The sequence below is a fragment of the Rhopalosiphum maidis genome, chromosome 1, assembly GCF_003676215.2.
Source record: "Rhopalosiphum maidis isolate BTI-1 chromosome 1, ASM367621v3, whole genome shotgun sequence".
Classification (NCBI taxonomy): Eukaryota; Metazoa; Arthropoda; class Insecta; order Hemiptera; family Aphididae; genus Rhopalosiphum; species Rhopalosiphum maidis.
This window is the reverse complement of record NC_040877.1, coordinates 44,690,942-44,812,837: the sequence shown is the minus strand read 5'-3', so window position 1 is coordinate 44,812,837 and position 121,896 is coordinate 44,690,942. Positions and strand designations below refer to the sequence as shown.

Below are 121,896 nucleotides of genomic sequence, written 5' to 3'. Positions count from 1 at the left end.
AAGGTTTTACTGTATTTATGTATAAACCTAACCTATATTTGGAGGCACAAAAAGGGTGTAGCATCCGTCTTTTTTTTACATAAATACAACATTTTATAAATTATATTTAATTTTGTAAACATAGGTCTATACCAGGTGTAGCTCATATAGAAAGTCCCAACTGTTAATACTTACAGTTTATTTTAAACTTTAACTGTACGAGATATTAATTTTTGGAGTCCCTCCAAAAAAAAAAAACACTTGATTGCAAAATGATAAGTGACTAATCTTTAAAATTTGAATCTCACAGAACTGTGGTTTCAGCCGGTGCCACGCTACAAGCAGGGCCATTAAACTGCTGCATGAGAAGTTCCTGAATCGTCTCATTGTAGGGTTATGTGAACTGGCCAGGAAGGCCATATGAATTTTTTTCCTTTAAGGATTTGTCAAATCTCCGGGTTAAGCAACAAAACCAAGAACTATAAACGATTTTAAAGAAACAATTAGACTTGCAAAATTTGCCATAGAACTGTGAGGTGGTTGTCACTTATATCATCTACCACATTATAGCCTGTCATCAATCCAGAGGAGGTAATTTGGATGATATTTTTCATAGATAAGCCGGAGGTTATACTGAAATTTGTCATTTTTTTTTGTTTGATAAATAAAGTGTTTATCCTATTTAAAAAAAGCGATCTTTTTGGGACACTCTTTACACACTCATACATTATATGTATAATAATGTATATGTTTATAAAAATGTATTAATACAACACAAACAAGAACAACAAGAACAAATTTTAATTTTTTTTATTATTAACATTAATCTATACACAAAAACAGTTAGCTATATAATATACGTACAGTAGAATCAACAAAAAGTAATGGTATTAAAAAAAAAAAAAACTTAAAATTTCATACCTTAAAATAACCTAATATATATAATATGGCATCATTTTTATTTTACAATTATTATTTTAAAAAAAAGTGTAATATAAATATCATGAATATGGCAAATTCATCATTTTTATTTCTTCGTGGTAGAATATACACCAGCTAACAATCGCTGGTATTTCTTTTTTCTACCACCTGTGAACAAAAAAAATATTAACATGTGTTAGTTATTAAGTATTATAATAATAGCAGAATAAAAATTAAGTATGAAGCCAATTACATTTTTTTCGTAGGAGAAAGACACTTAAATCGAATTTGTCTGCAGTTTTCCAATAGATTATTATAACTGATAAATTGCAGGAAATTATATAAAATTAACACCTAAGTCAACAACAATTTGATTGAAATATTTTTTTTATTTTTTGACCGAAAAAATTTGATATAATTTCCTGCAATGTATCACTTATAATAATCCATTGGAAAACTTAATTTAAGTGTCTTTTTTCCACCCCAAGTCGCACATTAGTACTCCCTGGTATTATTTTAACTAAAATAGATAAATATGGACACTGGACAATATATCTTATAAATTATAATAATTGGTTGATGAGGCTTTTCTGACATCTATGTTTATATTTTTGTATATTATTATGATATAATTAATAGAATATTATATAATAACTAGTATTGGACGAAATAATATTACACAAACACGTCGGATATCAATGATTATATAATATGAAATAGCGACTCGTATCACACGCCTAAACTACGGAAAACCGATTTAAGTTTGTTAATTTTTTATCAATTTTATAATAGTAATTGCCTTGTTTACTTTTTAGTAGTATTTTTTTTTTTTTTTATTTTAAATTAAATTGATGACTGGGCCTCACTGAGAATACTTGTATGATAGTTTATCGATATAAATTATGCTTGTTTAATATCAAATCGGTTAAAATGGCTCATGACTTTACTAGTTTAGTTATTAGTAGACAAGATAACATTATTTTTATTATTTATTAATTGTTTAATTATTTTCAACATGTTTGGATTCTGTAGTATGGTTGTGAATTTGTGATGCACTTTATATTTATTAGATATATTATACATAGTGAAAATTATAAAATAAAAATGAAGTATTGAAGATATTGACAATCTAAACGCAGCGAATGAGACGAAAAAAAATCAGCTCCTCTTAGATACTAAATTTTATGGAAGAATATATTTTTTTGAAGAAAGATTTAGATTTAGTGTATTTTATAATATATACATCTATAAGAGTTAAAACATATTCTCTATGTTTTTACACCCTTAAATTTAAAGTCGATTTTAAATTAGTTGAGAAATTTTAATTCAGCGACTTCTATGATAGCAATTTAATTTGATCTATTTCATTTAAATATAGATTTAAATTAGTTATTATATAGTCCAGGACCTAAAATATCATAAATACCAAAATACGTACGAAGCAAATGTCAGGTGGATGAATAGCTCAGGTCGTCTTTGAGCCACTGTGGAATGGTGGTGTGTTCTAACTTGCGTAACAGTTTTACCAACGCTGTATTGTATGGCATATAATATTCTCGAAGGTACTTGTATGACTCCGCGTCCATGGTAGCATACTGCCGGCCTTTACCCTTGCCCAAGCACTTATTACCACCCCCTTCCAAAACCTTACAGAAGAATCCTTTTTTGGCATCATACCTATAACAACATGCAAGGAAACCGTTAGATTTAATTTGGAAAAGGTATGTTCAAAGAGCCATCCTAAGCCATATTTTATAGATGTATCATGTATCATATAAAATTATATAAGTAAATTATATTATATTTATCGGCACCTGATGTGAGAAGAATAATCGAACGGTGGCGTGATTTTCAAGAACTTCTGAAACTGGTCCAACACGTCTACGGGATTGGACTTGAGCTGATCTCCGTCAATTATGTGCAAATTATTGTGATGGAAATAGTCCAGCCACCGTTCGATGTGCAACGCATATTTTCCAGGGTTCAAGCATCTAAAATCGGTATAAAAAATTTAATATTAAATTAAGGACTATAAAACCAAAAATAATTTTCCTTATAAATATTTTATACTTATTTATATATATTTGTATGAAACATAATAAAATGATAACAAACTATTGGTATCACTAAAAACGTTTAGTTATGCCCAGTTATGGGCATTTGAAAAATAAGCGTAACGTCATAATTTTGCTACTGTTAACTACTATGTACACGCTTTTACGTGAATATTACGACTCTCGGTATTTAAACGCTTATAACTCAGCTAATACTTAATTTATTATAGACCTTTATAATAATTTAAGGTAGAACTAAATTTTTTAATTCAATATTATTAAATTTTACAATAGAATCGTTAAATAGTTCATTTATAAACAATACAGTTGTAAACATGAAATTGTTACAAAGGTCTTTTATTAGCGATTTCCAACCTTTTTAGTTGTGCTCACTACCGATTATGTAAAACAATCTTTGAAACCCATTAATAGCGTACCTATATAGTATATAAGACAATTGTTTATTAAGAAGGCAATTTATTGAGCTAAATTATGGGTTCCTTGTATACTGGTGTGAGCCTATGGCCTTTTACCCATAGTGTCACCCTATTGTTAAGCCACTATTATAGAAGGGGTACAAAATAATATGAGAATAAGAAAAGATATGGCTATTTTGTCAGGAAATAAAGCAAAAACTAATGGTATATAATTTTGGTCTTAAAACTATGAATAGTACCTAAATAATTTCAGAAAATATTTTAGTTTTTTAAGAATACTGTCTAATAATATTTTTTTGTTAGAACAGAGAAATTTAAAAATTTTTTTACAAGTAAATATTATTATATGGGTGTCTTGATCATTTTATAAAACAAATTGTTCAAAGTGGTTGTTTTAATATTCATTACATTTATAGTATCATGAACTTCGTCAATACTTTTAAATAGAGACAGCAACATATGTACGCATATCATAAACATTCTGTCTAAAATAATTAAGATCAGTTGTATTTAATTATGATCATTTTTAGCTTTTTGAGTTTTTCAGTTCCAAAATCGTGTACTCAAGTAGAAGTTTTGTAGTGTAGAATATTACCTGAATTTTTTGTACGAGTTTACATTTGACCCTTTAGAGGACATAATACTCGCATGTGTTATATCTGTCTAATTGCATAAATATACTTTAAGTTTTAACATACTAAATTCAGGAGTTCCAGTTTTGTTTTGTTAGACCTAACCTATTATCAAACTTTTAAGTTATTATTAATTTAAGAAATTTTAAACAAATTATAAACATTTTAATATTTTACATAATCACAACTTACTAAAAAATTAATATATTGAAAAAGCCACTGAAAGAACACAGATAATGTTCTTATCTTTAAGTTTGATAATAGGTTAATCAACTTTAAGTAAACAACACAAAAATAGAACTACTGAACCTTAAAATTGACATTTTATATTATTTTAGTAAGAGACAACACATAGATGTATGATTTACTTTTAACAGTTATTATTTATCAAGTATAATATATTATGTAAAGATGGATAGAAAAGTTTAAATTTTATATGCAGTTATTTAGTTATATAAAACTAAACTTATTAGGGACTCTAATTTATTTAAAGTTCATAAAATGGCTTTCCTTTGCAAGAACCTATAGAATTTATTTAGTTTCATAAAGTTCATAAAGATATATTTTTCTCTATGAAATGGATTTCAAACTATTAAAAACTTTTAAAAATAAGTAAAATTATTAATTGCAATACCTATTACGAAAGTCCCTCAATGTTTTGGGTACAACAGATTCGTTGGCTGTTATGACTTGGTGAAATGAATACTTGAGCGTGTTTGGATCACCGTGGGCTTTGGCATGTTGGTACCAGCTGTATGCTCTTTTGGCTGGAGAGATTAATATGGTTACCTATATACACAGAAATTTGAAGTTCATATCAAAGTTCATACAACAAATGCACAATACAAATAGGACTGGATCAAATCATTTGTAAGCTGTAACCACTTGAATAACTAATATCCCAAATTTGGTTCAAAGGTGGTTTTTGTAGGAAAAATATTGACATTTAAACATTAAAATGTATTGAACATAATATAACAAATATAATCCATGTTGTCAATTTTTTTTTACAGTATTATAATTTATTTGCAGTTGAACAGCTATGTACCTATATTTAACATTAGTAGGACCTGAGCACTGCTTTTAGTACCTAATGATTAATCCAGCCCTGAATACAAAACTATACGTACAAGTTTAACATTGGGCAATAGTGCTTGTACACGTTTAGGCACAATATCTGAATCAAAATAGGTGGCGGATTTTTCAAATACAATCTTGTTATCCACAGAGTCATTTGAAGGGAAAAATTGCATGTACCTATAAAAAAATAAATGTATTAAATACAATACAGTGGTTATTAGTTGTCATATAAGATGTCACTAACCAATCCAATCCCTTATAATAGTTGCGACCGTTGAAGAATTGGATTTCTTCGAATGTTTCTTTGCTGGGAATGTTTGCTGATATGTTTGGGTGCATTGACAAAAATGTGTACAATGCTGTGGTGCCAGTCTTCTGAGGTCCAATTACTAGAAACTTGGGAAGATGCTGGCAAGATTTTTTGTAAGACCAGATCTTAAGATGACGTTGGTCCAAGCAAGGATTCTAAATAAGCATTAAAGTATGTATAATAACCATTAATATTAATTACTATTTGAATACACTATTGTATAATTGTACATATAACTAATTAAACATTAGATAGGTATTCCAATACGCAATAATACATTCTATCGGCAGACATTCTTTCATAACCTGTATTCAGTTTTGAAAAATTCAAAATTTGGATAAGCATATAATTTTCAATTCCATGCATTAAAAATAAAAAATCATTAATCAATTTTTTGTGATGTCTAATAGAAAATAAAAGATAAAAATGTATTTTACTTGATAATCATTGATTGTAAAAGTGACAAATTAAATGTATTATTATTATAATTTTTTTTTTACTAATTTGTAATTAGTATAATATACCCATCTAATATTTTTACTATTTATTTTGAGTTATAAATAATATTATAATATGGGAGAACTGAACAATCTGATAACATTTTAAATTGTAATGATGAAAATGTACACAGTAACATAATAACACAAGGTTAGTGGTTTAATATCACACATATATCCCGGCAGTCAGAAAATAGTATTTTTTTTTTTATTATTCGTATTTAAGGTATTTTATTTAAATAACATACAAGTTAAGAATATAAATATATTTTTATACCTAGTAAATTCATAGTTCTAGAACTGTTTATTTTGCTAATATTATACTAATTTTGAATAATTTTTTTATCACTAAATTAACAAAAAAAAAAAAAATTATTTTATATCAGAAAAAATACCCAGTGAAAAGTAAAATTGATAATTAAATATATTTATATAAATTTAAATATCTTATTATTATCAAGGCTTCAATGGCAAATATTTAAGTCTAAAGAAAAAATGATTTATTTATTAATTTATTTGCATAAACGCCTATGTGGGCTCAAGTACAGTAAGTAATATCTCTTACCATAACATTAATAGAATATAAAATCATTAACACATGATGCAATATCTGAATTACAGAATAAATAGAAAGTTAAGTTTAATTAGGATAAATGAAATATAAATATATGAAAAGGACCTAGATACTTGAGAACAGTAGTATGATACTTTATGAGTTACATTAAATATGTGAATTATATATGATGATTACAAATTTATTTACAGTTTTTTTTTTTATCTAAGTCTTTTATTTGTGATAAATTTAAAAATATTAATATTATTGTTTTAATTGAGAGCTTTTTTTAGTGTAGATAATTTGTCGAGAAGATGACGTAAAAATTTAATATTTCAAACAGCGATTATGATGATTATGAGTAATTACATGATTATGTGTTTGTCTGTAAGAGAAGTTGTGCAATGTCATACAAATAAAGGATTTATTTTGCCAAATAAAAATAAATTAGAAGATTTTATATTTATAGATTCCGATAAAAAAAAATATACCATCAATATACAATAATACAGATTCGGATGAAGTTATTGAATAATTAAAAATAAATTCTTTAATTAATTTAAATAATCCTTTTAAATTGTTAGAATTAATGGATTGTATTTAAATATGAAATTATAATAATGCATTTGTTATTTTATGATTTAAGCCCAAATGTATAAACAATTATTGTTGATACAGAAGTACTTTTAATTACTTTAAAATGAAAAGAAGATAAAGTTATTATAGGCTGTTCAGATATAAATTTTCTCAGGCTGAAAAGTATCATTAATCAGTCTCTTAACATACACAAATAGCAAAACGTAGTGCAAAAATTAAAAATTGACAATAAAAAAATATTTGTTTTCTTATTGATAATAACGTATTTTAGCATGTAATAAAAATAAATTACACATCATTATTGTTATCAAAATATCATACTTTTAAAAGATAATTGAATTGAGAGTACGTTAACAGAACAAATATATGAAATAATAATCAGTCTTATATATTATGTCTATCAAATGGACAACATGCACATACATTTGAATACATAATAAACATGTCAATATATGGATATAAATAATTATATGGTAATAAACTTACACCCCACACTGGATCAATTTCTTCTGGATACATCTTAAAATATTTGTCTGCTAGTTCCAGAGGTCCAGATGACACCAATTTCAAATTTGTCCAGCATCTGATGAACTGAAATACTGACTCGAAGGTGTATAATGCTAATCGGTCACTGCCATAATTGGACATGTGGCTCATGAATACATTGATCTAGAAATCAAGATTGTTGACATTACACTATTATTGTTATTATAATTTTCTGCATCGTATGTAAATTAGGTTTAACAAAATTCACAAGTTAATAGGTATTTTGATGAAATAAAAGTTGGTTAACATTTTGATAATATCAAATTATTTATTTATTTATATTAGAAACCTATTATGTTGAATTCGAATATTTAATAATAAGTAAACCATATAAAGCAATATAATTACATACATTAAAATCAAATCATTTTAAATTTCATCCTCACATGAACCTCACTAGTGCTGTTTATTTTAACTTCAAAAATCTAAAATTTTGAAAAAAAAAGAATTAAATTCAGCATAAAAATGTCTAAAGATCATACTATGAAGAAATGTAATCTTATTTTATTTTAAATTAATGAACTGTAATTGAAAACTTTTTCCAGAATTTGAATTAAATAACATTAAATTTATTTAAATTTGTTAAAACAATTCTCTATAAAATTTATAAAGTGAATTTTATTTTGTAATTTAGTTATTGTTATAGTCAACAAACTTAACAAATTTTATACTAATTACTAATACATTTCTTGCTAAACCATAAGATTTAAATTTAATAATTTATGAAATTTCGCTAATAATAATAATAATAATAATAATTAGAAAAAAGTGTAACAATAGTTGATAATCTTATTATGTCGGCGTTTACATTGAAATAAAGATGGGCTTAGTTATAAATTTGAAATAAATTGGACCTTCTTGCAGAAATAACCATTTTAAGGGATGATGCTTGTATAAAATATATGTAATACAGTATATTATTTTACACAAATGTCAATAATTATCATAAATTATGATAACAAGTTCGTTTATCTCGCTCTAAATTTAAAGTGAAATATATTTTTTTTTACTCGTATGTTAGTGCACGCAGTACCTAATTATAACATACTAACTTCACTGTTGCACTGTGAGTCATTGTAGCCTATTTCAAGTTGTTTCATCAGCCCCATGTAGCATTTAATCTCTACTTTAAGTAAGCTGTTAAGCTCGTACTATAATATTATAAATTACAAAGTCATTAATACTGATCGAAACTATATTATTATAAATTATTTTCGCCAATCAACTCATCCATTCTCTTTTTTTCCATTAAATTCTCAAACATCAACAAGTTTGGTTGCATTTCTTACTTTCAAGGAATAATATTAACAAATATTTTTGTTTTGCCACTAATTCAATATGGATTTGAGCTCTTCTAAAGCTACTGCTTTTCAACCTGTTACCCACTCTCATTCTACGGCGTAAACTAAAATAAATCAAACACTTACCTCTTCTCCTACTCTTCTTTCAGTTGTCGACTTCTATAACACAATAGCTGTATTTGAAAAATTTAAAAAAAGACACTCGAGCAATGCAAATTACTATATCAAACCCAAAATGTCAAATTTGTTGAACTTAAAGATAGTATGAGGAGTAAATTTAAAAATAAAAAAGAAGTTCTTCGCAATAATATCGCTGACCTCAATAAGCGTATCCAAACCCTGGAATCTATTAGCAGCTAGTTCTTACCTTATGTTTACAACCGACATTGTTCCATATCTTCTAAGAGATATCTGAAGAGGAAAAATCATCCCGTAACGTAATTATTCGTGGTATCCTAGAATCATCTTTTACTGTTTTAGCTGATAGAATTATTAATAATAAATTGAAAATATCTGAAGCCATCCAACCTTATTTTCCTACTCTCCTCATAAGCATTAAAGCTACTAGGCTAGGAAAACGCAGCGAAAGAGGTCTTTGGCTTTTTAAAGATTTTCTCACTTCCAAAGAGAAAGCTCTCAACTTATTACGGAAAATAATAAATGATCTTCCGAAAACCAATGCAGTACGCTCCATCTCTGTCACCCGCGACATAAACACAAAATACTTTTAATTCTAAATCAAATATTTTTTACCAGAATGTACGTGAGCTTTAAAACTTGGTTAATGCTAGATGTTCTCTTCCCATTTTCTATATCTATAATATTATAATTCTTACTAAAGCTCTGCTATCGCCTGATGTAGAGAACGGTAAACTTAGTCTCTTTGGTTTCCGAGTTAATAGACTTGACAGAAATCCTAACAACAGTTTCTTTTTCCATGGAGGAAGTAAGTTCTTATTACTATCAAATCTTCGCTAAAATCACATAATCTTGAACGTAGAGAAAGTTATTGTTTTATTACCCCTTTTCTATCCCCTTTACTTTTAATATTTTCAACTTAGCAGCTTTAGGAAGCAATTTTTCAAAGTTCGTGGCGCCTCCCCTGACCAGCAATTATATTTTCAGGAGTACCTCAAGAGGAATATATTAGTTCACTTCTATTTATTCTCTTTAAAAACAAGTATTCTTGTTTTTTGATGATATCAAAATGTATTTTAAAATAACTTTTCACTTGGACTGCCCTTAATTACAATCTGATCTCAAATCTTTCTGTGTGTGTGTGTGTGCGTGGACCCAATGAGTAGGTCTAAACCTTAACCTATACTCTGTCCAGCGAGAAAACGCACCGAAGACCGACCAAAATTAATTACGGTTAGACAGTTATTAGTTAGACAAAGTATATGTAATAAGTGCCATGTTATGACTTTTAGCAGGAAGTTTTTTCTTCTAATTTTTCCATACTTTTTTAATAGCTTTCTACTTATATGCGTATTTGGTGTCGAAGATCTAGGGTTCTACTTAATCCTCACTATTTTTTTTATCACCATTAATAACAGTTGGTAGAGTCTTAAAGGTACTGGGCTTTATAAAGCGAAACACTAGATATTGTACATCCATTCCTTGACTTCATTTCCTTTACTTTTCTTTGGTCCACTCTATCTTCTATTTTAGAAAACGATATAGTTGTATGGTATTCATATTTAGCAAGGAGCCAGCTTTGTATTGAAGGAATTAAAAAAGTACTTGGTTAGATTTTAGTGACGTTATAAAAAAAGTTCTTACTAATTTAAAAAATTGTATGTAATAAATTATTAAAAAAAAATTATTAAGTGATAATATAAACACTTTAATTTGTTATAAACATATTGTGAAGGGGGAGGAAGATATTTAATTAGTTTTAGAGTCTTACCTCTAGCTTCCTTCTACAATTTCACTTATGATTTATACAATTATAAAATTGTAATGCCGATAATAAGGATACCAGGGATTTTTTCAAACCTTGAAATCTAAGAAATCCTAAGTCCAATGGAATCTGTTATAACAGCTACCTACATGAAAATGTCATCGTTGTGCTGTTGTTTTAATATTTTTATTACACTTACGGGGTTGTATACGATGGTTTGAAATAGTTCTCCGCCCATTATGGATTCGTCCAATTTTTTACGTCCTCCTGGGTATCGGTCCACATAGATAGTGTGCGTGAATAAGCCACAAGTCTGTCTAGGCAATACCTGAACACAAAATGGGAGCCATTAGTATTATTTATTTTATCTATATACGACAGAAAAATGTCTGTATACTATAATATTATACACGGGCTCAGAAGTCGAGTAAGCGTTTACGACGTCAAGTTAATATACAAACAAAATGTCAATGGGATATAAGGAAATATAATTATGATTTGTTCGTTATCAAAAAAAGTTTTAAAACACTAGAGCCGGGCCTATCTATAATAATAAAAATAAACTGCGCGTTAGATCTATTTGGCATTCACCTTGATGCCTCGATGAACAAATCCTCTCCTCAGCCTGGCAGGCCTTAGGTGCGGATATTCTTCGGTCGAAGTCACTCGAATTTTCCAAACCTTTTTCCAAACAGTATATAGCAGTTCATGTACCGGATAAACACCTGAATGGTGGGGCGCTACTGAGTAGCTGGAGTTAGTAGGTATTCCATGCGCCTGCAACACGATAATTATTTAATTAATTTATTTTACTTTGTTAGCTATAGTAAATAATAATTATACAATCAAATATAATAGTTGCTAATGCTAATAGCTATAATAATATTTTAGCTCAAGTTATTTCTTAGTTGAAGAATTCATTACAACGCGCAAAACTCACATCCACATAAATACGCCGATCTGACTCAAGAAGTTAACAGGGAAAGGTATTGTGAATAAATAAAATGAACACTTTTTTCGGTTCGAGACACAATTAATTATATAATATATGTCCTGGCACTATAAATATGGATAATCGGTACGATCGACGTCATAAGGGGCGACGGGATCGGGTATAAGCTCGATATAAACATGACTAAGACGTAAAAGTCATGTTACGGAGAAACACGAGATTGTTGACGAGCCGTGTTATTCTAGAACTGGGCTGCAATTTTATCGGTAAAAATTAAGTATTTCCTCACGAGGGGTCGAGAATCATGCAGATACAGCATATTCGTGTGAACGCGGAGAGCAAAGAGAACAAAAATTGAGTGTGACGACGGCGTCAAGTGTAAGGGGGAGGGGTAAGGGGTGGCGGCATATATCAAGGAACATAAATACATAATTCTCAGAAGTCATGTACATGGCAATAATATAGAAGAATACAACACAAATAATTAATCTAAAACAATTTAAAATAAATGGTTTAATCTGTGTTGAAAAATGGTAATTTTTAGTATGAAACACAGTGGTGATAAACTAATAAGTCTCCGTATCATCACAATATTTTCAAGAATATACATTCTTTTAAGAATTTAATAGTTTATTCAAATAATTAAATTTATAAATCATAAAAAAAATCACACACAACAATATTGTATGACAATAATATAGTCATTAACCACTCACCTCGGCAAACGCCTTGTTCAGCGACATCTCGTACTCCAGATGCGTTTCATTGTTGTACAGATGCGGTTGCATATGATTCCACATGTGGCAAAACCAGTTAAACTTATCTACATTCTCTATAAATGATAATTATTTTTATATATTACAGCAACATCTTAGAAAATGTATGGTATACATAAACAGGAGTGAAGCTCACCTAATATCGTATCATCTCCTTCGTTTTCCTCCCACGTGCCTCGATGAAAGTATTTTCCTGAGAAGCCCAAGTTGAATTTAAATCCAGGCACTAACTGGCGTATCCGATCCTGAGTATCGATCAAATCCTATTAAGAGAAAAATGAGCGAATTACAAAAACAGTATAAATAGGACAAATGTAAAATTTAAAAAAAAAATACTCCTAATTGTATAATGCACATTATCGTCGATCTCCTTATCAATAAATTCATATCCCATTTATTCTAAGAGTAAAATGATAAAATTTGTTCATAACAACAAGTGAAAAATAACACAAATTTTCTTTATGTCATTCAAAATAAATTTTTATTATTTATTCTATATAAAAATATAGACTTATGAAAATAAATTAGTGTCGTTTAAATTGATGTTGCTGAGAGAGCTCTCTCTAGTGAGTATTATTTTATATTATATTGTTTATATTTAAACAAATGTGATTTGGATAAATATAACAGTTAATCAATGGACAATGATTATTTTAAGTTGTAACTAATAATTCTTATTAAAATTTCATTAATTAATTTTTTTATCATTTATATTATTTATTATATAGCATATATAGTCTGTTCAAAATGAGATCGGTACAGGCTGTCAAATACTGCGCATGGGCGTGTTTTGTTTCAAGAGCGTCACATTATTTCAGTAACGACTGCCGATAAGTTCAAATAATTTAAAGTGTACAGTGAGTACGACGCACGCACACACATCTATTTAGTAGACCGAAAGCACGGGCGGCCGAAGCGTCCCGAGAGAACAAGACAAATAACAAAGAACAGCCAACACTTTTACTTCTTTTTCGCTTATCGTTTTTCTGACTTATTTTATTTTTACTGGGCTCCTAAAAGCATAATGTTGAGTATCCTATAATTTTCCCTGAGAATTAGGCTATCAAATACAAAAATAATTTTTCAAATCCAACTGTTAGTTCCAGAGATTAGCGAGTTTAAGCAGAAAATAAACTTCAGCTTTATTATATTATATAGTATAAATTTGAAAGTATACCTACTGTTTATAATTTTTTCAGTTATGTTTATTTATATCATATTATTGTTAAAAAGGTTTAAATAACGGAATAATATTAATAAAAAAAAATGTTACATTTGTCCCTGTATTGGGTACAGTATTTTTAATAACACTTTAAATTTATATCGAGTCAACAATAACTTTTAAATGTTGATGTTCAAACTCAATACTCATATATGTATATATAAATTAAATAAGTTAATTTATTGATTATAATTTTAATGAAACAAGAAAAGTTTGAATGTTTTTTTGTAATAAATAATTTCTTATAAATGTTCGTAATAATTAAGCTTTTACGGTATAATAATATTATATTTTTTAAACTATACGACGCTGTGATGCTACAACATAGGAATTTTGAAATTGAATTGCGTTAAAAAAGTATTATATTGTGCGACTTATGGAATAATGAAAAATGGTTTCATAGGCACAACGAAATTCACGCGTTTGGTGGTAGAGTGGTGGCAAGGAGAAGTGATAGTGCATTATACTACGTGAGGTAAAAAAAAATCTTACATGCACGTCTTCCTTCCACATCCGGATTCCGCTCTCGCCGACGAATATGTCATCGATATCCACGAGCACCTGACGCTCCAGCGATATGCTTAGTAGCCCTTTGCTAAGGTATGACAGCGAGTCGAGAAACAACAGTCGGTGCAGCCAGAAGTTGAGCCCGTTGCCGAACAATACCCTCGATATCCCATCGTACATTCCGTGGTCCTGCATAACCGTGGCCAACGGGACGTACTCGCCTTGTTCACCGCCGCTGCTGTTACTGCCCCAGGCCACCGGTTCATATGTCGTATGATTGGCAGTGAACACGGACCAATCGTCACCTGGCAATGGCCCTTGGTATACGCCACCAGCCCGAGCAACTCTCAATACTGGCGACGCTGAGTTCAGCATTGCGTCCTATATATACATTCGATATACAAATTATTTAGATGCTATCTTATGATAAGTAAAAAATATATTATAAAATAATCTATTCTATAAATCTATAGTAATTTTTAAACCGAATGTCCACTATCAGAAAATTCTGAATATCGTAATCGACGCTTACATACTTGCTTTATAAGGGAGGTTGATAAAAGAAAATCAAAAATTCAAAAAAGCTTTAAGATGTAATAATTCTACATAAGTACCATTAATGGTTGTAACATAATTATTAAGAAATTTCAGAGAACCTGGGAAAAGCTATTTATAATAGTTATAAGAAACCAAATGTTTACCAAATAAAAAGTTGAGAACTTGATAGGGCATTATTTTATTTTTTTTTTACAAAAATGGTACTAATGGTTATTTGGAAGATATAGCGTATTATAATATTATTAAATATTATAATACTACAACTAAATAGTAGTATTTTTATTGTTATTGTATTTTAAAATTGTATTTCTAATAGTGTTAAATTTTGCTAATAGGTAGATATACTCACAATTTTTATTACATAGCAGTATATTTTTCAAAATCAAATTTTGAACAAGTAGAATAGATAATTACAATGATTAGTTACAATTATTTAATATTTATATAAGCGGAGTTGAAATTCAGCATTTGGTTGGATGTCGTTAATCTCACTTTGCTCATCTAACTTATTACTTAAAATACTTAAGTTATAAGTTACAATTACAACTATTATAAACTGTAATGTATTATATCAAATTTGATTTATATATAAATATATATATTGATACTTTAAATACTCCTAAAAATGTTCTGCTTCTGAGTATAAAATAAAACATGTATGTTGTCATTCAAAAGTTAAGACTTTTAAAAAGTAATAGTAAGAAGTCACAAAGTATGTTTTCTTGTAATGTTATCAAATAATGAACATTTTGAAAAAGTTTAAATTATTAGCTATATTTATAATAAATAAATTAAGTCGATAACTTAAAATATTTACAATAGTACGATAGTACCTAGTATTTTGGCATATTACCACAATCAAGGTTAAATACGCATCGAGCCGTTATCGTCAAATCAATATTCGTCAGTGACAATGAAAATAAATACCTAAGTAAAATAATATTGAGTTTTATATTTAATATTATTTAATATATATGTATATGGGTTGAGATTAATATTTCTTAGAAAATATGCTTAATATGCGTATGAAAATTAATGAAATATGCACTTTTTCTCTAAAATTAAAGAAATGTGCAAAATATGCATTTTAAATTCACTATCGTATGGTCTGCTATAAATCAAGAGCATATAGAACCATTTGCAACTCTTAAAACTTCCGAATTCCACTTATTACTATTTACCAGTTATATACCTCATAAATCATAATATATTGCTATATTAATATATAATATATATTTAATACTAGCAATAATTACATAACAATATATAAGATTTGTACGTTTCAAGTTTTCAATGCTGAATAATCTGTATCTTTTTTATATTTTAACTGAGTCAATAGTGAGGTGTGCCGAAGCACTCTTGGTCACTTTCTCTGGGTACGCTAATGTTTTGTATAACCAGAGACCAGAGTAATTTTTATCGGCGCAAAATTAATATTTAACAAACAATTTATAGAAGAGTATTCTTTTGAAAAAATAAAATGTATAGAAAAATTAAACTATTGTAATTTGATTATGTATATTATTTTTGTTCATAAATACAAACCCTGAGAGATAGTTTCGTGTGCATGTGCAACGGGAATCCTTTGACCTTAACGCCGGTCATATGGCGATTAGCTGGTGGGAAAAATCCCAATATGCCGACCCCGTATTCCCTACAGTACTTGTCCAACAGCTCTCTGTTCCATTTGTCCATGTTGAGATACCGATGGTAATTCTCAAACACGATGACGGAATATCGGCCTTTGTCCAAATTCGTCAGCGCCGGTAAAGATTTGCCGGCCACTTCCATTTTATATCTGCAACAGAGATACATAGCATACAAGTGTGAACGTAATACGATTTAGGTAGGTACATTACAATATTATTATTATTATATGATATGCCTACTAAAATTAAAAATCTCGTAAAAGGGCCGCCGCCGTATTATACACCTGCACTTTGTCGGCGCGATACCGACCGGCCATTCTCGCAACCATTATATATTTATTATATTGTACCTACACGGTCCATTATGTCGTACATAATGTGTCTATGTATGATATATTATTATATATATATACGGTCGATGGTATAAAATTAACGAGTGTGTAATGTGTACAATAATAATGGATAATATATATCGAAGAAGAAGAATGTGCACTATTATACATGAATAGTAGGTACATTATTATTATGTTTATAAGCGAGTCAAGTTTCACCGCCCGCGCGTATGAGCGAGAGAAAAAACTGTACAGGCAATCACGGGCAGATGAAAGGTGTGTGCACGTAAGAGAGACATGCGCTGTAGGGACGACTCATTTACCCGTGTGCAAAATGTATTAAATATTATATTATTGCACTATATCTTGCATAGCTCTCATCGATAGAAATTGTTATTATTATTTTGTTGTTGCCTACATTGCTATATGCCTCAAAATAAATTTCCAATTCATTATAGTACGATAATTTTGGAATACATGTTCGACAAAACGCCGACCGAGAAAGGACCACAAATTAAACAAAGGGTCTTACATTTCACGCAAGCCGTCACGTTTTTTTAAATAAATTAATGGATGATTGTAATTTCACTGATATGTGCCAAAACACCAACAGTAATATGCAATTCGAAAAAAAAAAACAATCACATGAACTCTATACCGGTCTTTGTTGTTAGATTTTGTACATAATTTTTATTAGTTTTCATTTAAAGATTTTAAATTATACCTATCTTTTAGAGAATTTAAATACGATATAAAACTATGATTAAATAATTATATCGGTTCGAATCATGATTTATTGATAAGCAAAATTGCATAATTGTATAAAAATAAAAATAATGAAATATAAGACATAAGAAATCAAATTGAAATTACCATATATTTAATATTTTTGTTACATATAAAGAGTCAACCTCTATCACCTAATAACTGACATGAGTACTAACGCTTATCATAATTGCCGCTATTGTATAAAAACTTAACCACAAGACAGCGGTTTTTATGACACTGGAAAACTGCACGCAAATCGTTAATATCGAATGAAGACAGTGATAGAGACAAATTTTTTTTTTATTTAAGTGGCCGTACAGCACACGCTTGATGTGTGCATTTGGCGACTGCGGCTAAGAATACAGTTTTTAGATATAGTTTCGTCTCCGATTATATAACATAAACATCTGACGGAAATCTAATACGATATGACGTGATACGATATCCCGCTCGTTACTTGCCACGGACTAAATTTAATGAAATAAGTTTTCGTAACACCGTATATACGACATTATTGCATGTATATACAATATGTGTAGTTGACGATAGTCGTAAGTGGCGAGATTAAGTCTCAGCGCTGTGTGTTCGAGCGAAAAGAAAAACGTCAATATAATATTATACATGCGTCATATTAATAAAATACAAGCGTATATAATATACCTATATACAGAGTGATTCACAACCATTATTTTCTTCAAGAATGAACTTATCCAAATTCCGAATAGAATTTTTAAATATACTTAAAATTCCATAGATTTTTTGTACTACTTAAGGAGTGTTGTATAGTGATATTAACTTCTGTTTTTTAAATGAGCACCACCTTTTTTACTGTGAATTATTTAGCGAATAATTTTACTAAACATTTTAACATATTAAAATCAAAATTTAAACGAATAGTCATTTGTTAAATAGTTTATAGTAAAAGGAGAGTGATAATTATTGCGGTCATATACACATAAAATATGACGGGATGACATGAAAATGCTATACTTAGGCTATACTTATAGGTATAAAATTAAAATTCGAATAAGTAGGTGTAGGTATATACTATATATAAACTTTACTTAATACAAATAATTTTTAGTCGAGAATATAGGAAATATACGGTTAAAAAATACTGAAACCGTCATTAAAAATTTACAATATACCAATAAAAACCGAGTATAATATTATGATTTTTTAATATTATTGTTAATCATATATATTATAATAATAATCGAAACCTAACTTATATGGTTAGTAATAGTTGATAAATTATTATTACAGAAAAAAAAGTTGCACGCGAGTATAATAATCATGTATGTAGTTTTATTTCACTTAATGCATGGCCTAATCCATTGTGTCTACATGTGAATATAGTATAATACGTGCAGGTATATAATATTATCTTTTTCATTGTTTGATTCCAAAATTGTTCCAGTTGCTGTCATTTCATAGCGTTTTAAACATTGACTTTAAACCATTTTCCCGGGAAATATAAGTAATATATATATTTTAACTATTATCATTTACATTATTGAAGCATAAACTACAAAAATACAAGCATATAATTCCGGAGAGGATGGAAGCAGTGTCCGCGATTTCAATTGATCAAAAATAAATGACAATCGTATAATATAGGCATATAGCTGAAAGATGGGTATAATAATTATATTCATTCAAAAAAGTATTATATTCAGACACGAAAAATTTGTTTTCCGAACAATAGAATCATGTTACTAATAATGGATTTATCTTTTTTACGGCTATAGGCACCAACAATTTGCCACCCCTATAATAGATGAACCAGTTACAAATGTTACAATACCCCCTCTAAAATACCTAATCTAAATATTAAATATATAAACAATAGTAGTGGACATCTATTTGAATTTTTAGGTTATTTTTTCGCCTTTTATTTAGCCTACTTTGAAAAAATGTTAATCAATGTTCACTGAATTTTAATAAAAACCTACAATGATAATTTTTATTAATTATAAACTATCAATAATAAAACAAAACTATAACTATTGTTAGAAACATTAAGTAAAACACTAGCTGTAATTTAGGGTATTTAATATAATAAAAAATTTATTTTTATAATACAAATTAAAAGGCATACAAAACAGGTGTTTAACTTTAACATCTCAACTAATTTATACTACATCTGAACTTAACTTAACTATTTTAACTGTAAAAGTTGAAGTCTTGCTTTTTGATTTGCAAATGATTGCACGATGTTTCAAACACAGATAGTGAAATAATATAATAATATTAATAATCAAGTTTTTGATTATTATTATTGTTACAGTCCCGAGTTCATAATAACAACATAGGATTGCCGAATTAGTAATATAGTGTGGCAGCGTGAGCGGTATTTATACAAAAATATAAAAATTACGCACATTATTAATTATTTACTATTTATTTTAGGATGTTATACCTATGTAAAATATTACAACTTTAAAGTATTAATATTCTAATATTAATCCTAACATCACAAAATGTGTTCTGTTGAACACAAATTAGTTATGATCCACATTAGTAAGACAGAGACAACACATGCGACTAGAATGTCCTCTTAAATATAAAGTAATTAATATTCCAATTCTTTTTATACGTTTGATGTTGTTTTTTAATGAAACTACAAAAATTGCCACCACCCCCCTCCAAATTTTGCTGCCCTAGGCAGCTGGCTACAGTGCCTAATGGGAAATTCACTTCAGTTAATATAGCTAGTAAATACAACAATATTGAAGGTAAAGTAAGTCTTACGCCTTTATACAGTACATCTAAAAGATTTGGCAGAACAATCTGACCTAACTATTGGGACATTGTGACACATATCATTTTTACATAGAAATGCATTTATACAATCATTCAATAATATTTTTAAGTTGGATAGTAAATATTAAAAATAAAAATATAAAATATTGATGGCATGGTCAGCTATTGTTGATTCACCATACAAAATAATAGACGTTATTAAAAACTATTGATAAATTAAGATATGCATTTATATTTTTGAAATGAACAAGTTTTCATAAAAAAAAAATGTATGTTTATAAACATAAAAAAAAATATACAAATGAAATTTTGTTAAGCATAGGTACAACACATATTAATTCCATGTACTTAGAGTATGCATATTTTCATTGGTACAAAGATATTTACTTGTATACTAATAAATAATAAACAATGATTTGACGTTATTTTGTAGAATATTTTGTTAGTCAAATGATATTGATAAATATAAATACTTTTACAAAATGCAATTTTTAGATCACCACAAATAGTAGTAAATATGTATACTAATAATTGTCTTGGTACAGAAGAATTTTCAAATAACGATAGAATTGCAACAGCGCAATAAGATACAATAACGATTTTGGAGCCGATGTCCGTTGTCGATAACATAACTGGAAAACAAAAATAAAACTTCAAACTATTAAAATTTAAGATTAAGAACTTAGATTACAGATATTGTATTAAAGAAAAACAAAATTTACAAAGCATGAGATGAAATTAAAATAACTAGTGGAAATTAAAAAAAAATTTTGAACATGGTTGAAGCTACAAAGTTTCAAATGAGTATGGCTGAATATACTGATATTATATAGGTTATATATCTGCTATTCAGTGGTTTAACATATAACCGAAAAAATTGCTTAAAAACATATAAAACACATTTTTTCATCCTAATAAGAAATCTAAGAACAAAACTCATCGCTAACATAAAAGTTAAAACCATTACGTGTACCAACTGGAAAAAGAAAAAACTTAGGATAGATTGCATCTTATTGGTCTATACGCAATCACTACCAAACCACCGTCATAATGGACAAAACACACACAGCAAAACTTTCGACAGTTTGATATAACAAAAGTTCAACGCCGGACCTAAAGTTAAAACGGTATTTAGCCACACATGATCCTGCCTTTTACCTATGGCTTTTGCTTTGATCTTTTCGCGAGGGTAGAATGTGCGCGAAACGTTAGAGATTTGGTCGGTGTTTCGATTGATGTACCAAAAATAATTAGCAATAACTATATGACTATATAGTTGTATATATACTGCACAGCTGCTAAGAACGTGTTTTATCGATTTGGAGGCTTTCGACGGTTTATTATACTTCGATCTAATTATTATTATATTTACGACACACGTAAGTCATAATACTTGAAAAACTCGACTTAGTCCATCATTCATTATTATCCTGTAAGGAATTAATCCAACGCCACATCAGGATAATAACATAATATCATACACAGACATACGACTATATTATCAGTATACACGTCTGATTTCACCATCGTTGTTTGAATAGCAGATTGATTTATAATTATTGTATTTAGTTGTTCACTAATATACACAACTTATACCTAACGGAGTTACTATAAATTATTTCATTTTAAGATGGCTATATAGTATTAATTTCAAAATACTTCAGTGAATATATTACTGTTTCACAATGAAAACATTAAAATCCCCCTAACTGTAAATATTTAAAATCTAATTAATTTTCCAAAAATATAACAAAGTATTTAAAAATATTAAAGCCAAAACAAAATTTATTGCAAAATGATTTTCAGATGATATATTTAATTTCTTACTTAAACATTACTATAAATTTATGATTAGATTATGCATTTTTGGTTGTTTTGTACAATTTATAGGATTAAAAAATTATAACAGTAGCCTTTTATGCAAACTTGTAGTAACTTGTTAAAAGCCATAGAATATAATTTACAATAAGAACAAGCTTAGTTTAAGAAAACTCTAATTATGAGTTATGACTAACACTCAGTTAGAGGGTCTAAATAATTAAAATTACAATGTCATTAAGTTAACATAAATAGCACTTTCGATTATATGAGGCGTTTCCTTTGCTATAATTATGGCTAAAAAAGTAGTCAGTTAAAATACGCGTTGGTTAGATGCTGGATTTATATATAGTTAATAATTTTATTTCAGAAGTACTTAAATGACATCGAAAATATATTTATATTCTGTATATTTAAATAATAAAAAAAAGCCGAATATTAAAAGAAAAATAAGGATCACAATATGAAAAGAACATTCGTATAAATTTTATAAGTTTGTTAAGTAAATAAATTGTGTATTCCACGTTAAAAGCAAAATAAGGATTTTCCAAATATGCAATTATAACAAAATATATGTTCCAGATTTTCCGGAAATTAACGACTAAATTAAACAAATATAATGAATTTATAGACACTAGAAACAATTCAAACAAAACTATATCCAATACGCAGTAAATTGTAAAGTAACAATTTAGATGTAGTTATGACAAAACGTTTAAGAAAATATTTTTTCTGCAGATATTTTATAAGAACGAAAATAAAATTGAATGTTTTTTTAATATAATTTAAATTAAATTAAATTGAATATATCTGTGTTTGAGTTATTCTATATTATTGATATAATATTATACTCATAAATATAAAATTCTAAACAAGCTAAAAAAAGTTAATTTAAATTTTTTTGCATATGTTTAAAAATAGTTTTTGTATAAATTTGTAGGACGTCAAAATGTTCATATATTTACTAGTTGCGATTTATACATGGATTTAAAATTAACTATATACTTGCAAACTCATGACGTACTTCGCATTAATGTATTAGGTATTATTACTGATAATAGTAATATCAGGTTGTAGTAGAAACGTTTTCCTATTCGGGAGTTTTTAAAACATATAATAGGATAATTTTTTTTATGAGGGAGTTATAATCTTCTTAATAAAAGTAATCTGCAAAAGGGCTACAAGTTTCAGAAAAAACATCATTATTTAATACTTAGGAGTCTTAACAATTAAATTAAAAATTATACCTGCTCGTCTATATAAAATTATATTTAGATTTTATTATTAACATAGGACTGCATGTCTGCATAGAAGTTTGTCAGATAAATATATTTTAAGGGGCTAAAAATACTTAAGAGGTATATTATCTTTGGAGACGATATAATTTATCTATTATATAAACCTATTACGAAAAAAGATATCAATTATAAGCATAATTTTTGCTTGTATAGTACACGCAATTGGAAAGTTCTGTTTTCTTACCTCAGTCTATTATGGACGAGTGTCTCGGCTAGTTCTCTGCCGAGCCTCGGATATGCAGTCTCAACAAGTAATAATAACTTAGGGTCGGTCCTAGAACGACCATCGCCTGATCCTTGGTGCGGTGGTCTGTGATCCGTTGGCGGTGTGGATTGAAAATGTGGGCACATGCCGTACGGTCGCATCCGAACCATTTTATGTTCCCGTCGCATCAGCAAACTTAAAAATAAAATATAAATGTGAATGAGCATAAAAAAATATTGATTATGAAAATAATTATACTATTTATGTGAAATACTTTTAAAATTTTAGTGAATTTATTTGAGCTTTTTAATTATTTTTATCAAAAATAAAACACTGTTCAATTATAAATCACTACTAATAATCTCTTTTTTGTTATTATAGTAAGATCAGATAAAATAAAAATAACTCTTAAATTAGAATATTATTATGATCAATTATTTTATTTTTCATAATGACTGAATCATTGCATTGAAATAAGGAAAATACGTATTTCTTTAAACTTTAAATGGTGAAATCATTGTAACAAAATAGGTAGGGAACAACAATAAGAAGAAGATCCCTTTATTCAATTTTATTATTCTATACTTCATATTTATCTTATATATAAACGATTTTCTGAAAAACTTAACTCATAATTAGTTATTAAGAGGCGGTCAGAAAAATAAAAATAAAAATAAATATTAAGTACTAAATGATATTATATAGTAAACAAAAAGTAATAACCGAATGATATTTCATAATTGTTCAATAAAAATATTATGAATTACAAACAATTTAAAGTATTTCTTCAGTCATAACAAATTTCTTAATGCGTACACTCATTTTTTTTTGTTATTAAAAAAGCATAATAACAATCAGTAATACATTTGTTTATACAATAAGTAATTTTTATATTAGATTAAATAGCGGGATATTACAGGGTAGGAATGTATTCTACAACATTTCTAAAAAATTAATACCAATTGCAAGCAACTACTAACATAATAAAATATAGTTTGTTAATTTGAAGTTCTCGTTGAAATGAATTATGTTAGTTTTAATTTACCTTGTTACACATCATTATTTTATTTATATATACAAGCATCTATTATCAAGACAAAATATTAATTAGAGTAATAATTACAAAATTAAAACAATACTAATTAATAAAGTCTTGAGCTTTCCACTCTTATTGTCAATATTTTTGGAAAATACTTAAAACAAATATTTTTTTAACATTAACATTTTATAGGTTCTTATAATATAGTAACAACATTATTTTATTTTATTTTGAGAAAAAAATAAAACCATACATAATAATTTTAAATTATTATTTATATCTAAAAATTTAATAATTTAAAAACAAAGTATTATTTTTTATGATAGTTGAAAATTCCAAATTATGTTGTGTATGAAGTATAAAGTATAAAGTAAATATGTTTATTATAAAATCAAGTTGCCTTTTTTATGTTGGTTTTATTAGCCAATCTAAGTATAAAGTTTTCCAAGTAGTATTTAAATTTAATAATATTTCTTGCTCCAAGGTTTATAAAATTAATCGACGAAGATACATGATGAGAATAATAAGTTAATTTAGCGAATAAAAAGATTTATTTTACTAAAATATCAATTTAAAAATGACCAAAATATAGTTTATTTAAGGAAATAATTTATTTGATTTAATTTAATTAATATTCAGTTAAAAGAATCTAACTATTATTACGATATACATATTTGTCATATTTATATAATTTTCAATCAACCTTACACATTTACCATGTCCATACCGAATTGAGTTACGACTGTTACAGTGATAGGAGTCTTTAAAAATATACAGTACTACACCCCTAATATTAATACAAATGTAAATACCTATCTATACTCAACAGAATACAGGTACACTGATGTTATTAAACAATGGGCATACAGATATTTTGGGAATAGAAGTTTTGATATGTAATGAAGTAAAATATACTTACTAGAGATATGTACCTACAACTAAAATAATAATAATTATTTATATTTACAAAGAAAATTGTCATCAGTCTTCAATTTAAAACAATATAGTAATATGCATTATCATAGAACGACAATAGCTATACATACAGCTAGACATATGTATAATAAATTCTCATCAATATAGCTCAATAATATGCAAGTATATATACTGAGATTATATTATGGATAAATAAGAACGCAAAGTATAACGTTCTCAATAGGATACAATTTATTTATTGTGTTTCTTGAATAATTTATGTTAAATAAAGTTCCATATCATCAATCGAATTAGTCGGTAATAAAAAAACTATTTTTTTTTTTAATTCATATAAATTGATAAAAATGGGGTTCTGAGAATATATAAGCTCAATAATAATGGGTTGATTGGATACTAATAATATAATATTATAGCACAGTGGTCGGTAACCTTTTTGGACTCTCGAGCCATATTCATGAATTAAAAAAAAGTTCGCGGGCCGGATAAAAAAAAAATTTATATTCTTAAATTATTAACTATGAAAAAAAATACTGTTTAGAACTTTAAAATAATTAAATGAACAAAAAAAATTTCGTCGTTCTAAAATTTAAAGCGGACGCAGGCCAGATATAGGACCCGCAGATTGCCAACCACTTGAATATAGCATATAATTTTAAGATTTTGTGGACAAAACTACGTTATTATTATATTGCTTAGAATTTTAGGAATGATATGACAATTAAATATTATCAGCGTATATAGATACACTACATATAATAATGCATACTATTATAAGTATTAATAGTATAATGTAATATTGAAATTATCTGTAAGTCTCAACTGATGTTTGTTAAATATAATATTGAGATATAATCATGATTAACAATTATTATTAATTATATTATAATATATTATCACGTAGTTGCTGCATATAGAAAGTATAGTAAGGAAGTTTTGAACATATTCAAAATCTTATTTTTTTTAAAAATGCTGACATTAGATAGGACTACATAATTAATGTGCAAGATTGATTTTAATTTTGAACAAATAAATGCAAATGCCTAAAATACATACAGTGTATATCAGCATATCATTGCTACGCAAAGTTTAAACAACAGCTTGTTGGAAAATACGATGGGTTCCGAAAAAAGGATCAATTTCATAGTTCAATAAACTGTATATTATTACTAACTAAGACAATAATCATAAATGTCGTTATTTTGATAACATCTCTTTATTTAAACTTAACGTAATTGTTGTGTATAGAATTCTGTACACTAATGCTGCTGCTACAATATTATAATACATTTTAAATAATATTTATATTAAAATCAGACGTTGTAGTGAAAATTTGAATTGATAAAATATTTTTAGGAGATATAAAATATGCCTTTTATTTTTCAGTCAATGTAAATTAAACATAATATTGAGTTTAACAGTAAAATGTATTATATTTATTTACATGAAAACCTTTCTCCAAAATACATTACATAAACCAAATCTGTTTGTATAGTATATAAACAGAAATTTTTCTAAATCTCATAACGTTATCCCGTTTAGGTCCTTGCGACTACTTTTTTTCAACACTCTTTGGTTTTGATTTATGAAAGGTATTGCAAATGACGTCAAAAACCTTATGCAAAGCTTTGGGTTCACATAATAACACAACGACGCCACCGCAAAATATTAACTTTACCGATTGGTGGTACATAAAAAAAATTCGGTCCTTTGAAAATGTGGAGGACCTTTATGATTTTAATGGGTCCCACAGACATCCAGAAAAAATACAAAATAACTAGTGAACGAATGACCATCGTTGTAAAAAGAGAGGAATCTGTAGTTTATTTTTTTTAAATATGTTTTCATTGTTGAATACTAACTAAATAGGACAATGGTTATATAACGTAAGTTTTAAACTTGATATATACCTAGTACTAACATGACACGTTTCAATAAAATGTCTGGATTAATTATATATGTGAACGCTCATTAAGAGGGGGACATGGCAGAGCACTTACCCCTCCCCCTAAATAATTAAGTGAACTTATAATTTAATAAATATTACCATGATATTACCTAATAATAAAATAGCATAAGATCAATTGTTTCTCTTAATCACCTAAACTTCAACAAAGATATAGATTCATTCAGATGTAATTTTAATATGTTTGAAATAAAACGAAGAAATTTGCAATTTTTATTTAACGAAACTGAATAATAAATTTATTTAGGTACATTTGATTGTTTTTAAGGTATTTATAAATTTATTTGTTGATATAATATTAAATCTTTATTTGACTAAAATTTTACTTATTAGAGCTCATGATTATATATTTATTATTTAACTTCCTAAGTACTAGTATAAAAAATTTAAATATAAGTGAATATACATTTTAAAGTTAAAATAGTGTACCAAATGTGATATTACATTTATGTATTAATATTGAACAGTAGTATATATATTTATTCACTAATTATAGTCAGATAATATTGTACGATTTTCTACAATAATACAAAATTATACACAATTAATCTTTACATTTTAACATAATATATAAAATAAAATAATAATTTGATATAATAAAATAAACTTTTAAGCTGAAAAAAGACTAAACTAAATATACTATATTATATATTATACAATATACATTATAAACATATATAGAGTAATTCGTCAAGGACAATAACCTCTTTTTTCTTTAATAATGGAGTAATTAAAAATATGATTTTTAGAATTTTTAAGTACGTTTGAAGCATATTTAATACAATTTTTTGTATCATTAAATTGGTCTTATGGCGATACATATTTTTGTTTTTCAAATGAAGACCCCTTTATTTTACCCATTATTAAAAAAAAAAGGGTATTATGTGTCCTCGGTCCATCATCCTGTATAATATACAATGTACCTATATATATTAAATCATAGTTTAATAGGTACTCAATTAACTACCTGCATAAGTCATTAGCATAATTATTTTGCTAATAAAAAAGGTTATATATATATATATATATATAAGTATAATTAATTATTTTATCACCTATTAAAATTATTTATTTTTTAATAAAATCCAGAATATTAAAAATTGACTTTAAATTTTATTTAAAACAAATACTATCTATGTATGTTTTATTATTTCCAATAAGACCATCAATCATTCTAAAATGTTAATAGTTAATATTAAATCAATTCATATAAAATCTAAAATACTTAAATGAAAAATATCAACAGTCCACTTTCCGATTTAACTTGTTTTAAAAAATTTAATATAATATATATCATCCTATAAAAAAAACGAATTCTTCTTTTTCTTCTTCTTGAATATAGTTATTATATATATAAGTACTACATATTAAACATTACGACTAAATAAAAACAATGTGTCAAAAAAATATTAATAACACTATTCAATATTATTGCCATTATATTATTGTTGTTAAACAGAAAAATAATGAAAAAATGGGATAAGTTAATTTGGAGGAGAGTTGTCGAAATTTAACTTGGGCGGATCGTGAAAATAATTTATTATATAGAAATAATCCTTTGCCTAAGTTTTAGTCGTTGTACGTAGTAAACATAATCCGCGTCCTATAAATACACTAATTATATAATTCTAGTATTTGGTCATAATGCTATATGCTGCGGTCACTTATTCGTTTAGTAAATGGAAAACATAATTTCTCTAGACTAACTATATAATTAACATATTAGGTATACTGTATAAAATTACAAAACACACGTTTTAAACAAATCTTAAATATACAAATTATTAATCAAGCATTTTTTTTTAATAGTAAAACAGAGTCTTACATTTAAAAAAGTCGAAAAGTTAAATATTAATGATTCCATACCGCTATGGTATTATGTATATATTTAATATATATATACAATCATAGATAATTATACATTAATTGTATGCCGAAATCTTATATATAGTATATACATATTTTTTTATAGATAGGTACGTTCTGTATAATAAGTGGTACTTTAAACCTACGTAATTTTTTTTTTAATACGTATTATAATATATATTTCTTTTAAATCGTTTAGAAAGATACAATTAGCCAAGACTGTGTAGAATTTATAGAAATTTAACCACATTAAACATCCTAAAACCTTTACCATTTCCCATAATATAGGTGTAGCGAAAACTTTAGAATGAAACTTATAAATTATTTATAAAAGTTATAAGAATTTTACAATGATATTTGATACTGAATATACTATAAAATTGGATTTTTATAAATTAATTTTAGATTAAAACGAGTGAAGTGTACGATAATGATAATATACGTACACACCTTAGTCGCAGTAATTTCAGAAGTAAACTTAAACGTATGTTTTTACACTGTACACATACATAAATATTACATACACCATCTGACACATACTTTGAAATAACTCTGCCTAGAAACTTACGAAAAACCTTATAAAGACAATAATATGTACATGCTCGTAAAAGTGAATAAAAATTCGTTTGTACGTATTACATAATATTCTAATAATAGCTAATGTGCATAACGTTTAATTTGGATAACGAAGAAAAATTATCATCATAATAATTTATGTATCTATATTTAACCACACAACCTTCAAATAGAAAAATCATTATCATTTATAAATTATAATATGTTTGTGTTAAATATAATTTGCGATTTTATAATAACGACAAAAAAACTCAACTACACCGTACCTATCACGAATATAAAAATATTCAAATAGATTATTTAAAATACTATTTCTTTTTAAATTAATAACTTTTGATTAAAACAAATTAATATCTTATTTCTCATGTACCGTGAAATTTTACGGTTGTAATATTTTAAATAATTATATTATGCTGCAGCGCAAAAACAAAACAATTTTGAAGAAAAAAATAAGACTACTTCTATTGGTAGAATATTTAAGGCTTTAAAAAATAAAGTCACCACTTTAACTTAATTATACGTTATAAGTACTTATATAACTCATCGTAACGATAACCAATAAACGTAAGTGTAACGTACACAAATAAAAATAAAAGTCTGAGACTCCAGCAAATATAACGTATCTGAGTAACCTAGTCCTACAATAACGAATCCCGCGATAATACGGTTACTTCTATATATTTTATAATCGTATTATATTTTATAAAAGAAAAATTATTATTATTTTAGATTCTGAATAGAAAAATGAATGTATTGGTTTTAAGCTTTGTTTTACTTTATCTAATTATTTTATTTTTTATTTATCTTTTTTTGTATGGAGGGAAATCTGACATCTGGTTTCTGCTAGTAGCAAGTTGGATCAAAATGCTAGTTGAAACGTTTAAAGTTCATATGTTTGATAAATTATTTTTTAGTTTAAAATGCATTCAATTTTTAAAACCAATAGCTTAAAAATGCAATACAAGATCAAAAAATTATCGTAAAGTTATAATAATATACTTTTTTTTTTTTATGGACAACTAAAGATCAAATTTATTAGATAATAATAATAATAATAATAATAATAATAATAAGGAATAATTCTTGAAAGATTATATTGTGATTTAGTTATTATTCAAAATATATTTAATCATAAAAACGTTTCAGAATATTTATGTGTTCTATTTAGGAATTATAATATCCCACTACTTAAACTATAAGTTGATTATCATGCTTGTGCAATAGAAAGTACATAAGTAAGCTGCATGAATAGTATTATCTATCATGTATAATATAATATGTATACAGAGTGTATGAGTATATCACAATCATTTGAAGTATTTAAATATGTATCAATTCAGTAGGAACAGATAAACCAGGTATGTATAATGTATTAAACAGATTTTAAAATGTAAATAAATAGAAAACGTATGAATAAAATAATCTTATTTTTTTGGCAAAAGCTACCTACCTAGTTCACGGTGAATAATGCATAAAATATACTTTTAATGAAATATATAATTTAAAACATTCTTGCCAATACAAATAATAAATTAACTAAAATCGGTAATAATAAACAATAAGTAAATGTATTTATACCGTGAAGCGTAACTTATTAACAGTTGATTAGACATAATATAAGAATTATTCTTATATAATTATTTTATTTTATTATAAGATTTAATTTAATAAATACCTATTATTCAGTATTATATTTTATATAGTGACTTACATAGTCACTGAAGTTAATTAATTAAAAAAAATTATATAGACTTGAACTTAAGCAATATGACATCTTATCGCTTTTGTACCAATACAAACATTTCATTATCTAGTATCACAAAGTTTAAACATTTTCTTCTAATTTACTTTTCATTTGATAAATTATTAAAATATTAGAATAAAATGATTTTATATCTAATACATTTTGAAAATAATATACCATCAGACACAAAATATATTTAAGCTGTTCCAATAAGAAACGCAAAACGAATTCTATTAATTCACAACTCACCTTTGTTTATTTATACTGAAGTAAAAATGGTAACTTATTTAAAACTTAAAAAACACTAGAATAACTTTCATGTTAAACATTAACAGGCCTAATTATTTACTTCTAAAACTTTATTACACCCGGCCATTTATATTTTATGCATAATTTACCACCTAAAAACATTATATAATTGCACACATTTTTATTGTCCATTTAATATTTAACAAAAATTGTTTAAAATTAATGAGTTACACAATTTTTTTTAGAAAATATTTATTTCACAAAAGTTATTTTAGAATGAAAAACAAATAAAACTAATTAACGCCCATAAACCAGCTATAGTAATATGTATGAACTACTTTTTTTTATTACCTAGGTATAACGTAGATATTTATTTTAATAATACTATACGAAAATTCGTATACGCTTCCTCACAACAAAAATATATTTTAATTTGTATGCTCAGTGACCTCAGAGGTATTATTCCAGGCGGGTTCGTATAATGCAGCTAAATATTCTTTTAGTTAACAACATGATGTCCATCACAAATTTGGTCAAATAGGCAGTGAGCCGTATATTTAAAATATTGGCACAAATTTACTATATTTGCTTATTATTAATTAGGTACCATAATATCTAATTCAAAACCGACCACTTACTCGTCTTGTACCTATTTTATTATGATTATCTGCAGATGATCGAAATTTTACTTACAATAAGGAAAGAAAGATCAATATTATATTGTATGCAGGAACATATTAAGCCAAATAAGCCCTAGGCGTATTCATTTTTCTTAGCTCTTTTATCTAAAAATCAATTATTTTTACAAACAAATAAAAATATAAAAACCTCACAGAACACACTAAAAAGTTTAAAAAATAACACAGAAAATACAACAGACATCGCAAGACTTGAAAAAAACATTCGAAACACAAAATATGGAAATAAAATATTATATATATATGGATATGCGGTCATAGAAATATAAAAGGAAACGAAAAATCATACAAAGAAGCTAAAAAATCAATAGAATCTATAAACATACAATTCTTATGAATATTAAAATCTATATAGACAAAAAAAAATAGGCAACATTCAAGTTAAATGACAATAATCCTGTAAGTACTGGCGAAAAACAATATTCAAAACCATGGGAATTCAAAACACTATCATCGAATGACAAAATTTAAAAATTTAAAAATAAAAAAACTATAATAAGCAGTCTTTGTATTGGTCATCCTGCAATATCATACATATAAAATGGATTAATGGCAAAAAGTAAAAAATCAATATTTTATAAAATCTGTGCTATGTGGAACGATACTAATAGTAAGATTAATTTTAACTTAATGTAACTAATGACCTCGCAATCGTCATCATAATACCGCACAACTTGGACACAGCAATAGGATCTAACTCTAAGTTCAACAACCAAATAATACATTTTATTAAATAAAATAAAATTATTATAGTTAAATCTAACCTATAGTTAAAATGTGTAATTATAAATATAGAAAAGAATTCAAAATATTGAATATTAATTTAAAAAATGTAAATATCTTAAATTAAAGACTTATTATGTTGCCTATGCTAAGACAAATAAATTAGTTATCAAGCAATAAATTTTTGAAATAAATAAATAGTAATATAGAATTCACATAAGACATAATATTATCACTGACGTCTACGTATTTTTTTTTTTACCGTGATATGAATTATAGAAAAAGTTTAAAGCGATCAAATTTCAGTCAAAAAAAAGTTTTCATTATTTATTTTGTCTCTGAAAACTTATATTAGTGAATAAAAATAATAAACCTATCAAAAGTTTAGCCAAGGTACCTGACGTCTACCTCGTATATACAGGTCTCCTGTTTGTACCTAAGTACACACTACACATATTACATATATATATATATTATAATTATATGGTTAAAAAAACGATGAACGTTTATTATATAAAATATAAATCAGAAATTACAATTGGTTATCATTGGTATTAAGGACATCATCAAACGGTGTGGTATTAATATTAATATTAGGTATTGTACCCATATTTTCTAGTGCTATATCAATATTATAAAGGTGCATTTACAAACATCTATACACGTACCTACAAGGTACAATAAGACTACAGAATATTGATTGTTTTTTTTTCTTCAAATATTTAATTCTACGAATATTATTAAAATTCTATAATACAAATCTTATAGGATGCATGTTGCCAATGAAAAATAAATTCCATGTCGTGAAGTTGATTTGCGTGACCAATTATTATTACTCTATTATACAGACAATATATACTTTTACATGTTTTGTTTATTATTTAAAATATAATATTAATCAGTATTCGATAGCGATAGTATACAGTTTTGATTTATCATAAAAATAACACTAATTAGAATATTACGATTAAACATTAGTAAGGCACTTAATTCGTTTTATAAACAAAAAACGAATAAAAATATTACAATGCAGATAAGTACTAGGTAATACCACAACTATTAAATAAATATATGGATTATTTTTTTTAAAAAATTTAATTTTTTTATTATATGATTTTTATTTTGATTGTGAATATGATATAGGTTATAAAAAATATAATATATTGTGGAATAATTTTAAATAATAGCGCTAAATGCATACAATTTTATGTTTCTTATCACCGAAGCAGTCGTGGCCGAGCGGTTAAGGCGTCTGACTAGAAATCAGATTCCCTCTGGGAGCGTAGGTTCGAATCCTACCGACTGCGAAATATTTTTATATTGTTCATCACTTTCACAATATTTTTTTCCCAATATTTCAAGACATAATATTTTTAAAATATATTATACATAGTTGTAATCATTAGAAATATGAATTAATAATATTGAAATATGAAAAAAAAAATTATTTATAATTTTTTGTTTAGTGGCAACTGCATGTTTATTATTTTAAATAAATAATATCAATATAATATACGCTAATGAAACAATTATATCCATGAATATAATATATTATATAGAATACTACTAACAGCAATAAGCGCATACGTATGGTGTTTGTGAAGTTATAACTATAAGTAAATTACATAGATATTATTATATTTAATAATAGAGGATCCTTATTAGCCGTTACTATAACAAAATGTACTTATCTATTCAAATATGTTCCTATATCAACTAAATTATTTGTAGTTGATATCTAGTTTATTCTTAGGTATATTATATTTTAGATATTTAGATTTTTGGGTATGTTTGTAAGTAAAAACCACGATAATATATATTTTAATTTATTATATAAGTGGAAATGTAGGTATTGACAATATATAAAAAAATAAATAAAATAATACCGCTGTGTAGCTCACAATTGAAAATATTACTAAGGTTCGGTCACGTGATAAAAATAATAATATTAAATATAATATACATACTACTCGTATAGTCGTATATTACATAATATAGTATAAACGCAATAAAATATACGGTAAGGTTCCTACTAATAACTTGGAAATCTTTTACGGTCATACATGCACTATGTCCGGGTGGTAAAGGTTAAAAAAATATATTGTATTAGAAAAAAAATTTGTTATACGCTTTACATTGGCGTCTATTATTGTAATATTTGTTATACGACTAAAGAGCTACAGCGTGTACCACACGCATAATGTTTCTCAACCAATATATTATTTTAGTTTTTGCATGCGCCCTTCAAAAAATGTAATTCTTGTTTTTTAGGACCTCTTACAAGATTTTTGTTTTGTTCTCATTAAACATTTATAGAATAAATATATTTATGTGAAAAATAACATGATAAGACTATTTTCTTTTGGCCATCACCTCTCAAAAATTTAAATTCACGCGAAGATAAAAATCTAAGGCCGAAAACATTACTTAGTCAAACACTCAAGCTATAGTCACAAATCGTTTAAACAATTTACTATTGAGTTTGCATAGCAGATTTTGATAGTGACATTTTCGAAATCACTTATAAATATATTCACAAGGTTAGCATAATAGTAACTTATAAGTTAATAGGCAAACGCAATAAACAACTCAGATTTTCAAAAACTTCTGTCAGATTATTTAATATAGTAGTCACAGTACCGCTATTAATTTAAATTTTGAAAATGATGATTCAATTTTAACTAAATGATTCTATAAATTATTATTTTTACACTCTTGTCCACCGTTCATTTTATATAGTAAACAGAATAATAGAATAGCACGGGGTCACGCAATTTAAATCCTAAATATATCGATACAATCGATTTACAGACATATTAAAACATCATATATTTAGCGATCCGACTTTATTAATATTCTAACCACAAACTTAAACGTATGCAGTTATACAATATGCACTTGTCAAAACAAATATATATGTTTAAAAACCACGAAATATGTACTTTATTTTTCTTGATTTTACATGATTTACACGGGAAACTATAGTCAGTTTTTCTTTAAATTTAGATAGCAACATATTTATATTACATACTTTCTATTCTTTGCATCTAATATGATCTATAATTCATTAATCGTGTTAAAAATTGTATTTATGATATAATTTGAGCTAAAAATATTGTAAAATCTGCAATAAATGGGCTTTTAGAAAAACTTTTTAAAAATATCTCCTAAATATGCTAAACCATTTAAAATTTTTCAACTTATAGTATTTCATTTGTAATGTTATGGCTTTACGAGTAATAATAATTAATGAGTAATATATATCTAAAAAATACAATCAAACGCGCCAAAACCATAAAATATTATAATATTATAAAACTAATAAACTTCCTAAATATTGTGTATAATATAATACAACGATATACGCGTGTCTATGTATACCTGGCGATCGGTGAACTCAGGTAGTGCGTGTAATAGAATATGGAAAGGAAACCTAGCACCATGAGCGCCGCCACGCAACGTTTCACGGAAAACGGTCGGCCGGCCATCAACCGTCGGTTCTTCAGCACTGTCATTTTGGCGGTCGGTCGGTGCGTCGATTAAACGACGGTGGTGGTAGACGGAAAACGCCAGACGGTCGGCTGCAGATGAGGTCGCTGAGGCGCCGGCAGCCGGGAAGGTGATGGTCGTTGAGGACGCTGCAAAGTGGTTGTCGTTGTCGACGTCGGGAGGACAACGGTAACGATGGTGGCGGTCGTCGGGGGCAGCGGATGTGGCAAAAAACAACAACGCGCCCGGCGACAGCTCCGGCATGGCGTTACGCTGGCAGCGCGCGCCGTGTGCATGTCCGCCACACGACTGTACCACGGTGGACGGCCGTTATTGCAGTCGCTGCTCTTCTGAGCTCAACTATGCGGCAGCTACGTGTCGTATGGACGGCGGTGGATGTATTAGTGCAGACTAATGCCGTCGTGACGGCGACCGTGGTCAACTGCAGATAACGTTCGGTGGCATCCTGCAAACACAAATAACAACGGTTTTTATTTTATCATAAGATTTTATGCGTACACATTTAGAAGAATGTTATATATTTGTGTTTATATGTATCAGCTGTGTCAGAAATCAGAAGTGAAAAAAATATATGATTCAAAAAGCTGTTATACGTTGATTGCGTATAACGATATTAAGGTACATACATAGTGCCAACACCGAAAATACATAACTTTGGTATCTAAATACAATAAAATTATCCAAGTATAATAATATATATGTACATTAAAATTGAAAGTATTCAAATAGAAAACATAAAAAACAAAATTGAAGATAATATTTCAAAATTTAATAATGCAATAATAATGTATGCAAATTTATGAAGTCAATAATAAGTTACCATTACCAAAAATGAAACTTTATGAACATATTTATCTGAAGGTAAATATTTGTATATATTATTTAATCATTTAATTGTTTTCGAAACTAAATATTTTGTAATTATTTATTGTAGATACAATGGGTCAGAGAAATTAATTAAATTAAGTTTCAACCATTTAGTAAGATTAACTTACTTACAACATAGAATCCTCAGACTCAAGATATGTATATAATTTATCACAATTATTGACGGAACACCAGACTTAATCGTACACGAAGTGATAGATTTAACCAGCCGCATTACATTTTCCTAAACAAGACGGCGAGAGGAGTATGTACGAGCATACAAAAATTATACACTAAACTATAATACACAATATACTCTTATATGGACATAAACCGTCTATAAAAACTAAGCAAAATGTGTAGAGCACTACAGATTTGTCAGTATATGCTTAAATTACTTATTAATTAAAAAAATATTATTTCAATACCGTGGATGACATATAATTATCTACGTAGAAATGTACTGGAAAGTAGTCTGCGGATGCATAAATTAAGGAATAATAATAAGCATTAGAATTTAATTCAAAGGTAGTACTAAGTGAATTATACTGATGTGTATTGATTATAATATTTTATACTATGTTTTGACGATAACAGAAATATATTAAAATCAATTATACTTAAGATATTATGTGATAATTAAGGTTCGGAACTTCTTGAATTTACATGTTTTAATGTACTTGATACTCGTAAAACGCTATAAGTAAGATAGAATTAATTTTCGTGAAGTAAAAATTTAAATAATTTTTTAAATTTTAGATTCTAAGTGGAGCGATGAATGTATTAATTTTATCACGATGTGTTTTTTTGTGTATGAGCACGATAAATTGACAATAAATTACTTCGATATTCAAAATTGGGGAGTGGTTTTTGATATCAAATTGAATCTAATTTGCAGTTTAAAAAGGTCAAACTTAAAAATGTCCACTACTTATTTTTATAATTTGTATATTTTTACACCAATCCAATTATCATTTGACGTCTAGGTATATTATTGTTTTCTATTTACAATACAATTTTCAAAATGTTTTGAATATATTTAATCTATTTATAGATATAAACATTTTTCAATTTTTTTGTATTATAAATGTTGATTTAAAATTATTCGCAGAGTCAAAATTCTTGATAATGAAAGATGTAATACGAGACATCACAAAAATTATTCTTATAACCATATAACATTATTAAAAATACAAAGGCACAATTTTTTTTTATAATATGCATTTAAAATTAGAACTGACAAAATCGCAAAAAATTATTAAGTATTTTGTAGTTAAAAATTTATAATAACTTCTTTGTATCAAAGTTTTGAATATTTTTTACAAAGTTTCTCATAATTAGTTCCTATACCTATAGATATTTTAAATTCCAGTTTAGAAGAAATCACTTTTGAACGATGATATGTTAAATATTTTTATACAATTTAAAAATATAAATCGTAGAAACTTAAATTGTTGTATATTTTATATAATTATTAAGAATTTCACTACACGCAATAAATATTTTTGATTTATTTTAAAATATTATCTATTTATAAGTGCTATGAATTTATTTTACTGTTTTACAGTATTACTATAAGATGTTATTACATTTTGAGTTAGCTATATAAGTTAATATAATATGATATGAATATATATTATTATAATTAAATACTATAATAGTATTAAAAGTTAAATACATTTATTTAGTAGTTATATCAAATAAATATATCACTTGATGAATAGGTTGATAGATCGTTTCTGCTCAGAATCGTTTTTGTATACCTACAATGATATATCATTAAATTCAAATTTAGCAAATCTATAATAGTGAGCTATTCGATACCTAATATACAGCAGAACGGTACTCACCTATACCTATTTTTTTAACTTTATATGGTCATAATTTTGTTAGCCCATATCGTTTTTGAATTAAGTTCAAAAGAGTTTTCTAAAATAGTTTATTTTAACACTACAATTGTACAAATACAATATTATCTTTATCCAGCAGTGTTTGAATTTGAAGGTCAGTGTTATCGACATGATATGACTATTTTTTATTTATTTTATTGAATACAATTACGATTAGAAACTTAATAACATCACAATAAACATCTTAACAAGATCAGCACGTGTATCGTGATTATAATTTTTATCGTAGGTATTACTATTTATTGATTAATCTACAATCTATATCATTTACTGTATTTTCGAATACCTACATTGTTTTATTGCATGAGTTTAAAAATGCCTAAAATAAAAAATAATCGTACAAGTAATCAAGTTCAGAGAAAATATATTTTATACTAATGGAGTTATTTTATTCATTAAGCTGTCTGAAACGAGAATAGATGTTGATATGTGAATATGTGACTTATTGTCATACAACATTTAAAAACAGAAAAACATAAATCAGCAAAGAAATGTTAATAAAATTGGATTAAAAGTACACAATAATTAGTATTGACATCTTAAAAAAATTACTTACAAATTTCACATTTTTTAACTGCGTATTTGCATGCCTTTTTTGGTGCAACAAGTTCCAAACCCTAACAATACTATATACATGTACTATATTTTGGGATTCGTGGAGTTCTAAAATTCATCAGGATGCTAACGTCTGCTAAGCAGTAAACACTTGTATAACACTTGTACATTTTTGATTTCCAACTTTATGACTACTTTGTTCATCTTAAATATTTGAAATTGTAAACATTCAGTAATAAAAAAAGAAATTATTTGTTCAATATTCGATTTATCCTTTAGCGTTATAAAATAAGTACACCCAGACATATTATTTGAACCACGCCATATTATAATAATATAATATATATACTGTAATTGTTGTACACCGTTTAGGTATAGGTTTATTGTTAAAACGTATAATGCAAATTACATTCCTGCGGCAACGCCAAGTCCGTGCCTGCCGGAATCTATTGTTGTATCTACCAATAAGCGATTCCTCCCATGGCTTATTACATGTCATTTTTACGTAGAGGAGCTTCTATTTGGTTCGTCACAGTTTTACGCACATTCCACAGTCTGATTCCGGGTAAACCATGCAGGTGCATTTATTAGATACACAATATAAACGTGCTGATATACCATACGGCCTACAATTTCAAAAAACTGGTAAACGATTAGGCACAGTAAACTATTATATAATATATATAATATGAGCGAAATATAATACTAATTTGAGGTGATAGCCGGTAAGCAATAAATGTGCGAAACAGAAAAATGATCTATATTAATAAAAACCAAATCTTATATTGGCCGTATAACAGCCTTATTTATTTAAAAGTTTTAAAATTACACAGCGGACTGCAGTGGATGGTTGCATTTTTGTATCCATTTAACAATTAAGTGAGTGATATGGGAATTTTTTCATTCTTTTTTTATCATTTTTTTCATAAAATAAACTACACTTTTATTTTATAAAACGATTTAAACAGTTATTGTTATATACAACAAAATATAATAATACGAGTCGTATACTGTTGTCTAAATTATTTTGGTTTATAAAATGACCCACATTAATCATTAATTTTAATTGTTGACTAAATAAAATTTTTCTATAGGTCGCATACACTAGGGATAAAAATGTTCAGAGGATAAAATACTACCCGGTTTAATATCAAAATTTGAGGTGGGATTATAACAACTTAACATCAACTTGACCTGATAATCCATCGCCGTCATTTTATCATAATACTCAAATGCTGATTATTAACTTAATATCAGTAGCTTATTAATGAACAATCTTTTCAAAACTTTGGAAATATTATATCGTTAATATTATTATGTTATATCACACGAATGACATACAAAATCGTAGGGATGAGGGGGCAATATATTCTTCCTTCAACAAACGGCTTAAAAGCAACTATTATGCTTGAAAAAGGTATACAATAAATTATACTCATAATAAATATTTTTTTTTACAATTTCATCATAGTTGCCTGATAATTTGTAATTGTATATAATTGCTAGTATACCTATACTATATAGCTATATATTTTACAACGCTCCCCCCACTAATGTGATCAAACTTGTTATAAATAAATTAATTAATAGGCATTGCTTATTTACATAATATAATATACACGATACGCTTCCAGGGTTTTAATTTTATCTAATTTTATTATAGTCAACCACCGACTTATAAAGCGAAATTATATGCTAAAAAGCTCAACTTCTTATTTTTAAATCGTATAGAGATTATTTAAGAAAAGTTCTAGCTATAGATTAGAGTCTATATGAATAAACTTTGTTCTTAAGTAAATACTTTTTGAACTTTCTCGCCTCTTAAAAGCCTCTGGATTTTATGTATAAAGGATCGTTTCTAATTTTGATCGTTTCCGTATATTACACACACATATATATATATATATATATGTGTGTGTGTGTGTGTGTGTGTGTGTAGTATTAAGGTGTACTCCCCAAATTCCCTTTTACACGGGTCATGTGTAATGCGTTTGTCGGCATTATGGAGGTCCATAAAGTGGTAGGCGAAACAAAACCGGTATTTTATAAGATTTTTTTTTACACGTATCTATAGTTCCAGACAAATACCCAATGATTTAGGTCAACGTTGTCGTTATGCATTCTTTTAACACAATAAGGTGAGTAAATTATTACAAAAAGTAAGAATTAGACAATGAAAGTGTCGGAAAAGTGAAGTAGCAATAAGTATCGCTAAATATTAATTAAATGTTGTCTAATAAAAATGCATGATATACAAATATGTGCATTTAAAAAACGTACACGCGCACTATGCACATTATGGGATAGTAGTTTTATTATTTAAAATTTAAGTTGAAAATAACTCAAGAATATTATTTAATTATATTAAATTAGATTATTTACTAAATAATTAAATCTGTAACACAGTCCACCGATACAAATTAATTTTCATAAGAACTAATCACAATTTGCTCACTGAGTATAAGTGATTGGCATCGTGAAAAATATATTTTTTAATATTTACATAGGTACTATAAATATGAAACATTGGTAGACTCTAAATATGTTTAATTATGATTTAAAAGAGTGATTAATTCGTATTTTAATAACTTTATTGGTAAATTTGTTCAAGGAAAATAAAATCGCTTAATAATAGGATGTTTCAATTTTCATGTCATCATTAATAATCTCAATAAAATTACATTAAAGTAATTTGCAATAAATAAACAGTAGAATAAGTAGTAACACTAGTAGTATATTAAACTTGAAGTAAATACTAATATAAAAACATATTAATATATTGATCGAAGAATTATTGAATGATATCACTCACTAGTCACAATAACAATAAAACATGAAACAATTATAAGCAGAAATGATTGGTATTTTTTTTCGAAAATATTATTTTTATTTAACATACTATCACTCAACACTGACACACAAATTTATACCTGCGATATAGTCTACTACCTCTTTTAGTATGCACATATAGTATCAAATATGTGTGAATTTCAGTACAATTTATAATATTTCACGAGAAGTTACAGATTAATGTAAATAATATACACACATATTAGTTTTATTTCACTCAAAGCAGAATTTGGACAATACTTTATTAGTTAGTAACTTCTTACACCCTACCTTCTTGGCTACACTTATTGCACCAAATTATTTTTTCAAGTCAAACATAAAATTATTAAATGCGTATTTTGTAAAAATAAATAATATGTTATAATAACACAATTATGGTTTAATAATAGTACAACTCTTATAGTTTATATATATGTGTAAGTATACGTGTGGGTCTATTACTCAGAGATATATATTCCTTTGAGGGTTTTTGATTATTACATGTAAACATATAATACATAATACACAGTTATCCGAACCGTTAACTTATTTTTTCACCATCATAAATTATAAGGGTTCACCCGCCTTATAACACTCAGACATTATATTTAAATGTGCAATCTTATAATATTACATATTGTGTTCCTATGTAGTTATTGTTGCACTACACGACTAATTAACAAACTTTTCAGTCATGGGTCTTGTGAATGCAGATGGTTTTTAGCTGAATTATCGAAGTTCTTAAAGATGAAAATGCAACAGGACATCTATATTTACATCGATAACAATAAATTTAACGAACATAAGACTATATATTCATATAATAAAACGCAAGAGCTGATTTAGTACTATAATTTTTGTAATCACATATTTTATCAACTGAACAGTTAATTTAAGATTTCAAGTACGTTTAACAATGTCTATAGGATATTATGCAAGTACTTATAATATAATACTACTATAGTACTATTAATATAGCAAAACTATTTTCACTTCTATAATATAAACTTTAAATATGTAATCGTGGTCTACCGGACCTACAACAATATAATAGTAATATATACATTATACACAACGTAATAGAGGGTGGAAAAGTATAAGAATTAGGTATGAGATGTCCAATTAGAAAAGAACTGACTACTATATGCTGGTAGTGTTCAAATATCTTTTGATTAGTGCATTATTACCTACATCACACAGCATAGACGTACCTAATATCGATACTTTTGAAGTTGTGCGCCCAGAAATTTCCGGTCGACAAATAGTCCGGATGTAAGGGTTCGTACTCCCTTTCTACGTAACTTCCGGCCCCCCCACACATTGAAATAATTGGCATGTTGCGGTTGGATACAATCGCGTTCCACGTCTGTTTTGCGCAATATGCGCTAGAAACCGGATGTTTATAGAAACGCGTATATTATAAATATCGAATAGTTAAGATGATGAAAAGACTATATTATTATATAAGATGTGCAGGGTGAAATGGAACAGAAATCAATTTAAAGATGTTTAAAATGTTTTCAATGCGTGTTTATTACAAATCATCACAAATACATACACAACTACTAATATATATATTAAGTTTTGAGTTTTTACAGAGAGGAAAATGATTATATTTTTTAAATAAATAAAAATATATTTAAATCCTAATGGCTAATAGTTATGGCATTGTTGTAATCAAGATCATACATAGGTATAACTGGTATTAAAAATGTACAAGAATATTTAAAAATAAAATACATGCGATTAGCTGTTATTCATTATTATTATAAGTCACCATTTTACAGTTTTACTAAATTATACATTTTAGAATAAATATATATCCTCAAAACAAAATGTAACGTTCCTAATTGAAGTATAAACTTTAACTATAAACTTAACTTAACTAAATGAATAATAAAAACACAATGAAAATGCAATATTTATATGCTTAAATACATATTTACTACATTTAAATGTAAACCGTAATTTTGGTAAAATTATATCACAAAATAAATTATAATTTATTTTAAATCTTTATATAGTATAATAAATTTCACTCAATGTACAAATGATAAGTATCTTAAATACCAATAATTATGTAATTAATAGCATAGCTCAACTATTTATGTCAATTCGTGCCAATTATCGATGTTAGTTTTTATTTTTGACATAAGTTACAGTAACTGTAACCGTTGCACAAATGATTTTACAATATCCATGTTCTATAATATATTAAATAAAATATGTTTGAATACGATTTCAAAGGTAATACGTTTAGTTTTTAAAATTCCTTAAACATTATACTCCAGAAAAATAATTTACTGATCAACATTACATATTCATATAAGTAAGCTACATATACTTATTAAATTTTTTATAAAAAGCATAACATTATAGATACCTAAAAAAATGAATTTCACTCTTTCACAAATATATAATTTATACAGTTTCAAACATAATTCGTTCAAATAAATGTATATTTTCAGCTACACGCCTATACATTTATATTTTATAGTAATAACTCCAATCTATGGTTCCTCTTTGTTTAAATTACATTCATACGTGTTATGTTCACCACCCAAGATGTTCCCACCTACCAAAAATAATTTAATATGAAAAGAAGAAAAGAGTTTTTATAATACTTTTTAAGTCTTGAGGCATTCATTATACAACAATGATCATTAAATACATTCGAGTTTTTTTCAATTGGAGTTTTAAAATGATATTTATTATTAGTGTATAATTATTATGATTTGTAGATTGAATTGTTTTTCTTTACAAGTATTTTTTTTGTATTTAAGAGTTGTTTAACAAAAATTAGTATTGACGGACGATGGTATTATATTAAATGTAGATGCCAAATAAGAAGCATGCGCATGATTGTAAAAAATTAGTCATACATTAATTGCTAGGTATTGGTTAGATGTAATTATTTTGGAGAATTATAGGTTGTGATATTATATAAGCGACTTTACAGAGATTGAGAAGAGTATAACAAATTAATAAATCCATTTTTTTTCTTTAAAATGTATTTAACAATTGAAAGTGTTCTATATAAATTATTATTTTAAGATAAATATAGTTATATTCACTACAAGAGTGCAAAGAAGGATTGCAAAATACAAATTTGTTTATCCACGTAAAATTTGTAGTAATAAATCGATATTCAGTACAATCATTAAGAATAAAAACATAAATATATATCTGAAAATTATAAATTCAATAGTTGATTAGTTTCTATGTATAATTAAATGTAAAATAGAAGACTATTTAACAAGTATCGCAAACATTAAATATACTTGGGTAGTTTCAGAATGTACGTCATATTTAATCCCTCCAAAATTAGTATACCTCTGTATTGAAATGACCGTGTCGTATATTGTGAAATTGTATGATAAATGGAAATGTGGGTACACAAGTAATCCAGATCACATCAATCATTTCTCAAATAAACCGTATAAACTACCATTGAAACCTAAGTTCCAAAATAGCATTAAAAAAATATTAATAATATATAATATTATTAATTATTAAAATCAACACAATTTTATAAGTTATTTAACAGTACAACAAGATTATGTAAATAAATACATGTATAGATAGAATATTATATCAGTATAATTATATTATACATAGAGACTATATTTTAATTATTCACTCATATCATATTTTGTTAATGTCTTACGGTGTTTTATTAGTTAATACTTTTTTATGTTTTGGAAAACAACCAACAAACAACAACAATGTCATATAATTTCTATCTCAAAAATTCTCAGGTGCCAATAAATACACAACACTATTTACACAGTTATAGTTTGGCATATTCTCAGAAAGTTAAGTAGCAATCACAATATACATCCTGCAAGATGCAGCAACCAGGCCATCAAAGCATATTGTTTTTATAATACTGTGATATAAAAATAGTTTTTATCCCGAGTGTTGAACGAAACTTCCAATAACTCTTAAATTTATCGTTATATAATAATATAAGTTATGAATGTTTTGATATATTATGAAAACACGTTTTTGATCACAAAATAACATACTTTTTAGAAGAATCAACGCAAATTTGTATAGAAACATAATCAGGAATTAAATACGATAACTCAAGTAAGTAATTGTATACATCGTATTCTTGAAACGATAATAAGCCAAGTTAATATATTAATTTAATCTGCTTAATAAGTAATTCATATTGAGACAAATTAGGGAGATGCGTAATGCTTTTGAACTCTAAATAATTATTGGTAGATAACAATATTCTTTTAAATCTAGTGTTTTGTGACCATATTTTGAAGAAAAAATATTCAAAAACAGTACTAGAAAAATTTAATATGATAGAAATAACTAAGAATAATTTTGTATGAATTATTGTAAAAGTACATTAATCAAACACTTTATTTACACGAACCAACAATTATTACTATAGTTTAAATAAGATTTGTAATATGTACGATAATTATCGTATATTTAATTATTATACTTGACCTGCAGTAGGTAAGTACTTAAACGAATATTAAATTAGTCCTAACTTATAACATTAAGAATAATAAAAGTATGTTCGTTTCGTTGTATTACATGATTAAGGTGTTATACACTCATATATATAAATGTAATATTTTCAAATGAATAGATCTCATTGCAATGAAAGTCGTGGCCCTTATTATTTGATGATTTTTTTTTTTGTTTTACAATTGTCGTTACAGAGCAATGTATTTATTGATTCTATAAGAGAATATATATGACGCTTAGACATATAATCCAGTTGTTTTTACCAACAAGGTAGTTGGTAGGAAATTTAAGTTTATACTAAGATAACTAATTAGATTTCTTATAGAAATAATTAATATGTATATTTTATAGTTAATATATAAATTAAAACAGTTATTATTCCAAATCGAAAAATATACCTATCTATTAACTCGTATATAAGCGTTTAATATTTATATGAGATAGTAAATCAAAAAATGTCAAACTAAAAAGGTTACATCCAAACAAACTAATTTTTAATCCTAATAAACATGTTACAATTTTATGAACAAATACCTACTTCTCAATAATACTTTTCGATAAACCGTACAAACCTAAATTCTTGTTAAGTTATAGACAGTTGAAAACATTTTCTAAGAATACTCAACAAATCAACACGTCTCGTGATAGTTATTACCACAGAGGGAGTTGTACTAGGTACCTATATAAACATAAAACTAATATGGATTTTATTAGGTCAAAAAATACAATTTATTTATTCTTAGAATTCTTAGAAAGCGTTTCCATCATTCAAAATTTAAGACATTGTATTAGAAATTTGAGTAGTTGACCCATGATGCATTATGTGCGACAATAAACAACTAAGTATTGTAAATGGTAACATTAATATTTCATCGACCCTTTCATGACCCTGGCAATAATTACACAACTAGGCGGCAACAGACTGTAATATAAACTGGACGGAGTACGCAATAGCTGTTTACTGGAAACCTAACATGATATATAATAAGTCATAAGTGATAATGATAAATTAATGACTAACATAAGATAGGTACTAGGTACAATAATTAATATTTCATTCCTAAAATATGTAGAAAAAATATTATTTTTATAATATTAAATTTAATATTTTATTTTTATTTTTTATAATTTCAGGACTTCAGGTTGTAATCACTTTACATTCTATATTTCTATATAATATTATATGAAAATATCTATTATATACCTAAATACTAAAAAGTCGATAATTATAATAGTTCGATTTCAGTTAATTTTTGATCGAAACTACAAATAAGTATGAAGTACCTATAATGCATATATATTTATAAATAAAGTAGAATTTCATAATACTATTATCTTTTTAGAAGATATAATATAATATATATTATATTTAATAGTGACTGGAGTAGTGATAGGTAAATTTGGTATTTTCAAATTTAAATTTCAAAAACAAATAAATAAATAATATTATTACGTTTATCACACAATTCTAATTAATATAATAATAGTAAATTATATAAATTATTGAATTTTGGGTGTTTGATTTTGTATTATCATTCAATTTTAAAATAAATTCACAAAATGTATAAATTATAATAATAAATCATATATGTTTTGTGTTTAAAGTATAATTGTAAGTAGTCATATTAATTATATAACTTTTGAAAATTAAGCCATGATTCAAATTAATATATATTTAGTTTATTTAAGTTCACAACACTAAGTACATAACATAACATATTCCATTTTCAGTCTAAATAAGAAATAATTCATACTTCCATAGGTGGTATAATACATTTAAAAAATATAAAATACTAGCTATCCCCGAGCACTTATCGCTGCTCATACAAAATGCATCCGTGTTAAATATTTGGTAACCTAATACAATTTAACTATAGCTATCCCATATAGCGTTGTTTTTTTTTTGACCATTTAACAGCAGCATATTATTTTTTAAATTATTTTTTTTTATTTTTTAACAAAAAATTAGATTAATTTTTTATTTTGGACCAAAAACCAACAATTTATTTTTCATTAACTTGTAGAATCAAAAATAGGCTTAAAACCTGCAATAAGCTGTTGCATTTAAAAAAAAAATCAAGATAATTGGATAAGTAGTTTTAGAGGACATACCTGATAAATATTTCTATTTTCACATTTATATATAGATGGATAGTTTTATATGCATGCACATAATTGCAATGCATTAATGGTAGGTAAAAAAACTATTAAAAAATACCCAATAAATATCAAAAATATTTACCCATTCACCGAGATATTTACTAACAACGCATCAGTACAAAGTATTTTTAATGTTAATTTAACACTTAAATATGTATACAATTATATAAAGTATTCAACTTTGAGTGGCGATATAGTAAACGCAAACATATTATAATCAACGGTAACATTAAATGAGTAGTTTTTGGACAAAACAACAAAATTATAATCATATCATATAGTATAGCCATTATATTATAATAAAAAAATATTTATTTTTAGTAGACTAATTATTTAAGTTCAATTTGAAAAACTCAAAATGTATGAAAAATTATAAATATAACAAATCCTACTGGTTATCTCCCATATTTGTTTACGTTATGTTATGCTGTTGGCATCAATCTCATACATAAGTTGAAAATATAATTTGATTTTATTTAAAATACATTTGTTCAACATTCAATTTGTTTAAAATGGTTTAAGAAGCTATTGTTAACGTCCCGGCATTTAAAAGCAACGGCGCCATCCCTGAAGTCTAGTTATCAACTACAACCATTTTCAATACTTAACAATAAATTCCACAAGATATCATTTTGAAAGTAGTTATCCCTTTTGGGTTTACAATTGAATTTGCAAAAAAAAAAAAATCGTTTACACTCCATTTAAGTAATATATATATATATATATATATATGTCGTTCCTGGATACATGCAGGCGCCTAATAGCTTTTTGTATACCTGACGCATGACAACAGTCTATATAGGGCTAGCCGTTCACATAATATAATATGATATACACAGTACACACATAGGTACCTAACAAAAAGGCGCCCAAACATATTAAGTCTACAACTCTATAAGTCTCGAAAATGTTCTAATTCGACATTCACCATTTGAACATAATATAAAAGCAAACATAAAACGTCTTTTGATATAAAAATATTTATATGTACCAATACCCTATACATACATTATACATACGAGTACATATATTTTATTATGTCTATACTACTTTAGTCATAAAATTACTAAGCCCCTTTTTTGCTTATGGATACGAAACTAATGTAGGATTTAAATACATGAAACTGAAAGACAAACAACTGTAAATACAAACCAACTACGGAGTACTTTATTATTGTTCAACCCTTTTTCAATATGTCCTTGCGAGTTTCAGTGTCGATATTCAAGCATTTTTTTTTTAATTTCTAGTGCACTTTAATCGAATAGAATATTAACACACTAAATATATACTATAATTTATTACACCGTTTAATATGTCTTATCGTAATCAATATTTTTTAGTCTAATATAATATATACAATTAACTTGAAATTATATTTGTATTTTCGATTGATTTTGTATGCTAATTATTTCCATTTATTTATTATAATGTATGGTGTATCGTATTATACATTATTTATGAAATAAAATACCAATAAATAGTAAAATATAAATACAAAAAATAAATTTCAAATTATATAAAATGTCATCAATCACAAATAATTACGTTAAATATTCTTTCAAGTTACAAATTTAATTAGCAATACATCGTAATATACTCAAATTATACTCAAGTCTCAATACGTTATACCAGCACGAAAAGAATTTCAATTAGTCAAATATATTATAGATTTTTATATTAAGTATAGATTATGAGTTATGAGAGACAGAACAAATCACTTACCAAATGCTTATTGAATTTTTTTTTATCCGCATTACATAGTATAATATTTTTAATCGATATAAATATTCAAAATTAATTATTGTAAGAACAATTGTAGGTGAAGTATATGATAAACATATAAAAGTATAAAATATAGATTTATAATCACTGTACATACTACATACAATAAAATGCTAAAGATATATTCAGATTCTTTACAGTATGTACTCGTATTGTAATTAATACAACAGTGTCTAAAATTTTTTAGTGCGATACGTACTGCGCTATTGCACAGTATAAACGAGAGTAAAATAAGTAATGTTATGCGAACTTGTGTACTATAGGCTCCTTTATAAAAGAATAAAAAGCCCTTTTCAAGTACAGTGTTCATTTCCCTGTACATAGCATACGAATGAATAGAAATATAAACATAAGTGGCAAAATCAATGAATACCAATGTTGTTTCCATATTACATAATAAAAAAGGGGAGAAATTAAAAAGAAAATTCTAATGAGCAGAAATAAGAAATATTTTAATTCAAATCGATTTATCAATATACACAGTGATATAATAGTATAATATTAAAATCACAAAAACAGTACTATCAGTTTAATTTCATATTATTATTTAGATACAAGCTTTGTAAGTGTAGCAAAACAACTATTCGACATTTTGTTAAAGTATAAAAATTATTATCTATATACATTATTATTTTGATATTTTGTCACCACCTGTAAGGTAATAATAATTTGTATTGTTGTGAATTACAACTTATAATAATAACTTTAGAAACGCTATTGTCAAACACTTAAAGAACCTACAATATTTAACTGTTAATGTCATAATACTTATCTTTTAGTTAAAGAGAAACTATGTATGATATTTCAACGAATAATGGTTAGAAGGATAACCTATTAGAAGGGAATTACTAATTACTACATTAGATACGCTACCTACTATACATTAAAAACTTAATTCATAAATCATAAATTTAAAAAAGGCTAATAAAAAGTATATATTACTATGTAAATAAAAAATAAACGTTTACAATTTATCCATAGTTATATATATATAAATAATAATGATTATATTTATTAAAAATTTCAATATAATTATTATATTTTAGATTTTAAGTAAAGCGATGAATGTATTGATGATGTGTAATTTCTTTTTTGTGTATGAAGATAATTTTTACAGTAGAAAAAATGTTTTGGGTGGTTTCTAGCAGCAAGTTGCTAGTCAGTGGCATTTTTTTCAGGGCAAAGGGGTCTACAATTCCATTATTATTCAAAATAACCTAGAAAAAAAAATAGAAAAATGGAAATTTTTACACAAAGTTAGTTTTTGACGTCGATTTTTTTTTATATATACCTACCTACTTTACTCAGAAATAAATAACTATAGTATCTTTAAATGTTCAACACATATTCATATCAGCATTTAGGTACTAGATATAAAATACTATTAAAATATTTTGGTCTATTTTTAATGTTATATTTATAGGTATTTTAAATTTTCGACTTTATATACAGTTATTTTTGGTAAAAAAAAGATTGAAAATTAAATACAAGATTCCCTAATAAGTTATTTGTATATCAAATGAAAAATATCAAAAATGTATCGCCACAATATTTTTTTAGAAGTGTTTAAAGTTTAAATTTTAACAAAATTGATCAAAACCTTCAAAAGTTGCAAATTATTTTGTAGTTTAAAGTTCATAACGTTTTTTATAATAAAAAAATATACAAGATTATACATATATTTTTCTTCCAGAAATTATGAAAAAAAGCTTAGCGCATTAACACAAATATTTTTTATGATCGTTTGAAGTTTAAATTTTGACACAAATTTTTTGTTGTACTTAAAATGTATGATTCATATAAATTTAATAATGAATACCTTAAATAATCATTTTTTATTTCAAAATATTTAGACTAATTCAAAGCTTTTTATAAATATTTGAACTATATTTATTATTTTGTTTTTTAAAAGATGATAAACATATTACAATCACGAAAATTTTTAAGTTTGAAACAAAATATTTTTTTTTAAATCTGATTATTTTAATTTACGAACCATACCACTATAGAGTCTAAAAGAAATAGTATTTTTAATAAAATAGAATTTTAGACAAAATGGTTTTATGACTAAGCTACAATAACACTTCATTTCACAGACGAGTCATAATTTTTATAAGCTTATTATTTCACTTGTATACTCGTACCTACGGTGGTATTTTGAAGGATATATATAACATATTAAATATTTACATTCGTGTACAATCCCAGTCAGAAAAAAACTGTAGGGCTTCCCATAAATCGTCGACCCTTTAAATTAGACCCAAAATAAACCTACCTTTAGTGTCCTAGTCGAAATATACTTTTGCAGAAACTATTTATTAAAATTAAGATATATACAAGTTATGTGTTAAAAAAGCGTCATTAAACATAGTTTATTCACGTTAAACAGAGAATTATTGTATTATATAAATATCGAATCGTAGTGATGAGAATCTTTACCGTGGCGCACGTCCATGTGATATAATATATATAGGTATAATATATTATATACATTATCGTGTTTTCTAATCACAATAATAATAATATAATGTGCATTGAGAAATACTAACTTGTGCGCACAACCGGATTTATACACTTAATATATGTGAAGAACGAAAACATAGTATAATACTATAATAACACAATAATATATTATAATAGACGGACGACGGCCAAGCACAGTAGTCACGCCTTCTTTCCTTGGTTTTTTCCGCATTCACCTTTATCGTAAACATATGAATAGTGTTTGGTGCGTAAAATTATAACACTGACGTACATTCGTACGATTTTAAAGATTACACCTGCGCGCGATGGGGCTCAACATAAAAAGTGGGTACACAAAGGGTGCATCTGGGTTTTAATCTTGAAAATGGTGCGTCTCGTTCACAACTATTCTATAACTGGCATACGGCATAGATTACAAAGGTATAGACCGTCACAGGAGTACTATACTAAACGCGATATATCTTGAACCGTAAAAATTACTACCGAAATAATAATGTTAACCACAGTTTTCGAGCCACGAGTAATCGTTGAATGGTTTGGGGATACAGAACATCGTATATATAGCATTAGGCTACCCCCGCACACGTTAAGATATTATATTACACACACACATGTATATAAATAGGTACTCGAATAACATATTACGACCCTTACTATTCATCAACGATATTTGTTCTGTAATAGAAATACAGTTGGAACCGATGGCAGTATAATAATCAATGTTTGTAGGGATGACCAATCGATAATTTTCAAGAAACCTTATATTTTGTATAACTAAACTTATATACGACAAGGGAGTTTTCGAGTGAAAAGGTTAAGATATTTTAATGTATCTATCGCGTGCTTTTCACCAGAACTATTATTATTATTCCAGTCTTCAGATGTTTATTGTTTATAATGCTATAAGAGATAGCCAAAATTATCTTTGAAGAAACCTTTTACATACACAGTGACAATGCGACATACGAGTATACGATATATTATAATATATAAAACACAGTTATTCACAATTCAGATTAACTCGTGCATAAACATTGTATATAGATAGATAAATATTATTAACTATAGATTATTAAAATCACCATATTATATAACACCAATGCATTCAAATGAAGTCTTAACGTTCAGTAGTATAATATGCTAAGATAAATGTTATTACGGATATTTAAAATATAGTTTTAAAAAATTAGCAAGCAGAAAAATAATTAATTATAATAGCTAAATTTATACTACAGAAGATTATTATTCCTACAAATAACAACTAAAACTGATTTTGTATCGATAATCAAATAGTCAATGGTTTAACATCAAATTTAATACTCATATTAAATTAAAACTATAGCACGGCTGCTTCACTCTTTTTACTACTTTTAGCATCACAAGCAAAGTATGCAGTTTATTAAATGTATATACACAATAAGTTCATAAATATTTAAGATGTGATTTTTAAAGTTATGTCTTTTACTTTTTTATAACCACTAATATAGATATACCTACATTTTTAAATAATACATTTTAATTTTTAATTTTAACTATAGTTAGTAGTTCATAAATATTCAGAAAAAAGTCTAATATAAATATCATAAGAAGTCATAGAGAATAATTTTTATTTGTTATTATAATCGAGTCATACAGTTACAACTTCCGTTATTTTTTTTAATACATATTATTTTATCATCAATACATGATCGATTATTATGAGCACTTATTACACTAAGCAGATATAACAAAGCTTAGTGTGGTATATACTACAACGTCTACAACACATACAAACATAATCACTCAATTATAATATATCAGCAATGAGCTTTGTAAATATAGCAATAATATAGTGTGTACATAATTCAAGTATAAGTACAATCGATATCGGCAATAAACACATTAAAATGTTAGTCGTTTAATGGTGCGTAATAGGAGTTATTGGGCTTATATAGACCTGCATATTTTTGTAGAGATCAATTAGAATGGCCTAAAAAACACGTACCAATAGCTTATTTGGACGAACGCCCAATCGAGTGCCAAATATCTAAAACGAAATCTAAATAATCTTTTAATGAATTATACATAATATTATATAGTGGATGAGAATATGGAATATAATCTCTTATCATCATCCTGTCTACGAGATATCTCCTGTATACATAATCTTTTATAGATAGAAACAGATACATTCATGCTGTAGAGAAAATATATTTGTATACAAATATAAAAATATACTTGTACTTTATTCTACATCTACAACATTGAATTAATTAATAAATCCACTAAATCTACTTTGAACTACAATTTAATACCGTAAACGAAATCTTTCGTATTTTAATATACTTTTTCTCTACTGATATTTAACAAATTTCAATCAAAATTAACTGCCATAATCAACACAAAAAATGATAATTGACTTGAACTTAAAAATAATATTACCATTTTGTCACTTAATTGTTTTTTTATTTTTTTTGATAGAACCGTTAGTGTTTTACGAACGTAAAATTACAAAGTAAAGATACTCATTGATCGTAAATTAGTCCACTATGGTTCAGCGAAATATAATAACACCAATTATATTAAAATTTCAATAATTAAATTAAATTTTCATTTAAAATTGGATATAATAAAATGTGTTTATGTTTATATATACATAATATATATTGAATGCATTGTATACAAGTTTGATAACCAACATTAATCAAAAATTGTAAAATTAAATTTAAACTCTTATTATAATAATATTACGGCCATAATTGGTTTATGTTATTATATAAACAATATAATTAAGAATTTTTAAAAGTTCATTCACATTTAATTTTATATGATAATAAAAATGTTACTTCTTTGCTCGATTTGTAACTGCAATAATAGCAATATTAATATATAAGCACGGAAAATATAATATAATATTATCTGTGTAATATTATAACAACGTTATAATAATTATTAAGTATGTACAAATATTAATAATTTATACTATAAATAGTATAAACACATAAACTATATAAATTATTTGTCAATATTATTTAGTTTTTTGTCTTTCACCGTTTAATATTTATTAATTTATTAGTATTATATTTTAATAAAATAAAGGTTATTTACGCAAATCATTTTTTTTAGAATCTAAGCGGAGTGATAAAAGTATTGATTTTACACTTATGTATTTTTTTGTATGTGCTATCAATTACCTTTTAAGGCAGTGAAAATTCTTCAATTATTACATTGTATATGATTTCTGATAACAAATTATATCTAGTACTCTAGTTGAAATTTTATGGGATCAATTAAAATTAAAAATTAAGGAAAATCGGTAATTTTTACGTTTAACCAATTTTCAGAAAAATTAATTACTTTATTTTATTATAATTCAAAAACAAATAACTGTAAAAAATTGAAATGTTAACTAAATGTTTATATTATCATTTATACGCAATTTAATTTTCAAAAATGTTCAGCTATTTATAGACATTTGACATTTTTGTTTTCACTATAAATGTAGTCAGACAATACAAATATTATTTATTGGGTCAAAACTCTTGAAAATACAAGATCCTAAATAAGTTGCTCTTATTTTAGCTAGTATAAAAATATTCAAAATACATAGGCACAACTTTTTTTATTAGTATTTAAAGTTAATTTTTTATAAAATTCGTCATAACCACGAAAATTTATAAGCTACATGTATTTTAAAGTAAAAATGAATAAAATATTTCTCATAAGTAGTTCATATACTGAAACTAAAAAATCTAAAAAAATATATAAACATAATTTTTTTTTTTTAGACATTTGAAGCTCAAATTGAGATGAATTACATATTTAAACGTCGAATAACGATACTCATAGTTGTGTTATATTATAAAAACATTATAAAAATTGTTACGTATATTATATATATATATTAATTTACATAATGACATTTTCAAAATAATATGTAGATTAATTTTAAGATATTATCAATTTATACTACCATGAACCAATTCACACTGTTTTTCAGTTAGTGATTTTGACTCAAAAATCAATAACAATAATATAATACAGTATAAAATAAATAAAATACATGATTATAATATTTAAATACTAATACATTTATAATAATTTTTTCAGAAAAAATTTAATTTACCTTCTATAATATCAATATTAAAATAAATTAGGACCTTCAATAAAAATATCAAAACACTTATTGTGAAATATACTTGGTAATATATAGGTTATCAGACTGTCTTTGCTCACAATCTTTTTTGTATGTAATGACATATTATTGAATTCAAATTTAATGCATCCAATATAGTAACTCACTCAAACACTTATTGTACATTTAGAGTGGTACAGACTTACCCACATTTCTTTTTTTTACTATTGACCATAATTTAATATTTATACTATACTTAATTACAAATAATATAGTTTTACACTTTTAAAAATACATTTCCCGATTTACCTGTATCCTCTTTCTCGAAATATACTATAAAAGTACTTATATATTATACTGAAAAATTATTTTATACAATATACGTATAAATTCTGCTGGGTTAAGACCTCGGTTATAACATTGTCTATTATAGTGTCTCAACAAAAAAATCTCTAGTGGATAATTTTTTTAGTAACTAGTTAAAATACTAAACCAATTAAATTAGTACCTAATTAAATATTAGAAAGAGAAAATAATAAAATAACTATTATAAGGCTATAAATTAAATTTAGAAGTAGATATATTATAAAATATCAATAATTAAAAATAACATTAAGGAGGTATATTATATTATACATAAAAAAAAATTAAATGGTTTGTGTGAATACAACGGATTTTTGTGTCTGTAAAATATTTTAGTAATTATATATTATATAGGCATTAATAAAAATATTACTCTAAAATTCGTTTAACATTTTTATTGATTAATTAGTGTGAATTTAATGAGCTTTATAAAACTTTTACATTTACTCAGATACTGACACTCAATGACGTTTTGATAAAATCATAGTCCATGCTATATTTTCAATAGCTTAAGATTTAAATTCGCAGAAAACAGAAGTTTAGTAGTAGCTTGGATATCCATAAATCAGAAATCCCGTTGTTATCGTGTAACTCGTTTCAAGTGTTTCGACAGTGCAATAGCTTCTGGAATCTCAGGTTCCATACGGCATCTGTACTACATTGGATCTATAGATACCACTATATTCTCTCCCGTTAATATAACTATCCCCTCGGTACGTAATTTATATCACGAAACTACCTATGGTGAAATACTTTAACCAAGATAGGTTAATTCATCTGTAAATTATTTCTCTATTTACAAGACTAAAATCGAATTCAATTTCATAATTTTTAACTTTTGAAGTTATACAAGTAAGTATCAAGGTAAATTTATGAATTAATTTTTTTATTTAAAATGTTATACATGATTAATAAATGTTAAAGTAATAATAATAATATCAATAATTAGTAGGTAGTTGTAATAGATATTATATACCTACAATAGTATATACACAAAATATATTTAATACTTTATAATAATTATATACCTAGGTACTTATAATCCTGTAATTAGCAGTAAACGTTTTTATAAATTAAATCCGAGAATAATCCACATGTTTAAGCAGTAACGTCACACATTTAAGAGGGAGTGTCAAATAATCAAGCATTATTCAATGAGTCTAATATATTTCTAAATTATATCTCATACAGCCACATCTAACATGTTGTATTCATTAAATACGTAAAATACGTCCAGAGTCAAAATATTTAACGCATAGTAAATTTTAAATGGATCTATAACAGTAAAATAAAATATTCCATATTAAGAATAACGCAATCAAATGATTTTATTTCGTTACAAATAACATTTTATAAATAACATATTATAACATTTAAATAATTCGTTCTTAAATATTTATAATGATAAGAAAATATATATTTAATTAAAAGTAAATTGCTCAATTATCCCAGTAAATTTAATTTAGTTTAATTAATACAGCTTAACGAGTTAATTATAATATCAATAATTTTTAAGTTCAAATATAAAATTTATTTTATTATTTAGACCTTACATATAGAAGCATTTTAGAATAAACCTACACACAAAACACACTCACATTTATTATCTGTGTTACATTTTTTAAATATTTTATTTTACTTAATATATTTTTACGGGCTGAGCCCTTTTTTACATTTTATATTTACACATATATTGTTGTTATTCGAGAAATTATTAAATTTTAAGACTTGATTATTATATACAAACATATCTTTTTATATTTCAATTGTAAATTCTAAATAACATTTCTAAGTCTTACGAGTATAAAAATAAAAACCAGTAATGTGAGAAAATGTTAAGATACGTAGTACGTACGTACCTAAACCTCAATGTTATAGGTGTCTAAAAAAATTATTATTTTGGGTTACAGCAAAATAACTATAATATAAATTATAGTTTGAAATTTAAATGCTTACCTACGTAAAATGTAAAAATAATTTCTGATTTTAATTCTGCGGGCCTTGTTTATAGTTTAAAAAAATGAATGGATTTTCTGTTTAGTCGGTAAATGGTTTCATCATGATAACAGACTTTTGAAACTAATCACAATACTACGTATGTACGTTTAACATATTTAGTGAAGTTCAATAGCGCCTAATTTATTATTAGTGATTGTACAGATAACATTGTATCATAATATTTCAAATGCGTATCGGATAAAACACTTCACAATAACTTTCGGTGTTGGTTAGTTGGTCAAACTTAAAAATCATATTGGCTAATAGCCAATAAATTCCATGATCATCTAGTTACTACCTAAAGACAATACTGTTTTGTAAATTAAAAATTTGTCTTAAAAGGGAAATAAAAAAGTCTAAAGTGTAATTGGACTTTTTAAAAGTTAGGCAATTTTAAAAATGTCTTGCGCCTAATTTTTAACGGACTTATGTCTTAAGCATAAAAAAATACATATTTACCCATAAAGAGAGGCGGGAAAACAAGAGATCCTCATGCTTTTACTCGAGCAATACGATAGGTAAATAAATCAATAGGTTCTATAGTTAATATAATACATAATATATAATGTAAATTATTATGTTATTTACCTTGAACACGTGCGTGCGGTAGCCAGAGCTGCAACATTTTTTCGCGATTCTCAGATTTAAAAGTATCGATACATACTATAGATTTATCATTTAATATCCGTATATATCAGACCTCGGTAAATAATAATAATAAAACGACCGAGTGTCGACTAAATTCGAACTGAATATAATTATTAATCTAGTTAACTAGTACCTATCCGAATATTGGACATTTCTACAGCATCTATTGTATACATACCAAACGCGGAGAAGAGAACGCTATCCATAATTAAAACAGTCGTTGGATAGACAACTGGACAAAAAAACGCGTTCGTTTCGAAATTAGAACGCGGCAGCGGGGACTCGAACGGATCGCGCGTAAAAATCTACCAACAGTTGTAATCTGTAGGCAGATAACCGCGGTAAAGGACGAAAGACCTACATAATCATTAGGTTTTACCTCGGATTAAAGCTGCCTACACTAAAATAAGCATAGATCTCGGACAACTACTACCAATGAACTCGCAGCACTTCTGTGTACGATTTCTCACAATTCCACAATATTTTATGGAAACGACGATTGTAAAATATAATATAATGTGTAGTAGGTTATGGTCAGGTTACTTACGGCTTGTAGTGCGGTCAGAAACTGTCGTCGCCGATAAATCAAAACGATCGATGTGGACCGTCGATCACGCAGTACTAAACGGTCGGTGTTATCGGCGCACACGTGAGAGCGGCCAAAACGCGAAAATTATTGATAACGGAACGACAGCGGCGAAGCGAGCGTATTACGCGCGTGTGTCACGGTCGGAGCACCACCAATACACTGCATTCCGATCGGACGAGAACTGAGGCAGCGGCGACAATGGCAAGCAGCACGACTGACAACTGAGAAGTGGGTAGGCGGGCGGTGGTAATCACGCACGGAAAACGCGGGCGCTAACGTGCGCGCGCACACTTTGTACGCGGTCGACGTGCGAGGGGAAGTGCGTGCCGTGGATATTGGGTGGCGGTCACGGGGGAGCGGCTAGCGTGGCGGGCGACAGTGTTCAGTGTTGCCAACGACGCACTGCCAAAACACCGGTCGTCCCGTCGGCGAACGGACGGACAGACCACATATTATTATTATTATTATTATTACTATTATAGGTACTCGTGTCCTCGGCGCCCTGTCGCCCGATTGACGGACAGACCGCCGCAATTTTTTTTACACCCCTTCACGAGACACTCAAATCCACGCGTTCCTTAGATAGGTAGTAAATACCTACGTTTTTCCTTCCTGACGCCGATCGCCTATACGGTGCCGGCCCGCTCTTCGCACCACTGCGATCTATTATAGCACCGTAAATTAATATCGTACTGACGCCAGACAACGAGCGGTTACTATACAATATACACAACTATAGTAGGTAACTATACAACACCAATATATACCCATATGGCCATATATACTAAAATACGTAATATGTGAGCACATCGTCGTCGTACAAAGAACAGTAAAAGCTGTATAACATATTATAATAATGTCTTGAGCATCCAGATAATCGCTTTAATATAAATATAATATAATGATTAATGACTCAATTCACCGCTAAGTCTATCTATTCATCGGCAAAATTGGAGAATTGATAAAAATAAATTAAACATTTTAATATAGTATTTCCTATATAATATGTGATATTCTGAGATATAGGTATAGTATAACAAATTTAATTTGAAAAATAATTACAGATGCAATATAATACAATTATTTATTTAGATATAAAAATACAAATAGCATTAATTTAATTATACAATTATAATATACACGTACATTATATTATGTTGTATACGTTACAAAAAATACGATATCATAGGTATAGGTATACTATATTAGGTATTTAGGTATATTATATTCAGATATTATTCACTAATGCATTTACAGTAAAACCATGAGGTGGCTATCAACTTTTTATTTTAATTTGTTCGCTATAACAAAAGCTTTCAGTTTACTTTCACTTATAGATCTATACTATCGATAAAACATACCTGCTCATCGTTTTTAATAGGTTTTTACAAAACTCCGTTCAATAAAAATCCGCTTTTTTTAGCCAAACAATGTTGCATTTGACATCCACGCATAGTCAATGAACTACAACTGCAATTAACTTTTATTTCTTTTATCGTATATTTAATTTAAACACCAATTTTAAACACTTGAACAACAAAGTTACTAAAATATATTTAACACAATTTTAACTAGTTTGTCAATGATTTTTCAATTTGTAGATTTAAAATGTGTTTAACTAAAAAGTTCACGAGAAAAATATGTTTGTTTATAAAGGATAACAATAAATGTATATATTATAATATCTGGAAAATAAACAACTTATACATATATGATATTTGTAGGTACAAAAACATTTTATGATTACCTTTATAAAGAAAAAAATTATAGGATAAGATGTTGGAAATACTAAAAAATAATATTTTTAGTGAATATTAATTGTTTTTCTTAATTATTAGGATACTAATTAGAACAAATGTAAATTATAGTTATAAGAATTATTATTAAATATAAGGATAAACTAATAGTTATATATTATACTAGAAAATGTTGGAATTATTTTAATCGAATAAAGTAATTATGTTACTATGAATCATTTGGAATTTCATATCTATATTCAATAATATTAGTCATTTTTCTTGTTTTATTTTAATTAATGAATATTTATTGAATACAGATATAATTTGGTATCAATATTGATATTTATAAATAGTATTCTGGCACGGCATTTAGGGGGGGGGCATAGGGCCATGGCCTCTCTAGAGTCCAGACATCCTAAGCTACTTATAAATAATAATTTCTTTCATAAATTTGAACCAAAAAGATATTCCTCCTCCCTAAAGACAAATCAAATCCGCTACTAATAGTATTAAAATGTATAAATAACAAATAATCAATGACTTTAGAGTATTAAAGAAATCGAAAAAAATATTATTATATTTTATTTATTCAATTTAAAACAATAGTTTTGATTATAAAAATATTATGTAAGTACCTATATGATATGTTTTCATGTAGACAATAGACATATAATTAATTATCGATATAGGTATTTTGTTTAATTTGATTTAATCTACATAATTAGGTAAATAAAATAATAATTTAGGTACTTAATTTAGTATTATAATGTACCTAGTAGTTAATTATTATTTAGGTTAATTTAGGTTAATATCGTGATCCTACCAATGATATTATATGAATATGACGTATTATATGTATTATATGTATATTCAATGTGTAGGAACCTATAAGATAAAACTTTGACTTAAATATCAAACAAATAAATAGTTATTAATAAAGTCAAATTCATAATTTAAATAATATAATTTTTATTTTATTTATTCTTCAAAAAGATAATTGGCCCCACTGAACATGTTTGTATTATTATACTATTTAAACTAAACATTAATAATACAATATAATATGTACTATTATGACATTATGTATATAATTAAGTTTATATATTTTTCTATTTCAAAAACAAAATATATCAACAATAGTTCCACCAACTTTAATTTGCTAAGTAAGTTTTTATACACAAAACTCCAATTCTAAAAACGTTTTACCAAATCAAATAGCTATTTAAAGTTTTACGAAAAAGTTGAAAAAACGTGGTAAAAATATTTGTTATAATATATATATTATGATTATACTATATACCTACCTATTTTAATCTTTTTGTATGAACTTTTAATTGGATTTAGTCATATTTTAAAAATGTTTGATCAGATACAAAAATTATAAAGTTTGTAAAAATGTTCTTGAAAATTTGTTTTTTTTTTTGAAACAGAATTTTAAATTTTTTATAATTGTATGTAAAATATGTTAATATTTCATTTTACCTATTATAAGTTATAAAATACCTATTTTTAAATATATTAAAATCTAGACAGTTTTTGTGTATGATATAATATAGATTAGTAAAAATGATATTACCTAAATCAAAGTATACATAATTTAATTTTAATATCAGTTTTTGAAATACATATTGAGTTATGTATTCGGTGACTTTATACATTATTTGGAACACAACTTCAAATAGTATTCAATAGATCCCGTGTGAAAAAAAATGCACTATTTGGATCCCAAAAAAAACATATTTTTTTACCATTTTAACAGACTTAAGGACTGTATATAACTTATCAATTATATTATCTAGTAATTAGATGTTTGGTTGAAAATATTTTTTTCTTTTTTGCGTGTTTTTTCTTCAAAGTAATTATTTAATGTTTAATACAATTTTAGTAATTTAAAATCGTTCGTTAATATAATTTAGATGATAATTTTAATAGTTAGTTTGAAATGACGTACTGATTTAACAAATAGTATTTATGTAATGGTTTAGATAAGTAAGGGTACATCAAATTACGATATAATTAATAATTTTATCTAGACCCAATTCGAAAATATAATTTGAAAAAAATATTTTATCTACTCTGATACAATTCGGACAATATTTAAAACTGTGAATTTATTATTTTTGGACCAAACTCAGATGTATTTCATGTATATAGTAGACATATTTAATAAATATGTAAATAATAGTAATAAAAAGAGTAAAGATATCTATAGGATTTGATAGGAATAATAATAATAATTAATTAATCTAATAAAATATTATTAATATCTCCACTACTCATCAGTATAAATAAGGGGTTTTGAAATGAGGAATAGCATTTTTTGTAAATTTATTACTATTCCCGTTAAAAAGTTATCATTTTATCAATATATAAGATGAGTACTTAGATATTGATACCTAACTATCTTGTAGCAGTTAGGTTTTTTAACTCCTTTATTTCTTGTTTCGGTTCCTACTTTTCAAACTATATTCTACTTTATTATACCTAATATGTTTTTATATGAATAATATGCTGTGTGTCTTTTAGAATAGCTTAGGTACTGTATATAGAATGAAAAAATGTAAATCAAATAATATTATATGGTTATACATATTTTATATAATACATGTAAAGGTTATAGTGTTGTTTAAAATAATAATTGGAGTTTATAATTTTGCAAGTATTTAGTGAGTATTGATTTTTTGATGTAAATATTCTCGATTACAATATTATAATAGACAATATTTATTTCCTATATGTACCGTATAAAATATAATAGATGTCATTAGTTAATTTTTTATTAAACATAATGATTTTTATTCATTGAATGAAATTATGTTGTTGTTAAATCGATATATTATATACATCAAACAATTTCAATTTCGTGTTCTGACTTGGTAATTTAATAGCAATAAAAAAAAAAAAAAATGCTGACTATCAGTGTCTTTTGCAGAAATGCCATTTTATCCACTTCCTATTTAACTGTTCATATAGCAATATACAATAATATATAGAATGTACTTATAATATGTAAGACTGTAATCTGTATTATGTGCATCATATTCAAATAAAATATTATAATAAAATGTAATAATTATGATTAATATAATTTAAAAATATTTTTGTTAATATTTGATAATTTACTAATCCTTCCATGGGAAATAAAATAAAAATTAACCAAACAATATATTATATTGTAAATACCTATCGAAGAACAATACTGCCATCGTAAGAAAAAACGCCGTAAGTCCCAAAAAAAAATAAAAATGAGGTAAAAACAAATAAATAGTTGTAAAATTCGGCTTGTGTATATCTGAAATATTACTCCAAAAGTGTATTATAATTAATAATCAAATAACAATAAGACGCCGTAAATCGTAGAAAAATAGGTAATAACGCTGCAAATACACTATACTAACGCCGCGTAAGTATTGTTGAAGATACAGCTTTTTATCTTAGTACATATAGTTAGTACATAGTACAAATTATAATTGACGGCATTTTTTCTTGCAAATAACAGTTTTGTTTTGTGAATTCTTTAAAAATAATTATATACCAATAAATATAATAATTAAAATGTATAAATCATTTTTAATTATTAGTAAAATTAATAAATTATTAATTACTGAAGGAACAAAGTATCAAAAGTTTTTACCAATACTAAGGAGCAGCATAGAAAGTAAAATATCTTGTTAAAAATTAATTTAATCAGAAGTATTTTTGTTTCATCGTATTCGTTTACTGTAGTGAGTACCTAATTCGTATTAGTTATTAATGTATTAAATTACTATTATCAATATATGTGTGTGTTAGTGTTTTTAAACTTATTAATAATTAGTTATTTCAAAGGTGTATATATTATTCCATTTTAATTTAACTTAAAATGAAACTATTTCTTAATAAATTACTTAATTACTATTTCTACTATAAATATTTCCCACATAGGTATTTTTTTTTATAACAAATTTTATTTATTTTAACATAAAATACACACTTTTTACAAAATATTTTCCTATTCAATTTTCTATTTATTAATTATTTAAAAATTAAATTTATCTTCATTTTTATTTTAATTAAAAAACAACAAGATATTGATCAACTTTCGTTTTTGCAAAGTAAAATATAATAATACATCAATGCATTCATTTAATTATATCATTTTATACAAAAGTCATTCTTAAAATATCAGAAAAATACATTTATACAGAAAATAAATTTAGCATTGATATTATTTTAAATTTTAGAAAAATAATTTTTCAATTCCATGGTTGCTTTAAAGATATTTTGTATAATAATATTACACAAATATGATTAATACATGTACGAAAGCGTTTATTTAAATAAGATCTAGATTGTTTATATAATATAACGTTAGGTAGTATAAATATCAAATGGGTAGCCTACAACTTAAAGTTATTAGAAATCAATAGTTGTATCATTGCTTTTAAATTTAAAATCATTTATCTGAATAACACCTAACTATATTTTACTATTTGTCCTAAATTTAGTAAACCACAAACTATTTTTAGTTAATTAGGGTTATATGTATAAAATACTATACATGCTTACTTTATGTAACTATACATAATTAGTCGATAAATTGCAAAAAAAAATATACAAATTTACTTGTATAACCTACCTCTATTATAAATTAATTTTTGTTTTTTATAGTATAAAACTAAGTTTTTAAAGCTTTTATCCATTATAAAATACTTCTGTATTTTCCTAATCGCTATGCAAAATATTTAAAGGTGCAGTTATTATCGTAGTCTCACAATATAACAAGGGAGAGGTCATTTATTCTGTTACTCATCAGTCATCATACTTTTTTAATGCGTGTTCCTTAATCTTCTTGTATTTTTTGTCACTATATATATTTATCAAAATATTTATGTGATATTATATATATATATATATATAGTATTTGAAGTCTGAAATATTTCACAAGAATGTGAAACATTGATTTTTTTTTTATACAACTGTTGATGATAATTTATTAATAAAATATAATCCATAAGTTATAGCTTTGATATTAATATTATTAATATTTAATGCAATAAGTATTGTAGTCTATAATACTCGAAGAATTTCTTCATTAGGATCTTGTACTCTTGTTTTCGTTTATTTAAAGCAAAACTTGTTTTTTCCCCAGGAATGGCTGGGATTCACAGATTTGAAATATTTTATGAAATTTTCAAACACTAATTATATAATTCACACCACGATCACGTATAACATTTAATGCAAATAATAGGTTTTCACATACATATTTTATAAAGCTTACCCCTTTTATCACTTATAAAAAAAATTATTCATCACGAATTTAATACGTTATATTTATCATTGTATTTTAAACTAATATTATCTTTGTACCTTCAAGCTACGGCCTATAGATCAAAAGATGCAATTATTTGATTTGTATAGTAAAAAATATTTCCTTGCAATATTTTACGTTCATAAAATTAAATAGCCTGATATCAAAATAAAACAAATACATTTATTCATTTTATCGTATACTTTGAAATGATGTACCTAAAGATAATTTTTTTAACTTAAAAAAAAATCCGGAAAGTCGTTCTGTTATAGTTATGTACCTTTAGAAAGAAGTATATTATGTTACATTTGAATTCAATTATAAATCATTATGCCTATAGATAATAAAAGTGATTCTGAGTGATGACCGTATGTCAGCCTATATTTTTAAAGATATTATATTCATTTAAGTTATAAAGTACCTAGGTTGGACTAATTTTCGATAATAGCAAACTATACGGCATTATATTATGTTATTGGTAAAGTAATTATTATTAAACTATTCTTATAAAAATTACCAACTAGGTATAAGTACTAATATTAACCTTTAAATCAATTGTCAATGTCGGTGTGCGAATAAACTTGTTAATCAATCATAATATGTTTTAAAAATAAAAATCCATTAAATTTAATTACAGTTTTGCTTTGATTTTTGGTCTCAATAACATTATATTATAAATACGTTATAAGCTTATAAAGTGCTAAGTGTTTTATAAATAAATTAATGATTTATAATTATAACAAATATCAATTTGAATAATAATATTGTGATGCATTTGACTTGAGAAAATTGCAGTTATGAATAATAACTACGTAAGTTAAATTATTGTACTGTGCATTATACATGTCTACTACAAATTTGTTATCTGTATAAGAGCAGAACACATACAATAATGTTCATCGGAATTCAGCATAATATATAGGCATATAAATAAAATATAGATTTATATATTAAATGCGTGTATACGTGATTGCTTATGGATTCATGAGCATAAGAGTTTAATAAAGCTTTGAATGAGTTTAAGAAATTTATATTCTAAACACACATGGCACAAAAACATCTATTAATATTTGTTTGTACCTATACAGCTACACGTACTTTAATATTAAAAATAATAACTATACAGCTACTCGAATATTTAGTATAATATTATAACAATTAACAATAACCAATTTCATTAATTTAAAATTTCGTTATTTTATCATTTCTAACTAATTTTAAATTAAACTATTGATAAATCTTAAATTGTATTTAAAAAAAATGGTATCTTTTATTTAAACACGTAAAATGGAATTTATATATATATATGTATACACAATTGTTTTATTAGTGTTATAGTTATGAGTAATAATAATAATTGCAGCCCACCAGGCACCAATTAAAGATTTTTGAAAACGCATATTAATACATATTTTATCTTTTATTTAAGTTTTTTTTATAAAACTATACTTCCACAATAATATATAACTACCTATATCAGTATAATATATCTAATTTATTATAGTTTATCATTTTACGTATTCAATGATACATGTTATAACGTTTAATGTATAAAAAACTCTTAAATACCTATAACTCTTATAAGTGATAATAAATTACATCAATAGTTCTCAATCCTTTTAGGACCACCACCCAAATTTTTCCCTGAAAATCTATTGCAACTCTCATGGTTTCACTTTTACAGGATCAATAAGTAGTTATATAAAATAGTTATTAAAATATATATAATACTATATTAATACTATATAATAAAAAACAATTTTCACGTCCCACTAAAAGTTGACTTCCGACTAACGCAGCGGCCCGCAGTTTGATAAATAGCATATTATATAAATTAAACAGCCTACGCGTTTAATTCGTAGTTTTGCGCACAATAATATCATACTGCTGTACATCATGAGGCGCTCTGTCCGTTTCTGACCGCCGACGGTTTACCGCAAACTCAATTCACCTGTCGCGCGTTCGACTCGCTTCTCATACCAGGGCTTCATCCGATTCTACCGCTTACCTGTGCCGCCGTCGTTTACCACCGTCGATGCCGCCGCCGGGTCACCTGCCTGTACACCTGTGCGCATGTTTAGCGTCCGCAACTACCAGGAACGTATCCGCACGGCCTTTGAGAATGCCCATACAGCGCACAAGACAATATTATTATTATTCTTATTATTACTTTTTATTTTATTTTGATTATCTGGCTTGAACAGCGATGAATTTAGCCTACTTTAAGATTAGATAATTAGAGTAATTAGACAGGTGAATAATATTATAAATAAAATACAAAATAATATTATTTACAATTTTTACCTTAAGTTTATATCATGAAAAAATAAATACATTGCTTCCGTGTTTTCTTCAGTAAGTTTGTGTTGAATGAGGTCGGATTTATATAGATTCTTCGGTAAATTTTGGTCTTTGGGCATTTGGTCACAATTTAATTGGTTATTACAAAGTTGTACTTGTATGTGATGTCACATTTAAGGGCTAGTTCTTTGATGACGTGGAAGAAGTGGGTTGGATTCGTGAGTCCTATTTTGACTTGAGTAATTATTATTTCGCCTCTTCTTTTTAAAATATAAAAGGAAATTTTCATTTTGTAATGAAAGATTTTATATTTCTTAATTTTTTTGTAAGTGGTGCTTTATTCCAATTTTTCTACCGTACATTCTTTGTGTTGTTGTTAATAGTATTGAGTGTCTCTGAGGTTGTGGTTGGGTTTATTTTAATGGAATGTTGAAATCAGGTGACTTTGTTTACAGACTTACAGTTGAGTCTATTTTTTATTTTTATAGGTATTCCGGCATAAGAAGGAACCCACTATTATTATTATAGCACAGAACATTATTAAATTGGCGAGTATAATATTATATTAAAATGTTATAGCCTTGTAAGAGTATAGTAAATTATTTAGTCGTACTCGTTTTTGGCAATTGTATGCAACAACGAACAGGGATGAGTACTATTTTAAAATTAATGCTGTTTACATAATTTAAACAAGCTGTATAAAATATATTATATTTTTGAATTTAGAATATTTAAAAAACATTTTTCAATAATCAAACATATTCTTTTATATTGGTGAAAGACATAACTCCTAAAATTAAATTTAAAAAAAATGATATCGTTCAAAAGTGTCATGTCCTAGGTATCTGTTAGTAGGTGTGCCAAGGTTAATTTTATATTTCATGGATTATTGAAAAATTAATCATTTTTAAATACTTATATAATAAAATATATAAAATATTAATATTGGAGTAAATACTATTTTTTTTTTACATCTTTTGCGCTTATATCATATATATTTTATATACAAAGTATAATAAGTACCTATAAATAATAAATATAAATTTGTCATTTTTACAGCTTTAGTGTTTTTAATGTTTTTATCATAAATCCATTTATATTGAACTTATTTTTAGTTATTTTTTTTAAAAATTTTTAGTTTGTGTACCTATAGGTAGTTACAGATTATTCATTGTATTATTTATATCCCATTATCGTTAGTCTATGGTTATTGGTAACATAAATAAGACATAACAATTATGTATCAATATTATAAAATATTTTAATATTTTTTTTGGTTATTATAAAAATGTAATATTATACTACTGTAATTTTATTAAATATTATGTGATATGTTTCAAAAGTACTGCGATAGTGCAATTTGTTAGTTTTTATTTAATTGTTTACAGTAATAAGCAGGCGGCAGGCGTGGATTCAGAAAATTTTAACAGGGGGTGCTTGAAAAAAAAATGTTTAGCCTTTCTCTTTATTTAATTTATTAAAGCTAACTTTTTTTTTCATACATCAGTATTTGTTAAATATTAACTTTAAAGTAACATTAATTTCTTATAAATAATATAATAATATAAAAATTAATCACGAATAGCGATCTAATAATAATAATTATCGAATATCGATAACCAACTAGCTAGGTACTATAGTTGTACGACAATAACGGTAAGCACCGACATTATTATTTTTATTTAAAAAAATAAATAATATAACTTTATTTTGTTGGTGGCTTTGACGACAGGGGGTGTCCGAGCACCCATAGTCCATAGCCTCCCCCCGTATTCTGCGCCTGGTAATAAATGTTTCCAAGCCAGCAAAGAGTACTTAAATTTTCAGTTTCTTAAAGATTTTTAAGATGCTGTGAGTTGAAACAATTATTAATCTATATTTCATATTTTACATCTGAAATACTTGGGATTTACGTATTTTGTTTTCAGTATTTCTCGTATATTACACATCAATGACTAAGGGTATCGTTATTATTGCTGATTTAACGGGACAATAATTAATAATATTAAATATTATATTCGTTTGTGACACGCTTGTAAAATATATTTAATTAAATTAAATTTTTTCAATGTTCAATCAACAAGTACTCACGGAAATCAGTAAAATATATGTATAATTATAAAAACTCGATCGCGCTCGTTTAAAATAGAGACTATCTATACTTTAATAATAAGTTTAATATCTACTAACAATTTGTAATCGGTGAAATCACGATTAATAATACATCAATAATTTTACAGATTTAACACGTAGTATATTAGAATGAGAGATTATAATATATCATATTAATTTTTTTCTACTAAAATAGATAGTAAATAGTAGATAGTAGTAGATATACAACTATGTTGTTATGAAAATGATAGTAAATTATTAAATTAATTTATTTTGGTATGTACACATAATACAGTAAAAATATTTGTACCTAATTAATATGTTATGTACTTTTTAATTATATTTATAATATTTAATTTTCATGTAGGCATTGAGTATACAATTAATGATGTAAGTTATACTTTTATACAATAAATATATTTATAATAAAATAATAATTTTTTACAGTCAAATGTAAGAAACTAAACATTTTGAATTGTAAAATTAATCCGGAATATTAAATATAGTGTAATATTTGACTATATTTATATAATATAATATGATTATTATCAATATTTATAATTGAATTAAATAGAATTAAGTGAAAGACATTAATAAGTATAGTAATATATCTAGTTATTTATTTACTTAAAGAATTAGTAAAAAAATACTAAATATGGCTTGAAATTATTTCTGAAATATGAATATTTTATATAATGATAATCAATGCTGAAGATGGTTTAAAAATATTGGCGTTAATTCAAGGTGTTAAAAGAAATTTGGCGTAGAGTCAAATTATCAGACATGTTTAATCAGTTTGTTTACGATAGGTATTATAATTTATAAGTGTCTTAGCCTACCAATCGCTGTTATGCTGTGTGCCTGTGTCTAAGAAATACACTACAGATCATGGCACTCGTGCCTTTTATAAAGGCAATAATAATGGTCTTTAATAAATCTACAGAATGTAACAAAGAGAACTGACAAATAAAAATTAAAAATGAATACAAGTTAAACGTATAAAATAAAAATATGAAAATTATATTGATAATAAAAATTTAAGATTGAAATTTCTCAAAAGTAAAATTTAAAAAAAGATATTTCATATCAAATAAATTTACTCCATAAAAATATTGATATTTTAATAAATTGTAAAAATAAGCTAATTGACTTAAATAAGCGTTTTTAACCATTAAATTGTTTTGAAATTATATTGACAAATTGGCTATTTTGAATTTTTTCTAAAAAATGTATAAAATTAAATTTTTTAGTTTTTTTTATTAAAAAAATACGTTGTGGTTATAGCGCAAGTGTTTAATTATAAAAAATAAAAATATATTGATTACAATAAAAATTACTTTTGATAGGTTTTTCTGTTACACTCTGTATATTTTAATATAATTTACTAGAATTGACTAATATAGTAGTAATACCAAATGTGTTACAAATTAAAATATAAATTGCATAGAACTGTACTTATTAAAATAGAATATTTCCTAGAAATTATTGACCAAGCTAAAAACTTATATAAATAATTATAATATTTTTAATTAGTTATTCAAATAGAAAAAAAATTGAACTTAGGTACCTAATTTGGAGTATTTTAAAATATATTATTAGAGATAATTTTTATGTATTTATTTCTTCGCCATCCATACAAAATTAAAAGGATATGAAAACATTGAAAACAATTTTAAAATAAACAATCTTTATTTGGATATTATAATAATATTGTTTAAGTGTCCATTATTTCTGTTCAAAATGTAAGTATATTTTAAATCAGTTTTATATTTTAAGACTATGATATATTTTGTTTTTAAAATATGAATATGAATAAGCCTTATAGTTGCTTAAAAATATGAAATTTTGATTCAATAAATCTATTTACTTAGGAACAAATAACTGCTTTGAAAGTTAGAAAAGTTAAATAATTGAGGTATTTATATTGTATTATTGATATAAGTCTACGGACCAACCGTGAATGTTAAAAATATGTTATCAAACGTTTTCAAGAAACATACAGAAATCAATAATTGATGTCAACTTGGATGTAATTATGTAAATTGTAGGTTGTATAATTTAATAGTAAATCAAATTTCAACAATTATAACTGCAACTACTAAAACCATTTCTCTATTCTAGTTTATAATACAATAAGATATTTCTTTATATCATATTGATATGTTGAAGTGTTGGTGTAAGATGAATTTAGAACATAATAAATTATTATCTTATCAATATTTTGTAGTACCTAATCGAAACAAAATTCACAAAATTACATTACTTTTTTTATAATAATATTTATTTTCATAAATCTCATGGTTTTGAATAGAAAGTTAAGTATTTCTATAATCAATTAATAGTGTTATAATATATTAATATGTTACACATTAAAAATATTAACGTACAATTAAGACCGCAATTTTTATAAAATTATAATAAAAAAATATATATTTAAAAAAATGTTTTTCTTAATTAATTATATACAATCATAAAAACAACGAATAATTATTGATTTTTAGATATTAATTTTATTGAATTAATTGTGTTATACTCAAATGCAAAGTATAAAATATATTGCATTAACGGATCCAAATTCTATTAAAAAAGTTGAAAATAAATAAAATTGTGATAGAATTTTCAGAATTTTCTTTAGTTCAAATCATAATTTATAGTATCTGACCAATGTACTATTATAATAATATTAATAAAAAAATTCTGTTCGTAGGCACTATTTATATATTATTTAAAGTTGTTTATTCAATGAATTTAAAAATGTCAGCTATTTTAGTGTACAAAATGATTATAGAAAATATATTATTTTATACCAAAACAACAAAAATAAAGATAAACGACAGTGTCGCATCATCAATTGCTGTATAGTGAATTGAATTTAGTGTTTTGAGAAATAATAAATAAGTATACATATAGTATATAGTTCCGTACACATTTTCCGATGTAATCTTATTTTGTAGGTACACACTTTTTACGTGAGTGTTTTCACGAAAATAACATAGCTCGACAATGACACGAATGTCTCAGTCCTAACGGATTTCGGTGTATATAGATAAAAAAATGTTTTTTGAAAAAATATTTATTTTTTTTTAAATTTTTGCATACTTTATAAATTTGGATAATAATTAAATATAATATTAAAAACTATTTATTGAGAAATTAATTTAATAGTATATATTAATAGTATTATTTTAAAATTTCGAAAATCTTTATTAAAATATTGAGTATATATATATTTATTATAAACTACTTTTTAAAGAATTTCTTTGTACTATTCTGAAAAAAGTATACTTAATTTAGATAGAGTTTTAGTTATTTTCTGATAGTATATTTAAAACATAATACATAATTATTTGTCATTTACAAATATTTTTGACTTTTTAAGAATGATGTGACATTTTAAAAAGCTTAAAATGTATGATATTGACATTCGTTTGATTATGTATTTTAAGAGGTAATAATAGGTAGTTTCAATTATAATTTTCATAAATACCTTGTCGCTACTATTATTTTTTTATTAAAAATTACAGGAAATAAACATAGATAACATTTTATAATAATTTTTATTGATGTTATTTTAGTTTTTAGTTTTAATATTAATTTTATAAAATAAATATTATTTATTATTCTTGTTTTTTTTTTTAAATTATTAATAAAATTAAACTAATAATATTATTTTTATGTAACAATGTAACTCTAAATAATCAATGAATTCTTTGATATTTGTAAATTTAACTACTTAATGAATTAAAAGGTATTGACTTAATATTAAATGACATAAGACTAAGCCATTTTTTTAAACTTTTTATGTTTAATGAACGTGTTTAATATGTAAGACTTAACATAGGTATTATTTTAGTTTACACAAATCACAATATTAAATAACAGAAACTAAAATAAAAAACTTTTTAAATTAGAGTTAAATTCAAATTAGGATTTTGCGCGCGATCTTGTTCTACAAAACAATAAAACTCATAAAAATCGTAAACCAAAAAGATACCTACGCATGCAATCGTATTGCATCCCTAACAATATACCCATTATGTTTTTATAATATTATGTACGAATTATCCAAGCATAATTATAGTATCAGAATGAATATTTCACATATTTTTATGTGAACATAAAAATTTTTTTTAGTTTATTTTTAAAGTTTTTTTGTTAACATTTTTGATGTAAACTCAATATTAAGAATTATTATTTATCTTTGTAGTACTTACTTATTATATTAGCTTCATTAACATAGCACACTATCAGAACATTAGTGTAGTAACTCAAAAATTGTCGATTTTGAGTTATACATGTTTTCTAATGGTAAAAATGTCATTCTTTACGATGCACTACCGAATTATCTACAACAAGTATCTACAATTTTAAACAACTTAAATTAGAAAAACCGGTAATGCATTTAAGAAAATAATTGGTGGCTATAAATGGAATACTGTGCTAACTCAAAATAATACACTATTTCAGTATTGCTACACAATATAAACTTAAATAGGTAATTAGTGCAGTACTGTATTTTTTCGAAATAACACACTACTGAACTGTGAATTGAAATTGTTTTTTTTTAGTTTAGGTTCATACCCTTTTTACTTCTTAGAATAGTTAGTATTAGTGCCTATAAAAAATCCAATATTAAAGTTATTATTTCGTTAAAAATGGAAACATTTCAGATAAAAAAAAATGTAAGTTATTATAGTAGTAACTGGGAAATTCGTTGTAAAATATCTATTACATTAATGTATTAACTCAAAAATAAGTTAAGTTTTATACGAAGAAAACTATTTTTTTTTAAACTTGTTATTATAAACGCAAGACAATCTGAATCCAAAATTTTATGATGATACGTGCAGGGGTATTCCCATAAGGTATACTACATATACGCCGTATACTCTCAAGATTTTTTTTCAATATTATGGATATACTGTGTATGCTCTCAATCTCAATTTTTTTCCATATTATTGACACGCTCTTTACCTCTTAACTCCTATAGACCATAAAAAAAATATTCTTATTGTATTAAATGTTTGTATTTGTTGATATAGTATACTCTCAAAAAAATAAATGGGAACACCACTGGATACGTGGAATACATAATGTATTACAGCTGTTTTACTATGCTATCAAATCAAAAAACTCGTTTTTCTCAAAACATGGTTTTTTGAATTGTAACACTAATGTTCTGATAGTACGCTAGATATTAATCTTCGAATTTGTAGATAGACGCATTAAAAATTTTAAACATCAGCTGTTTTACAATGTATAGTCATTAGTCACAAAGAAGAATTTTCATTTGAAAAATAAGTTTGTATCGCTAGATGACACTTATCAAATGGTATAATACGACTAAAAAATATGAATTTGAAATTATGGTCTTTTTAAATGTTCAAAATTTGAATAACTGTACTATAAATGAAGCAAAGAGGGTAAACCACGAATATGCTTGTTGAGTAATTCTGTATATTCATAGGTACATTATAATAGTACCGATAACGAAAATCTACTTAATCGATTAATAATTCATATAGGTAATAATGAAGAACGTTTAGATTGGTAAGGATCTATTTAATCAATAATCGGTATTACTAGGTAATTAAACATAATATAGTATATTTCTATAAACAAAGGTTTAATTGAAGGGTAAATACATAGAGTACCTAGACACCTAGTTACTCTTTATTACTTAACAGAATAGATTCACCTTTGTGAATATATTATTAGTTTCAAATAGTAATTACTATACTAATTAGTACTTAGTATACTAAATATATTCAGTAGAGAATAGATAGAAATTATTTTGGGTCAGCTTTGAGTATTAATGTATTATCAGTTAGCACTTAATACCCTACTCCTATTAGTACACGGAAATAAAAATATTAAAGTACATATCTAATTTTTAACCAATCAGTAAATTTCATTATATTATATTAAGGTGCTACTACGCTATGTGGTGTCTATTAGGTACTACTGGTATTTGTCTGTATCTAGTCAACGTGTATAAAGTATTATTCAATAAACGTAAATATATAAATATATTTTTATTTTTATTTTGCGAAACATTTTCATCATTATTTGTTTAAGGGTATACTATAAATATTTGGATAGTGAATACATTTTGAAGGTGAACCCGGGGTTTCTTTTAAGGCGATTATAGGCGATTCGATCACGTAATATTCATGAACGAATACTGAACAATTAAAACGCACAGAATAGGTAATACGTTTTGAAAATGTCTAAAACACGTTTTTTGTACGGGTCTTTGACGTAGGTATAAGTAGGCACATTGAAGAAAAATATTATTATTATTTATTATAATATTATTATTATTGTTTACATCGGGCACATGACGAGGGATTCGAACGCCGTTTTATTATAAATATCTACCCATCAATCATTTAGCACATACACACACACTGGATACAAAGCACATTGCTACGACCGCACGGTCGTAAATCAAAATCATTCGGCAAAACTTTTGCAATTTTATACTAAGTAAACGGTTTGTATTTATATTCAGCTATTTTTATTTTACACACACGTAGATTGTGTTGATTTAAAACAACTACGTGTGATCACGTTACAGATATTTATATTTTGTATGAGTAGAGGTATGTATTATTTATATGCACACATATAGGATTTTAAATTCAATAATAATAATACATTCTGGCACCATTTTTATTTTAATGTGGTCTATGAGTTTTTCAAATGCATTGAAATATGCCTATTGTGCTTAAACCTTTTTGGCTATTTAACTTGATTATAATATACGGTTCGCACGTATTATTTGATATAAAATAACGCATAAAAAAACTGAATTATCCTGTTGTATACTAGTTGTTGAGTGTACTATTTGCTTTGTCAGGTTAGGTCACTGCTATTATAGATGATGCGTTAAATTTTAATTCAATGATAAATCATAGTTCACGATGGAAAACGATACTGAGCAGAGATAGTCATGTTTCATATGTGTATTATGTAACTACAAAATAGTTCACAACTTTATCGGTTTTGACGAAAATTGTGATTGTGTATTTTCGATATTTGTTAGTTGCTGTAAGAAAATAAAACTTATGAAGAATCTTGTATTGAATTTTCAAGCTTATTTTAAATGTTATCTTACATAAGACGAATAAAAAAAAAAAAAAAAATTGTGTTATCGTATTATATTTGCGTTATGGCTCTTTTATGACTAACATATTTTAATGAAGTTTCGTAAGTTCCTACAAAAAAACATAGCAGGTAAACGCTTACATAATATTATATAAGTTCCTAAAGAAAAAAAATATCGTTCAGGAAAATTACCTTTTCATATACGATATACAAATTGCGCTCGAACCATTTTAATGTCAATCCACCAGTTTCGATCAGTCAATTTCAGTGTTGATAGATCAATTGCGCTAAATAATAGCTGCTGTTAGTACATGGTAACTTAAATTAAAATATATATTTAGGTAATTGACTTTTTAGTTACTTTTATAAATTAAAATGAAAACATACAATAATTAACACGTATTTGTATAACTTTTTTCGAATCACATTAATTTGTGCGACAATGATGATGACTAGGTATGTTAATATAGCTGATCTATAAAAACTAAAGAGTCAATCATTGATTTCACATAACTGGTATTATGGTAATCAATTTGAAGAACCAGTGCATAATATTTATATCTCCTTAATGGGGTTTGTTTTTATATCTTATAATGTATATTATTTATTATATTTAATTTACTTCCCTCTCATTTTTAAAAATTATGTTTTGGACATTGATTATTTAGAATATAATATGATTATAATATTATAATACTGACTAAGTACAAATACAATTTTGTATGATTTTAACATTTATTAGCTTACTATAATAGTGCTATAAGCGTTTTATTAAAATATTTACAAATTACTGATATTTAATTCGTTTTAAAATGTATAAAACTACTTTTAAAATAATTCATATTTTTATTTTTACTAAAGTTTTCAACAACCACTAAATATTATGACGACTAACTTAGTATAAATATGTTTAACCGTTTATGCATATGCATATCAGTATATGTATTATGTATACATATTGTTTATGTATTTAAATAGAACATTTTTGTATAATAATTTATAATACTTTGGGATTTGAGTAAATATTTTATGTTTAAGTACTATTGTATATGTATTGTATTTCTAGTTGATATTTTGCAAATTAAATTAAATCGTATTTCTTTGATACATAATTTAATAAATAATTAAAATACCAATGAATACATTCTTATAATTGTAATGAAAATACTATAAAAGAAATATTTTAAACCAGCTAGTTTAGTCCCAACCTTTACAAAAATGAGAAAAACTTCGCGTTCTTGAAATCACAGATGGAATATTTCAACTAATAAGTTATCGATAAAGCTAGCGTATAAAATATATTATTTACATATTTTCATATTTTCATTACAATATTAATCTAAGCAACTAATATCTATCGGAATTTTTAAGATAATACATTTATAGATAATCAATGCTTTATGTAATATTATAGTACTTAATATATTTACGAATAATAATTACTTATTAAATATTTTCTGAGGTTCTATTATTAATAGGTCTATTCTTTTAAGATGTCATGTTTTTTACTCTTTTTCACTGTCATCTATGTCACCTATTGTTATTGTTTTAACTGATTTTAATATATTTTAATTGAATAAATAAAAAAAAATAAAATATTCATGTTAAAACTAAAAAGTAGGTTCTTCAAATGTATATATGAAAAGACTACTAGGTTAAAGTGGAAAATCATATTCTTCTAAAATTATAATATGCACATAGATTAGAACTTCAACGTAAAGTTGAATCATAACTTGTCCAGTGACATGTATAAGTATAATATATATTATATATTATATAAAATATAAGGTACCTATATTGTACAATATATTATACAATAAATAATTTATTTAATGTAAATTATAAAAAAAGTTAAATATTATAAACAGTTTTAAAATTTCTTTTTTGCCTCAGTTAGATTGCTTAAAAAAATTATGTAACTTTAAATGTAATATTATGGAGACTGAATTCCCTTGCAATTACATCTTTTAATGGCGTATTTTAAATTATATAGAAACAAGTTACAAAATAAAATCAAGAGATGTATAGATTAATTTAGAGAAAATTTAATTTTGCCTAAGATTGCACGTGTTTGTGTTTTTGCACAAAATTGCACGTTTCAGGTTTTTTTATATAAAAATTTACTAATTAGTACTTTTGTACAAATATTTTTGTTCCATAATCTATTATAACATCTATCTATTTTATCATTCCTATATTATAAAGTATAGGACTTTTATATCGAATAATATTATTATTAATTATATATATGTATAATGACGATACTACTACGATTGTTGATTACATATACACATAGTACTGTACAATCTGTTCGCAGGCCGCAGCAGCCGTAGTTAATTTGTGTTTTCACAATTAAAACACATATTAGGTGACAGAAGACAGCATTTTTCAGAAAAAACTTGGAAATATACATGATAATAAATTTTAATCAAATATTGTAAGTCGATTTATTATTGTTTTCTTTAAATTTTATATTTCAATATAATACTCAATACTTACAATGCCAACTAATAAATAATAATATTATAAAAAATAAATAGCAATAAAAATGAAATTTGAAGTACTTACAAAAGTATAATGAAAAATTTGTCATATAATTTCTAATAAGAATTTGTTTTTACACGATTGTGCACATTTTCATCATTTTATTCTCACGTTTTTTTTGGTTTTAGCTACATAAAAATTCGGTCTTTTGTTATAAAAATAATTATAATACTTATTATTATAATTAGTTACATAAATTAATAATTTAAATTTTAGATGTGCATGTTTTTTTTTTTTTTTTTAATTTTGTTATAGCAATTTTAAGATAATAATACATAATAATATATGTATATAAATTTATTAAAATTTAATGTTATCTCCAAAAACTAATAATGTGTTTTTGATTCTATATTAAACCAATGTATTAGTTTTAAAATATTGTATTTCTTATTCATATTTTACACCAGAAAATTTGATTTCAGAAGGAACTTAGGAACTTAGGAGCAGAAGGTTCCGCAAAAGTATAAACATTTCTAGAACTTTGCTTAATAATCAAGAAAAACTTTTTTTAGCTGCAGTAGTTCGTCCAATCAACCATTTCTAGAAAATTCTATAATACAAATACAAATATCAATTTGAAAGAATACAAACTATATGCTCAGAAATTGATAATAATCCACTTGTATTCTTTGCTTTATTGATTATTAGGATTGTTTTTTTTATACATTCAATGAAAAATATAATTAAATTCAAATTCAACATATTGATTACAGTTAGGTACCTACTCAATGACAAGGTACCTTCACTCGAATAAACCTACTATTAAATCAAAAGTTAGTTTTGTAGTTTTTATTTTTTAGTCACGCAGTGTAGCTCGTAAAACTCTCTTTGTATGGCTTATTAGTCATTACCCTGGCTACGAGGTATCCGATTTAAAATAATATTTCCTTATGGTAATACAATGATAATAAATAATAATAATAACGTTTACGGGAGGGATTTGTGGAAAGGCGTGTACCGACCTACAAAAAAATAAAATAAACATTAAATCGTGGTTAAAAATTTGCATGATTTCTGTAAAAATTCTCGTGTGTGATCATAATAACAATTAAAAAAACAAAACATGTCGTTGTCGTTGTGAACAAATTATTATTATGTTTCGAGCTCGTGGCATGATAGGTACCAAACTACCAACCTACTTATATGTACCATTTTGTGTCTTTGTTCATACATATTATAATACTATTGGTAATACATTTTCCTGTTATTATATTTTATATTTTTGTGTACAATTGAATAATTTAATCGTTTAGAATTGTTTGCGATACGATTTAATAAATTTATGGTCGTGAAGTGAAAGGAAGTGGTCTTTTGCTAAGTGAAGTAATTAAGATAGCATTAGTTTTGATTTGAAGCGAAATTTTTAAGAAAACTTCACCATTCTCCAATTAATAATGTTGAAGTGTTATATAAATTATTTTCAAATACTTTGGAAAATATTCGTATACAACTATTCTACCGAGGCTGTTGAATGTTCACTGCAGTGATTGTAGGTTAGTGCGAGTCGAAGGTACAACCATTGAAGTATGAAAGGGTCTTTTGAAAGGGGAGTTTATGAAATTTTGACTATAATGTTATAACAACGTGTTGACATATTATATCTCTATAATATTATAAATTCGAAAGTAACTCTGTCTGTATGTTACGTTTTCACGCCTAAGCCGCTGAACCGATTTTGATGAAATTTAGATTATACCTTATAGATTAGACCTCGGAAAAGGACATAGCTTGCCTTTTTATCACGAAAGGATTGAAGCCTAAAGGGGTTAAAATAGTAGATAAAAGTTAGTAGTTGCGCATCTTACATTTTACAACAATCCTAATTATTCCAATCTTAACCATATCCTAAATTTATACCTAAATATTTACAATAATATTATTATTAAATAGTAAATACATTTATTTTACTTTGAGTATTACGATAGATTATTATAATTGTTCTCAAAAATATTGCATTTATTGTATTATTAATATTTAATTGTTATCTATCTATACATAAAAGATAATGTTCTTTAATAATTGTTTTTTTTTTTTTTTATTAAATACGAAATTTTGAAAACTACTTGATCTATAAAGCTAAAATTTAGTAGGTAGGTTGTATAAACTATAAAAGAAGGAGATGTCCACTAAGAACGGATTTTTCAAAATTCAACCACTAAAGGGGTTATAAGAAGTAAAAGAGGGTAAAAGAGGTAAAAATGGAAAACGTCATTTTTTCGGTCGGATTTTTAAAATTGATTAGGAATGCCTTGTTCAAAAGTTAATTTAATTTAATAATATATCGTTAATAGAATTATTGTATTATGTATGTTACTAGCAGTACCCAACAATGCGTAAATCACCCCGCCAAGGAGTAAATATAATTTCATTACTTATTTGTTTATTTTATTGTAATTAATCAATTTAACATACATGAGAAATTAAAAATCACAAAAAAAAAATATATTGAAAATATTTTACGTAACAATAAATTATGAGAAAGCTACTGACGAAAATAATCTAAAGGGAAAGAAATATCACACTTTCACCCTTCTTCTCATCATGGGTATGCACCTGAACACGGCAAAATGTTTTATTTTGTTTGTTTTTATTATAATATATTAGGTACTATTTTCGATCGTTGCCAGTTTGCCACCGTTACCAATCGTCACTTGTGAATGATTTCGCAGTTTCACGGTTTTATATTATAGTAAATAATACATTATAATATATTTCTTTGAAAACGATTTGCTTTTGAAAAATGCATTACGGTCTACGATCACATTGAACCTACTGTACGTGTATCTTTGGCTATATACATTGTATTTCTAGTCCAAAAACAAACCTTCACGTATACAATTTATAAAGTGCATTTTCTTTTTTGATCCAGAAAAAAACGTGTAGTCCTCAATACACATATCCACGACCATTGTCATATATAATATATATCTATACGTGGTTATTGTTAGCCTGCTTGAAGGTTGGTTTACAAAGTCACTGTTGTTTCATTCCGTATTCGATTCGATGTATTCAATATAGAAAATGATTCGATATTATATCAAAACCAATACACGAAAAGTTAGCTCTTAGATCTCGGGAATAAGACGCCACTGTATATAGCACCTGCGTAGAATGCTTTTTACATTGACACTCATGGAAAATTATTTTCAAAAAAAATAGGTTAATCTTATTGTATAAGCCAGGAAGAAAAAATAAATAAAACCGACATTATTACAAGCTTAAATTTAATGTTCACTTTTTTTTTTTTTTGGAAAAATGTATATAGGTATATTCACTAATCACTATTGTATACAGTCCGTCGCCGCTAATATTTGTAACTTGTAAGGCGTATATATATATATATCATCTATAAACCTTGAGCCACTTGCACGTACACGGAAAATGGGTTTTATTTCGTGCGACGATTATAATATTATTATATGATACCATAGCCCATGATGGTATGTATAGTTGTGTGGAAGAAGTAGGGAGGATCGAGTCGTCGTCCTGTGACCGTACATATTATTATATAGTCGACGACCCGAACGCCGTGAGGCCGTTTATCACATACCCGCGTGCACTTGGTATAGGTAATATATTTTATAAGATCACGACGGCGTATAGGGAGTTTTTTTTTTTTTTTATAACAAATGTCACCGTTAGGATAAACTTACTCTGCGAAACGAATCAAAAACGAAATTTTCGAAATCATACACTTACTATGTCGTTACTACTATACAGTTATTTTCATTATTCGTCTTTGATGATATCTGTCAGTGTAATAAACATCTGCTGATACAAATACCTATTGATATTTGCTGTTACATAATATATCAATAATTGTTTTTACATGTCTGAGTAGTAACTCTGTATACTTGTCGATAATAGATAAAATATGCTAGCACTAATTGTTGGCGCTCGTTGAACGATAAAAAAGGTCCTAACCTATTACATTATTGTTTCGGTATGTCACCAAATGTTGTAGCAAATTGGGCCAAATCGTGTGACATAATTTCGCTTGTAGATTTTTCAGAAAATGCTATGAATTATTTATTTTTAAATTTTTAACGTTTTTGTAGGATAAATATATAAAAATTATTTTTAAAATAGAAATAATAATTCTAAAAAAATTCTTTTGGTGCACTTCATTGAATAAATTTATCTTAATGGTGACATTCATTGAAGTACCACCCTGTATTACGTTGTGTAAACGTCACAAAATGAAAATAAAGAAGAATTGTTATTTTTTGTTTTCTGCGTTTGAAAAATACTTTATTATTTCATATTATAATAATATATACTGGACTTGAAAGAAAGAAAATATTATAATATTATAGACACATGGTGAGCATGTATAGGCTACCATGTACTGACTTATATATTTCATATTATATTATACGCATGTTTCAGTATACACTGCGATTCGCCAAACATTCTCATTCACATATTATATTCTTTAATAAAGAAAGTAAAAATAAGTGCCCTCGGGCGTATATTTCAAATAAATAAATAAAATAATGAACTTCAAATCTTGATTTTTAGATTTTTGAATTGTTCTTAATGATCATATTTTAAAGTATTTAGATTTTTTTATATTATTGAAGGTATTAAGGTATTAAGTTTAGTAGTATCCAGTGGTGATATAAGTTTCTTTTTTTCAAATAAAACTAACCTTTTTTTCTGCTAACGGTTGAGCCGATGAAATATTAAAAAACGTTGATGTAGGTATCTAAATACAATTTTGAACTAGTAGTTTTTTAGTTATTAAAATGTATATATATATATTAAGGATTATATAGTCCTTAAAAATGATTTTATACTCGTTTAAAATGTATGTTATATATTTCATATAGTATCTATCTACTTGTCCTACTTATTGATTATTATATTCAGAAAGATATTACGAATTATTAAATGTAAATAGATAAATATTTATTAACAATTAGGTGCTATAATTTTCAAATAATCACGGTTCCCAAAATATTTTCTAAACTTATTATTATGAATCTGGAAATTAATATTCAGCTTACTAACCCCGGTGCAAGATACTGTTGTGATTAAATAATTATAATAGGTATTAAATTTTAAAATAAAAATTAATAATTTTTTTTGGAAATCGATATGGATCTCAGTTATTTAAATCACATTTTCTGAGATAGGATCGGGAACATTTTTAAAACTTTATCAGTTGATTTTATTTATGCATTAAGTATATTATATTATGTTGTTATAAAATGATAACTATATAGTATATACTTAGGTTTACAATTATTTTAGCATACAAAAATACAAATAATCCCAATATTGAGATTTATACACACACTCATATATCTTTGCAAATCTATTTGGATCAAAAATAAATTAAATCATGCCAGAATATTTAAAATTTAAAATTCAATACATCACGGTGACTACGTAATCACTGGGCCTCTGGCGTAATTTTAATTGTTACTTCGATAGTAGGTTGGTAGAAACTTTCAGGTATTTGTATGCGTTATACATTTTACGATCGAGGAGATAACACGACTGCATCTAGTTTAAATTAATATTATATATTTTTAATAAAATTTATAAACCACTAAGGCTTAGCTAAAAGGTATTAGGTAAGACTAAAAATATCTAGATTACTAGGTATGTATTTTATTTTTATCAATAGTTTGTAATTAGTTTTTATTAAATAGTTACTTATTCAATACTTGTAGGTAATAGTTATTTTTTTTATATGAAATCATTGGAAATATTTAGTTTATACAATTATTCTACTCAGAATCATTAATTAAATAAACTCAACTCTTTCTCCGAGGGAATGGAATCGCAATGAAAATACAAGAAGGTGAGTTACTTATAGTAATAAAAAAAGTTTAATTATTTTAATTATTTGTTTTATCTAAGTGCAATTTTTAAAATTTTTTTTAACTTACCTAATAATAACAATCGTAAAATATCAAATGTTTAATAAGTATTGTTTATTTTAGATTTAGATGAGTGTAGTATCTTTAATATAGGTACATATACATGGTTATACAAGGTGTACCTGGACTATTTAACAAATAGGTATAGTAACATTTGTAATGGAAGTTTAGTCTATAGTTTAGTTTATAGTCTTGTTATACTTTGTATAGTGTATCTATAACTTTCCTGCTTACAAAGGAATTATTATAATACAATAATTAACCACTGATATCTGTTGTTTTTTCCAAACCAAATTATACTATTAATGCTATAGTTTAAGTAATTATTATACATAAAGTTTTGTTCTAATAAAATCAGTGGCTACTCCAAGAGATTTCTTGTAAAGGAATGCAAACTTGAGGCAATATAATTTTTGATAGAGCTAAATGAAATATTAATGTCATTAACGTGGACAATTTATATAACATACTATGTGAATAAAGCTCGTAAAATGCTAAAATGTTATTGCACGAAAAAACGTAATATTAAAATAGTTAATTTTATTTATAATTAAATATAGTGACACAAGCTATTATTTACATATATTTATATTGAGTTATATAGACGTACATAAAGTTTAAAAATTTAATGTATCTACACTCATGTACTTCTATATATATAATAATAAAAAAATCAGAAAATTTTGAATTACCAAAAGGCATACATTTTTAACGTCATTTAACTTTTTTATTATTTATTATTCATGCGTCGAACATAAGTACATGAATTGTATTGATCATACTAAATTAAGTAATAATTTTACTGATGTTAATTGATTTTTATTGGTAGAAAAAAGATTATTTATCAACAATTCATTAAGTATACCTTCTAAGGTAACCTAGCTAGTATTTATACTTACTTACTTCTAAACATCGTAATATTCTTAGAGATTTAAATAAGACTCCCAAAAAATATATTAATTAATATGTACTATTTATGCTTGGTAATTTTTAGAGTAAGGTAATAAGTATTTTAAAAAGTCGAGGATGTATTATAGTATGTAAGTATTAGTTGTCGTACTTAATAAAGGTATGTGGTATTTATTTTTAGGTATGATATATATATAATATAACTTACGTTGACTATGTTTTTGACCATCTGGCTACAATATATTGATTTAAAAATAATAATTTTACATATTATTATAAAAAAAAAATATAAATATAAGTATAAATAATAAATAATATTATTTTTGATATAAACAATTTTAGAATTTAAATATTATTATTTTTTTTTTTTAATGGCTATAAGTATATTAGAAAGTGATCGAATAGACCGTTACGAGTTAGAAATTTTTATTGGTCAAGTTAATTTAACGGGATTCAAATTCAAAGAATCAGAAAACTGCAATGCAAATGATAATTCGGAATTAAAAGTAAATCGATTATAATTTTGGAAGGTTAAAACTTCCGCTTAAAAACAATCAACAAGTGAAACCAAATTACTAAAAAATTTGATACTAATAAAATAAATCAAACACATTTTATTTTTATTTTTAGTGCTAAATATTGCATTGTTTTTCATCTTAAACATAACAATATGATTAAGTTCTAATTGTATTTAATTATTTGATAAAATAACATAATTTTATTTTAAATGCTATTTTGTTTAATAAATTTATTATTAAAATATGTGGTAGGTACTTTATTAAATATTATTAGGATCATGGATTTTATTATGTTTTTTTAAATTTAAGGGTAATTGCAAGACCATAATTAAAAAAATATGTAATACATTTATTATTTTTTTTAATTTTAACATCTGTAAAGGTATGTGCATAAAATATAATAAATATTTGAAACATTTATGATACGATTTAAATATCTATAACTACATTAAATTATACTAAAACTGAGTATTATTAAAAAATTTACATACATTAATTTTAAATTTAAAATGACATAATATATTTAATAAATTATAATTATATTTATCATAATTATGTATAATTGTTTTAAAGCAAGAAGAATTACCTAAGCAAAAGTATACTATTAAGACAGTGTTGGATAATGTAATAGAATTTAATATATCCAACTATGATAGCGTTGATGATGATCCTGAAGACCAATGCTTAACATATTACGATGATTTAAAATCAAATGAGTCGCTTACAAATATTGTAAAACAACTCGGCGAACGGTATATTGTTAATGTAAAACCCTATTGTAACGCGCACAATATTTGTTTTGACATCACGTACAAAGAAAGTGACAATGCGGTTACTTCTGCGAAGCCCACTTCTATTAATAGAGGTAAAGTCTAGATCAAAATTTAATGTGTTTTAATTTTATTACATTTTTTATTATTATTATTTAAAATAAAACTATGGTCCTAATTTGAGGTGTATATATTATGTGAATGAGGATTGAGTGGAATAATTGTATTGTCATATAAAATAAGAGGGTAAAGGGTTAGCCGAACTGGTAGTTCTACAGATTGTATGCATTGAAGATATAGAAAAAATTATTTTTCAATTAAATTAATTTAACTTGACATTAATTGTTTGTTAAATTAAAAATTAAACTGTATTTTAATATTAATTATGGTCTTTAATAAAATATTAGTAGTATCAAGTATACTTCAGTAGTTGTATACTATAGAACTATACATTAGATGATTATTATTTTATAATTTAAATTTAAAACAATAATATTAAGTAAACTAATATTAATTTTTACTCTAATTTTGTTTAGGGGTAATATGTATTTTTGCCTGTGTACCTAGAACATTAGTAACAATATTACAAAAGTAAGAAACACTATATTTTATAATTATATATTTATACACATAGCTTACTATAATATTATCTATGTTATGTTATTATGGTTACTCTGCTGTACTAATATTGAGACTAATATTATTTATTGATTTTGTTTATTACATAATTAAATTACCTATATTAAATTTTAATATAAATAAAAGTCAAAACTCCATGACATGACTGAAATTAAATTATTTTATTTTTAAACATAGAACAAGCTATATTCAGGCAAATGTTCTTATCTATGATTTTTAATCAACTGGTGTAAATACTTGATAAAATTAATTTATATTAACTTTTTTTCATGTGTGGTCACTAAATCAATATTTATATTGCATATATTGCTAGTAGGTATTTAGAGTTTTAATCCGGATAATTACATATAATTAAAACAATTATTAATAACAATTTAACAAACAGAAAATGAAATTACAGAAACCCTTTAGAACTAATAATCTGTGAAGACATAAAAGATAATAGAATAAAATTAGGCACAGTATCTATCATGCTCAGCAGTTCAATGGGGTTTACTAGTGCAATAAGTTACCATTTTTATGAAAAAGGATACGATATACATACACATACTGCCGAAAGCGTACACGAAGTGAAAAATATGGACGGTAGTCAGATTATAGGAGATATGTTTGTGCGTTTGAAGCTAACGTGTCACGGACCCGAAACAATGCAAGTCAATCAAATTGTATTAAAATCAAACCAACCGGAGTTACAACCCATATTCAACGATAACAATACATTTGACTTTTATTTCGATAAACATATCATCCCAACTCCGCCAAAAATGATGTATGATGGTGTAAGCAGATGTGAAGACAAAATACTTAACCCTGAAATAAAAGACCTTCTCGATTGTCAAAGGTATGATATTGTTGTTTAATGTTTTTATATTATATCATAATATAATGTCAAATTTTGATTGATTTAAATGTTAATGTGTAATTATATATAGGCATTTATAATATTATAATGTAATAGTTTAAAATACCAAATGTGAATAATAAGGTTTAGAGTACATACATGTTTAATATTGAGTATTAAATGTTATATGTTTAACTATTTAAATATATTATTGATATAGAACCAAGAAGTAACGGAAAATTAGAATTTTATAATATAGAAATATCAGTGAATTAATATGAATAATAATTTTTATCTAAAATTATTATAAAGCTAATTTTATTAATCAGGATTCAAGAAACAAAAGAAGATAAACCATGCATTTGTCCTTGTAAAGGATTGTTAGAAAATTTACAAACAATTTTGTCTTCCGACATAAAGCAATACGCCTCGATATGTAAGTCAAACTTAGCAGTAAAAGAAGTCTGCAGTGTTAAAACTTGTGACACCGTGACTTCAGCTGAAATACAAAACAATGATTGTGCTGAGAGGAAATCAAGATAAATATAATATGAAATTTTCTAATAAAAAAAAAGTAAAAAATAAATTATTCTATTTACAATATTACAAACTGCAAGAAGAAAATATAAATAATAATTTATTTGATTGCTTTATATTCAATAAATATAATGATGTAATATAATACAATGCGAATTAGCTAGATATTGATAAAATCATTGAATATACTGAATAAATCACTTAAAAGGATGTATAATTATACAAAATTAATAAAATTAAAAAAAAAACCAATTCGTTTACAACGAATTAAAAGCCCATCGAAGGAGTGTTATTAATTTAATTTTTCATAATTTCTTCAATAAATTATTGAAACATAATATTGTAGTTTTGACCTAAAAAGTATCTTTATGTACACAATAATTAATAAAAAATAAATTAATGTTTGACATGCAACATTAATGTTTTTAAATGCTTATATAGAAAATGATTATAGATAGCAAGGTATTTTTCAAGGAAAATTTTCTTAAAATACTATCACACATATTTCTAGGAAGAATAATTTTATTATATAATTTATACTTAAAACATTTTATTTTTGTGTTCTTAAGTAAACTTATATTAAAGAAACCTTACCGGATGTCTGAATTAATAATAGAGTCACTAAATAATGGATAATTTCATAAACAATATAACACTGAATAAATCGACATGTTATTGATCCAGGAAGGTTAAAGTCGGTATACTGAGGTTATTACTATATATTCGTATTATCATTTGCTGGTTATTACGCTATATACGTATATTTATTTTATTTTCTGTTATACAACTATCTATTCCATATTCCATCCATTTAAATTGATATAAATATTGAAAAAAAAAATTGGGAAGTGTCACTCATCGACTATTTAGTAGATTTTGAATGTATCTTGTCATCGAGTAGGTCACTATAGTATAATGGATGTGTACAATTTAAATTTAATGATGATAAATCATTGTACATGAAAAATGATTCTGAGCTTATTCTGAGGTTGCCAGCTTCTAATTTTTTTGATATTTATAATTTATTTTGATTTTTAAACTATTTGAGTAATCTAGAAAGTCGAATTACTTTTTTCCCAAAATCATCGCATATAATATGATATTATATCTTATCATGTATTATTGTTATTAATTATATAGTAAGTCAACTACTAATCAGGTTAGGTAAATTAAGTTAATACTAACGTATTATAAAAAATAGATGTTAATAAAATCGCGATATAAATATTTGGTAGTAGTTTTTTAAAATAATATAAATATGTAGGTGTAGGTACTTTGAAAAAAAATCATTGTGTATGAAAAATATAATAATAATGTTAAAAGTCTGTTATATGGTTGATATTGTTTTAATTACAATAAAATAATTAAAATCGTAATTCTATTATCATTTAATGGATAAAAAATAATTGTTTAATTGACCGCTTGGTATTTAAAAAAATTCTTTCTACCATTGTTTTCGTTACGGATAATGCATCAGTCTGTATTTGTTTAGTTGAATTAAATATTTTACCAAAAGCATAGGCATAAATAATTCAAAATAATAAAGTATTAAAAAAAAAATCCATGCAACGTGCAGGTCGTGTTCAATTATTTCGACGTATCTCAGGTAGTAATTTAGCTACATATTATATATCGAGAATTATTATCATCGTTAACAACGGACTTAAAGATGTAATAACGACAAAGGGATAAAACGATTTAGAAAATTTGAAAATCTATTTAACTGCATACAATTTTCTAACGCGATTTAACTCGTTGCCGACAGCAGTCGTTCGATCGAATGTAACGGCGTATCTTCTTTTACAGATAAGATGTTTGAAGTACTTGTACATTGGCTACCAGCCAATCGTCCACCCCACCGAACGCACCGAGATGTATACAATACGATATAAATGTCATTCTCAAGACCACTAAAATCCAGACTTTTATATACGTACGTGTAACTTTTTTCTTTTCTTTTTTAGCAAATTTATTCAATTTAAATTCTACTCTTTATAAATATAATTTTTTATTCACGCTATTATAATATTATTATAGACAAAAGTAATTACATATTATTCATTATTATTTATATTTGTGTGTGGCGGATACCATATTATATTACTATGCTTATTATTTTGATTAGTATGTTTATCAAGCGAGTGAAATTAGATAATAAACAGCATCTTATCTAATATTGATTAGGTATATCATATTTACGCATTTTCGAAGGAAACAAAGTATAGTTTTTTATGAATATATTTATTAAGATGTGTATCTAAATAATCGTATTATTATCCTATAATATTTATCTTTTGAATATAATATCAGTATTATCACTATTATAGTCTTGTATAGTTTTGTAATTTTTAAATAAATACCTCTAACAACAAATAACAGAATAATGATTACTAATAAATATATTATATTGTTGTTTGTTAGTAAATAGAGCGGTTATTATTATTATTTTTATTATATATATATATTTTATTATTTCCATTTTAAAGTGTTCAATTTTCTCTGAAATATATTATTAGTCACCCCACCCCTATAAATAGAAAAAGAGGAAACTCGTTATTTCTTTGTCAGAATACTTAATTTTATGTCACGATACCTATTATCATGTTGTTGACTAGTCGTTATGGTATGTGTAGTTTTAAGCGCGTGCCTATTTGCAATTTGTTTTTAAAAATAATGAAAAAATTAAATTTAACGGATTGTTAACTGTAAAATTAAAACAAAGCAATTAAATTTTTAAAGCAAGAAATATTATACTAACATAGAAACGTTAAAACACATTTAATGTGTGATAAATAACAATTGTAAAGTAATTACGATTAAAGGATCTTTAGAAAATCGTCCTATTTGTTAGTGTTTATTTTTAAGTGTAATTATGAAACATTAATTTTTAACTGTGCTACAATCAATTGTATGTAAAATGTAATAATTATTTTTAAATCGGTTTGATTGATTTAATCTTCTTCTTTGCAGCTGTCGATCTTCAAGAACATACTGCTGATAAGCATATTATACTATGTCATGTTCCCTATCTATAGTTAAGATTCATCAATCTATGTCCGGTTCAACCATTTCCACTTCTTTTGTAAGTCGATTTTCTAATCTTAATTTTATTCGACCTACTGATTTTTTAACTTCCAAAGTATTACACAGTTTCATATTATGTATAAGCGAATATTCTTTTTTCTATGAGTAGACAAGAGAGTACCTTTTTTATTTTAAATATTGGGTTTTTAACAAAGCTCCGTTATCAATAATCAGATTATTGTGAATTGAATTATTATCAAACTAGTTGAGAACAGTATCTGATGCGAATTTAGGTTGGCTTTTTTACAATATTTCAAATTTTATGCAAGTTATTCAAGTTATGAATTTATTAAGTATTTCAACTTAAGAATACTCATATATCGCAGAGAATTAAAAATCGTGAAAAAACTTAAATGCAAACATAAATAACATTCTTAACTTGAATTTTGATAAAATGATAATTCACACCTATATAAAAGCTAACGACAAGATTGATTTTTCTGATGCCCGAAAGCAAGTTCGCCATTTTGCGTGTAGTTCAGACCAAGGAAACAAATGGTTAGCTGACATACTTTTAAATACAAATTCGCCAAAACGATTGGTTAATTTATCACGCAAATGATATGTACTTTACCCTAGGTAAATTTTAGGTCATTCGTCTAAATTAATTGTGCCCGATAAAATCGGTCTTCGTGGTGTAGTAAAAGATAAGAAATTGAAATTCAAAACCACACTGCAGGTACCTAGTTAAATTTAACGAGACTGTGTCCGAAAACAAATTGCTTATATGTTATCTACATGTAATAATAAATAATAATGCGTAAATATGCAAGCGAATTATATTGTTGTATGCAACTGATGGTTGTAATGAGCATAGCCGCAAATTTATTAGTTTATGTAGGTATTATATTATATTGTTTTATACGCGGGCTTCACACGTTAAAATGGTGAATTTTATAAGAATTGTGGGGGGAGGGGCTAATATAGAAATTCACGAACATGGGGCAATTATTATTATTTTTAATTTTGAGCTATGATGCAATTTTTAAGTATTTTGCTTGTAGATTCTTACTTTTGTCGAATTATCAATTCTAAATTGCAGCACAGACATTGCCTTTTATTCAATAGATTATTGTATTAATTATTTATTGAAATATAACATTTTTTTTTAGTATTCCATCATGGTGTGATCGTTTATAATATAAAACAATACATTAAACTTAATAGTTATTGGTAATGGCGAATAAAATAAAAAAAAATTCAAAATATGCTTCATACAGCATTATAATGCATAGATCGGAAATCAAACATAAGTATATTGTATTTATTATGATCAGATTTCTTAGTGGTAATTAAATAAATATTACTACTTCAGTAAGTAATAATTAATATATTTTAGAAATCAGTATAAGTTATTAATGAATTACATATCACATGCCATTTAAGTATAATTATAAAGAAAAACAATTAAATGTATCGTTACGCCCTATATGTTGGCTACTACAATTTTTATCTAAAAATCCACGACTGATCGCCGGATTACTTTCATAATATGTATAATATAGATCCTAGACCTCTGGCCAGGTATTTAACGTAGTATTGTAATACAAACCATCTAGCTGGTTTTAATTGTTATGAATAAATTGAATGAATTAAGTGCTGGTACCTCAGTATATAACATATACTATTTTGCAAATTCCAAACGATAATATTTGAATCACCGCTGCTGAGTTTGTATAATATATATAGTACATGGTTAAGAAAATCGAAACTTAAATTTCGACCCAAAACCTAGCAGTTGCATAGACGGACGAAGCTGGATTAATGTACCAGCGGTGCGTGGTTTCGAGATGAGAATTATGGCCCCCCCAGGACAACAACAGATCGACTCCGGAAGTTATACATATATATGATACATACAAATATACGATATAAACACTACTGACTACTGTAGCTGCAGTATCGTCTGCTATATTCCAGCCGTTACAGCAAACGAAACTGGCTGTGATCGTCGTTTTGTTACCTATCGCATAGAAGTACATTAATAATATAACAATAATAACAATTCTACCAACACATAGTGTTTATGATAGTTTAGCCCGACAATCATCAGCGGACCACTAGCTATGTAGTACGGTTTGTTGATTGTAAAACAAACACGTCGAATCGATAATTACCAAAATAAGTTTATCTTTTTATGAAATGAAAAACACAATATATATTTCGCAATGGAATAAAAACAGTACCTACATGTACTAATTATAAGTACTACAGTATTTATATTTTTTATGAGGTTATGAAAATAGTATCGCAAATATTGTGAAATATGGAAGAAAACCGATTGTTGAAATTGATAAAGGCCAGTGCTGTATGACAACATGACTTATATCAATCGAACGAATTACAATTTCTAGCTACACGAAATAACTATATAATCATTTTTAATTAACAATTTTTAATTATCAATTTTAAACAATTGTTAATCAATTAATTGCCATTTGCGAGCAATTTGTTTTTTGATCAAAAGTTTTCATGCAATTGTATTGCGATCAATTGACATATATCCTCAGTAGCCGACAATCAGATTACACAAGACATTGGACGTGTTTTCCACTGAATTAAATTGTAGCCTATTAACAACGGTACCGAACCCATCAGTTTTTTTCTTGTGTGTATCGGTAGCGGACCCATAATAAATGCATTGGTTGAAATTTCATTATCAAGTATCTTTATTATATTTATTATACTGTTTATATAAACAATATAGATTCAAATGAAACGAAAATATTTATTAGTTATCTGAAATATTAATTGTATATAATGCACAGTGTTTCAAAACTTTATTCATAATTGATGGATTGCTTTTATAATAAAGAGTTGTATAAATATTGTATAATTTCTAATGTTTCTAAAAATTAATATTTCAATCCCTCCTTGCGGTTCCATGATAAAATTCTACATCCATTACGGCTGAGTTAATTTATAATGCTGTGAATTCTTAGTTCATTATTTAGTATAAGTTGGAAGATTGTTTGCTCATCTTTTATTATATATTTTATCTTTTTCTTTTCACTTTTTATTCCAACTAGGACAAGTTTTATTTTAAATTAAACAATACCTAATGTAATTAACGCGATCCTGACATTTTTATACTATACTTAGAATGGTTTAATTAATTATATTTTTGACAAGAAAAAATGAACAGATAAAAACGTGAAAATAATAAGAAAGTGCAAGATTGTCTTTTAAGACGGAACGTTAGATAGGCAATTTTGATACGTAGTGGTGTAGAAGACTATTGTCTAATGGTCTCTTGAGTCATATTATTGATCACATAATATACATATTACATATAATTATATTAATCAATGCTGGAGCTAATTATTGTAATATTTTTACTATACTATGAAACTATAACTATAACTATTTTCAACTTATAACTAAATACTAAATAGTAATACGAGTATTGTTATAGGTTAAAAATAAATTAAATACAACTTGAACGAACCGATTATCTGTTGTTTATTAGCATTTTACAGCTTATATTTTTCAGTGATTTTTGGATTTTTAGGTAAACGATTTTAAAAATAAATCATTCAAATGTAAACGCTAAATTTTAACTTTATAAAAAATATTGAAAACAAATGTTTTTTTTAATCCTAAATAGTTAAGTAAAAAAAAAAAATTACAATGTAAAATACATGCAATAATAATGTATATCTGTATTCTGTATACAGGTGGATACTTCTCGGGTACTTAATTATATTTGTATGGTTAATATTGTTTCATTAGATGATTTAAATGTAAGTACTTCATTAAAAATGTATAGAAAAATATCAGTTTATTAATTTTTATTGAAAGGTAAGGATGTTTATTGAAAATCTTTAAATTTATTCCTATCAGATTTCAAATTATAGATGTACAGTAAATTGTATCATTCGACAAATTTACTAAGTAATATTTATCGGATTGCACAGGAAATTCATTGGTAATACTAATAAAATAATGTATAAATTGGTTGATTATTGTATTTAAATACATAATTAACTATATTCGAGTAATTCAATTTATACTGTTCAAAATGTATTTTGAAATTTGAAATTAGTTTTTTTGTACTGTTGCACTACCTTAGAAGTTAAAATTTGAAATTCATTAATAACTTGTAAATTTTCCATCTATAGAAAAATACCTATATTAATTTAGATAGTGATGGATACGCGATATAATAATAATAAATTATAAAAGTAAGGTTTTGTGTTAATTTACAATTTAAAATTCAACTGGCGGAAAAGTATAAATAAAAATATGTATTCCTATGAATGTTAATTAGATATAAATCAATATTTAATTTACTTAAAATTTAAATAAATATGTTTATGAAATAAATAATAAATAAATTTAAATGTGTCTGTGCTATTTTGTATGATTATGTTTCAGAGTAAAATTATACAATTCTCTGCATTGCATTACTGTGAAAAATTACATAAATAATATTTAAATTTAACATTAAGATTTTGCTTGCTAGAAAATGAGTAATTATAAGTACATTTTAAGTAGTTCTTTCAACCTTTCATCATTTTTAGTGCTATATTTGAACAATAGTGACTGAAAAAAGGTTGAGGGAAGATTAATTTTTGTTATGAACTAGGATCTAAAATAAAAATATCCCTGGCACCTGGAGCGTAGTCTGTCAGAAAACAAAATCAAATTATTATATTGTACCTGACGGTGGGTGGCGTGAATGGTCTCCGACATAGAAAACAAAATTAGCCATCTGAATAGAATATTATTAATTCAACTTTAGTCTAACAAAGCTTGTCGAAAAATAACAACGCATATAATTCAATTTTTTTTTTATTATTGTGACATGTCTCTATTTAAGTAATTGTATATAAAAATCAATTTTTAATTTAACCTTGATACGCATTATAATTTTATCATGACATTAATAATATTATATTTTATTATACAAATTCTGTATATCTTAATTTTAGTGATCTCATGATTCGAAAAGTAAAGAAAAATATTGCTTATTGAATGAACTTTGTGTTTATTATATTTATAAATTGATTTTTATCAAATTGTAATGTTTATTTTTTTTTATATAATTCAAATAATTGTGATTTGATTTCTTATCATTCGAATTTAATAGAAAATATCTGTCTTAAAATTTTATAAAACCAACTAATTATACAATTTTAATGTATGGTAGTTTAACATTTTTAAATTAAGCCATTTCGGGGCGTTCAAAAATATGATACACTGACTGATAAATAACTTTAGAGATATTTTATACATGCCATATTTGAACAAATCAATCCATCCGTTAAACACATTATATGTCATAAAAAAGGAAAAAGAACTTGTCTATATTATTATTATTATTATTATTATTATGCCCCGTACCTCGGACAGTGAAATATTATTGAACGGTATATGAACGGTGGTATTAGCAGAGGATTTAACGGATGTTCTTTATAGCTAATAAAGTACACCTTAATTAATTTATGTATCGAAAATATGGAATCAAACTAATGAAATACGAATTAAGATTATGCTCCAAATAAGGGTACAACTATATACGTTATACATACATTTATATGACGTTTTCATTAGTCATTATACAGTAACGCATAAAAGAATTAGACCTTTTCTGTGCGTGTATCGAACGGTGTTGTCTAAATAGTTGTGAATTTGATTAATTATCGTATTAAATGAAGCAAAAAACATAGTAAAATATCCTTATAATATTAATAATATTAACGTCCGTATAATATATGGAATCGATAGAGTTAATAAACGACTATAAAAACGGTTTTGGCTCAAATTAATTATACCCTTCACAGCGGCGCAGATTAGTATTATACAGAGCGTTTTGAAAATGTACGTGAAACTCTCAATTCTTGGTGGTGAATAATTACATTTTGTATTGTACCGTAATAAAGCATCACAACTATTATAAAAATTAATTTAACGAATAGGTTGGTATAATATTTATGGTACCTTTATATTATAAAAGTCCTACAGAATAAAATTTGGTTTTACTAAATTTGATATATTACATACTTATAGGTATCTACAAGTAGATATTTTATAACCGTTATTGGTTGAAACCAAATATACATATTTTCGAGATTTTACGAATATATATCTAATACTTGCTAAAATAGTTTTGTGAATCCTACTAATCAGCTAACATTTTAAAATCACGTTGATAAAAGTTGAATGGATGGATTATAATAAAATGATAATTATGAATAATCTAACACATACAGTATTCACTAAATCATGTAAATATTTGAGATATTATATTTAAATATCTTCGAAACAGAGAGACGAGCAAGATCATACGTTCTTATTAATAATTGGGCAAGGATTTCTGAGATGTGAAATAAATATAAAAATATCTTGTCTATTGAATGCGTATGTTTTAGTAATAACAAAAGTATGAGTGGTCACTTAATATATATAGTTAGATTGTTTAACCTACTACAAAATATGATTAACACTAACGCGAGTTTTAATTTTTGGTTTTAAGTTTAATTTATTTTTTTCATTTAGTCTAAACATTTACCTACAATAATATTTCTAAGATGCATGACATAATATTTTCAGTAATAAAATACCACTAATTTAACCATAAAAAAAAATTCAGCTTAGGATGATCATAATTATGATGATTATAGGTATAGTAAATTTTATCGAAGCTGGACATCAATTAACTAAAAAATGTAAGTTATATTAAAAAGTTCATTTTTTAAAAACCTTTTAACTTCACTAGTAGTAAGTTTATTTTACAATAAATTAACTTAAGAACTTAATTAGTTAAATTTATCGTTGAAACAACTTATATTTTATCAGCAGATTAAAAAATAATCCCTCGAGTTAAAATTAAAAATGTTAAAAACATTTTCCTAAGTTTTATACACCAATAATAATAATAATAATAATGATAATGATAATTGTTTGTGAGGTCATGATGAATTTATGACGTACGTTATGACCGGCCGTACATTGTTTTATGGGCCCGTTTATTATACCGTTTTTAATTACAAATATAAACGTTTAACGCGATTGGCTACAAATTATTAAGACTCACAATAACTGCCTATAATATACGGTCACACTGTACATATTAATTATTATTATATAATAATTACACACGGAGTGGCGAACGTTCGAAGAAAGCGGTAGCGGCGGCTGGAGAAAAATAAAAATAATACCATAATAATAATCTGAATATAATACGGAAATGAGCTCGAGCCGAGGCGTTTAACGCGCAAAAACAAAACACGTGAACGGGCGTGTGCGGCTATAGCTAATTAATTATCCGAATGCGGTTTGGCGCGGCGTCCCAAGGACGAGAATAATTTATCCTAATTACGCGCGCGGCGGTTCCCAGACGGCCGGTAAACTTTGCATTTATCGACCCCTCGGCGAGGTGGCAGCGGCTATAATAATACGAAGTCTTAGCCACGCGCGCCGAGGGTACGATAAACCGCTAACGAAAGTATTATATAATAAGACTGGGCTGCGTGTTTTTCCCCTTATTGTCGTTTTTACTCACGTCACCCTGTATAACGTTACAGTCGTGTTTTTTTTTTTATCATTGCAGTAGTTCCATATCTATGGTAGGTATGCGATAGTTGCAGCGGTGCACCAGACATCCGAATGAACTCGGGTTCCCGTATTCGTACTCAGTCGTCGTCTAAATAGTTCGAAACGTATTGTGTTCGTATTATTTTGTTTGAATCGACTTGTATCATGAATAGTGTTTAAGTTTTCTTTTTAAGAACACAGACTTTAGTTAATTTTGCTTCGAGGTCCATATCTTGTCCCAATAGGCACACAGGTACATGATTATAAAAATAAATATCAATAAACAGACTATAAAAAATAACTATTTTTTACACGATATTTGGCCGCATAGGACTTGATTAAGTCAAAAGAATAAAAAGCAGTACATAATATTGTACGTCATAACTCATAATATACGTAAAACTGTATTATTTTCGTTATGATATTAAAAAAAAAAAAAAAAAATACATATTTATTTACGTGATTTTTATTTATTTCTAATATTGTACGAGTAAAATCGTTAATAATTACACATTATGAGGTAGTTATATACTACAACAAACCTAACTTGATTAGGGTTCTGAATTTAAAATAAGTATTTTACTGGACATTTTTCGATAAATTTTAATATTTCATCGAAATTAAGCATTTTGTCTCATTTAAATAACTCAACGACTTTATCAAAATATAATATTTTATTTAAGCTTATATTGATGCATATGTACATAATTAGTATTGATTAGTGATTACACATAGTAATCATTGATAACGAACGATTTATTAAATTAAATTTATTACTGAAGTATCTCAATAGACAAGGCTTCTTCACTCTTATTTCCAACAATGACGATTCAGTTTATGGAGGCCTCTCGCACAAATCTGTAGTAACATATTGCTGTGATTTTGTATATTTCATAGGTGATGAAAATATAATATATAAAGGTTATTTTTAAAGAGTAGGATTTTGGTAAAAAGAAGTAAATGTATACATTTTATTCTATATATTATTATTATGCTGTTATAAGTTGTATCAAAAATGATTCTTAAACAATAAAATAATAATATATACATATATACTAGCTATCACGACTACGCCGGTTCATACTTTTGATTTTAGAAAAGGTATAATTTCACATGAATTTGTTGAGGCAATGGTGTGCAAAGATTATGTTCTAGGGAAAATATAGGAAAATATATTCTGCGCGTCATAGATATTAGTGAGTTGTTTTGTCCTCACGTGGATCGTATATGTGTAAAAAATAGTTTTTTCCTCGTGAAATATTATCCGGAAAGTATTATAATTATAATAGTCTCTATATATCTCTCTTTTAAAACGTATACGTGAACATACATACACCTACGCAAATATAATGGCTTTGGAACGAAAAATGTTTTTCTACAGCCTACTGACGACGAGAAACAACAAAAATAATAAAAATTCAAGCATAAGCCCGCCGGAAGTACACAACGAGAGCAATGCGCCGCTACTGAACGATGCCAAAACAAATTAAAAATACTTTTAAATAAACGTGCGCAATGTAAATATTTGGCAAAACCGAAGGTAGGTTTATATGTTATTTACACGTATCTACAACAAAATGTTCATTTTGGCTTTCATAATTTTTTTTTTATTATTTATTTTCGTATTTTATTGTTATTTTAATTATTTAATTTGATAAACACGCGTGGTTGCAACGATAAAACATTAAACACAAGAAGGAACGTTAAAAAAAACGAATACGTACATAATATATCATATAATAATAAAATATAATATAATTAATACCCTGCTAATCAAACAAATTATTTAAACGAAAAATTAACAAAATAAGGAAATTGCAGTTTATATATTATTACATAATAAAATTAATATTATAAAGAAAATAAGTACCTAGGTAGAAGGTATAGGACTTTATTCAGGGGAGTGGGAATAAAGCTTTCAAGTGTAGAATAAAGGTTAGCAATGAAATTGGACGCTGGTGCAGTGATTGAAAATCTTAAATTAAAGATTGAATACAAACGTCGAAACTTCGAATAACATTGATGTAAATAATGGTACGTATAAAAACAATAATTGAACACCAAAGAACTTATTACTAGATGACTTGTTTATATGAGTTATTATGTTTAATGTTTTATGTTGTAACATATGCAACTAACTAAATATCATGTCGTGTTTATTGTGTAATTAAATGTACTAAAATGAATATAATATAATACAGTGTAATATATATTCAAATTAAATAAAAAAAATTGAGAGGAAGAGTTTGATTTGGTCTCCAGAAATATGAAAACTAGTTCCACTTATGCAAATAATACAATGTATATTTAGATATATTTTTAAGGGGCCGATCAATATAAAATAATATTATGCTATGATCTTGATTATATTTATTATTTTGGGATTATTTTATAATAATAAATTAACAATGGTTTACATTATAATAAAAATGCAATGAATTCTAATTTGTTAATAGATTATAGTCTAATTTTATTTCATTGATGGTAGGTACTTTTGCAGATGCTAATTACGATTATGCAAAAATAAATAGTTACAGCCGTTTAAAGTTGCAATTTTATATTATTATTATTATTATTATTATTTTGGTACTATATATTACTACAATAAAAACTGTAAAGATTATTAATACATTTTTTATTAAAAACACGAGTTACTTTAATATAAATATTTACTTATTATTATGAATATTTTATAAAAGTAATTGATTGTTTTTTTATTATTAAAAATATATTGTAAAGAAGGGAATACAGTAAGTTGGATCGTAAGTTTTGTATAATTTTAGCACATCAAAAATGTAAGTTATATTATTGTGCCTGTATGTATTATATAGTATATACTATACATGCAAAACGCAAAATAGCGGTGTTCGTAACTCATAACTAAACTATCAGGTAGCCACACGGCCTAGCATAATACTAAAATTACTAACTATAAACGACTGGAATGTTTTTACATTTAATTTCTCATATAAATAACATCAAATGATCTATCGATAAAGATAAAAAATAAAAAACAATTGCCATGTTAATTAAATTTATAACAGTGTTTTCAATTTTCATATATTTTTTTTAAATAGTTCAACCGTACTTTTCTCAAGCAACGATACTAATTACGTATGTTTTTTTTGCGTCCCTTACGACGCAATAGTTCTCTTACATTTCTGATTGAAAGCTTAATTTATGCCAATTCTATTTATAAGTTAATTATTTTAACGTATTTAAAAACACAGTCCCATAGTTTAGAACTACTAATTGTACAGAAATGTTATCAATAGAAATATAATATGTTACATTTTCTTGTAAGCAACTATAATTATTGACCACCTAGTGAATTAAATATATATTTTATGGTTTAAAATTATATTCAATTAGTAATAAAGTTGAAAAAAAATGAAAATAATAGAATCATATATACTTTAAGTATAAAAATAAATTTTTGTATAATTTATATAAAAAAAACTTTTTTTCTTTGGACACTGATTATAAATTAATTTTGAATAACTTTCTAATTAGATACACCTAAACATGTTTATTTTCTAGTGAAATGTTATTTGTTTAAGCAATTTTACATTTTATAATTTTACATTTTAATGAAGGGTTTTATTTACCTATTAAATTTTTGGTATTTGAATAATATACCTAGTATTATTTTGAAATTGTTCTCGTCTTTCTTACAGCCAAAAATATTTTGTTTTTAAAATTAAATATTTAAATTTTTTATATTAAAAACCTCTCGTTTATTATTTAAATAAAAACGTCTGGATAAATATATCATTTATGTTCGTAAACTATATTTTACTTTTTCAAAATATTCAAAATCATTGCATAATAGATACAAAAGGTAACGTTTCAGTGCGGATACAAGGGGGGAGAGCTATTACCCTAAAGTTTTAGGTACCTAATTAAAATATTTCAAAACTTAAACCTAATGCCTATGCTTTTGTGTGCTTGAAGAAAATTTTTTTATTTATCCCCCCCCCTTTATTTAATTTATAGATCCGCACCTGTGTAACATAATGTGAATATTCATATAATATGCATTGATATATTAAACTAGAAAATATTTTAGTATAAAAATGAACGAGAAAGGTTAAAATTATTTCATGTTCGAAGGAGAATACAAATTTTGTTTCAATTAAATAGAAGAAAATTAAAGAAAAATATGTCTCCTTGAATCGAGTACAATTATTTATTATGCCATATTATAAATAATTTATGCAGGTAATATTAAAACTAAAATTGTTTTTGTTTGTATTTTTTAATTAATTATTTGGCTAAATGAAAAAATAATGAAGTTTGATTACCTGAGGTACCTATTAGTTTTTTAATTACTCAAAAAATATTGAATAATATCGAATAAATTGGTTATTATTTTATTTAAATCACAATAAAAATGCATTTATTAAATTATTTTATTTTTAATTTTAATTGAAACAAACCTAACCATTAAATAAACATAATTTGTATAATATAATATAATAGTATATAATAATACAATTGACACGAAGTAATTATTTATGATATTTAAAGACTAGCTTGAGTTTAAAATTAATTATAAATATATATATATATATATACTATTTATAAATTAAAAACAATGATTTAGGTAAGGTAAAAAAAAAAAACGAGTAAATTTGTGTATTTTAATTAAAAGTCATAACCTATATTTTAGATTCTGATGAATGTATTGATTTTATAACGATGTTTTTTTATTTTATTTTGTGTCTGAAGAGTGAAGACTCTTTTTATAGTAGTAACAATTTTTTTAAGCATTGAAATAAAAATGTAGATATATTCATCAAAATCACGAATATTTGCAAATTATTTTCTTGTTAAAATTTATATAATTTTGAATTTTTATAGCTTAAGCTTGAAAATTGAATAAAAGATTGCTCATAAGTTATTCATACTAAAATCAACAGCTCTAAAAAATGTACAAGCACAATTTTGATTTGAACAAAACTCTATATGTATAAAACAAAAAAAAAAATAGTTATTTTTTTGTAATTTATAAATATTATTTATTAGTGGGAACTCAAAAGTTATATGTATATAATTATATTTTTCAATGTATAATAGAATTTTTAAAAATATTAAAATTTATTTTAGGCTATTTCCTATCTGTATTATAAATCTATATATTCACACAGTTCTATGATAAGACGGTAATGACTAAAAAGTTAATAAAAATAATACTTAACATAAAATATTGTTATCATAATTTGAAGTATAACAAAAACAATATTATTGTAAAAATTAATTCAGCTTACCGTGTTATAATTAATAATAAAATACATTTCTGTAATACCACTATAAACAAATAATAAAATTATCCAAGTATTCATAAAGGTAGACAGACCGTCTCAGTTCAAAATCTTTTTCGTATGCAATGTTTTATCATTAAATTTAAACATAACATATCAATAACATTGACTTTTTCAAATTTTTGACGATATGCACTCTACGCCTATCTACTAGAAAATTAAGCGTTATCTATTATTTACATAAAATATAATCATAAATAATCAGAGAGACTCTATTAGATAACCTGAATCATAAGAAAATACATCTTGAATCGTAATTGAATAATAACGTCGAATTTCGCTTTTTAAACATTCTTTTACTTTTTCTATGACTAGGTATTTAGGTACTTGGATATTTTTAAATATCATTAAAAACCACTTTATTATATTAAATAACAGTATTGTAATAACCTTGGTTCAATAATTGTATATTGATTTATGTGATATTTAATTAACTTATTATTGAGTATAGAAAAAAAAATGCTTAGATATTTGTGACACTTACTCGTATTAATCAAATGAATTGAAGATAAGTTCATGGGACTTTTAGGCCTTGAATATTTTGACAATTTATTTTATCTTCAATTTCGTTACAAAGTTAATGATATGTAAATAGATGAATACAAGTTTAATACACCAAGAAAAATATCTTAATGGATTGATATGAGCGAACAACCTACTTAATCTATCAAAAACAATGTTCTATTCGCTCAAAATTAACCATCGCTAATAAAAAAGGAAAAAAGTAAAAAAAAATGTTACATTTGTCATCATAGCTGCTTAAAAGGACGATGAAAAAACAAACTGTTTCATTGAAACAATAACCACCAAAGGCAACACTTTCTGGGTTACGTTAAAATTTAAAATCTTACGCTACGATATTATGAGTATTCTCAATTAATCTAGACACACGCTTTTATTGTTGGAGCGTATAACGATGAACAATATTTTAATGATAGAATATATTTAAAGTGCTTACCGTTATTGTAGTAATGTATGTGGTATACTAATAAATCTGTTTACTAGTATAGACTATTGCACTTTTCACCGGCAATGATATTAGCGAATAAGCCACAGGGCGAGATGCCGGTTGTAATTCAATGGTAGTGTTTTATAATGTTAGCTGGACATAAATCGAATGAAATAAGAGGACGAGATGTGGGTCATAAATAAGTGGAGTTGGTGGTCGATGATATGCGACCGTGTTCGGTATTACCTATTATTTGTTTTTTCTTACGCCACAATTCTAATAACCCTGCACCGATAAATGTATAAGAGATTTCGTTAGAGGGTATATCTTTTTCAGGGAAAACTATCGCGCGTGTATAGGTAGTTGTACGAACGTCGTTGTTTATTTTTGCCGTCTTCGATACCGATAGGATACTGTATCGGGAAATCAGTACGTTGCTAGATGAGTTGTACATTTCGCGGAGCGGATGGGAAGGTATAGTGAATCAATCGTAGTAATATGGCAAAATACAAGTACACGCATATGGCCGTGCTGTGGAAAGTCAATGTTTGCGATGATTCGATTTGCGAGCTGAACAACGTAATTAAGGAACGGGCGACCCGGTGATCGGTATATTATGCCACGGGATAATTTGAATATAGGTGTGATTCGAGTTCGAAGGAGATCGGTCGGGGTAATAAGTCGGGATCGCGACCTTCTCGTCCCATTAGTGCTGTAAACATGGTCGTTAATTAATGACGTGGTCTCTCTCTCCTCTGCCCCTGTCAACCCGTTCACACCCCCACACGTATCATCAACTCCCTTCATAATACAACGTTATCGTATATAGTTGTTGTGGCTAATTAAATTTTGAAACCTTTTGCACGCACGCAAAACGTTTGAAACACTCCACCGTGGTATATCAACCATACATCTACCCACACCTTACCCATTTATATATTATATATTATATTTTATACCCGTCTGCTACTATAGCACATTGTAAGGTATACCATCGTACTCACGGTGTTGCCAATGGTAAAAAATTCACGACATTATATACTTGAGTATGTATATGTTGTTCAGGGTAACCGTGCCATGAATGGTTTAATTTTTATACGCTTTGGTATATTAATATATATATATATATATATATTTTAAACGATATAAACGATAGGTTAATTAAGGTTAATTAAATTAGAATCTAAAAACGTTGCGTTCAAGTGGGAATTTTTTTTAGTTTTTGTTCCCAACATTGTGTACTCTGCACTACGCTTGAAGTGAAAAAAAAGGTAGAAAAATTACATCGATTTTTCTAGTTCACGATATAAATTTAAAAATAAAAGAAAAAATTTATCACTATATAACACGCAATGCAATTGAAATTCTATCGTCTGGAATTTATCTTTGTATAATAAAATACTGATATTTTCATTCAATGGTCATTTTTATTAACAATAACGAAGAGTAAATAAACAAATATAACTTTAAAATGGTGGAAAATACGTTTTGAGCTTAATTGAGTATTTCGTTAATCAAACATGTCTTACACTATACAATACTGATTTATTCTTGTAACATTCTCTTGACATTTAAATATACTATAATCTATGCATTTTAGTAAACTATAAGTATAAAATATGTCGTTGTAATATAGACATAGACTCAGGCTTGATTTTATCATAGCTTATTAGAATTTAGGGGTTTTCCTCCTATAAAATTTATGAATATCAAATTATTTGTAACGATATATTCTATATATGTATATTTATATACAGTATACACATACATACATTTCATTGCAATGTGTTAAACACGATTAATATAGTTTATAAGTAGGTGCTCATGAAAAATAATGGACATGGACATTGAACATATTTTAAACCTTAGGGTGTAGCGAATATGCTATATAATATGAAAATACTTACGTAACTGAAAATATTAACTCGTGTAATAAAAATATCTATATTTCCTATTAAAAAATATATTATCTATAATAATTTGTACATGACATATTAAAGGAATTTTGTTGTTTCTTATAAAATATTTCTTGTGTCTATATTTCATATGGATCATAATAAAATAAGCTATAATTCCATATTTCTATAGTTTTGGTACCACTATACCTAACTAATACCTATTAAATAATAAAAAACATATATTCGTTTATTCTGCTGTAATTATTTGACTAATATAGCTATACTGTTTTATAAGTACAAAGGTAAACAAGGTAACTAGTTTAAGGGTTACTTTATTTAATTCAAATTAACAATTTTTTAACATAAATATATCCAATGGATATATTATACAGTTTCACGATGTACCTACGAGAATACCTATATACCGAGTGTCATTCATTTAATGGATAATTTGTTATTTTTAATTCTATCAAAACATCATAGTCATATAGATAATATAAAAGAACTATACAAAACTAAATGTAGTATTAATATAGATTGGTACTTTTTTTAAAACTGTGTACACAAAATTAAAACTCTTCGTCATAAAAAGTAAAATATTATGTACATAAATAAATATAAATAAACTGTTTTTAAACCGCGATTTAAATAACAAACGTTGATATTTTCGAAGTCATAGTTTCATTACGCCTATTTCAATTCTAATTAACATAGTCACTTATTTACGCGAAAAAAAGTCATCTAAAGTTTGTCGATTTATATGATATAATATTATGTATTATAAATCACAAGTATCATGTAATATTATTATAAAATACCGATGACTTTATTCCAGCAACCTCTCTTTTATTTCGATTACTTTTCGTGTGTGGATGTATAATATATTATATACTATACATAATATAATATAGAATATAGGTTATAGGTAACTATAAATGTTTAGCTCTTCGCTCAAATCGAATATTAAGATCATGGATATTATTTTCTCTTATATACGGCTCCACTAGATTTGGATAAAATGTTTACGTCTGTAAACCTTCAGTTATGCATGAACATCGAAAAAGAAACGTATTAATGAATATTATGACACACTCGATACATGCCGTGTACTTATAATATTTTTAATATATCAGTTTATGCATATTTCCGTTTAAAGTGAATATTATTTCTCTCGTAACAGATTTCTGTGTTTCAACTATAATAAACATTTTTTGTTAAAAATACAATAATATATAAATATATATATTAAATGTTTACATAATATTATAATATCCTTTAATGCACTATGGAGTTTTCTTTTTAATCGTAAATAATATATTCTATATATATATATATAATTGATTTTAATTTAATTTTGTACATGCATATTTATTTTAGTTAACAAATTATTGTTTACAGTTATTACTAATTATGTATACGAGTCAACAGACGTTTGTGAGTATTTAGATACAAATTAAAACTACATCAATAAATTATTTTATTTTTTATATATAACTATTAAATGTAATCTAATTTAAAAGCCATATCTGTTTATAGGAGTATCCAATTATAATCATTATAATCGAATTACCAGCTAAACTTAGTGAATTTTATATAAATTATATTACAATTGAGTGTTTTGTACATTTGTAAGTACGAACAGGCCGGATAATGTTCATGAAATATTTACTTAAATTAAATATTCCAAAAGATGTCTACTGGTGTTTTTCATTTTGTAGCTGAAGTTAAATATTTTCGTTTAGTATTTTAATATGTATGCTTACACGCCATAAGACATTTTTCCAAATGCCCGGAGGTATTTTCATTTCTCAAGTTAAACAAAAGCCAAAGATGGAAATATATTATTTCATAGCAAAAGTTACTTTTCTCAGTATTTAAAGACCGTTTACATTTCAGTATAAAGTAGTTATGCACATTTCTTAAACAATTCAAAACCATTCAGGTTTAAGAACTAAATACAAAATATCTATCGTTGAAGTACTAAATTAAATTATATGGATAACGAAGCTTCTTATTGTTAACTAAAATCTCGAATTCTTGACACAATAAAACATTTAAAATTGGCAAAAAAACAAAGAAATAAAGATAGTAACAATGAAAAATTTCATTAAAATGTTATTTATACTTAATTTTTTAAATCGAATTTTAAATTAAAAATCGGGAACTCGCTAAATCCTAATATCGTACATAAAATACATAATAACTTAAATTAAAGGAACACACAACACAAAAAATAAGTTTTTTTTATTCGAAAGAATGTTCAATTATAATTTATAAGAATAATGGTATAGGTTTTACGTTTCTACTCACATTATCCAATAAGTTAAGAGCAATTGAAAAAAGACGTGTGACGTCATTGGGCCCTCTACTCGTCGTAATTGCCTATCTTATACGCGTAAAAGTCTTTTGTTTCAAACAACGATTTACCAACCTAAACATTTTATTTTTGAAATTTAATTTACATATAAATGTGTGGTTTTATGTTTTTAAGACGATGCAAGTATGACGGCGAGTGGCGGTCGAACAACGTGACCGCCGACCACCACTCGCTGTGACGCGCTGTTAAACAAAAATAGCTTGATTAAAATTTTTAATATTTTATAAACTAAACATTGTATTGAAATTCTGATACTTACATCGTCTTAAAAACATAAAACCACACATTTATGCGTAAATTGAATTTCAAAAATGAAGTTTTTAGGGTGGTAAATCGTTGTGTGAAGCGAGCATCTTTTACACGTATAAGATAAGCAATGCCGACGAGTAAGGACCAATGACGTCACGCGGCTATTTTACATATTTTCTTAATATCTCTTAAAGTAATAATTTTTTTACATCGGATTTTCACCAAATTATTTCATACGGCTATATCTATAAATGATTTAACATTAAAAAAAATTTAAAGAATTTGTTTGTGTTGTGTGCTCTTTTAATTCAAAAGAAAGTCGTTATATTTTATTTAAAATTTAAATATCTAATAGTGTAAAAATTTGAACCCTAAACGCATAATAGAAAAAAATTGGGCTTTTATATTTCTAAATTATTGTAAGTATATTTTATGAGAACCCTTCAGTTTTTACATTTTTAATATTTTTACTTTCAAATGCTATTAACGTAAATAAAAAAAAGTTAAAAATTAGAAAATTTCAAGTACCCATAGATAATTTACTAATAAATATAATAATATAAATATTTTAAAAACATCTCTGTGAGTAGAACTAAATAATTAATAATTTAAGATAATAATAGAAAGTTTCTTGAATAATATTTTATGAATTACAGCAAAAAAAATTAAAATAGTTAAGTTAATTTTCATTTGAATATAATATATATAATAAAAAAATGAATACAAATGATAAACTAAACATTTACGATAATATACGCCTTTCAAAATTTAAAATTGAATTCTTTTACTCTATGTACAAATCCTTATAGAAACAGTCGTTGTATAATACTTTTCTTCATATATCGTTTGAAAATTTTCCTCGTGCATGGCCAGTCCTATATTTATACTTACAGAGCTGGTGACGGCGAATAATAAATTCTGGTATATATCAGTCTTTTATGTTTAGGATTTGAAATCCTAGCACCGCGAAAATATAATTCACATAATATAAGTCTTACGCGTATAGTTATATGCCAAAGAAAATAGGAATTATTATGTTTATGCACATTATAAATACTTTCATAATTTTTATTTTGTTTATTTATATAATTATATTTAATCTGAAATATACTCTTATGTATAACAAATGCTATAGTGGTATGTGACAAAAAATACGTGTATGATAATATTATTATTTATTGAAAAATCTATGCATTGAAATTAAAATACATAAATACGTCATGAAAGGTAGTATATGACTTATTGGACGAAAAATAAATCAAATATGTTTTTTATTCTTTAACTGATTAAAATATAGAATAATAATATATCTATTCTAATTTATGAAATATTTTATATCTGTATATTAATATTTATTTATTTTATTATTTGAATACATAGCTATTGTTTATTTCAACATTTAAACAACTAACAAGTTAAAGCCCCTCACAATCTTCAACACTTTTATTAAAATAATTTTATACACTTATTATTAAATAAATTTCTCCTTCATTCTCCATACCCGTAGGTAATTATTTCTGTGTTTGAGAATGTTTTCTAAGAATAAAAAAACAGTGTGAATAAATAATGAAAAAGAAGGCTTTTGTGAATACTGGATGGTAATCTCATTCGTTTTTTGGTCATTTAAATATATATTGCTTTAGAAGATTTGAAACGCTTTTGGTTTAGTGATTCTGTTCGTTTTCTGTTGTACAGTTTACGAACGTCGTTGAAAATCCACTGTTTTTTTTCTTTTTAATCCAAATAGGAAACAAACAATAAAATAAAAAATCCCAAAGTCAACAAATACAGTTGATTTCATTTGTAAGTAATTCTCTGTATTAATACATAAATAAATGTAATTACATAAATAATACACGACGTATAATATTATGTATAATAGATAAATAGTAATACTCGTATACCTACCTTTTTTATATAAAAAAAATAAAATAATGTATATTATAAACAAAACGATTTTGAAATGGTTGAGGGAGTATCTACATTTATGGAAAAATTCCAAGTAGCCTACCTATATTAATAGTATATTGTACTCGTATGTTTAAAATATTTTAAACATAGGCGCGTAATATTAAATAAAATAATTAGCATGAAATTTATATTACAAAATAGTAAACAAACATTAAATGTAATTTTTCCACCTACCCAAATTTTGAAGACTCAAGCTCATCTAAACATTAAATTCAAATTAATAATTAAAACAGTTCAATTGTAATCCTATTCTTATCAACGTTCTGACGTTCATTATATTTTATGTCTACGTCGACATTTTTAGAACAATATATTCTATATTAACTGTTAAATATATTATGAATTGAAAAAAAGAGGGAAATAAATAATAGAATAATTGTAAATAATAACAATATTTCCAAAAAACCCAACAGGTACTTTTTGAGATAATACGTGTTAAAATGTATTCGGTGTTAAAATAATAATTATTTGTATATATTAACCATTTTTCGATGTAAATTGAATGTATGGTTGCGATAACGAGCCTATTATAACAGCTACGGTGTCATATCGTAGAATTCGTAATGGTAGCTGTGTAATTCAGGATACTGAGCACCCTTCGCAATTAGCATCACTAAGATTTGCACATTCTTGCAAATTAATTTTTAGCATATAAGGTCTATGTAAAACACGGATTACTGGTTTTAATATTTAATTAAAGAGATGGACAATTTTTTTACACGCCTATTTATCCGAGCATAATATATAATAACGAGTATTTAAGCAAAATGTCCGGGAGTTGATTGATGAGCTGACACGTATGTATTATAGTAGCTACAACATTTACACGAACATAATCTATCATTTTATTTGACATTTCCGATGAGGAGCTTAAACGCCCGTCGTTTTTAATTCTGTTTAATGGTTGGATTATCAAAATTAGTAAACGGAATCGGTAGTTGGTACCAAACCGAGTAAATGATAAGGCAGCGTGATCAGCTCGAAGTGCTTTTCTGAACTTTTTGCTAATCACGTCATTAACAAAACGGTTATCATAATATATGTATAAATGTTCTCAAAGTCGGTACTAAGACTCGCGATAACTGATAAAGGTATTTTCTTAATTATTATACGAACATTGTATGTACATAGTAAATATTACAATATATGCTTTATTTGTATCGAAATAAGTTTATGTGCGTAAAACGTTGCATGTATAATAATTTATACATTGCTTATAATCTTATCTTAAAATGTAATATATGAATTATAGTGTTGTTTAGGTTAAACAAATACCTATTTATAAACAAATTATTATAATTATTTTGGCGAAACGTGCAAGTGCTTAGATACAAAAAATATATTAATTAATAACAAATGATAGTGAACATTAGGATGCGACACAACATTTTTTCTTAAATTTAATTGATATATTAAACACAATAATGATTAATACCGGGTATAATTAATAATATTTAACGCGTGTAGGTGTAACAGCGTGTAACATTTTTAAACAGCTTAAGTTGTAAATAGCTTCTAATTTGGTATTTTTAATCGTATACATTTATTGTATTCGTTATTAAAATAGTGTAAGAATACATAACTAATTGAAAATTTTGTATTATAATGATCAACATTAGAGATACACGATTATAAAAATATACCGTCAATTAATCGAGAAATCACGAATAATCGATTATTATTGAATTATAAATTATATATATATATATATATATATTATATTTATGATCGAAAATAATATAGTGACCAAATAATAATTTTAAATTCCTCAAATGAATATTTTTCATTAATTTTGTATGTGTATAATATACATTTCTCAGTCGGCATATTAAAGAATTAAATTGGTTATTACTTATTAATAATGGATTATTTAAGTATTATTTAGGTATTATAATCACCCACATTCCCACAATCATATGAGAATCAAGGATCACCACTTAATCAGAAAAAAATGTATGTTGATGAAAAAATGAATTCAAGGAGAGAGAGAGGATACATAATAATATATAGTGTTCCCTTGAACTTCGAAGATACAATTTAGATAGGTATACCTAAAATTTATTTAAAAGGACTATAATGACTATGATTTTACGTCGTATTCACTATTAATAATAGTTAAAATAATATCATTATATAATATTTTACATTTTACATCAAATCTAATGATTCGTATTACGATTCAGATAAAGTATAAATATAAAACGAAATCCAAACACTCTAGAGAAAGCTGGTTGAGAGTATTACTCTATCGCGATTTCCAAACGTCGCCGTCGGCGTCGTCGTCAAATCTTTGACGATTTAACGAATATAAAAGAATCTCGCTCATCAGTCATCCGTGAAATAATTTACTTTCATGGCATGTAGATGATAAGTGGCATTAATTTTCCGCATGATTTGTTTAATTAATATCGGTATCGCTGAATAACCTATCGAAGAAACGACTGTAAATATTTAAAATTAATAAGAAAAAAGAAATATTCTGTATTTAAGTCGACTGTTTTCAGCCGATAATCGAGAAAATGCCGTTGAGCTTTGATTTAATATGCGTTAGTACTTATAATCCTGTAAACTAAATCATGATATTAATATAACTATCTAAAATATGCACTGTTCTATAACAGTACGCCTTCGGGTTGTATTGTCTTTGACTTAAAAGTCAAAACTTTCTGAAAACCGACAAAAAAGTTTAATAAAGAATTTCAGTGTATAGCAATAAATTATAATATTATGCTTCTATAGAAGCTATAGCTGGATACAGTAATATTATTATTATTATCTAACATAAAATATTTATACTTCCTAATGAAATACTTGGATTTATTTTTTTTGATTGTACTTTACTTAAATTATAAAATTATTAATTTAAAAATAAATTGAAACATCATGACTGATTGTGAAAACACGAGGAGAGTAGCTGTTTGAAAATAAATATCACTAATACTGTGCGATTCTACTTTTCTAAAATAATATTAATAACAGTGAACAGTATTCAATCAGATAACACCACTATGATTCGATGTTGACAAATAGCACAAAAGATTAACTATAACTACGATTTATTTTTCAGACATATTTATGACGGTGCTGGTCCGGGAACTCGTGGTAGGTAACAATAATGCTAAACGGCCAGTCGTTCGCCATCGATCATCTGCTACCACAGTGGTCTGAACTATATTATTATATACACTGCAGAAACACAAAGCCCGTCTCCTTTTGAAGTCTCGACAAAGGCCCCATTGTCGTGCACTGCAGTGAGGTTAGGTTAGGTGAGACACAACCCGACTTATTTATAATAATATACATTATGTTATTAATAATCCGCGCAGCTATAATGTGAAAACACGAAGTGGGACTTACACCTGCACGTAGCAAAAGTAGCAAAGCAGCGTTGAAACAAATAATTATTGTACGTTTCACGAAATGGTCTTAAAAAGATTTTTGTACGGATACGTTTGAAACGGTTCCTTAATCTTTTGTCCGGCGACGGGTCTCTACAATAATACTTATATACATACATATATATATATATATATAGATACCTATCTGATGGCAGTAAATCGGCCGGACGACAACTGCAGGTGGTTAACTGGTATACACCCGAAGAAACACACATGAGTTGTGTGTGTGTGTGTGTATGTGTGTGTTGCGGTCCAAGACTGCTGTTGCCGCGTTAATCGTACGGCCGTCGGAAAAGTTTTGAGAAATTGTTTAGATTTGCTGCGAGGCCGTAAATCATCAACGGTCCGCCGACTCACCACCCTCTCATACTCGGGCACAAAAGACTGGTGGTGGTGGAATAAAGTCGTGTGCGATGTTGGTGAGATTGCGCCGGTCTTTGGGTATACTGCACAATACAGTATATAAAGGGGGCAGACCGGAAGGTCAGAAGTTTTCATTGTCATCCGGTCTTCTTCGCCGCCAACCATCGCCGCAACCATTTTCCGTCGTTGGATTACGCACACGCTCGTACATGTATTCGGAACATTCCGAAAGAAAGAGTTAAAGGTCGGGTAAATGGGACCGGCGCTTGCGGCACTCGCGACAGTGCACTGGGCCCGACACAATGAAAATCGTCACCGCAGCCATTGTGTATTTTAATAGTGAACTCGTGTGTAAAGTACACACGTAAATGTATACGAGTATTCTCCTTTAAGAACACTCCGAGAAACGAGAGTGCTTTCCTTAGCTGTAATGTTGAAACTATTTTTCGCCAAAAACGATAAAACGCTATACTTAGTGCTCATGCGTTATAATATAGCCATTTGATTGATATATTTAAGAATCGACGATGGTTACATATGGTAGCACAACCATTATTTTAATACCTATAAAATAAACAATAATTATCATATTTTAATTATTATTAATGTGCAAAATAAAATAAAAATATATTTTTTATTGTTATTCTGTTCTTTTGATATTTTTAACGTTTCTATAAAATATAACTATGCATAGGCGCCGCCAGGAATTTTATCAGGGGGGTGCATCGTGCTAGTAGGTATACGCTAATTTCTAAATAATGCTTATAAACGTAATAATAATAATAATACTTAAATACGTAATACAATATAATATAATGTTGATAATATGCAAAATAAAATAGTTTCAATACCATTCAATTTTTTTAATTTAATTTAATGTTTTGTAAAGCCAGGGCGGTGCAAGTGCATCTCCTTGCACCCCCCCCTCGCAGCGCCCATGTAACTATGTATATAATGTTATATCTATTTATGTAATACATAAATATTGAATATTATGTGTAAGCGCACATAATATGCTCTTCCAATTTCCTCGCCCATTTACAAAATTAATTTTTCACCGTAGAAACTCATTATTTTTTAAAAAGTTAGATACGCAATATTTTTCTTTTTTATAATGATTTAATTTTTCACCCTTTTTTATTTCATTGAAATAAAAACTTTTGATTTTTAAACGGAAATTCTTGTTTTTTCACTTCTATTCTATACGTTGTTTTTTTCACAAGGTTAGCGGTCTATATTTTGTTTTAATATTTTTATATTATAATCGTTTTTACTTTTAGGAATTCCTTTAATTTTTCCGCAATAGCAATTTTGCATTTGCTTTATCAACCAAAGAACACGCTAAAATAATTCATTGTTGTATTACATAATCCAAAAGTCATATATTTATAGAGATGAATAACATTATAAGTACCTACATAATCTATGTACTATATGTAGCATAATAAGTGTAAAGTATATTTATACTTTGTTAAAATAAACAAATTGACGTCTACAAACTGCTAAATATTTAATGTATTTAAATTAGTTAATTATTCTAACTTCCCGCATGGTATTTTGCGTAATGAGAATAATTTGTATTAATATACGCTCTAAAAATATGTCGTTACATTGTCATGCGAGTATAATATAATAGTTTCCAGTATGAATAATTATACGACAATGTTTTAATTCGGTTGTAAAGGTACTGTACAGAGAATAAGTAAACAAAGAAAAGCAACGATAATATAAACTCTATACCTCTAAATCCCTATACAGGACCGAACATGCTACGCTTCTGAT

General features: G+C 25.8%; 2 protein-coding genes and 1 non-coding gene across 3 annotated transcripts; 2 read left to right on the top strand and 1 right to left on the bottom strand.

The window, feature by feature from the left end:
• Window positions 1-827: 827 nt before the first annotated feature.
• Window positions 828-61,956, bottom strand: LOC113548896 (bifunctional heparan sulfate N-deacetylase/N-sulfotransferase). The gene is made up of 16 exons (XM_026949996.2): window positions 61,717-61,956; window positions 36,837-37,410; window positions 23,641-23,856; window positions 16,371-16,623; window positions 14,253-14,648; window positions 12,675-12,801; window positions 12,479-12,594; window positions 11,402-11,587; window positions 11,010-11,138; window positions 7,547-7,729; window positions 5,348-5,568; window positions 5,154-5,280; window positions 4,658-4,812; window positions 2,715-2,891; window positions 2,339-2,577; window positions 828-1,068 (listed from the first exon to the last, which is right to left on the bottom strand). Exons 2-15 carry the CDS (start codon window positions 36,968-36,970, stop codon window positions 2,349-2,351), a joined length of 2,649 nt encoding a protein of 882 aa, XP_026805797.1. The 5' UTR covers window positions 36,971-37,410; window positions 61,717-61,956; the 3' UTR covers window positions 828-1,068; window positions 2,339-2,348.
• On the top strand, window positions 34,681-34,762 carry Trnas-aga. Its single transcript has one exon. It is a non-coding gene; the product is annotated as a tRNA-Ser (tRNA).
• A 28,072-nt stretch (window positions 61,957-90,028) lies between the features above and the next one.
• Window positions 90,029-92,968, top strand: LOC113550109. Its single transcript, XM_026951759.1, has 5 exons — window positions 90,029-90,163; window positions 90,749-91,040; window positions 91,482-91,536; window positions 91,985-92,425; window positions 92,755-92,968. Exons 1-5 carry the CDS (start codon window positions 90,029-90,031, stop codon window positions 92,966-92,968), a joined length of 1,137 nt encoding a protein of 378 aa, XP_026807560.1.
• The last annotated feature ends 28,928 nt before the right edge of the window (window positions 92,969-121,896 follow it).

Excerpts from the sequence above, each read along its gene's own strand:
- LOC113548896 (XM_026949996.2), bottom strand. The coding sequence starts at position 36,970 with ATGACAGTGCTGAAGAACCGACGGTTGATGGCCGGCCGACCGTTTTCC. Across the intron at positions 5,569-7,546 it reads AAATTGATCCAGTGTGGGGT|AATCCTTGCTTGGACCAACG; the intron begins GTAAGTTTATTA and ends ATGCTTATTTAG. Across the intron at positions 2,892-4,657 it reads TTGAGGGACTTTCGTAATAG|ATGCTTGAACCCTGGAAAAT; the intron begins GTATTGCAATTA and ends TACCGATTTTAG.
- LOC113550109 (XM_026951759.1), top strand. The coding sequence starts at position 90,029 with ATGGCTATAAGTATATTAGAAAGTGATCGAATAGACCGTTACGAGTTA. Across the intron at positions 91,041-91,481 it reads GCCCACTTCTATTAATAGAG|GGGTAATATGTATTTTTGCC; the intron begins GTAAAGTCTAGA and ends AATTTTGTTTAG. Across the intron at positions 91,537-91,984 it reads TTAGTAACAATATTACAAAA|AAACCCTTTAGAACTAATAA; the intron begins GTAAGAAACACT and ends ATGAAATTACAG.